The sequence below is a fragment of the Podarcis filfolensis genome, assembly GCF_964270895.1.
Source record: "Podarcis filfolensis genome assembly, chromosome: 1".
Lineage (NCBI taxonomy): Eukaryota > Metazoa > Chordata > Lepidosauria > Squamata > Lacertidae > Podarcis > Podarcis filfolensis.
In genome coordinates, this window is record NC_139604.1 from 28,573,396 (window position 1) to 28,682,986 (window position 109,591).

The 109,591-nt window shown below is 43.2% G+C and overlaps 1 protein-coding gene across 2 annotated transcripts; it reads left to right on the plus strand.

Moving 5' to 3' along the window:
• Positions 1 to 2,613: 2,613 nt before the first annotated feature.
• On the plus strand, positions 2,614 to 78,316 carry LOC310744881 (sodium channel protein type 2 subunit alpha-like). 2 transcript variants are annotated; one of them, XM_083576792.1, is made up of 28 exons: positions 2,614 to 2,912; positions 14,343 to 14,609; positions 16,184 to 16,501; positions 18,270 to 18,387; positions 19,787 to 19,877; positions 23,369 to 23,497; positions 24,068 to 24,159; positions 25,522 to 25,785; positions 26,766 to 26,829; positions 28,937 to 29,078; positions 29,309 to 29,515; positions 31,791 to 32,063; positions 34,354 to 34,704; positions 35,239 to 35,371; positions 36,187 to 36,425; positions 41,149 to 41,322; positions 41,824 to 42,180; positions 42,632 to 43,117; positions 54,433 to 54,553; positions 55,501 to 55,655; positions 55,962 to 56,135; positions 66,808 to 66,930; positions 70,115 to 70,396; positions 70,642 to 70,695; positions 71,062 to 71,199; positions 72,474 to 72,578; positions 73,662 to 73,932; positions 75,317 to 78,316. In XM_083576792.1, exons 3-28 carry the CDS (start codon positions 16,235 to 16,237, stop codon positions 76,510 to 76,512), a joined length of 6,006 nt encoding a protein of 2,001 aa, XP_083432918.1. In that variant the 5' UTR covers positions 2,614 to 2,912; positions 14,343 to 14,609; positions 16,184 to 16,234; the 3' UTR covers positions 76,513 to 78,316. The 2 variants fall into 2 exon arrangements, with proteins under 2 accessions (XP_083432918.1, XP_083432919.1); XM_083576793.1 differs by lacking the exon at positions 24,068 to 24,159 and adding an exon at positions 24,259 to 24,350.
• The last annotated feature ends 31,275 nt before the right edge of the window (positions 78,317 to 109,591 follow it).

Consider the following 109,591-nt stretch of genomic DNA (forward strand, 5'->3'; position numbering starts at 1 on the left):
GCTTTCGAACTGCTAGGTTGGCAGGCGCTGGGACCGAGCAACGGGAGCGCACCCCGCCGCAGGGATTCAAACCGCCGACCTGATGATCGGCAAGTCCTAGGCACTGAGGCTTTAACCCACAGCGCCACCCGCGTCCCTTCATACGGCATTCTACTTCCCTTCATAAGGCATTCTACTTCTGCCCAGATCAGATGGTCAGTTAGCATGCTCTCTGTGTGATAGGTAAGTAACCAACATTTGCCAATATGTTAGTTAGCATCTACTTTTGCTTTAGGGTCTGTTTCTCAAAGTAATTCAAGATGCTGAATTTTGACCGAACATTAGGAATGGTGTGTAAGCTATTTGAGCGTGGAGCAGGCTGCCTGGGAAAGGGATGAATTCTCTTTTGCCAATGGTTTTTAAGCGGAGCCAGATGCCGGAGGGACGTCTACCAGGGGCGCTGTAGCATTGGATTTTTAGGGAGTTGGACTTTATTACCTTTGAGGTCACTTCAACTTTTTGACTCTAAAGACTAGATGTCCATCCTTGGTGCCACATTGTTCTTCAGTACTTGAAGGATCTTAATGGTTCTAGGATACCTTGGGATGCATTCGTGAAATGCATGAGTCTTGGGAGAAGGGAAAGTCACCAGAAGGGCACCATTTATGCACAGCCTTTCATTTGTTTCGATTGCTATACCTAGAGGAAAGATGGAGAAGTGAGAAGAAGATCCTATTCTCCACTGGTACACTGTGTCTCACCCATCACCTTCCTTCCCTTCATCTTAATTAAAACTTGTTGAGGCTCAAAGCTAACTGGAGATCACAGCCTCTGACTTGGCTCCTTTCCTTCTCTTTAAATTATTTTTTTTTTTGATCTATACAAACAGTAACCAGCCATAGATTTTTTTTAAAAAAAAATAAAACAATGAGCACAGTGCCTTCACAATCACAATCATCTTACATTATACAACAGTATTGACAACGGAGCCAATTACCCCTCCCTGGGAAGCCTCTCAATGGGTTCCTCTGGTTGTGAATACCCAGTGGTGAGAGAAATGAACTCCATATGATCACATCTATTTCTCCCAGAGCTAAGCGCTGGCGCTGAAATAAGTTCATTTAGCTGTGCCTTTGAAAGGCAGGCTCAGAATTAGTTCTGGTTCTAGCTAGGGCCATTGGAGAAATGTGAGGGGAAAGGGAAGACCCAAAAGCGGAGGGAGGAAACCTGGAAAGGCAATACTGATTAGAGAAGAGAGGGAAGGAGAGTGGGTGGCTTGGATCTAAGAAGGATATGTAAAATCTCTGTCACGCAAAAGTGCTGAGCAATTGAAAATGGCAAAGTGAGGAAGAGGTGGTCAGAACATTGAAATCTGCCTTAGATTAAAGGTAAAGGGACCCCTGACCATTAGGTCCAGTCGTGACCAACTCTGGGGTTGCGGCGCTCATCTCGCTTTATTGACCGAGGGAGCTGGCGTACAGCTTCCGGGTCATGTGGCCAGCATGACGAAGCCACTTCTGGCGAACCAGAGCAGCGCACAGGAACACCATTTACCTTACCGCCAGAGTGGTACCTATTTATCTACTTGCACTTTGGCGTGCTTTCGAACTGCTAGGTTGGCAGGAGCAGGGACCGAGCACCGGGAGCTCACCCCGTCGCGGGGATTCGAACTGCCGACCTTCTGATCGGCAAGTCCTAGGTTCTGTGGTTTAACCCACAGCGCCACCCGCGTCCCCCTGCCTTACATTAAGTCAAGGTATTTGGTCCATCTGGCCCGGTATTATTGGCAAGGACCAGCAGCTGCTCTCCAAACAGCATCTTTTCCAGCTACATGAAGTTGACCAGGGACCAAATCTGTGGCTTTCTGCATCAAGGCATGCACTGTACTGCTATGGCACTTCCACAAATATGACAAGAGGGAGACTTGAGTGAGGGAAGCGAGATGTCAGGATGAAGAACTTAAGGACGCACTAAGAGAAGAATTCCCCAGGACAGGAAAGGAATGCTAACAAACTGTGCAATACAGGGAAAGGTAAATAATGGAAGGAGTGGGGAGGGATGAGAGAGAGAGAGAGAGAGAGAGAGAGAGAGAGAGAAGGGGATAATACCAACAGAGCAAGTGGGAAAGGAGCACGTTATCAGAATAAGCAAATAACGAACAAGTCGCTTCTTTGTGGCATAATTATTATTTTTTAAAAAGAAAATGATTAGGCAGTAGAGTAGTCCATAATACGTGGGTGATGGAAAGGCAACCTCAAACGGGAGGACCACACCTGGTGAGGAAGCTCAGAAATATTTGGCCTACTTTCTTGCATGTTCCTGTAGCAAAGGCCATGTCATGTGTGCATGGCAAAAAGAAAAAGAAAAAAGGATTGTGCTAAGAGCTTTGGCAGCCAGAGTATTTCAAATGAAAGATATTCTGCAGTATCTGTTGCCGTCTTGTCTTTTCAGTCAATCTGGCTCTGTGTGCGTGTGTGCATTGCCGGGAGGAACACAGATACAAAGCTGTTGATTCAAGGCTAGCTTTTAAAAACCGGTACTTCTCATTTATTCATTCTCTGTGCCAGTAGGTGGAGCTGCCACGTTAGGTGCTGCCTCCCCCCCCCCCCTTCTCTTTTCTGTCTCTCCTCCTCTCCCCCCGCTTTCCTCCTCCCCACCTCCTAATGAGCTGTTTTCTGATATATGTTGGGTACCATAGAGTGAGGCTGAGAACAGGAAGCGGAGGCAGAAGCAAAGAGGATTCTGGAAAGGTCTCTGTGTTTTCCTTTTTTTTTTCTCCACTGAGCATGCAGAAATCACAGTGAACACATCTATGCATCCATACGTCCAAAGCGTTATGGTCAGAGACCTGGATCATTACAATAAAGAAGCCTTTTGCACGGTCCTGCTGGCTGGATGCTGTGCTGTGATTTGTGTCACTCCCTTTTCATCAGGTAAGCTGGCAAGCCGTTTGCTCAGGCTAGGCGCTGGGCTCCTAGCAACCTGACATCTTCACAGAAAACACTGGATCCGATTTTAGCCTCCGGTTGTTTTACAGATAAATCAAAAGGGAAACCGGGGAGAATTTAAAGCCATTTTGAATTGCCCAGTTGTGATGCTGAGCTGTTGTGTAGTTGTGATCGTGTGTGTGTGTGTGTGTGTGTGTGTGTGTGTCCCCTTTCCCCCTTCTACCTTCTTAAGGCTGCAATCTGATACATGCTTACTTGAGAGTAAGCCCAATTGACTTCCCAAGGGCTTACGCCTGAGTAGACATGCATACAACTGTGCTGTGAAACCTTACAGTGGCCTGTACTGTAAATATTACATTCCCCCCCCATCCCTGTGGATGGGATCAACTGGTAAAATGTGGATTTAATTCAATAAATGAACCCAGGGAGTGCATTAGATCTATGGTGGAGGTCATGTTGCTCCTAAGGGGGAAGAAAATGAACTACTGGGGGTTAGTATTTTATTTCATTTCATTCTGATCAGTTTTAGTATGGCTATGGAGCTCATACATCCATGTGTCACAGGGAGGAAATGTATATATAGTATTTATCTCTTGTATACTATTTTCAGACATGTAGCTTTCAGAATATGAATCCCATGTCCTAATATGTCTGGATGTTGCAATAATATGCATCGTATCTATATATTTAACAGTGTTAGATATGTTTTTTGAGGGGAGGAATAGGGTATTCAGATGAAGAGAGAAGGCCCCGTTTCAGGCCATAATATGAACTCTTCCCCCACCCCAGTTGCCTGGCAAGTTCCATTAAAAAGCAAGCCATCACAAATATTTTAACAGTTATGCCCTCTAAGTTGATATCCATTGATGCACTTCCTTTGACAATATTAATAATTATTTGTTGTAACTAAGTAACACAGCTTTGAATCCAAAAGCATAGGCTGGGCCATGTAGCTGACAAAATCAGATCAATTTTACCTGTGGGTGTTGAATTTGTGGGCTTGTAAATTAAATAAAATTGTGTCTTATTTTTTTGTTTGTTTGTTTTGTTCTCCTGGAAGGCTGTGATATAGAAATGATTGTTTTCTTCACATTAGCTTTGGAATAAAAGGTGTATTACAGGGTGTTGCCAGAATAGGGGGCTGTCCTGGCCCAGCAACAGGAGTTTCCCAAATGATGGCCTAGACTGAGATTACTTGAAGAGTAGCCTTTATGGATAATTATTAAATAACATAAGGCTGTGAGGATTAATTAACTTTGTTTTTGTACAACATCTGACAGCTTCGAGTAGGGATCACCTACAGATATTTCCTGACTGCACTAAATAATGGGAGGTGACAGACAGTTTTATACTTCATGTTGTTGCCAATATGGATTTAAATATTTCTGGTTTTGCTTGTACTGACACCTTAGCACAGTTTGCTTGTCATGGATCTTCATATCTTGTGAAGCATGGAAAAAAGAAGCCCAAGGAATGTCAGTTTTCTCTTGAGCTATTTGCCTTTTTAGCCTGCCTGTATTATGAAGCGGATTGCGCTTTGTGGTCCTTTATCCTTTTGTACCAAAGTTTACTGTTTCATTTTGTCCAGCTGCTTAATTCCAAACATCTCTGTAGTTGACTTTTTGAGGTGCCCCTACTCTGGAGCACAGGCTTGGAAACTGTGGCCTACATGTCTGTATTGACGTCTGTGTCTACGGGCAGCCTTTAGTCTACAAAATGTCTTGGTTTCTTTTTTAGCCAAGGGCAAGAGTAAGAAAATGTGTCATAAGCAGCATGGATCAGTGATGGGAGCCCATCGCTAATTAGTTATGTCTGCTCTCTGTCAGATTCTTATCCTGAGTGTGAATTATTACTGCTAGGATACTTAAGATATCCAGATGATCAGCTCAGGGCATGGGCCTACCATATTTTCAGGATGGCTCTTTACGTCTTCATTCAAAGGTAGTGGCGTGACGTTTGGCATATATATTAATTGATGGTGAGGAGGGCAAGCCTTGCTGTGGACTGGAGACTATAAGAAGGGTGACCAATCAGCCTGGAAAGACAGTACAGCGGTACCTCGGGTTACATACGCTTCAGGTTACATACACTTCAGGTTACAGACTCTGCTAACCCAGAAATAGTGCTTCAGGTTAAGAACTTTGCTTCAGGATGAGAACAGAAATCGTGCTCCGGTGGTGCGGCAGCAGCAGGAGGCCCCATTAGCTAAAGTGGTGCTTCAGGTTGAGAACAGTTTCAGGTTAAGTACGTACCTCCAGAACGAATTAAGTACTTAACCCGAGGTACCACAGTATTCACACATAAAATTGCATGGTCCTAAGGCCCAGAGAGTGAGTAAAGACAACCATACACCGAGTTGTAATAGCATGCACGCAACAACTATGTGATGAACCAGTAGTTTATCATATCCTGCAACGTGGCAAGGACAATTTTGCCACACATCCCCATCCAATCAGAAACCTGGGAATGCAGGAGAGTGCTGGCGTTCCCATCACAGCTTGTTGTAGGCTAGCATCATAACATGAGGCTCAGGCATATGTTTCAAGAGGCACTGGGTCAGCCTACCAGTTTTCACATAAATTGAGGCAATACTTATTTATTTATTTAGCTTAGCCTATGTTTCCAATGTGGTTTGTGGACGGATTTAAATAGACGTCATTGTACAAAAGTAAAACACCAATCAGCAAAACTTCATAGGAGTGGTAGCAAAACAAGAAACAATTTCCAGTGAGAAGATTACAAGGGTGAAGATCACCCTTGTATTTACCCAGCTTTTTAATTGCACTTTAAGCTAACCTTGGGTGTCTACGGCGTAGCATAGTTTAATCTTTTAAACCATTTATGCTAGTAAAGAGGGGGAAATTGGCAATTTTTTAAAACGCTTGTCATTTATTTTAAATACTACATACTGTATCATTTTTAAAAAATAGTTTCTTGTTTATAAGCTACTCAGAGAATATTTATTGTTCATTGCTATCTAAATTTTGTGCTTTTTATATTGTATCTTTATGTTGTGAACAGCCCAGAGATCTGCAGATGAACGGCGGTATACAATTTTTATTATTATTCATAATGATACTTATACAAATCAGCACATGGACAAAGTCTCAGGATATGATATATCGTTGCTATAAAAGGGCGAAAGGCCCTCATCCAGTGCTTTGACTGATAAATTATCCTGCCTCAGTCTCGTGCCTGTGTGGTGAAATAGTAATCTAAAGCTTTATCCTTTAATTCACATCCCATTCTGATCAATGAGGCCTGTTCTCATTTACAGTGGTACCTCAGGTTACAAACACCTCAGGTTACAAACACTTCGGGGTACAGACTCCGCTAACACGGAAGAAGTATCTCGGGTTAAGAACTTTACCTCAGGATGAGAACAGAAATTGCGCGGCAGCGGGAGGCCCCATTAGCTAAAGTGGTACCTCAGGTTAAGAACGGACCTCCAGAATGAATTAAGTTTGTAACCAGAGGTATCACTGTATCTCCGTAGAGCTGGTGCCATCCCTACCCTTGAGGCCACTGGAGCCTGCTCTTTTCCGCTCTGCTTTCCCACCCACCCATCCTTTAGTAGTTGTGGCTATCTTTGCAACAACAACAAAAAGTCAGTTTATAATTTCTTCTGGCAGCAGCTGCTCTCAAAGTAGATTGTAGGGGGGAGAGGCAGGTCACAATGACATCTTATTTTCCCTTTCTCAGTGAGGGAGTGAGGCTGGCTGCAAAGGATTGAAATCTTGTGCTTGGTTGTATATGAATAAACCCTAGTGGAAATAAGTCTGACTTGAGTTCCAAGTATAGGATTGCCACTCTCATATGGTGCCCATCTCTGGACCTCTGCTCCTAGGTTGACTCATGGACCATTTGCTCAAAGCATCCTGATAAATTTGATCCCTAGTCATAGTTAAACTTTGCCTGATCTCTGTATTCTCAGCAGAAGACATTTCATTTCTCTAAATCTGCATCCCTTGCCAACCATGTTATTCTTGAGGACTATGTCTGGAAATGAAGTAGTACAAGATGGGAACTGAGAAACGAGAGCTTTCTTTTGTTCCTCCTTAAATCTCAGAGCCTGAGAGAAGGGGGCACTTACAGGAATATGAGCAACTCACACTTCTATTGCCTACGTCTACTGCAATGTTTGAATATCACTGTCATATGTTGTAACATCCAAACTGGCTCATAGCATGCCAATAGAACGGAGTGTGTTATGAGTCTAAAGCAGTTTTTTAAAAAAACCAATAATCAAGTTGGCTATTCATAATTACTCGTACCAAATGGTGGCTCCATATTTAAGCAAGTATTTTCCACGGGCCTGTTCAACACGTCTTCCTGATTTTTTTCTCTCTCCCCACCTTCTAATTCTCAAGATGACTGTCTTAAATGTAAATAAAGTGATTTCATCTTCTGCACCGCAGAATTTGATCACATGCACTAATTATTGCTGCTTCTTTTCAGTTAAGACAGGAAAAGGGAATTGCACATTGCTTAACATCTGAGGTGATTGTGGGAGTTAGAATTGATGTAATTATTTTCATTCTTATAATTGGTGATGTTGCCAGTTAAGTGTATGTGTGTGTGTGTGTGTGTGTGTGTGTGTGTGTGTGCCTCAAAATAAAAAAATGACCCAGTTGATGAAACATTGGCTTCCAGATATCAGATGTGATACCTGATAGCAGAAATTCTGTCACTACCCACCCCTAAGCTTTGAGTAACAAATTTGCATCGAAACCCATTGTAGAATCAAAAGCTGACCAATTCTTTATGGGTTTCCGTAGTTTGTCTATTTCTTCGAGGTAACCTATTTTAATGGAATATGTAGCATTAAAACTGCATAAAACCTTAGTCGTTTTCACACAAGCATATTTAATATAATGCCACATGGCATCATGGGATTGGTACTCAGGCATCCTGATGCTAAAAATGTTTACTCAAAAGTATGTCTCATTGAGTTCAATGAAACTTATATTGAAAGAAGTATGTTACATTTACACACATAAATTCACACAAATAATGAGTCATTTTTGTGCATACTTGTTTGACCTTGGCACACAAACACACAAATTATCATGGGATTTGTTGAGATTACAGGAGACAATTCAGTGTGAAAGAGTAAAACTGAGAATATAGATTGTTTGGCACAAAAGATTAAAACATGATAAGCAACAGAGATCACAAAATACTTAGTGGTTGTTGAAGTGAGGTAACAAAAAACCCCACCCTGATTCATGCAGGCAGGGTGTGTGTTGAATTCACAAAAACCTTAGTGAATCTGAGGATTATTTAGATCATTGCTATTTTTATAGAAAAAGAGGTGCCAGAACTCACCATGAACACCTCCCTTGTTCTCTTATAACAGCAATGGAATCCAGCTGAGAGGTGCCAGAACTGAGTTCTGGTGAGTTCCGGCTGAAAAGAAGCCCTGATTTAGACCAATGACAACCAACAGGTATAATCTGAATTCCAATTTTAGCAAACTCAGAGGTAAATTCTAGTTAATTTTATGGGTTTTTTAGAAAGGAGTTAAAGAAGATCACACTATGCCTGCTGTTGAAATGTTCCTATGAAGAACTTTGTAGAGAATTTTGGACTGAAACAGCACTGACACAATAATTGCCATTGTTCATTTATATACTGTATACTGTTGTGTTTAGGTAGGACTGCCATACGTCCGGGTTTTCCCTGACACATCCAGGAATCTGGCTGTCAAAATAGCATCTGGTGGTTTTTTTTGCTGAATCTGCAAAATGACCATGAAAACCCGGACATATGGCAAGCAGGGTGAATTTTCTTTAAAAATGCTTAAATAATCCAAAAAAAGCTCAAAAACATAAGGGGGGGGAGCTCAACAACTTTGTCCAAATTTTCACTTTTGGGAATATGGCAACCCTAGTTTAGGAGTGTTTTCAAAAGGGCAATCCATAAACCACTAGCCTTACTTCCCAACCTTGCCGCAGAGTTTGGCCAGGCCTGGGCAGGCCGGGTCTTCCTGTTATATACTTGCTGGGATTGACAAGGCATCTGACCCTCATCTGAATCTCATAGCTCTCCTGACAAGTGCTTTGGTCTGCAGCCACAGTGTGGAAATAAAGGATGAGATTTTCCACCAGATACCAGGCACTCTACTATTCAAATTAGGCCCCAGTGGTTTTGTTACAATCTCCTTCTCAATTAAGTAATCAATTTTAATCTAGAATTTAAATTCTCAAAACTTTCTTATTTGTTAATTTGATCAAGTAAACTACTGCTCTCACTTCTTTACAAACAGTATTTCTACCTGCAACACACTTGAGCAAACCTGCTCCTCTTCCTTTCACAGATATTTTGTTGCCATTTGCCAACTGTAGCTGCCTCTGATGAGCTATCATTTAACTCTAGGAGGAAATAATTAGCACCACACTTCATGTGCATGGAAGTTGCCAAACCAAGTAACCAACTAGAAGGATTACTGTTAATAGTACCAGTTTTCCTATAACTTGATATTGCTAGGTAGTTTTGATGAACTGCAAAAGCATTTTTAGTTTGCTTTCTGTTGCCACCCTAGAACTTTTCTTTGTTAGTGCCACTTTGTTTTGTACGATTCCTTGCAAATGAAGGAAAACAACTTTTCTGCTTGTGTAAGTTGATAATATAATTTTGGTTACTGAGGACAAACAAGATTGTACAAAAACAAGATTGGGGGCAGGCCTGGCCAGGACATAGGCATCCTGACTGTGACAAAGTGACCTGTGTGCTTGCTTGCTTGTTTGCTTGCTTGCTTGATTAACAGCTGTTGGGAACATCAAAGTCCCTGCTCTCCCTTCTTATGGTCTTTGTACTGGACCTGGAGACTCCAATAGAGAGCATTCCATGTCAAGAAGGAGGGCAAGTGGGCACCCTATCAAATGACAGGGCAGGAGCTACATGGAGCAGGGCCTTTTCACTGGTGGTGCCCATTGTATGCCTTGTTCTTCCCAGACTTGCTCTCTTTTGGCCTGTATTTTGGAACTTTATAATTTAGGAAGACTTTGGAAGAACTGGTTGACAAATCTTATCAGCCGCTGACGTATGAGCAGATTTTAATTGCTGCTATTCTGGGCTTCTGGTGCACTAGGGTTTACACCAGCATAATAGAGTTGGCCAGGACACCAGAAGGGATACAATTTATGAGCTTTCTCCATTATCTGCACAGCAGGGGGTGTTCAGTCAACAGTGCAAAGGCTGAGCTGAAGCGTTTCCAGATGGTTACCTGCTTTCAGCAATAGGGGTCACTGTTTGGTAGTACCCAATTGGTTAGCTGTCAGATTCTAGAGCTCCCTCTTGGTGGCTCTTAGGTAATTCACAAAATACAGAGTCCATTCATAAAACACAGTGTGCATTCATAAAGCAGTAACATAAATCTCCATTGCTACATATTGGGTGTATATTTCAGCAGTTGAACATACAGGCCATGCTGTAGTGTAGTGCTTATGTGACTGTGAATAAAAGGTGGCTGGGCTCATTATCTCAGGGTTTGGGGGGGGAGGTGACAAAACTGATTTCCAATAAGTGCCTCCCCTTTATTTCCATAACAAGTCCTTGAGTCTGTACTCTGAATAGTGAAACCAGTGACCTAGAAGGTGCAGGGCTTATGAGTCCAACCCTTGCACAGTCTCATCAGGGCTGACTTTAAGGCAATTGGAGCAATTTGGAAAATTGGACCCCATGAGCTGCTCTTAAGGGCAATCTAGATGGATTTTATTTATATCTGTAAGATTTTGCAGACTTTGGCTGTGAACTGTGGCCCTACAAAATTCAAGTTGCGCCCCACTGCTTTAAATTGGGCCCCACTGGCTAGCCCTGAGTCTCATACTTGCTGGGCCTGAGTTGCCCTGCCCTTGCATGGGTTTGCAATTTGGGGAGAGGGGAAACTGCCCACTGGGGAGTGGGCTGGTTGGCGAGGCCCCCTAGATTTTGAGGCCCTAGGCTTCAGCCTACTTAGCCTATACATAAATCCGGCACTGTCTACATGGATTAGTCTGTTTTACAGTCCAGTAGCTCTTCAAGGCCAAAAGGCATGGCAAGAGAGCAGCAAATGTGGTCACCATAGTGCGCCACGTGATAGCGCTGACCACAAGGCTATACCCTCACAGAAGTGGAGACTCGCCTGGTCATCTGAAGGCAATTTTTGCTTAACAATAGATAACCAGATAAGAGACAGCTTTCCATCCTGAATTAGAACATTAACATACCACAACCCCTTTTAGAGTTTGAGGAAGAGACTTCTGCTTCTTTTGTGTGTTAACTGGCATTTGCAATAACTTGGATTATGTTTACATTCTGTTCAAATGCTAAAAGTGTTTTGGAAATGCTAAATATTATTATTTGTTGGCAGGCTTCTGAATTCCTAGTTTACAATATTTAGACCTGTGGGAGTTATGTCTCCCATATTTTCAGTTTCGTCTCCAGTACTCATTCTGCTTTGAAAGCTGAGCGCAAACCTGTTTCATGGCTAAAGAGTTGGTAAGATGGCAGTCCTCCTTAAACCTGCATAGTAGTGAAGGTTTGCTACACAAGATAGCAAATGTTGCAGAGAAAGCCAATTTTCCAGTCAGGATCTGTTGGGAACATTGGCTTGAAAATTTGACCCATGCCATACTTCTAAGTGAGATTCCTAATACGTATGCCCCAAATCATTTATTTAGAGAATGTGTATGCTACTCTTCCCTATCATGATTTACTAGAAGTATTGGTCACTAATACATTTAGGGTGAATTTCCATCAGAGCCGTTGAGCAGAGTGTTTGACTGGGATCATGTACTTTTATTCCCATAGTCATAATTTTCAGTGGCAAAGGACTTCAGAGAAAAAACCTGGCAGGAATCTTCAGAGAATTGATAATATTTTGTTCCACTTGGATTCCAGAGAAGGGTTAGGAACTTCTTGTTACAAGACAGCATTTGGAGTGTCTGAGATGAGGGGAAATGGTTTAGCTCCGGTGACATGCAGAGAATACCAGAAAATCTCTGAAGAGAGTTCCATGCCCTGTTGTTGCAGTCTGCCAATTTAGCAAGCTGGTGCTGTGGTGTGGTTGTGCCAATACATGAGATTTGTTGAGATGGCTCCCAGTACATTTCCGAGCACAGGTCAAAGTGTTGGTGCTTACCTTTAAAGCCCTAAACGGCCTCGGTCCAGTATACCAGAAGGAGCACCTCCATCCCCATCGTTCTACCCGGACATTGAGGTCCAGCGCCGAGGGCCTTCTGGCGGTTCCCTCACTGCGAGAAGCCAAGTTACAGGGAACCAGGCAGAGGGCCTTCTCGGTAGTGGCACCTGCCCTGTGGAACGCTCTCCCACCAGATGTCAAAGAAATAAACAACTACCACACTTTTAGAAGACATCTGAAGGCAGCCCTGTTTAGGGAAGCTTTTAATGTTTGATGCATTACTGTATTTTTATATTTTGTTGGAAGCCACCCAGAGTGGCTGGGGAAGCCCAACCAGATGGGCGGGGTATAAATAAATTATTATTATTATTATTATTATTATTATTATTATTATTATTATTATTATTGGAATCTCAGGTGGCTATTGGCAGAGGAGGCAAGGGGAAACCAACTAGGGCTGGGCAAAACCATGGGTGAAGCACATCTTGGCATAGGGTTATGTGTGAACATCTCGCTGGCAAAGTAAAGCTCATTGGAAGAAATGGACATTGTCAGTACCAATTCGCTGGTGACAGTATATTAAATAAAAGCACTACATCGAAAGGCACTGCAACTTGGCAAGGAAGACATAACAGAAGCAGACAGCTAAAGATTAGAGCTGGACAAAATAAATCCAAAGCAGGAACTTATTTCTGTCGTTCTTAGATGTGAGGGTGAGAAGCCATTGCATAGGCTATTAAAAAGCACAATAGATTCTCTACCGATGCATTTTGTTGTGTTCTGTATGAAGTGAGGGGAAAAGGCATGCCTGCGCTGGCTAGGGCTGTTTGGAATGGTAGTCAAATAACAGCTAGAGGGCATCTGTTTTAGGAAGCCTGCTGCAACCACTGCACGGCATCATTTAGGTGTTATTGAACTCTCTTGGCAAACCAGTGCCTATGCGCATTAAGTTTTTTCGTGTGCCCCCGAATTCTAATTAAAACAACCAGGAAGAATGAAACATATTTCCACAATTTAAGTCAAGAAGGTTTGGTACTGAAAATAAACACTGTTATATTAAATAAAACTGGCATGCTTTCCATTTGCTGGTGTGCAGTGGGTGAGAATGGTTTACTGACCATTGTCCCCAATTACTGAAAAGAATACCTCCTGTATGAGATGTTTACTGTGCATGTTAAGGGTAAGGAAAGTTTTGTGGATAATGTGTATAATAACTGGTCAGTGTGCACATTCACCACGTCCCTTGGAGACTGTGCACATAATCTAACCATGAAAAGATAATTGTGCACTTTTCCTGGTCAGTATATGCAATCTTCAACAGGCCCTGTCTTGACTACGTTTTGTACGTGCTCTGGTCATTATGCATTGACTCTAACAGGCAGCACCTCTCACCAGACTTCTCCATACTTTCCTCACATACTTTTTGCTTGTCCTTCAATGCCTGTTGCTTGCCCAGATGAAGGATTCAGAGAAGTGTGTGTGTGCTTTAGTAATAATAATAATAATAATAATAATAATAATAATAATAATAATAATTTATTATTTGTACCCCGCCCATCTGGCTGGGTTTCCCCAGCCACTCTGGGCGGCTTCCAACAAAGATGAAAAATACACTAAATAGTGTAGGAAGCTCTGACTTTAGCATGGTTCAAATGTAGCCTACTCTACATGGATGAGTCACACCCTTTGCTCTGGCCACTTTTGCCTCTTACTCCACCCGCCAGTGTCATGCGGCCCCCAGAAAGTTTGCCATGATGAAATGTGGCCCTCTGACTGGAAAAGCTTCCCCGACCCTGCAATAAAGGCTTTTATAAACCAGTTTATAAAGAATGCAGGGATGTGGGTGGCGCTGTGGTCTAAACCACTGAGCCTAGGGCTTTCCGATCAGAAGGTCGGCAGTTCGAATCCCCGTGATGGGGTGAGCTCCCGTTGTTTGGTCCCAGCTCCTGCCAACCTAGCAGTTCGAAAGCATGTCAAAGTGCAAGTAGATAAATAGGTACCACTCTGGTGGGAAGGTAAACGGCGTTTCCGTGTGCTGCTCTGGTTTGCCAGAAGCGGCATAGTCATGCTGGCCACATGACCCGAAAGCTGTCTGCGGACAAACGCTGGCTCCTTCGGCCTATAAAGCGAGATGAGCACGCAACCCCAGAGTTCGTTCGCAACTGGACCTAATGGTCAGGGGTCGCTTCACCTTTACCTTATTAACACAGACGTTAATGAGAACTTCCAGCAATCTGTGTTAAGGGCACCTGGCACCATATGTGAAGTTAACTTCCTTTTTTTTATCCTAGTTTCCCCAAGGTCATTCAGGTGGTGATGTGACTGGAAGCTAGAAACGTTTTCTAGCTTGCATATCCCAAAGTGGCAAGGATCTGCTGACAGGAGAAGCATTCGATTTCTACCACTTTTAAGGATGGGCTGTCTTGACTTCATTTTGTCTCTTGAGGAAAAGAAGATTTCGTAGCCCACAGTCGTTCACTGCATAGCCCACCCAAAGGGATACGCATACAGTTCTGGTGGCTCCATTTCAAGAACTGACACTGCCCAGAGATAAAAAGGTAGGACACATTTTCACACTCGGGTATTCAATTACATTTCATAGGGAGCTTACTCCCACTCACATCTATTCACTGTATGGATTCCTTGCCCCTCCATGCACAGTTAAAAGTCCTGTATCTTCAGCTTATTTAACCTCAGGCCTGGCCTAAACTCTTCACATACCTCTCCTACTTCCTTTTGGATATCTTTTCGCTCTTACAGTCTCTGGCCCTTTCTCTTTTCTACCCTTGGTACAGATTCTGCCTTTCCTTCCTCCTGTGTGTCCTGTGAAAGTACTTGCACCAAGGTGGTTTGAGAAAGGAAGACCCTGTATCTCCTTCTGCATTAAGGGCCGGGCATCTAGTGATATAGTCAGGGCTCCCCATGCCTGAACTTTGACTACATGGTTAGAGAGGTTTGCCTCAGGAAGGAAGGCATAACAGGGCCAAAACTAACAAAATGAATTTCAACAGAGACAAATGTAAGTTTCCGCACGTAGGCAGGAAGAACCAGCTGCAGAAATGGGGGACACCTGGCGTGCTAGTGAGAAGGATCTTGGGGGCTTAGTAGACCACAAGCTTAACATGAGTCGACAGTGCAATGCAGCAATAAAAAAAGTGAATGCTATTCAAGGCCACATCAACAGAAATATGGTTTCCTGATCAATAGAAGTAATAGTATTGTTGTGCTTTGGTCAGAGTACTGTGTCCAGTCCTGGGCACCACAATTTAAGAAGGATATTGACAAGCTGGAACGTGTGCAGATGAGGGCAACCAAGATGATCAAGGGTCTGGAAACCAAGCCTTATGAGGAATGGTTGAGGGAGTTGGGTATGTTTAGCCTGAAAAAGAGGAGCCTGAGAGGAGATGGGATAGCCATCTTCAAATATCTAAAGGGCTATCAGATGGAGGATGGAACAAGCTTGTTTTCTCTTGCTCTGAAGGCTAGGACTCAGACCAATGGCTTCAAGTTACAAGAAAGAATAATCCAACTAAACAGGACGAACTTGCAGACAGTAAGAGCTATTTGACAGTGGAACAGACTTCCATGAGATGGTGGTGGGCTCTCCTTCCTTGGAGGTTTTTAAGCAGAGGTTGGATGGCCATTTGTCAGGGGTTCTTTAGATGAGATTCCTGCATTGCAGGGGGTTGGACTAGATGACCCCTGAGGTCCTTTTTCCCAGTGCTGGGCAAGTGCTGTTAATCAGGCACACCCTCAGAGACTTATGAATCTGCTTGGTTTCCAGGGCTCTCTGTGGAGCTTATTCACATGGATGTCTGAAGCTGCTCTGCACATGACCTGCTGAACCTCTGAAATGGGGAATTGACCTTGGCCATTAGTGCATCATAGGCATCCATTTCCCCTGCTTCAAATGCATAATTTTCCTTTGTAGGAATAGAAGTCTGGGAATAGCCAATCATCTTAAACATAACAAAGCACAACCTACATATCAAAGACTGCCTAAGTTTTGCATATATTTCAAACAGGTTCTATTTTAGGCTTGTAAAAATTGGCAGTGGGTTCATTAATGCTGAATGTTTCCCTAACACTCTCTCTCTCTCTCTCTCTCTTTGCATTCTTCTTTCTTTTTCAGGTCATTCTTATGCAATAGGCTAAAAGTAATTTAAATGTGCAGGATGAAAAAATGGCACAGGCACTGCTGGTACCACCAGGACCTGACAGCTTCCGCTATTTTACTAGAGAATCTCTTGCAGCTATTGAAAAACGCTGTGCAGAGGAAAAAGCTAAAAAGCCCAAACAGGATCATTCAGATGCTGATGACGAAAATGGACCAAAACCAAATAGTGACTTGGAAGCAGGGAAAACACTTCCATTTATATATGGAGACATTCCTCCAGGAATGGTGTCCGAACCTTTGGAGGACCTTGACCCTTATTATAGCAATAAAAAAGTGAGTTATTTTGTTAAGACTGGCTGGATTTTGGCCACTGCATTAATGCCTTTTCACTTTTTACTTATTTCACCAGAAATCCCTCTCTTTCTACTTGATTTCAGCTGGAAAACATTTGGGCTTGCACAAAATGTTGCTCTCTTTGCATAATCATTTTTTTTTTTAATGACAACATGCATGTTCTTTCTGTTGCCTGTTCATACAGAGGCCCGAGCTCCTCTGCCCACCACCAAGAGTTCCCTAGCCCTCTTCCCACCTTTGAGTTCTTCCTGGGGTCCTTGGGTCACCCTTCCATCTTACCTCAGTACCTGTTCCCAGGGACGTTCCAGAGCTGTGGGAGAGGAAAGCCTAAGGAGAAGCCCTTTCCAAAACTCCCTTCCTGCCTGGTGGCAAGGGTTGGTGAGGGCTCCTTTTAAAGGAGAACCCTCACCAAGCCCCACCAGCTGTGTGTGTGTGTGTGTGTGGCTTCAGAAACTGCTTCTTTTCAAGGGGAAGCACTTTCTGAAGCTCCCATCCCACCCAGCAACAAAGCTGGGCAGTGGAATGTCTCCCGTCTTGCCAACTCAGTGAGAAAGAACACATTCTGCAGAGCTTTGCTTCTGTGCCCTCTCCGCCCCTAGGGGCAGGGTATATGAGTGGCAAAGCTGGTGGCGGAATGCTGTGCGACTCCACTGCTGCCTCCTTTTCTCTTACCTGGATTGCTTCTGCGGTGGTGGTGTGGCGGGGTGTTTGCGAGAGTGCTGCCTCTTCCATTTCCACCACCTGAGGCACCTGCTTCATCCCATGCCATGAGTGGGCCGGCTCTGCCTGTTCTTAGAAGTAATGTGCTTTCCTGACTCGCCACTGAATTTTCTCCCATAAAGAGTTCTCTGATGCTTCCTGCTGCATCTCCAATGCCAAGGCAGTATGTGTTGTAAGTAAATCTCCCTTTCAAATATTTGTTGTTCCTCTGGTGGCAGGTTCCTCTCCAGTTCCTCTCCCTCTTTATAGTATGCCAAGGAGGAAATGTGCCTCTCTTACAGCTGTGGAGACACGGTTCAGCTGCTTCAAGCCTTTGAAGCCCCAACGGCAGCCAGGCCCTGACAGGTGTACTTCCGGGTTGGTACCCAAGATTCCATGGCACGGGGTGTCAACTCAATCTGGTGTCTGCAGGTACTGGGACCTGCCGTGGAATCTTTCTCAGCTGAGATTGCAGAGACTGTGCCGGAGCGCAAGGCCCCAGTGATTTATCCTCCTCCTGCAAAGGTTTTGAATAGATGCTGTTGAATTATTGTGGCCTGTGCCACTTGTAGAGATCAATTATGAGTCAGTTCACCAAGTCAGTAGTGGTGTGTCACCAGCTGAATTTTTGTGTTTGTTGATTGCCTCGCCACACTCCAGAATATGAGTTCTCGTGTCTTTGCTCAGTCCACTTTAGGGAAATGGTTGGGAGGAAGATGATCAGTTCACGGGAAAGTAGTTTTGTGTGCATATGTATCATTGGTCTTTGATGCTGCCTTTAGGATGAGGTGTTCTGATTACTTGGGTCACCTTGACAAAAATAATAATCATAGTGACTCTAAGCGGTCTTGCTGTTGATAATAATAATTCTATTAACTTGAGGGGCTATTGGCTTGAATTCAGTTGTAAAAGCACAGTGGGATGAGTCAGCAAGAAGCTCCATCTTCCATTGAGATAAGCGAAGCAACAAAGTGTAGGAAGTAAATAATCTGTGAACAATACATGATTGTTGGTTTTTTTAATCCTACGTTCTTTTTTTGTTTTCCAGACCTTCATAGTATTGAACAGAGGGAAGGCAATTTTCCGATTCAGCGCCACATCTGCCTTGTACATTTTAACCCCTTTCAATCCTCTCAGAAAAATTGCTATTAAAATTTTGGTACATTCATATCCTTTTCAAGTCGTTTACCTTTAAGTGTTTGGAATTAAATTTGAAGTATTTTCCAATGTTATTTTGAAAGCAACAACAATGGCTGTCCTGTTTACGGATACGTTGTAAACCAGTGTCCCTTGTCAGTAGTTGAAAGCACATGCATGTTGAGAACAAGGGTGGGGGACCTGTTACGCTCCTGAGGTTGTTGGTCTGAAACTCCGATTAGTCCCACATGCCATTGCCAAAGGGGAGGGGTTGTGGGATTTGGAGTCCATCAATATCTGGAGGGGCACAGGTTTGCCAGACTAGGTTTAAAAGCATGAAGGATCAAGTTCAAAGCTTTATTGACCAGAAAATACCATTTGTAGTTGATGGACTTCAGCATGTATCTAGAACTATAGCAGTACCTTTCAAGAATGACCATTTGACAATATTGAGAGATTCAGCAAGAACCAAGATCTTTGCTCTCAGTTTATTCAGGGAGTTCTTCTTAATTAATGTTGATGTTCCAAACCAGGGATGGGGAACATGCAGCTCGCCAGATTTACATGTGCAGGTTACCAAAATGGCACAAGCATTGCTTGTGCCACCAGGACTTTACATGTGGAGGGCCAGATGGTAGCAACCCCTGTTTTAAAAGAAGCATCTCAGAGGTAACTGGATGGCACTGATCGCCTTCATGCACTTTGTGGTGGAGGGGCACATGAGAAGTGACTTGGGGATTTGAGGAGGAGAAAGCAATTGGAGCGAACGGAGCAGAGAAAATTCATTATCCTTGCCCGTGTTAATGTCAACATTTTCCTTTGACTATCTTGTGAGTAATCTTTTATCTGTGATAAATCTTTTATCTGGAAAGCTAAACCACTAAGTGAAGCATTAACAGGGAAGGAAGAGTTATTTCAGAGTTTTTGGCTGTCTTCAGAAACTTGTAGAAAGTCCACAAAAATGTCCAGATTCGGGAAATAGAAAGAGACAATGAATAGCTTACTGGTTTTTAATAACTTATGCCACAGTTGTATGTATGGCTGGTTCATATAGTTACAGATAGATACTGTGCTGTCTTGGGTCACACACATGCCTATACCCTGCTAGCAAATGGAGAGCATAACCTCTTGATAGTGACACATCCACAGTGACCTGGCAGCAACTTCTGAAGATTAATCTGGTAAAGTAGGCTCTTCCCTAGAAAAGCTCATGCTACCATGAATCTAATTTTTTAAAAGAGTGACACAAGTCTCTGTCTTTTCTTTTTCTTTGTTTTGCTGCTGCATGCAAAATGTTGGAACTCTTGAAAAGTTGTGTGTGTCCACTGCTTTTATTAAAAAGAGGTTATTTAAAGTGGGTGCTGTCATTAACTTGTTTTTATAACCTGATCTCTGATTTAACGGTCATCATTCCTTGACCACATCTTACATTATTCAGCATGCTAATTATGTGCACTATTTTGACCAACTGTGTATTTATGACTATGAGCAACCCTCCAGAATGGACCAAGAATGTAGAGTAAGTAAATACCTTTTTCTTTTCTTTTTTGGGAAAATGTGTTATCTGTTTTGATTCTTTGCTATTTCAGATGTTAATTTTGTCCAGCTGTCTCCAATAAGATTCCTATGATGATTTCTGCATTTTCTTATCCCTTTTCTTCTGAGCTTTAAAGAGGATCCTAAATGAAAACATATTTTGTGATTTTTGTTTGTTTGTAATTAATTTCCTGTTTTTCTTCCATGGAACTCAAGACAGCATATATAGGGTGTTCCCAGCAGTCTTCTGTCTAGGCAATGAACAGACAAGGCGCCGTTCACACAATTAGCAATCATGTGAATGGCTTCTTAAACATAAACTGCAGGAGTGTCCGGGGCCCATTGGAATGTGTGCAGAGAGTGCAGGGGACTGTAATCCTCCCCCATCCCATTCTGTGCTTCTAACTAGTCCTCCTGCTCCTGCTGTTTGAAGTGGACAGGGAAAGCTCCCTTTGGAATGAATGAGAACTCCCCTGCCGAAACACAAATAGCAAGTATAGGGGCCCTGATCTGGGTGGGGACTACAGGATGGAGCACACAGTTAACCCCCAACTCCATGCCAAGGTCTTACTAGGTAAAGGTAAAGGGACCCCTGACCATTAGGTCCAGTCGTGGCCGACTCTGGGGTTACGGCACTCATCTCGCTTTATAGGCCGAGGAAGCCGGCGTTTGTCCACAGACAGCTTCCAGGTCATGTGGCCAGCATGACTAAGCCGCTTCTGGCAAACCAGAGCAGCACATGGAAACGCCGTTTACCTTCCCACCAGTGCAATACCTATTTATCTACTTGCACTTTGACTTGCTTTTGAACTGCTAGGTTGGCAGGTGCAGGGACCGAGCAACGGGAACCCACCCCGTTGCGTGGATTCGAACCTCCGACCTTCTGATCAGCAAGTGCTAGGCTCTGTGGTTTAACCCACAGTGCCACCCACGTCCCAAGGTCTTACTATGCCTTACTAAAAAGCTGCTCATGTAATTGCTAATGGTGTGGACGGCGTTGCATCTAACTTGGTCCTCGTGCACCCTCACGCCTTCACATGCTATGTTATGTGCCTTTGCACCATGTCCTGGGATTGTCTTATAGGGGTTCAGCACTTTTTCTTGCACTTTAAATGGAGCATGTTTAAACTGTCACCACACTTATCCTAAGGGCTACTCTTGGCCACATTGTGTGCATGCTGTATGCATGCTGGCCATCCCTGTTGTCCCTGCCATATTCACATGGAGATGGGACACATACATCATGTTGTATGCTTGTTAAAACCTATGTGCACAGGCCAGAACCCTACAGTTAATTTTCTTTTTTTTTGTGGGGGGGGGGAGGGAATGACAGCAAGATTGTAGTCTGCATGTACAGTCATACCTTGGTTATCAAATGCCCTGGAAATTGGATGTTTTGGCTCCCAAATGATTGAAACCCGGAAGTGACTGTTCCGGTTTTTGAACGTTCTTTTGGAAGCCGAACATCTGACGGGGCTTCCACGGCTTCTGATTGGCTACAGGAGCTTTCTGCAGCCAATCAGAAGTCGAATGCTTTGGAAGTAGACCGGACTTCTGGAACGGATTCCATTCGACTTCTAAGGTACAACTGTATAGGGTTTTACCTCTGTATGACATAATAGAGTTCCATCCCCCTATGACAATGCAGGGACGGTGAAAGTAGAAGCACACTCAGCTTGCCCTTCCATGTGGCAGGACAGAGAGGTCTTTAAGTTATCATCTGAATTGGAATGAATCTGAATTGTCTCAGTGATGACAAAGTCTTCCTGTTAGCAGAGCTATAATCCATTAGCTTATCTGCAACTTTCTAGCCAATGATATTTTTAAAAACACAGTACTAAGTGTTAGATGCAGCAGGAAGGTACCTGATGGCAGCCATCTTACAGAACCTAAGCAACTCTGGGTCTCGTAAGTCGATGCTTTGTGTAGCAGATTGACTGGAATACCATGAAAACCACTTAGTATTGTATATGTAAGGAAGGCAGAACATACGTGCCATCAGTTATTTCTTAGCAAGCCCTGAAAGTGTGAGAGAAGGAACTCTGGTCCTGTACAGAAGATGCAATTTACTAGGTTCCCAGAGAAGCCTTATTTTCCACATCAGTTGAATAAGATGGAGGTTTGATAAGTAAACAGTGGAAATAGGTAAGGAGGAGCCAGGTCATGGAGATGCAAGTCTGACTCATATAAGTCTTATTGTTCCAACGGGGCTTAAGGAAACTCAGTACAGAATATGGAAGCTGCTTGAAGAGCAAAGACTACATGGCAGAAAACATGACAGCACATGGGGATGTAGGAAGGTGCTTATACTCAGTCGGACCAATTGATCCGCATAATTCAGTATTTGTTCACAGTGACAGACAGCAGCTCTCCAGGGTTTCGGGCAGGAGTCCATTCCAGCCGTACCTTGATTGAACTTGGGACTCTTGGCATGCAAAGCATGTACTTTACCACCAAGCCACAACCTTTCCCCAAGAAGGAGTGGGATTAAATAAGAAACTTGACGAGAACGGAAAAAGAAAGAACAAGCTGCAGAGTGGAGGGCTACTCTTTACATGCCAGCAAGCCAGGCTTCCCCGTGGGATGCTCCATTCAGTTTCACTTCCCCTTAATTTCTCATCTCCCACCCTCAAAAAAAGCACCCAGTAAGCATTCCATGTCGCTGGACTTCAGTGCTAATCATTCTTGATGATTGGCCATGCTGGATGAGGCTGATCGGAGCTGGAGTTGGATAACACCTGAGCAACTGGTTGGAGGTGTCTGGGGTAGATGGTGTTTCTTTGGCTTCATCAGCATCCAAACTCTGGAGAGCGAGGCCACTGTTAGTATATAGGGATGGACATCCAGGAATACTGATTTTGCAATGCGTGAAAAATACTTTGTTTTGATTAACTCATAGTTGTTTCAGTGTATCGTTATTCCTACACAGAGATAAATTTATTGGAGGAATCTAGGAGTGGAAGGGAAAACGTGAAGAACTCATATATCTATTTCTGAACAATAATCTTGGCCATTTGATTGCCCTTTTTACCCATTGCTGTCTTTTTTATTTGTATATATTTTATTTGTATATATTGCTTGTTTTATGTTATGGCCATTGGCTAATGCAAATAAAGTTTATCTATCTATGTATGTATGTATGTATGTATCTATCTATTTCTCCACCAGCATACATGTTAGAATGGGTGATTTGACATTATCCTTATTTGGTGAGAACAATTAAGCAGTTGTGTGGTAGAATACATTCTGTAGCACAATTTTGGCTGTTGCCCTGATGGTTTCAGTGGTTGAAAGGGCTTCTGTATTTCTTAAATATGATGCAAATGTAGCACCATAGCTGCTGAACCAGATCAGTTAGGGTTGCCCTTTTCTTTTTGATTCAGGAACATCCAAGGTGTCTAAAACTATTGCTTTTATCCTCATTACAGAATATAAAAGGAAGTCAACAATAATTCTTTATTTGTATTCCTTTAGGTACACATTCACTGGAATTTATACCTTTGAATCACTTATAAAAATTCTCGCAAGGGGCTTTTGTCTAGAAGGTTTCACTTTTCTTCGAGACCCATGGAATTGGCTCGACTTCAGCGTAATTTTGATGGCGTAAGTGCTTTAACCATTTGTTAAAAGCTTATAAGGGCATGGAATTAGTGTCAGTCTGTACTAGTGTTGGGGAAATTGTTAGCCTCCTGATGCTGGACTCCAACTCCAATGTAGCCAATGCGCAATGGTTAATGGGAGTTGTAGTCCAACAACATCCAAAGGGCAGCCGATTTCCCCATCCCAATGTATACCATACCAAGAGGCATGTATTGAAGTAAGCACAAATTCTGCTAACAGTAAAGTTTCCAATTCACAATATACTAAACAGCAAAAGTGATGTTTATTTACTTGTTTATTTACATTTTAGGAATGCTAATTTCATGTCCTGCATTCCAGGAACCATCATTTGACAACGTGCTAATATATTAAATTAGTTTAGTTCAACTTTTCAGGTCCAGAATGGGTGTTTTACTTTGGCGAAACTTAACTGCAGGTGTCAGTTTGTAAATGTGAACCTTATGCTTAGTATAATATTGCAAAAGCTGAAATCACCAAGTTGGTCTTGATGAAAGACCCCAAGTCATTAGCTTGAGCTCTGCAATTCTGAGTAACTGTGATTTAATTCTACAGGTATGTAACAGAATTTGTAAACCTAGGCAATGTTTCAGCTCTTCGAACTTTCAGAGTATTGAGAGCTTTGAAAACTATTTCTGTAATCCCAGGTAAGAAGTGAGTGGATTGATGAAGTGTCAGGCCCCTTGTATCTCCAACTGTTTTTTGTGTGCTGTCATTGTGTTTGTGTGTGAACTCCCCTATTGCAGATATTTGACAGAGTTTGTGGACCTGGGCAATGTCTCAGCGTTGAGAACATTCAGAGTTCTCCGGGCATTGAAAACAATATCAGTCATTCCAGGTGAGACCTAGGTTAAACACGGAGGCTGATTTTTCAGTTCCACTATTTCTAGCACTAGTCTCATTAATCACTGCCCATATTGCTAAAAGTCAGGAATCGGAAGATCCCTTGTCTTTTCAAATCTATCATTTATTTTAATTTGCAAAATCAGCCTTCGAGTTTAGCGAACAATTGCATGAGATGTCTACAGAATGCACAGCCTATCCGTTACATTTTGTTTTGGGGTTTGCTTTTTACTGTTGTTGCTGCATAAAGGTGACAATTTTTTCCCCTTCCACACTAAACAGCTTTAACACTCTGGCATTTATATTGCCGTATATCTTAGCACATATTGTCTGAAGACTGCAATCTTAAACCAGGGGCGAAAATAGGCTTTATTTCACCTGGGTCAAAGACTCAGCTTGGCACACACACACACATGTGCATTTGTGTACACACACACAGAGGCTGGGAGCATCAATGGCACCTCTTTAGGGGCTTCACCCTGGGCAAAAAACCTGACTAGACTCCGCCCCTTAGCTACGGCTCTGTTTAAACAGACTTATTAGAGAATCTGCCCCACCAAATCAGTGGAACTTATTTTCAAGTAAACATGCATAAGATCGTGCTGCATGGCCAAAATTTGAATTAAGCTCTGAAAGCTTTTATTATTTTATTTTATTTTAAAACTTACCTGTTTCAATAAACATTGCTTGGGAACATATTAATGAATGTCAATGTGAACATAGCCTGGGATCTTATTCCCTACCTATTTTTCTTCTTTCTTTTTTCCCTTGGGGGAGTGGGTGGGGCGAAGAATGGATTGTGATTGGTGAAAATGCTTTGTAAGAGAAGAAAAAATAGGGTTTTACTTTGTTGTTGCTGCTGCTGCTGTTTTTTCATTTTTTTGTTTTGTTTTTTTACTAAATGCTATTATTATATGTTGGCGTTCCATGAATGAGAAAGCTTCTTGTTTTGCAAAGGGGAAAAAAAGGTGTACATTTAATGCAATGTACACAGTGCATTCATGGACAGTTTTTGCTCTTCATGCATTTCCACAGGTTCTGGGGTACTGTTCATTAAGCTTTACCGTGTCGCAAACAATATGTTGTTCGCTGTTTCTGCATGGCATCTTAAATAGGATGGAAGAATGCTTGATACGTATTAATACGTTTTTCGATCCCATTTGCAGGCCTGAAGACCATTGTGGGGGCCCTAATTCAGTCAGTGAAGAAGCTCTCGGATGTGATGATCCTGACCGTGTTTTGTCTGAGTGTATTTGCTTTAATAGGGCTTCAGCTTTTTATGGGGAACTTGAGGCATAAATGCCTGATTTGGCCACCTGAAAACTTTACTTTTGAAAGCGACTTCAGTAATAGCACAGTGGGAGAAAATGGTACCTTTGTTAACACTACAGAGAGCACCTTTGACTGGGAGGAGTACATTGAGGAAGAAAGTAAGCATGATTGATACAAATATATACACCTACATAGGACGTGTGTTATGCAAGTTATATATAAAAAAAGCTGAAACATTAAAATTAGGGATGCAACATTTGGTCCAAGCAGTTGGCTGTTTCACCTGGCTAAAAGCCTTTTGATCTGCTGACAAAATGGTCTCCTCCAATTAATCAGGCAGCAAATTTCTTTTAAAAAAATCAATCAATCAGCAAGTCATGTTTTAATACGCACTTACAAAAGGCACAAGCAACAAATGCCACCACTGGAGGCATTTCTCCTTCTCTCTTGCACAGGAGGGAATGCATCTTTTAAGACGTGCCATCACCTAAAATTAAAAAAAGAGTATTATTCTTCAGAACTTTTCTTGTTATTCATGCACAAATTTATGCAGTTCAAATCAGTGAACTCTGGAGTGAGCAATCAACTAAGATTTCTTTAATTTGTGTAGCAATCCTTATCCTTACTCTTAATCAATAGGGAGCCTTTAGCCCTCAAGTGCCAAGACAACAGTGATTTGGAGAGAGATTCCTAGCTATTTTAAAAAACAACAACAAACCGAAACAAATATTTGCATAATGTTGTGTAATTTTTTTAAAAAGAAGTGTCTTCTTTCCTTTGGTGGGATCCAGACAACCTATGGGTAGGAATGGGAGAGGTATTTTTTCTCTTGATAACCCTTTCCCTTGCAGCCTACTCTGCCTCTCCCCAAAAGGCTGCTGTAGGGGACCAGCCCATGGGACCCATCAGAAAAGCAGGGGAGGTGGCACTGAGAGCTGCCGGGAGGAAGGGGAGTTGCTAAAAATGGCCTCTCCCACTCCCCTTCCTCCAGAGGGAATCCTACTGGATCTTGAGCTGCTCTGCAAATGGAAAGACAAGATGGGGACCAAATCACTTTGTTATAGTTCTATATGAATCTGTGTTTCATAACAGCAACGACTGAAAAATACAGTTCTTTATCCTTTCCCCCCCAAATCAGGTCATTTTTATGTTTTGGAAGGACAAAGAGATGCCCTGCTTTGTGGCAACAGCTCTGATGCTGGGTAAGAATTTTTAATAATTTGTTGAATTCTCTACAATAAAACTAAGGAGCACCAAGCCTCTTGACAGAGAGGTACCTGAACACTCCGGCATCTGTTAATAGCTTTGGTATGAGTGAGCAATGCCAACTACACACACACATACCCTTTCGCAAGCAGTCATAGGAGTCCAGAATGTGCCCATACCAGGCTAGAATATAACCTAATGTAAATAAGGCATCTAGTTTAGGATATAGGATCAAGATAGGTTATTGGAAATGCATTTACTGGCTTAATCTCTGTAAAAAAATATTTAAGTGAGATAATAAAGCAGTTTGGCAATTAGGTGCACGGGTTTCTCCTAGGGGAGAGAGAAGAGTATGCATATGCCAGCAATTATCTCATTTGAAACGATCTGGGCTTAATTGCTAGAGCAGCTTTCTGATTCCAGAGGTCACCTTCTGCAAAACTGCATTGGCTGGGGTTGTGTGTGTGTGTGTGTGTGTCACTATTTATGATCCTATCTTTAGCTAATGGGTTAGAGCTGACAACCCTACGCATGACATAGGGATTTCCCAGCCTAAGCCTAAACCTTCTCTCTTTTGCAATGTGGCACGTTTATCTGCCTTTTTAATGTCATAAGGTGGTTGGTTTTGTACCTAACTTCCTTGATTAATTCACTTGGGGGTAGGGAAGCTCTTTCAGTCACCTTCCTTTATGGACAACCTTTAGGGAGCCGGTGGTGGGTGAGGCCAGAGGCAAAAGAGGGCACAACACTGATCGTGAATATTGCCTTTGTTCGGGAGGCTACTTTCTTCGCTCTACCCTCGATTCAGGCAAACAAGAAGCATGATTGGGTTTCAAGGCCTGGCAAAAGCATTCAGGGAGTTCTAGGGAGGCTGTGTGGCCTTAAGAAACCCCAGATGAGAGTCTTGACAGAGAGGCCTTGTTTGTTCCGCGTCCCTGAAGCCACTAAAGAAGATCAGTGCGGCTGTTGCAGACTCTTGCCATTTGAAAAGGCTCTCCCAAAATTTTGTCTGTGTCTAATGGTCGTTGGATGCTATTTGTTCATACCTCATTTGAGAGGTATAGTCATAGTGAAGATGCATATGTAACCAATGAATAAGTAACGTGGAATTAAGAATATGGATCGAAATTAAGGATATAGAGAAATGAAAGGCTTAAAAGCGACTCTGGAGCAAAGCATGCCTCTACCAAACTTCAATCCTATTAAACTAGCCTTTTTAGCTTTGTGCTGAGTCATTGCTGTAGCAAAATGTTTGCTTGAGAGCCAATTAGAAATAATAAAATGAGGTGATAAAATATTTGAGTTGCATTTAAATTATTCCATGAGCATTTGGCCTTGGAATTAATCATAAATGTTTCATTATTAGTCCAGAAGCTTGTCTGTGTTTGTCTGTTGCATAAAAAATTGACCAAGTGCCCTGTGGCAACTTAAAAGTCTTAACAGATTGAATGGCATGATGATTCTGAGACATACACTCCTTCGTCTCATGTGTGAGCCAAATTTAATGTTAATGTTAATGTTAGATTTATCTTTAAAAATACAACTGTATATATTTTTTTCTGAGTGAAATCTTGTAGACTCCCAATGGAATCTTGTAGACTCTACAATATAACTTTGGAAATGAAAGATTAGACGCTTTGGTCAGTGGTTCAGCTACTTCTGGGGCAATTCACAGCAAACTAAGGCTTGCAACCAAAATTGCCTTATAAAACATACTTCCAAGGCATATGTAGATCCAAAGCCTCATTTCAGAAATAAGCAGACTTACAGTGCAGCCCTGTACATGTCTTCTCAGAAGTAAGTCCCAGTGAGTTTGGTGTGGCTTACTCTGAGGTAAGTAGGAATAGGATTGCAGTCCTAGGCACGCATTGCTCCTAAATGAAATCTATGGACTTAAGTTAGCAAAGACTAGGTTTGTTTCGTTCATTTTAATGGGACCTCTAAGCGCACCTAACTTGGTCTGGATGCAACCTCTTAATTCTGAAAAACAACTAGGAAAACAAACCATTCAATTTAGGGGGGGAAATGTGGCCTTGAAAATACCACACAATGGAAGCAAAAGAAATATTGTGTTGTGTTTCACTATGATTTCCTTTTTCATAGTCAATGTCCGGAAGGATATGTGTGTGTAAAAGCTGGTCGAAACCCCAACTATGGCTACACAAGTTTTGATACCTTCAGCTGGGCCTTCTTGTCGCTCTTTCGGCTGATGACTCAGGACTACTGGGAAAACCTTTACCAACTGGTGAGAACCATCACGAGGCAAGCTTAGTATGTATGATAATAAAAGCGGAGGCTTTCTTTCTTGCTGACTGTGTGTGACTTTTCAAAAAACCTGACGCAAAACCTGAAGCAATTAGTTATAATTTATGCATATTTGGGGCATCATTACAATTTGTGGTTGATGAATAGGCAAGGCAGTATCATCGGCAGAAAACCTAACTGGTGAGACCTTGTTGTTTCTCCCCACACTAGACCTTAAGAGCTGCTGGCAAAACCTACATGATCTTTTTTGTCCTGGTGATTTTCCTGGGCTCTTTCTACCTGATCAACCTGATCCTGGCTGTTGTTGCCATGGCCTATGAAGAGCAGAACCAAGCCACCATGGAAGAAGCAGAGCAGAAGGAGGCCGAGTTCCAGCAGATGCTGGAGCAGCTGAAAAAGCAACAGGAAGAAGCCCAGGTAGCTTTCTTCTGGAAAATGCACTGCTTGTAATGCACTTGCTATAATGCGCTGACATAAACATGTATCTTACTGGATTTTTATTTTCCTGAGCAGCACCCGCCAGCCCTCACTGACATCCAGAGCTCTCTGGACCTTCTGACGTTCTCCTCCTTGTTGCCACTTACTAGCCTGCATGCTTGGTCTCCCTCTCTCTCTCTCTCTCTCGGCCAAGTGGGAGTGATAGGACTGAGGAGCCAGAGAAGCTAGTTGACTTTCCAGCCCTTTCCCTCCGGGTAGCCCACAGAGAAGAAGTGGGTGACTGCAGGAGGCAGGCAGAATGTTCGGGGTTGGGCAATAGGGGCAACGTTCCTCCAAATCTGCAGCTGGCATTGGATTTAAGCTTCCCTACGGGGTGAGCTCCCGTTGTTCGGTCCCTGCTCCTTCCAACCTAGCAGTTCAAAAGCACGTCACAGTGCAAGTAGATAAATAGGTACCGCTCCAGCGGGAAGGTAAACGGCGTTTCCGTGCGCTGCTCTGGTTTGCCAGAAGCAGCTTAGTCATGCTGGCCACATGACCCAGACACCGGCTCCCTTGGCCAATAAAGCGAGATGAGCGCCGCAACCCCAGAGTCGGCCACGACTGGACCTAATGGTCAGGGGTCCCTTTACCTTTAAATATCACAAAACAGCAAGTCTGCTACCGTTAAACACTTGGTGCTAATTATATAAATAAATGTTTAGCGGGTGTTTATGTACTTATATTTAGCCTCAACTTGTGTTGCATTCATCAAAGGAATTGGGACTTTGTTTCAATGTGTACCTTTCCTCCATAAATGTGCTTTGCTCTCCTCATGCCACCTTAAAATACTTGGTGTCACCTGAGGCACTGCCAAGTTGACTTTTTATGAGAATTCCGGGATTCCATCATTCCAGGGGATGATTGCCCTAGAGTAAGGAAGCCTGCATAGTGTGGCTGGAGCGTATCCACCCCATGCCTTCCCTCCATTTTCACCTGAGGTGTATTCTTATTGCATATCCATGAGGTTGCTAACACAAGGAAGGAGAGGCGGACAGTACTCACTAGGCTGCACACATGCTAGCCCTAACCTACCCCTAACCTCTGTGTGGTTGACTGAAGCCGTGAATGGGGCTTTATGTGGACACAGCTTTATGTGTGATAGGGAACCCTGGTGTGGTCTCAGTTCCCAATCAGGCATTCAGGGACTTTTCTCATGTTCCTCCAGCTTTGTGAAGGGTAGTATGAGACTGCTGTACGTGCAGCAGCTGAAGACAGGGCCTGCAGGCATGATCCAGTCTTAGCAGTGTACAGGAGGGTCTTGGGAGATCAGACTGGCCTTGACCAGAGCCAGGGCCTTTTTGGCCGTGGCCTCGGCCTGGTGAAACGCTCTCTCACAATAGACTAGGGCCCTGCAAGATTTGACATCTTTCCGCAGGGCCTGCAAGATGGAGCTGTTCCGCCAGGCCTTTGGTCAGGGTTCAGCCTGACTCGTTTTCTCTTTGTATAAGAACAAGCATGAAGGAGGTTCCCAGCCCACTCATAGGTCCTTATAATATCAGTGGAAACAGTTGGTCTTGGCGAGTATTAACTGCTTCCAATTTTAACCTGAAGATTGCCAAATGTCCACTTTTAATTTTAATGTTAATTTTAATGTTAACTGTGGGATGTATCTTAATTGATTGATCGCTTGTGTTATGCATATCGTCTTATTTATATGATGTTAGCCACTCTGAGCCCAGCTTTGGCTGCGGAGGGCAGGCTGAACGATGGGGGTGAAGACACTCCTTATCAATGAATGTGACTCATCAATGGGATAGGAGGACTAGAAGTGAAAAACTCAGCAGAAGCAAATAACTAATGATCCACTGGCCTTCACTACCAACTCTTAAATAGTAGGGTGGAATTGACTGGTGTGTTCCAGAAACATGGGCTGGTAGAAGTAGCTGTGAAGGAGAAAAGATTGGGAGCTAATGGCTCTCTGTTGGACTATAATAGGAATAGGCATGTTCTAAGCAGAGGCAACATACCATTGGTGGCTAACTTATTAAAAACTACAGGGACAACTATGCTGTACTGTATTGTCAGAGAACTTCATTACCTTAAAAGAAGAAAGCAAGCATTATTTTATTCCAAATAGAGAGGCACTAATTATTGACATTTGTACGTAATTGCTTTGTGACTGTGTACCCTTGGAAGCAATAATGAATCTCTCTAAGGTTATGATTTAATGTGGTAATCCAACTAATGCTAATTACCTGACACTGTAACACAACAGACAACAGCAGCTGTGGCAGCAGCATCGATGGCATCAAGAGATTTCAGCGGCGTGGGAGGATTGGGGGAGCTCTTGGAAAGTTCTTCAGAGGCATCTAAATTAAGCACCAAGAGTGCTAAAGAAAGGAGGAACAGGCGAAGGAAAAAAAGGCAGAAGGAACTTTTGGAAGAAGAAGATAGGGCCGAAGCTGAACAGTTTCCTAAATCTGAATCGGAAGACAGTATCCGAAGGGGAGCTCAACTATCCTATGAAAAAAGGACTTCAACTCACCAGGTAAAGTATGCAAGCTATGTAATTCTGAGGCAAATTTTTTCATGTATATCCCAGGTCATAAGGAATAGGACAGAGCCCTTTCCATGGTGCCCCCACAACTGCACAACTCTCTTCCACAAGAGGCCTGCTATGCTCCATAATTAGGGTCTTATAGAAAATCCATTAAGACTATTAATTTCTTTTTCTTTTTTTTTTTGGTCCAAGTCAAGGCATTCAAATAGAGACTGGCTTTGTTTTGCAGTGTTTCCCACTGAATTCTATGGAACAAGCTAAAAAGCATGCAGTCTGGGTCATAGCTGAAAGAAGGCAAAGCCTGCAGATACTGGGGGTCACCAATGGCAGAGGGGGATATTTCATCCTCACCTCAACAGTGTCCCTGAGTGCATCCTTTTACTTTCTCCCATATAAGTGAATATTTACATTTGATGACAAATAAGAGGTGGAGGCAAAGGCTGCCCCACCACCACAGTGACCCCATTGTGGGAGTTGTACCTCTCCTTCCAGTACCGAATGTAGTGTTGGGGGAACAGAGTGGGGGCTACATGATCCCAAGACATAGGTGTAGGTGTTATACATTTATTTCTAAAACTTGCCACTACCAAAGTCCTGAAGCAATTTACAGTCAAAGGAAAAGACCAAATAGCAAAAATAAAATAAAACATATTAGAAACATATGCAGAACAAACTATCATAAAAGGGTTTATCTCCACCTTAACCACCACGTGAAATTTACATGTGAAATGTTGTAATGTATATAAGGGTGGTTTAAAATAAAAGTTGCTAAGCCAGGAACTTCAAACCTCTTATTTCAGAGTATCTTTAGAACCAATAGGAAAATCAATCAGACTAGTCCAGGGATTACTGGAAGTTTAAAGTAACTAGATCCGAAAGCATATTCAGAAGCAGGAGTAATAAATCTTAACAGAAGGATTGTCTCCCCACCTCCCAGTACTAGTGATGACTTTATTTATTCATGAGTACTGCTAATGAAATATGCAGAGAGGGAGTAAAAGATTCCATTAAGGAGTTTCTTGTTGTGCAATTAAATAAAAGCGTGGCCAGCAAAAATTGATTCCCCCCCCCCTTCTCTCAGTGGCAAAGTCACCATCTTCAGGTCTCTTGTGGCTGCTGGATGTTGCTTGAAAGCATTAATTGATGAGACAGTATGATTAATAAATGGTGGATTAATAGATCTCAAGTTAAATGGATTTAGCCATTGGGCTTTCCCCAAAGCAGTAAGCAACAGCCGCCTACTTAATATGCTTTCTTTTGCCTTCGGAAGCATCTACTGATGTTTGAAAGATCCCCCTTGAGGATAATGCAGGGTGGGTCATGGCTATGTATAATTAAATGGTTGAGGGCATTTTGCCTAACAATGTTGCCTTGCATAATGGGTTGGAGAAGAACAAGTAAGCCTGGGCTGTGTAAATGGGTGTCAAAACTTAAATAGGAACATAGAAGTCCCCTTATACTGAGTAATGGGTCCATCTATGGTTCATCTAGGAACACTAATATATACTCAAAGTGTATACTCAGTTCTGAACAAACTAAGCCTCGTCATAGCTGCCAGAGGGCTGTGAAAATTTGTGTGCCAGAGGGCTGTGAAAAATTGTGTGCCAGGCTTTTTGGACTCGTCTACCCATGAAGTTTCTGAAACCAAAGGGGGTACATTGGTTGCCAGGTGTGATTTCCCCCCCCCCAGCTCTCCTACCCCACTATTAAGGTTCCAGGGATTGAAACTTCTGCAGGCAAAGCACTCCTACCTGAGCTAGCATCCTTCCCAAGACCAGGGGAGATCTGGGTCTATGGAAGAATAAGCCAAGTTGAGTATCCTGAAACAGCGGGACGCGGGTGGCGATGTGGGTTAAACCACAGAGCCTAGGACTTGCTGATCAGAAGGTCGGCGGTTTGAATCCCTGCCACAGAGTGAGCTCCCGTTTCTTAGTCCCTGCTCCTGCCAACCTAGCAGTTCGAAAGCATCTCTAAGTGCAAGTAGATAAATAGGTACTGCTCTGGCAGGAAGGTAAACGGTGTTTCCGTGCGCTGCTCTGGTTCGCCAGAAGCAGCTTAGTCATGCTGGCCACATGACCCAGAAGCTGTACGCCGGCTCCCTCGGCCAATAAAGCGAGATGAGCGCCGCAACCCCAGAGTCAGCCATGACTGGACCTAATGATCAGGGGTCCCTTTACCTTTAAGTCAAAAGCAATTAAAACAACAACAACCCACGAGTGGTTCCAAATACTAACTGTGTTGTTGTTTCCCCTCTTCCCCTCCCCCACCCCCCTCACAGTCTTTGTTGAGCCTTCGCGGCTCCTTGTTTTCCCCGAGGCGCAACAGCAGAACCAGCATTTTCAGCTTCAGAGGCCGAGCAAAGGACATAGGATCGGAAAACGACTTCGCTGACGACGAGCACAGCACCCTCGAGGACAACGAGAGCAGAAGGGACTCTCTCTTCATCCCAAACAGACACAACAGCGAACGCCGCAACAGCAACACCAGCCAGGCGAGCCTGTCGTCAAGGATGGTGCCGGCGATTCCGGCGAACGGGAAGATGCACAGCACCGTGGATTGCAATGGCGTCGTTTCCTTGGCGGGAGGACCTCCTGGGCTCATATCACCTCCTGGGCAGCTTCTGCTGGAGGTGAGAAGCTTCCTATTCCACTCTGTCGCATCTGGCATGTTTCTTACATCTTAGACCCCCGGTGGGAGACCTCAAGCTCAGGGGCCGAATGAACAACTCTGTCTGGCCCTCAGAACTCTCTCCAGGCCACACCCACCACTGGTTCATCTTTTCCCCCTGAGTTTCTTTCCTGGCTTGAATGTGCCCATGAACTCTTAATCATGCTTGTTGTTTGTCTGGATGGAGATAGAAGGGTGTATTTAGAAAGTAGCCTACTGGGGCAAAGGCAAAAAATACATTCATCGCATGTGCCGTCAGGTGGTAGCCCAGAATGGAATGTGAACCAGGTTTCCCCATCCCTGCCTTACATTATGATGCCTCCGTTTGTGTATACGGCCTCTGATTTTCCCAGATGGCTACCACATGCAAAGTTGTGCGTATTGAACACCACCAAAAAACCTCAGATCTTGGTGTGATCGTATATGTTGGGGGTCACATTTATATAGCTTATGCCTTGAGTTCCTGGAATTATATTGACCACAATTGTATTTTCAGGGTACCACCACCGAAACAGAAATAAGAAAAAGAAGATTGAGCTCTTACCAGATTTCGATGGAGTTGATGGAAGAATCTGCAGCAAGGCAAAGAGCCATGAGTATAGCCAGTATACTCACAAACACCATGGAAGGTACCGGGTTGGGGGGGGGGCAGGAATATGTTTGGCCATGTATTGTGCTGATATCACTCTTAAAAGAGGGCCACTTCTATTTCAGTGGAAAGTAAGCATTGTTAAGTGCTGAACCCTGAGGCATTCATTGAGCATTTCCATTGTTTAGAGTGATTCATGTTGATTCAGCCCTTGTAAAATTCCCTAATTTTATTTCCACCTCCCTGTCAGGCAGATGTTAAAATGGTTTTTCAGGTGATTTTTGCAACGTCTCTAATGATGGCATGCCTGGCCTTCCTGGGTAACAGGTATTTCTGATGCACCAAAGAAGAAAGGAATCTTCCTGTTCTTAGTGGCACGAGAAGCAATTAGTTTGTACCAAAACTTGTGCCTCATCTACCTCATCTAAGTGCTAACCCTTCAAAATGGAAGTGGTTGGCGAACCAAGGGAAGACAATTGTAGCCTTGTGTACACGCCAGTCAGATTTTTATTGTTTGTGGCCAACGCCCATTACAATATAAATCACAAAACAACCACAATGGACAATCCAATACAAGGGTAAGTAAAAGCATCAAGTTTTGGAATTACACATAATCGAAACTTAAAATGATAAATCATTTATAGTTTTTAAAAATCCCTTGGCAGTTTTTTTTTTAAAGTATCCTGTAACATTCTCATTTTTAGGTAACAAACTTGCTAACATCAGCCAGCAACCATCTAATTTTGTAATAATTGGATAATCCTATGTAGTGTATAGTTCTGGCTGTTCGTTGCAGAAAGCCGATTTATTTTTTATTTTTTTAACCAATCTCTTGCCTATAAAATATTCTTCCAGAACTTGAAGAATCCAGACAGAAGTGTCCGCCATGCTGGTATAGATTTGCAAACACGTTCTTGATCTGGGATTGCTGGCCTCCTTGGCTAAAAGTGAAGCACATCATGAATTTGATAGTGATGGATCCATTTGTGGATCTTGCTATCACCGTCTGCATTGTTTTGAATACGCTGTTTATGGCTATGGAGCACTATCCGATGACTCCCTATTTCAACCATGTCCTTTATGTTGGAAACTTGGTATGTGAACAATTATTTATTCACGTGATCTTATAATAGGAATCCTTAAGGCAATGTACAATGCGGTATACAAGAATTTTGAAATGTAACTCAATTAAAAAGAGAAGCTGAGTAAAAAGCAGTGGAATGTACCAGAATTGAGATGCACAGAATCCAGATATGCAGCACCATCTTGAAAAAATTTCCTGAGTAACAGGGGAGATTTTCAGTGGCATCTAAAATTATCTGAAGAAAGTGTGCATGCACACGAAAGCTCATACCGATAACAAACTTAGTTGGTCTCTAAGGTGCTACTGGACGGAATTTTTAAAATTTTGTTTTATCTAAAATTAAATCAGTGATGAGCATCACTGGGTTTCCCTGATGAAAGTTATTTAGCAAACATGCTGTAAAAGTCCTGCTCCAAGATTACCAGGTTTAATCGCCTGGAGGAAAGGGCTGGATTTTCAGGCTCTCTTTATGAACCCCTCAGGTGTCCCCGAAAGTGGGTGAGAGAGCCCCCATTCAACAAATTCTAACTGCCATCCCAGAGCCCGAACAGGACATCCTCTATGGACTCCAAAGAGGGTCTCCTCATGAGCCAGAGGTGCAGCGGGGCTTTGCTGAGGTCCTTCAGCCTCCTAGCTAACAGCTGGCATGTGGGAAAACCACGCCTCAACTGAGCAAGCCCCCATGCTCTTTGGGCTCGTTAAGCTGCTCAACTGAAGCATGGAAGCCCCTCCCTGCCTCAGCTGAGCAAGGCCCCACCCTGCTGAGGGAGGAGCTCGTTAAGCAGCTCAACTGAAGTGCGGAAGCCCCTCCCTGCCTCAGCTGAGCCAGGCCCCACGTTGCTGAGGGAGGAGCTCGTTAAGCAGCTCAACTGAAGCGTGGAAGCCCCTCCCTGCCTCAGCTGAGCCAGGCCCCACGTTGCTGAGGGAGGAGCTCGTTAAGCAGCTCAACTGAAGCACGGAAGCCCCTCCCTGCCTCAGCTGAGCCAGGCCCCACCCTGCTGAGGGAGGAGCTCGTTAAGCAGCTCAACTGAAGCACGAAAGCCCCTCCCTGCCTCAGCTGAGCCAGGCCCCACCCTGCTGAGGGAGGAGCTCGTTAAGCAGCTCAACTGAAGCACGAAAGCCCCTCCCTGCCTCAGCTGAGCCAGGCCCCACCCTGCTGAGGGAGGAGCTCGTTAAGCAACTCAACTGAACCGCGGAAGCCCCTCCCTGCCTCAGCTGAGCCAGGCCCCACCCTGCTGAGGGAGGAGCTCGTTAAGCAGCTCAACTGAAGCGCGGAAGCCCCTCCCTGCCTCAGCTGAGCCAGGCCCCACGTTGCTGAGGGAGGAGCTCGTTAAGCAGCTCAACTGAAGCGCGGAAGCCCCTCCCTGCCTCAGCTGAGCCAGGCCCCACCCTGCTGAGGGAGGAGCTCGTTAAGCAGCTCAACTGAAGCACGAAAGCCCCTCCCTGCCTCAGCTGAGCCAGGCCCCACCCTGCTGAGGGAGGAGCTCGTTAAGCAACTCAACTGAACCGCGGAAGCCCCTCCCTGCCTCAGCTGAGCCAGGCCCCACCCTCCTGAGGGAGGAGCTCGTTAAGCAGCTCAACTGAAGCGCGGAAGCCCCTCCCTGCCTCAGCTGAGCCAGGCCCCACGTTGCTGAGGGAGGAGCTCGTTAAGCAGCTCAACTGAAGCGCGGAAGCCCCTCCCTGCCTCAGCTGAGCCAGGCCCCACCCTGCTGAGGGAGGAGCTCGTTAAGCAGCTCAACTGAAGCACGAAAGCCCCTCCCTGCCTCAGCTGAGCCAGGCCCCACCCTGCTGAGGGAGGAGCTCGTTAAGCAGCTCAACTGAAGCACGAAAGCCCCTCCCTGCCTCAGCTGAGCCAGGCCCCACCCTGCTGAGGGAGGAGCTCGTTAAGCAGCTCAACTGAAGCACGAAAGCCCCTCCCTGCCTCAGCTGAGCCAGGCCCCACCCTGCTGAGGGAGGAGCTCGTTAAGCAGCTCAACTGAAGCGCAGAAGCCCCTCCCTGCCTCAGCTGAGCCAGGCCCCACCCTGCTGAGGGAGGAGCTCGTTAAGCAGCTCAACTGAAGCGCGGAAGCCCCTCCCTGCCTCAGCTGAGCCAGGCCCCACCCTCCTGAGGGAGGAGCTCCCCCTTGCCTCAGCTGAGCAGCCTCAACAAGCTTCTGATTGCCAAGGGGATGCACCCCCCAGCTCAAAAAGATCGCCTTTAGGCTGGGTCTTCTGAGGGAGGTGTGTTCCGGCACCTTTTTCCCTAGAAAAAAAGCACCGAGGGGCACTATTGCCGTGGTTTTGCCCCACTAGACACACCACTCCTGCCCCACAGGATAAAGGAAATGCTTGTGGACAGTGCTATTTTTCTGAAAAAAGAGGTGCCAGAATTCACCATGAATTCACCCTTGCTCTCCTATAGTGGTGCCCACCTGAGAGGTGCCAGAACTGAGTTCTAGTGAGTTCTAGTGAGTTCCGGCTGCAAAAAAATAAATTAAAAAAATGGCCTGCTTGTGGGTAACTAGAAATATCTACTTCAAACTTGTCACCGTCTTTCGCTTGAAAATAAAGCTATGCACAATAAAGGAAAGTAGTTGCTAATGCCCTAAAAATCACTGCTGTTAACCAAACAGGTGTATTTTGTGTGCTTTTTAAAGTTTGATTGCACTGTGTTTGTTAAAATGAATAATCACCATCCTAATTCCACAGGTGTGGGTCTCCTTAGCAAAGCCATTGGGAAGACTAGCGGGAAATGACTATGCAAAGCTCTTAAACAGATGACTCTCTTTGCATCCCGCCCCTATTACCTTCGCTTCTTTAGGCTCTCATTAATGAAAATGCGATTACGAATTTTATTTGACAATATTAGAGAATCTTAGCCCATGTAATCTAAGCTGCTTTGCAGAGATCATTTGTGGAGCAACACTTAGGCTTAGCCTATATAATTTTTTCACAAGCTGATTTAGTCGTGCCGCCATTGTTCCAGCGCAGAATTGTCTGCAACGCTGGAAAGTTTGTAGATCACATTGCCATCTCATTACCTTTGTTCAGTAAAACAAATTTCTTAGGAACCTAATATTTCAAAAAGTGCTTTAAAATAAGAAAAAAGACCATCATAATAATGTTACCACTTTAGTAGTGTGGTGGTGGAATATTTAACAGTACCATTCTGATAATCCAAATTAATTCTAATATATTAGTGCCTGACCTAAAAGTCCCCATTTATGTCCTCACACGTCCCCAGACAGAAATTATACCTTTATGGACCTTTCATTTTCCTAGAACACGAAGCTATATCAGCTTTTAATGTGAAAGATGAACACAAATAGAAGAAATATTCGTACCTGTGTAATTTAACACTGTTCAAGTTCCAGCGAATGACCTACTGATTTAGAGGTGCTGATTCAGAATGCATAAGAACAGCACATTTGGCTGGTGCCCTTAGTGCCAGATATAATTAGATTATGCCATCTATGCACACTGTATTATGTTCCCCCCTTTTCTGTTATTATCATTATTACAATTGATTTATAAGCTGCACCATTGTCTCAAGGTGGTTTACACATGAAGTGTTCTAGGGGCCATCAAAAGTATTCTTAAATCCCCATTGCGGGTATCTTAGGGTGCAGGTGCAAGTGAGCGGTGCAGAAAATCGAAACAGACTACAGTACTCAGACCATTTACTTCAGCATGTGAGGTGTGACTTGCAATCCACCTATTTTCCAGTTAATTTAGGGCTGGTTCCCAAAGGCCAGTGAGCCTCGTGTGAGTGTTATCAGGAGTGTGCAGGATTGCTAGGTTCATATTCCAGAGGCACTTGCACAGAAACACTGATCACATCCACGCATGCCTTCCTCCAAGAACCCTGGGAATTTTCACATACCTACAATTCTTAGCACTCTTAGCAAGCTGGAGTTTGTGGTAACAATGAAATATTTGTGTTCCAGATCACTTGTTTTAAAACATATGTGGGAAACAGGTACGCGCTGTAGGGTACTCCCATCTGAAGCAGTCTTCATACAGTATTAACTTTAATTAGGGACGAGTGCTGGTTCACAATGTCCTCCCTGCTGGTACTCATTTAAAAACCTCAAGTCTTTTACTCTCTTAATCTCTTAACCTCATTTTGTTGGTTTCCATCCAAAGGAAGTTAATTTACTATTATTTGGTGGCCTGCTTTGTAGCTTGGCAATTGATTATGAGCCTTTTCCTTCTTCTCCTTTTCAGCCAAAGGAAATTACGATGAAAGTCCTTGATTACTTCTACGTAATTTAAAAATTAATCGTTTTAAAATTAAGTGTTTCGTTTTTAACAGAAAAACGTTAACTGAAGGGGCTTCAGAAGTGACAGGAGAATGTCTCCGCAGAAATGAAAAGTTCAAGCAAAAGTATTTTTTAAAATGACCCAAATGTTAGGGATATTGAAGATAAGAGCATTTTTCTGCTATGTTACCTCAAAATATCTGCCACCCTATTTTTTACTATGACAGCATTCCAGAATATGAAATGCAGTAGGATGTGAATAATATATAGAGAGAGATTGCTATCCTAATGCTGATCTAGCATTCATTCCACAGGATTACACAATGAAAGACCACCCTAAACTCACCATTTTAAAGCGGTGAGCCTCTTTGGAATCAATTATACTTCATTTCAAATAATTTTTTTAGTTTGTAAACTTAGTATTCAATTGGGCTAGTTTAATTTAAAAGAACTCAAATGAAGTGTAAACTAATTCATTATACTTGCACTTAGGTCTTCACTGGGATCTTCACTGCAGAAATGGTCCTCAAGATAATAGCCATGGATCCTTATTACTATTTCCAAGAAGGCTGGAATATTTTTGATGGCATCATTGTCAGCTTGAGTTTGATGGAGCTGGGTCTTGCAAACGTGGAAGGGTTGTCAGTCCTAAGATCCTTCAGACTGGTAAATGTGCAAATAGTACCACACAAGTTTTCACATAATTCCCAGTGTTTATAGGCAGAATGCAATATTGGCTTCGGCGTATTTGAAAGAAACTGAGATCAAAATTTTTTACTGCTTTGAATTTAATAAGTATCGCTTGTGAAATTTGTTAACTGATTAGTAACTCCACCATGTTCCTTGAATTCATGCTTTAATCTAGTTTATAAAACGAATGTCATTCCAAAAGGATTTGACACATATACCAAATGTGAACTGATGGCTACTGTAGAAATGCTAATTGCAATGGAAAAAATATGTGAATGCAGTTATAAATGCTCAGTATGTGGCCTGTTTCTCATTCATTTCCTAAATTCCACTAAATGTATATAAGCAGTTGTTCCTCCTTCTTTCTCTAAATTTTGACCAAATGTATTATGTTTTCATTTCTGAAGCTAAAATACAAAACACATGGAGAAGTATTTTGAGTAGTAATGATAATGTCTTATTGTTATTGTTTTCCAGCTCCGGGTTTTCAAATTGGCAAAATCCTGGCCGACGCTAAATATGCTGATCAAAATTATTGGCAATTCTGTGGGAGCTTTGGGAAATCTGACTTTGGTTCTGGCCATCATTGTCTTCATTTTTGCCGTGGTGGGCATGCAGCTGTTCGGCAAAAGCTACAAGGAATGTGTGTGCAAGATTGCAGAAGACTGTGAGCTTCCACGCTGGCACATGAACGACTTTTTCCACTCTTTCTTGATCGTGTTCCGAGTCCTTTGCGGAGAATGGATAGAAACCATGTGGGACTGTATGGAAGTTGCAGGTCAAACCATGTGCCTCATTGTCTTCATGCTGGTCATGGTGATTGGAAACCTCGTGGTATGTAAATCAGGCTTTTTGAAAAGTATTAGGATGTCCAATAAACGCTGTTTTGTAGAAAAATCACTAGGGCAGAGTTTAACTCTGGGTCCTTATTAAGCTTTGCATAGTATTAATGTGAATGGTTTTACAAGGCTAGTTTTCTTGGAAGAACAATTTGGCCACAGAAGAAAAATATGTTATTCTAGTTTGCCATGAGAAAAACAGAGGAGAAACTATGTGTCGGAACAGAAGTGCTTCTTTGTCTACGCACATTATGTTTTAGAAAAAATGCAGCTGTACTTAGATCTTCCCTATATAGGCTGAGAAATTTGTGTTTTAAAACAAAGCGGTCTATTGATTGGCCCACTGTGTGTGTCTCCTTCCTCCTCCTCCTCCTCTTCCTTTGTTGATCTTCTTTTTCTGTACAATAGAAACCTGTATTGGTTTTGTTCTTTCCCCCACCTTTTAGGTACTGAACCTCTTTCTGGCCTTGCTTCTGAGCTCCTTTAGTTCAGATAACCTCGCTGCTACTGATGACGATAACGAAATAAACAATCTTCAGATTGCCGTGGCAAGAATTCAGAAGGGAGTAGATTATGTAAAGAAAAAATTACGAGAGGTTGTCGAAAAAGGCGTTGTCAGGAGGCAGAAAGCTGTGGAGGATATCAAAGCCCTCGAAGAACTAAGCAACAAGAAAGACAACTACATTTCCAACCATATGATGGTTGAAATAACTAGAGATGTTAATTACCTGAGAGATGGGAATGGAACCACAAGTGGTGTGGGCACAGGCAGCAGTGTGGAAAAATACATTATTGATGAAAATGATTATATGTCATTCATAAATAATCCAGGCCTTACTGTGACTGTACCAATGGCAGTTGGAGAGTCGGATTTTGAAAATATAAATACAGAGGAATTTAGCAGCGAATCTGAAATTGAAGAAGGCAAAGAGGTAGGATTTTATACACACACACATATATATACACAAGCACATGTGAAATGAAGCTGAAAACTAATGAAAAATACAATTTTGAATGTATTTTATTGACATTGTCGTATTTATGTCTCTGCACATGTAGCAGTGCTGCAAGATTAGGCAGTTCTTACTTCATAGCAACCTTCTTACCGCTTATTAGTTCCTTTCTTATTGTAAGCGTGTGTTTGGTTTACAATGGTGACATTTCTCCCATGGTGTGAAATTTTGAATGTGTGGGGGTCATGGTGCACGAGGAGGGGACTGTTAATTTCCCTTCTCAGCTATGAGCCCACCCTGAAAATTCCCTCACAGATCATTTAAAAATACTCCTACTAGGGCCAATAGGAGGTGATTCCCCCCAAGCCTTATAGGGGAAAGGGCAAGGAGAGAGGGATGGGGGCTGAATGGGGAGACCCTACAGGTTGAATCAGACCTATGGACTAACTTACTCCTGATGGGCTTACTCCTGGTGTCAACAGTGCTGAGCTAGATGGAGCTATAGCCAGTATAAGACAACTTCCTATGTCCCCATGTTCTCTTGCACATGAGAGTCTTGCAACTCACCTTTCATGCTCTGCTATGCAGTAGCAACAGAACATCAGGTTGAATGGTAAAAGAGCTCGCCTCATCAGAGAAGGTGAAAGCTCAGGGAAGGTGTCTGTAAGGGTGTAGAGGAGTTGGAGTCAATGATGCCCCCTTGCCACACACCTCAAGTTCCTTAGAGCATTCCCCTGGAAGCTGGTATTTAAAAAGCTGAACAAAAGTGGGGTGGGGGGGAGAGAGACTGTTAACTTAGATGTAAAAAAACAGCTCTGCCCTGCTTTCCTCACATCCGTGCTAATGGGAAACGACTGTTCAGACTATCACTGAAGCCTAAAAGAAAATGTAAAGTGGTTTTGAGGAAAACCGCACTAGGCAGAGGCCTACGGGAATGGGCTGGCCAGGATCCAAACCCTTCATGTGCAAACAGAAAGTGTGTCTGATCCACACATAGGAATACGTGTGTGAGAGAGATAGTTTGAGTAGCAGCCCTTCGCACCTCATGGAGTGCTGTTCTGGGGGACCTTAAGCTTGGAGGAGTTTCAAGGTGCTTCCCATGAGGGAACAGAGAACTACATCTAAGCACTTGGGACTGCAGCTGTGCTGAATAATCCTTGAAGCATTTTACTTGATAGATTGCTACCGAAACATCAAGTATTCAAGTTCTTGAGTATTATTTAGTCACCTATATGAATACTCCAGAAAAGATATATAATCAAACAAAACTTTTTATGGAAGGGAATAAAATGACATAAATTCAGGAAAAATGAAGTCTGGATATCTATTTAGGTTCTGAGGTGATCTTGCCTTGGAAATGTATGGTTTTCACATTGGGAAAAGCTTTAAAGTATGGCATTTCCTATTTTAGACAGAAGTATCTCTTTTTGTCCCAATCTCTTGCTTCCATAGACTTGATTCTTCTTATATGCTGGATTTGTATTTTTTACTACTGACTGATTAAATACTTGGTGGTTTGGCGACGTGCACAATTATTGACAGGTATTTATTAGAGCTGGCTGTATTCAGTGGGTCATCTTGACATCAAAAATTTTATTTGATTCCAGCATGAGTCAGAATGGCCAAAGAAATGATCTGCTAACATTAATATAAACTGCTATCTAATGTGACAATAATCTCAGTGAGTGGCATTGATGAATAGAAAACATAAATGAAGCCTAGCCAAATGAAGAATACATCCTACTTTATAGAGGGCAGCCCTCTATTTGAAACGCCGTCAGAGGACACTCCTCTGTTTCAAGGCAACCTCTGTTCAAATGCCTGTCTGGTCCAAGTCTCCTTTTAAAATATTAAGGCATTGGTTTGCATCAAATTTGCAAATAACGTAAGTAAAAATCCAACAAAATCTCACCAAAATGGGGAATTCCTATGGCCAGTTGTGCAAATAGCTACTAAATGTTGCTAAACTTTTCACCAGTAATTCTATATGGTGTGTTCTGGAAGCACTGGACATTTTTAAAAAATAAGATTATCTTTTAAAGTTTCAAAGCCAAAATGCTTTTTGTGCATTTGTATGCTGTAAAATTTACTCTTACAGCTCTCTCTCTCTCTTTTTCCTGTTCTCAATAATTTCTTGTAGTGGTTTCTTAACCAGTTATGTAACATTTATAAGAAGTGCATCGCCAATTCCTTCCTCTAGACTATTCTCTCCATCATTCCTTTTCTTGTCATTAGGTCTTTGGTGTTCTGGTCTTGAAGTACTATAGTTAAATGAATTCACTGATTGGTTGAGAGCTGGGTTCATTTTCTTACCCAGTGACACTTCACCTGTTATTAGTAGTTTTGATTTTGATTTTTTTTAAAGGATATTTGTTTCCTAATACCTGGCTGAGAATATATTCTGTGCAGCTTATTTTATTTATTTTCAAACTGATGTTTAATTTGCAATTTTATTTATCTTAAATTGGAGCGTAACTGTGTCCAAAACTAATGGAAGTGTTTCTCCTCAATAGAAGCAACTGTTGCTTTCTTCTTCTTTTCAGTTGTGTGGCTCAAAACTTTGAGGGTTGTGCAGGAGCATAACTTGCAAGATTCATACAATAGAAAGAGACACATTTAGTTTCACACATTCATTCCTCAGCCCCTCCCCTGGAATTTTCATAATTAAGGTCAAGGGGAAGCCTGTTGAATTGAGAAGCTCCAGGACATCTTTGCAGAAAAGATCTGAAACAACAGCCCTTCCCTCAAAAAAGGAACAGTAGAGGTCTCAGTTGCTGAGGAAAACAAACTTCTTGCCATTTCTATCTTTTTTTCTGTCTTTGGTTCATCAGATCCTTCTGCAACCTATTGATTACAGTGTAAAATGCAGAATGGTTAAGAAACCAGAAAGGGGAAGAGAATAAGCCTTTTCTCTTTATGCTAAATAATACATTAATTTAGGCTGTAGTCCAAGAGACCACTGATGATGGACAGACCATTTTTTAACAAGTGACAATATATTTCTGGATTAAAATAGGAATCCTAACAAAGGGGAGATCACATTGCAGAAGAAGGAGCTTTGCCAGATCAAAATGTTCCAGAACAGGGGCATCGTGGTTCTTTCTTTAACAAAGTAATAGAAATCTAGGATGTCTTCCACTCCCCCAAAAAAACAAGTTGTCTGTCACATTAGAATGAAGAACTTCACTTAAACAGTTGTGTTCCTGTGTGTGCTTATTTGCAGTAAATTCCAATTTAACTCAGAGAGACTTGCTTCTGAATGCTCATGTGTATATCTGGCTCCAGTCAACTTTGGGGAGGAGCTCTCCAACTCAGTCTCCTAACACCAGCATTTTTCCTTGCCATAGCTGGCTCGCCTGGGGAGTAAGAGTGAATTTAAGTGGGGGGAAAGAAGGCCCAGTGTCCACAGTTGGCTCAGTGGTCCCGTTCTCCTGGCTGATCCCTACAATGCCAGCTGCTGATTGTGGATCCAGACTCATGCTTCAGAAGGAAGTGGGATACATAATCCCAGGATCCTCTCCTGATCTCTTAACCATAGTTTAACAACTGTAGGCGTTACATCACCAGCTCATGAAACAAAACAAAGTAGCTGTGACTGCTAATCCTTCTTCATAGTGATCCCTGTTACTCTGATTATGCACACATAGACCATGTGGGGAATCTGTGGCCTTCCACTTGTTGTTAGACTACAACTCCCACCATTCTTGACCATTGGCCATGCTGGGTGGTGATGATGGGAGTTAGATCCTGACAATATCTAGAAGGCTGCAGATTCACTGGCCCTGATGTAGAAGGTTCTTAAGGATGTAAACTGAATTCTGCAACCAGCCAGTTATCTGTATATACCTTTTCTTGCAAGTTTGATAATGATATCTTTAGCTCTCTTTCTCTCTCCCCCCCCCTTCCTGAAAATGTACTAAAGCCATGTGTGAATGCTAGCCTCCAAAGAGCAAAAGACTGGAGGTAATATGTCATGAACTTCATTGCCTGCCATTCTTACTTCTCACAGGGGTAAAACCAAGCAGGAGCAATCAAGAATGCAGCTCTGGTCCTTTTTAACCAGGTAGATTCAACGTACCGCCACTCTTGCACAGGTTACCTAAGCAAGTTATACATACATAATCACACTTTTCTGGTGAATATTGACTGGCCTGCATGCTACCGAGCTATGTTTCCTTCCCTGCCCATTGCAAGACGGTCTAGACATGCACAGCTGCTCTCTGCTGAGTCCTGTGACTCACACATCACAGCATGGTCAGGCAAGATTGGCAACCCCAACATACATTTTGATTCTGTTAATGACTTTTCTAGATGTATTTGATTATCAAGTCCTTTCAATAGCTACTGCATGACCTATAGGTTTTGTAAGATGGATCATGAACTGACAAGAATGTTGAACTCTCCAAAGGCCAAGGGGGAAAAAGGGAGCATGCATAGTTTTTAAAAACAATAAAAACAACCCTTTTTGATTCAGCCCTTATAAATGTGGCACATATTTAATACTGTCTTCTTCAGAAGGGGACGGCGACGGGTTAAATGAATATAATTTCTGATTTTAATTGCTTCTTGGGTTTCTCTGTTCTATCTATCTATATATATACATACACATCTTTCTTGAACTGTTCTTCCAAGCTGTTGTCATGCAAGGTTCTCTAGACCTAATACAATTCCTCTAGAATTTGTTTGAGGATTTTCACATATATATATATTATGATTCGGTACAGACTATAGGCAAAAAAGTAGTCATGGGCAGAGCAATTGTATGGGGAAGAGAGAATCTATGGTTGGAAGAACAGTCAAAGCACTCTCAATCTAGCACCAAGCAAGGCAGTAGGTGGAGAGGTTGGAGAGGAAATAAATATGACAGCTCCCAGGCTGACATATTTCCCTCCCATGTCAGAGGTGGGATTGGGATCTGCCCTGATCCACCCATTTTCCCTCCCTATCTGTACTGGAGCATTAATAGCAGAAGGGGGATGGTTGTGGAGGTTTCCATGGACACCACAAGGAAGGTTCCAGGTTCCAGGGCAAACCTGCTTCCTCTCTGCCATTGGAGAGGGACGTCTTCTGTATCCTATGGTTGCTGGGATACCCCCTGGGGATTACAGGGTTGTATCCTCATTGTTGTTTCTTTTTTAAAAAAAATATAAAAAATATCTTTATCAAACAATGCATTTAAAACAAAGAAACAAACAGAAAGGGGTACATGTTTTCTGATCAATTATTTGATTTTGATATTGGATATTAATAGTGGTAAAACAGAATAAATGCCAAATTCAAACTAATAATTCATATTCGTTCTTCAGAAAATGCTCTATAGTTAATCCTGTGCTTTTAAAATTCCCAGAACATTTGCTTTCATTTTTTTAAAGCAAACATTTGTTGATATTTTAGCCAAAAAAAGGTGATACTTCTGCAATCTGAGTGATGCTTGCTGTTCCAATTCAGAAGGTTTCAGTGGCAGCTGCCAGGCAAGCAGCAAGTGAAGAGATGGTCCTTGCCTTTAACAATAAGTTGCTGAAAGCTGTGGTAATAATGAAATCACAAGATGTTATAATATTGCAGCGTTTGTACTAGCTACTGAGCTTTCACACTTATTCACAAACGAGTTAGAACTCTAAAAACAACTTGGTTTGTTCAGGTTTTAATCTTCTCTGATCCTCAAAAGTAGGTAATAGCCAATTTAAAAAAATAATTAAAGTCAAAATAAAGTGACTAATTCTACTATTGACATATTGCTGTTCACTAACAGACAGGTCAAATAACAGCAAAAAAAGTATTTGATGAGACTCCTGGGCTAGGCGGCGGTACCACACAGAATGCCTTTCTGTGTTGTTTGCTGTCCGAAACAGACTACAACTGCTACAGGGATCTGCATCCGCATATCAACTTTCCCCATTACCTGGCCATATCTTTTACTGTGGGAGTGAATTCCCTCCTGCCCAGCAGGAGAAATTCCCTCCAGCCCAGAGGTAGAGAAATGCATTGCATAATGGTCCAGTTCATGCAGTGCGTTCTCCTAGACCAGGGATGTCCAACTTCCAAGAGACTGCAATCTACTCCCACTATAATAACACTGGCAGTGATCTACCCTTTGGATTAACCAAAGTTGTTGAGCTTTCTTGGGGGAGACCCATTTTTTTGCAAATGGATTTACTCTCCGTTTTTGGTTATATCTTTTGGCAATGCAATAACTGGCCACTCTGATCAGTGCGCTATTGGTAAACTTAAGAAAGACATTAAGAAATCATTTTAAGCAAATTGTTGAAGACTGCTTTATTGGAGTATAAAACACAAATATTGTCAGGCTGCAGTTCAGGAAGAGGCTTTGGTTGAAGGGGTGAGAAACTTTTTTTGGGGGTCTTACTCTCTATGCAACTGAAACCTTTTTTAAAAAAAAAATCAGAAATGTGACTGAATTGTAAAAGAAAATGAGAATTATTTATCTGAGAGTTTGTCAAGTCTCAGGGCAATTTAGAATGTTCAAACCATATCTCAAGCTGACTTATCCTTGATAATTTATAATGGCTGAATCCCTTTGTTTATTTTACTGTCACCTGAATCATGAAATGGTTTGTAAAGCTTTTAACATGTGTATAATGGCCTGCTCCTGCTCCCACTGAAACAGTGTCCAGCGAAAAGCAAATGAGAGCAAGACCGGGCTTTAAGTGAATGCTTTAACAATGGAAATGAGCCCCACTAACATGCTGTTGGGCAAAGCTTGTGTTGATTATTCTTTTGTGGGCAAAAAACCCAAGAGCTGTGCTCAAATCCAAAAGAGGCTGCTAAAGTGGTTGTCCTATTGCTACCTACTCCTATTTAGATGATAACTGCTGCGTACTGTCCAATGTTTTATGATTCCAATTATTTTTTTCCCCATATCATCATTTTTTTAAAAAAGAAGAAGGTGGGTTTCTGCTTTTCTTGGTGCAGTTTCACTAGTATTGCACAGGCTTCTGCTCTAGTCAAGCATGTTGTTTTGCTGATTCAGGCCTTGGGAATGCTGCATCATCAACAAATGCTTTCTAATGTGTTCCTTGCGGGTAATATGATGTTCCCTCCCTAGTAGCGCACAGCGGTGACCTTTGAGAGGTCTCTAATGGAAAACGGCCTGGTAACATCTTGTCAAACGGTTCGTTTTTTTTAAAAAAATGCAAAAGTAATTGTGTAAGTCAGGGATTGGGAAGCTGTGCCACAGCAAATGCTGCCGGACCAAAATTCCCAACGCACCTGACGATCGGACATGCTGGCTGGAGCTTCTGGCAGTTGGGAGTCCAACAACTTCTAGAAAGCCACAGGATTCCCATTCCGGGTATAAGTTATATGAGGATGTTTTTCCTAGTTTGCTTGTTTGAATAAGAATGCTCATCAGAGGAGAGATACCTGTTGTTCTTTTAAATTTAAATTACGGTATCAGGATTTTAATTCTTTTAAATGTAGCATGAATTGTATAATTTGCTAGAATTATTAGAGTTGTTTAAACTTGGGTCTGATTCTGTTGTTTAAGGATGCGCTGTAGCCAGTTTTAAAAAAAATGCTCAGCTTGACCTGGTTCATAGATAACAAGGAATCATTATTCCCCACTTTACGGATGAGTCGTGGCATGCCTCAGGCTTGTGAACTTCCCATTTGACAATTCTCACCTTTCTTATCAGGAATTTTCAGTGTTGAACTAACCACAGTTCCCTGTGACATCCAAGTTCAGGGAACCAGAGTTTGTTCCATCTGTGTTTTCAGAACAACACTGAAACTGAAATCAAGGTTTGTTCTCACCATAGTTTTAATGTATGCCATGGAGAGCTGTGGTTTGTTTAAAACTAGAAGTGAAGGCATCTGATCTTTCGGAGCAAAGGAGCAGGAGAAGGGAGTGGGGAGTGCATGAGCCCAAGATTCACCATAGCTCATTCATGAAGCAGTAAACCATGGTATCCTGTTACATCTAAACCAGGCTATTCAGTTTGGGTGGTTGCAGATTTTGCATTAAGTTAATGGTTTCAATTTAAATTGTGTAATATCAGATGAATAATACATGGATTGGTTTAATATAGCTGTTCAAGTTGGGAGGCATTTTGCTTTCAATATACCCAACTAAATGAAACACAAATCCTCCTCGCTGTGTGCTGAAGAAATCTTCACTGTGTTCAGTTGCAAATTTTTCTTTGAGCTAGCCTTTAAAATTGCAGTGGCAGGAGGGAATGAGCCTTTAAAAATGTGCATCAGTTAAGAAATGTGACTTAATACAAAAGGAGCTCTTAAAACTTCCTTTCTTGCTTAAAGTAGGATCAGTATGCTTACAGTCAAGGTATGTTTTGTTTTATCTGTTAGGAAATAATATCTGCTGTTCCTGCTATGTTTGGCTATTAAGTCCTATCCAACTGGGGAAGGAGAGGTAGGAAGCACATGCAGCTGGGGGATGATCATATTGAATTTAAAAAGGGAATAAAGTAAAGTACATTCACATATTTTACAAACGACACGTTGTAAAGATGGTGTTGCTGTAATGCCAACTGAGAAATCAGTTTATGGGATATACAAATATATATTGTTAAGCATATATGCCATTGCAAATTTAAAACAATGGCGTTTGAGTTTGATTGCAGACATAAACACGATTCTGCAATGGACAGTTGTGAAAACCCAAATGCCAGTTTCTTCATCCCCCAGTTAAAGTAAGTAGCTGGAAACGTGCTAATACAGAAGTAACCAAACATTGAAGTTTACTTTCTGACAAACATATTGTTACTATCATTAGTTCAGACTTATACTGAATGAGTTGGCCATATGCAGTTCTGCTCACCCCTCCCCATTTGTGTAATGTCTGAATAGGACTGCAGCCTAAACATTCAAACCCAGAGACTGAATGGGTTATTTACTTGTATAAAGGCATGGTTGATTTTACTACTTACCGGTAATCTATCATCTTGGTTCTCATATTTATTCTCATATTTTAAACTTAATTTGTTTCAGCAAGCTAACTACTGGAGAATTCTTCCTGGTTTTTTAATTTGCCTAACAGCAAAATGCATCCAGATTAGTTCAAAAATGTCATGCTCAAATTCTCAAGTGATGTAATTCTGTAAAAGCTCAGTTTTAGTCAGCTTCTTCACAGCACAAAATCAGTAAAATTACATATTCTTCACCACCACTTAAGGAATTGCACCATCAGGGCCAAGTTAGACATGATGCCATTCATGTAATTAGCAATTACAAAGAGGGCATGAATAATTACTTTATGTAGCCACATAGGTTTCCAGCTCAAAGAATTCCTTTTTGTATTTTAATATGATACAGAAATATATATGCATAATCCTCCCTTTGACATGTCAGTACAAATTGCCAAACAAATTGCTTTAACAAACTTAGATCAACCTTTGTTTAATTTGCTAAGAATATAGGTCAGGATTTCTAGCGTTAGTGCAAACTGTGTAACATTGAACAGTTTGATATTATTGGTAATTGTTTTTGCTTTTTACATAATATTTCATAATGTTTTAAAGGGTGTCAGTATAAAAATTATTTAAAGTTGAAGAGTGAATTTCTAATGAAACTATTTCAGAACATGCTAATGTTAACATTGAAAAAGCTATTCCAAATATAACACATGAGGATGCATAAATATAGGACAAATTCACAAGTTATCCATCAGATGCTGATCTAGTGAAAGATGTTCCTTTGCCAGGATAGCGTAACCATACAGTTGCCAATTTTGAACTGAATGCCTCTGAGCATGCACAGAGAGTCCCCTCTCCCAAAAGGGGGAAACAACAGAATGGGAATTTATAAACAACTGCCTGGAACAACTTTCCTGTTGGATACAATATAAATAAGCAAGCAAGGGACCAACTGATCAAACCCCCACTGGCAGATCTGCTGGGAAAATCTGAAGCCTCCCATATTAAATAGCAGGTCTAATGATATTACACTGGCCGTGGCAGAGTTTCTTTCAGAAGTAAAAAGAAACAAAGATAATCAAGCTATAGACAAAACAAAATGACTGCTTTGGTTTCTCTCTCTTTCGTGGTTGGCTGTCTTGGCTGTATTTTGTTCTGAAATTGTTCTATGGGTCTTTGGACCGCGATAAAGATTCATTGTAATATAAATAATGTGCTAAACTCGCTGCCACTGCACTGCAAAACTTGCCAAGTGCCCGTCTACTTACAGAGTTTATATGGGCAAAGTCTCCTGAGCATGTGCAGTATAATTTTCTGTCTGAAGTTGTAAAATGTAATTTGGTATTTTATACATTTTGGTTCAGTCTGGCTGCCTAGAACAGTGGTGCCTCCAATGGGTGCTTCATTCAGTGAGAGACAGCATGTCACAAAAAGCCAGGCAGACACTCAATAGTGGGGGAAAGCTTTCCTCATGCTTGACGGCTGGGTGGCTGCCTTACCTGTTTAGTGGTGGCCAGGAACCTTGTGTTCATCCTTAAACGACGCTGTTTCTGGGCAGGTGGCAGTGTAGGTCACCCGGATCTACATTAAAATGCAAATTCCCCACGCACATAGATGCATATAATATCCATATGTTGTGGTAACTCACACCAGCACACTGACATAACTCAGCTAGATTTTTGTGTGGCTTGAATTCTGACAAGCAGCCATGAAAATCCAATTCTGGCTGGGTTTCCAAAATTATTATGCCAGAGTAGCAGCCTATTTTAATAATAGCTGGATGATGATAATAATAATAATAATAATAATAATAATAATAATAATAATAATATATGGAGTCCTACAGTAAATAGCAGGGTTATTTTAACATTAATTTGCTAGTTTACTCTTCTTCTGAAGTTAGTAAAGAAACTTTGGACAACAGGCTATTTTCTATCATTTCTCTCTTTAGTGGTCCAGTTTTTCTTGAGTGAGTGGGTGAGGAATTAACAACAAACACACCTAAATTTAATATAATACAATGAAGGAGTTTGCAAATAGTTATCCAGCCCCACTTATTTTGGAATTCCTATACACCGTTGCTTTTCTACAACATAAGGAAATAGGCTTATTATGAGAAAGGGGAAACACAGTTTGACTAGCATGCTTTTATTTGCATTAAAAACAAAACAAGCAAACTTAGGCTGCAATCCTATACCCAAGTTACCAAGAAAGGAGTAAACCCATTGAACTCAATGGGGCTTCCTTCCGAGTTGACATAGATAAGAATTTGTGGTTCCATCTGCTATGCACTGCCAATATAAATTTGAAAGAGCGCTGTCATACTTCACTATCTCCTTTTGAGTACGGCATAAAGTTGCAGGGGGCAAAAAACCTTTTTTTTCTGTGGGATTTTATTTTCAGAAGTTAAATGCAACCAGCTCTTCAGAAGGCAGCACAGTTGATATTGCCCCGCCTGGAGAGGGTGAACAGGCAGAGATTGAACCTGAAGAGGCTCTTGAACCTGAAGCCTGTTTTACAGAAGGTAACAGGGAAACAAAATAAACAAGTTGTGTTTGACAAATTAACTGTGGACTGCAGTTTTGCTGTGGCACAGCTTGCCACCATTGCCAAGATTCTTTCTCTGCTTCCAGCAGCTGGCAGGATACAAGGTGGGATTTTGAATTTAGCCCACCTGTGAAATTGACCAATCACGGGTTGGCTCAGGAGGCTGCTGACATAGTGGGGGCAGAGATGGCCATAGACTCTGCGGGGTCTTCATTCAGGTCCGCTTCCCAGGCATAAATTTAGGGCCACCTCCTTGCCTTTCACTGCAGTTGGATTTCAGATCTCCTTCCCCGCCCCTCCCTTTATTCAGAGTATTTTCATCATACAGCCTTTGGTTGGTTCCTTGCTATAGAAGTTTTTGGTCGGCATATTTAGGGCCAGGAAGGAATTTTGCCTCCAGACAAATTTGCTGGTCTTGGGGTGGGGGTGGGGGGTTGCTTGCCTCATAGCAACTGTCACAACTTGGGTGGATAAGGCATTGGTCTAAAATCCCTAGTCTTGAACGGTGGGGAGGGGTTGTACAAATTTGCACCCCCCAAAAAAAAAACCCTGGGTATCCCTATAAAGGGATCCTAGGGAGAGTGTTACTGTCAGTACACATCAGTACTTCTGGATGTGGTTAATGGATTTTGGATGTGCTAGGGCTGCCATACATCTGGATTTTCCTGGACATTACCAGGATTTCAAAGGGTCTTAGACAAGTCAATTGAACAATTGAAAAATGACAACCCTAGGATGTGCCTTTTAACATTAAGCCATAACATCAACTATCCTCTTTCCTCACAAGGAAGGATAAAATGGGGAAACTCTATATATACAGTCCTCGACTCTGTGGAGGAAAGACTGGTTTCTTTAAAATTCTGAAATAAAGATAACCATAAACATTTATTCCAAAATTTAACAGTTTAATATCCTTGTAAACAGGCTGCATCAAGAAGTTCCCATGTTGTCAAGTGAGTATAGAAGATGGCCGAGGAAAAATCTGGTGGAATTTTAGGAAAACCTGCTACAGCATAGTTGAACACAACTGGTTTGAGACGTTCATTGTTTTTATGATTCTCCTCAGCAGTGGTGCTCTGGTGAGCAAAAATAAAAAATAAACACCTGCTATTTTCTCAGATTTTTCAATGGGCATTATAGAATGTATGGTGGCTAGTACAGTTACTTTCAGGTTTGAAAATGTTTCGTAAATAATCATGATTCACAGATATTGTAGGATAGGTGCTTAAAAAAAGAACAAGAATTCCTGCTCTCTTGTTAATTGTTTGGTAATCTGTTAGCAGTAGAACATGAAGCAGAAATGAAATTTTACACCTGTATTTTAAAAAATAAGGTTTATCTCTGTGAACGATAAAGCAATGATTCCACCCTCCTCCCTGCCCCAGGCCTTTGAAGACATATATATTGAACAGCGCAAGACTATCAAGACCATGCTGGAGTATGCTGACAAGGTCTTCACATACATCTTCATTCTGGAAATGCTTCTGAAGTGGGTAGCCTATGGCTTTCAAATGTATTTCACCAATGCCTGGTGCTGGCTGGATTTCCTCATTGTTGATGTAAGTACTTGAAACCCCTGGTTTGCTTTGTTCCTGTGCAGTCTCCTCATTATTTAGATCCCAAGCCTGAAAACATTACCATAACATCAAGAATAGTAATACCGCAAAGTTGACCTGAGAGTTGGGTCCTTTGCATCTGTCTTCATGAATCTGTGTTCCAGTCATGATTATTCAGTATAATGTGAGAAGAGGCCTATATCTATCCATGTTAGCAAACCAAATACAGGTGAACCATCAGTGTTGCCCTTGCCTGGTTTTTCCAGTTCAAGTGCCACATATTCACCAATTCATTTAAACTTTAATTGCATCACCATAAAAGCAATAACAAACCACCAGTTTAAGAAGTTGGAAAACTGCTCTGGGCATGTGAAGTGGAAGATTTTTACCTCACAGACTGTTCAAAAAAGAAATTGTGCTGACATGAAGAAAAATCACCCACCATGGAACGCGAATGTCTTGTAACACAGTAACAGTCGTAAAAAAATATTATTTGTACAAAAGTTAAAAAGGAAATAGACCATGCCTGCAGGCTCAAGATCTAATATAGACTCAAGATATAATATATGAAATATGTATGTGGTAAAGAACAGTAAAAGGTAAAGGTAAAGGGACCCCTGACCATTAGGTTCAGTCGTGACAGACTCTGGGGTTGCGGTGCTCATCTCGCTTTATTGGCCGAGGGAGCCGGTGTACATGTGGCCAGCATGACTAAGCCACTTCTGGCGAACCAGAATTGGGAGCCATTCAAAGCAAATATCCATAAAATGACTATAATGGGAAAACCCCAGCTAGAATCTTTAGAGAGGCACTGTACCAGAACAGAAATATGTTACCTGCACAGGTGGGCAGTCTGGAGTGCGGGCTAGGCTTAACAACTGATCAAGACTATGGAGAGACCAAGGAACAGATGCTCAGTAGCCCACCCTCTTTCTGAGCACTGCCAAAAGGACGAACCACTGCTCCTGAATAGCCGCTTCAGTGAGATATGCTCAGTTGCATCTGCATATCACTCATCCTGCCACTTAACAGAAAAGTTTGTCAAAGTAAGTCATAGTGACCAAGAGGATGCAGTCTTCTTAACAGCTTTTTAGGACAAAGTTATTCTAAAGTCTTATATATTACCTGAGGCGGCTTTATTTTATTTGAGGCGGGCCAGAATAGATGTTTATACAGTGGTACCTCGGTTTAAGAACTGTCCTGTTTACAAACGATTCGGTTTACAAACTCCACAAAACCGGAAGTAGTGTCCCGGTTTGCAAACTTTACCTCGGTCTAAGAACAGAATCCGAACAGTGGAAGGCGGCAGGAGGCCTCATTAGGGAAAGTGTGCCTCGATGTAAGAACGGTTTCGGTTTAAGAACGGACTTCCAGAACGGATTAAGTTTGTAAACCGAGGTACCACTGTATACATACAGAGCAGCTGGTTAGAATGGCTGACTGAATGAATAATTGAACTTCTCCCAGTTAAGCTTGAACTGTCAAACTATGCATTGATAATAACTGATTGTCACATGGTGAGAGGCCAGCCTGAAACTTGTGTTATTGTCCCAGTTTTTGCTTATCTGATAGAATAATTTGATACCTGCAATGAAATCGTAAGGATTGAGAAGTGGGGAGTTAACTTTCATCCTGATTTATCCTGAGCAGAGTGGAAACTAATGCTCACTTCCTTTCCCCCCTGTGTGCAAAGGGAAAGAATAGTAGCTTAGCTCCCATGTTATCTTGCTGTACTTTTAACTTCCTGACACTTGCTATGTCAGTGTGCCTAATGAAAGTAGGCTAAAATAACACATATTAATCTCACCTTTCAGTGCCTTATATCTCCCGAACCACATTCCTTCCTTCTTTTCTTATTCTGATTTATCTCATTGCTTGAGAGAGGGGCGGAAGGAAGCAAGAAAGTGTAAAACAAAAGAATAAGTAATTTACAATAGCCAAGAACACATCCACAGTTTGAAGGGGTGTATGATTAAATCGGCAGATTCCTCTCAGCATGATTTAGAAAGGTTTGGAGTAATTCGTTCCCTTGTACTTTGCTTTCTCTCCATTGAACATGCCACCATGTTCTTGTCTGATCTTCAGACGTTTCTCAACAGGGTTAGGCCTTGTTACTACTCATATGGGCAAATGTGTCTTGCTTTTACAACACCACTTTCCCCAGTCAACTCCTTTTGCAGCGGGAGCTCAAGGACATAGTTTCACAGATGAAGTGGGATGGGTAAAGAGGATCATGGCAGGGGCCCCCCAAATTAGCACACACGGGGGCCTCCGTCCAACTCAGGCTCTGTCCCTCTCAGACTCCTCTGGCAACTTTTTCAGGAGGAAAAGAATTCCCCAAATGGAAACTATACAACAGGGTTTCACTTCCTTTTGCAAGCTACAGTGGTACCTCGGGTTACATACGCTTCAGGTTACAGACTCCGCTGTAGCCTTTGCCTTGCTACCTTGGGATCCAAGGGCCACGCCAACCCCGGGTCGCGGAGAGTAACAAAGGTTCCAAGGAAACGTAAGTTCGAAGAAAAGAGGTTTATTTGCTGCACACAGGCAACCAGCAGAATAACTTCTGAAAACTGGCTGCGTCACATAACTTCAGGCAACAACATTTATACTTTCCCCCCACCCTGGTTCCCCATACATTGTTGCATATGGCTCGTGTATGGCTCGTGTGCCTGTTCCTGATTGGTTTAAGGGGGCATGGGTGCCTTGTGTTCAGAGGTGGTGTGATGTGGGGTGACAGTTAGGCCATGGCCTCATTTCCTTATTAGGGCAAGAGAAGCGTTAGGGAGAGCAATAACTTTTCCCTCCAAAATGTTGCAACTCACTTAGCACTGCCAAAACAATATAAGCAAACATTCTATAAGTAATATAAGTGGACACTATAAGTAAAGGCTCCATAAGCAATCAGCTCCCTACAATCCCTCCTCTTCTTCTGGATCGCCATTTGGCGCATCCATAGGCACACTGTGATACCCTCGCATGAAAGCAATCACCTTTGGACCTAGGAGCTGAGATGTAACACGGTGTACCATTTGTTGCAAACACTGTAGCAAGCAGGGGGTACAGAAGCAGAGAAGCAATAAGATTAAAACAGGTCCAGCAATTAAAACCATAACATGACGAAGCCAGCTGCCATCAGGCAGCCTATTGACCAGAAACTCCAGGAGGGTGTACGTGGCTCAAATGACCTGGCGGGAGAGATTCTCTAGGTTGGAGGAGTGGGGAGGGAAAATAGCAAGCTGCACACCCACAAGAAAAGACTGCCACCCGTATCTTACTTGAAAAGGGAGACAAAATTTCCACAGGGGAATCTCTGCTCCAAACTACAGCTATACAGCACCTTGCTCTTGCATGGGGCAGGATGTTCTCTGGGGGTTTTGTGTCCAACACAGGTGCGTTGGGGACGCTGCCCGCGGGCGCCCCTCCCATCCACTTCTTCAGCCGTGCGTGGAGATACCAGCGTCCGGAGTGGTATCAGCAGGGCGGTCGTCTGGTGCCTTCCTGGAGATGGTCAGCTTCAGAGGATCGTCAGGATCCGATGTAGCTGTCCAGTTAGGCAGAACCTTCTTAACACGGGTGTGGTGGACCCACGGGGTGATGCCGGCGACTTTAACAGCGGTGGGGGTGGATATCAGTACGGTATGCGGGCCTTTCCAGCACGGTTGCAGGGGTGCCTGGGCCCAGTCCTTGATCCACACCTCGTCGCCTGGCTCAAACTGATGCAGGGGCTCGGTTAAAACGCATGGCGTGCGAGCCTGGGTCCACCTATTAAGAGAAGAGAAAACTCGGGAGAGTGATTGCACATAGTTTTCTAACTGGACATCTCTGCTCACGCTTGGCGATATCATCCTAACGTAAGGAACTGGCCTTCCAAACATTACCTCAAAAGGTGACAAATGGGTGCGCTTCTGAGGTAGGCTCCTGACCCTTAACAAGGCTAGGGGCAACATGGACACCCAATTAGAGCCAGTTTCCTGAGTGAGTTTGGACAACTGGTTTTTCAATGTCCTGTTCATTCTTTCTACTTTCCCAGAACTCTGAGGCCTATAGGCGGTGTGTAGTTTCCAGTTGATTTGTAGGGCTTTAGCCAGTTCCTGCAACACTGAGTGAACAAATGCTGGTCCATTATCAGATCCAATGGACCTGGGTAGGCCATAACGGGGTATAATTTCTTTCAAGAGGCATCGAGTCACTTCGCTGGACTGCTCGGATTTGGTGGGCCATGCCTCAACCCATCCAGTATAGGTGCACACTGCCACTAACATATAGCGGTAAAGTCCACATCGGGGTAGTTCTGTAAAGTCTACCACAAGATCTTCCATAGGGGCACTTCCAGTGTGTTGAGTTCCTGGGGGAACCAAAGGTCCTGTCCTTGGATTATTCTTCTGGCACAAAATGCACCCTCTGGATACTTGGGCAGCTAATTGATAGAGATTAGATATATAGAAACACTTCCCCAATTGTTGAGTGGTGGCATCCGGCCCTGTGTGGGTGGACTCATGATATCGCTGGACGATCTGACGAGACAGGGAAGTTGGTACCCATATTCGTTCATCAGGGGTGAGGTACCAGCCTTCTGTGGAGGCTTGCAATCCTTCCTCTTTAGCTGAAGCTTCCTCCGCATTGGAATAACGGGGCTTCGCTGCGGTGTCCAGAATTGCTTCAGGAACCAAGGCTCCAATAAACGGTCCTGGAGGTGATTCCCGGGCTGCCTCTTTCGCTACCTTGTCTGCCAACCGGTTGCCTCTGGCTTCTTCACCTGGTCCAGTCTTATGCCCATAACAATGTACTACTGCCACTGCTTCCGGTTCCCAGACGGCATCCAAAAGGTCCAAGAGCTCTTGGGGCTGTGCTACCGGACTTCCCTTAGAGGTGAGCAAACCTCGCTCTTTCCACAGCGCTCCGTGGGCATGCAAAGTCAGAAAAGCGTATTTGGAGTCTGTATATATGTTGATCTTCTTTCCCTTTGCTAGACACAAGGCCCTAGTGAGTGCTGTTATTTCTGCAAGTTGCGCTGAGGTGCCAGGAGGAAGGGGCTTCGCCTCAATAACCTGGTCTTCTAAGGCTACTATGGCATATCCTGCTTTTCGCTGGCCATTTTCCACAAAGCTACTTCCATCTACAAACCAGGTGGACCAGTGAGGGTTGGCCTTATCCTTCAAATCAGGTCTGCTAGAGTACACTTCATCCATGACTTCCACACAATTGTGGGTTGGCTCCTCACCTTCTCCAACCGGTAGTAAGGTTGCTGGGTTAAGAGCTGCAGTAACTTGGAACTTTAAGCGTGGATTCAATAGCAGCACCTGACACTTTCTCATCTTCGCTTGGGACAGAAAATAAGTGCCTTTCATATCAAGCAGAGCTGGGACTGCATGGGGTGTCACACAAATGGTGTCTTGTCCAAATGTAAACTTGTCTGCCTTCTCCAGCAGAGTAGCCACGGCCACTACTGCCCTCATGCAAGGGGGCAATCCCTGCTCCGTTGGGGTCAGTCGTTCTGATAAATATGCAACGGGCTGCTGCCAGCTTCCCAGCCTTTGGCACAACACTCCCTTGGCTATCCCCTGATCCTCGTCTGTATACAAGGTAAAAGGCTTCTCGGGGTTGGGGATGCCAAGTGCTGGGGCCTGTTGTAATGCAGCTTTGAGGTCCTGGAAGGCCTGCTGTTGTTCAGGTCCCCAAACAAATGGGTCTTTCTCCATTCCTCTTGTGGATTCATGCAAGGGCCGAGCAATGCTACTATAGTTTGGTATCCATATTCTGCAAAACCCTGCAGATCCCAAAAATCCGCGGAGTTCCCGGCGGGTTTTAGGCTCTGGTATTTGGAGTATAGCTTGCTTCCTTTCATCCCTTAACTTGCGTTGCTGGTGGGATATATCAAACCCCAAATACTTGACGGTAGGCTGACAAATTTGAGCCTTTTTCTTTGAGACACGGTACCCGGCCTCTGCCAAGTGATTTAACAGCTCCTTTGTGGCTTTTAGACACGTGTTCTCGTCAGAACATGCCAATAAAAGGTCATCTACGTACTGCAACAAAACTCTGGTGGGGTTGGTGGGGAAGTTTGCTAGGTCTGATGCCAAGGCTACCCCAAAAAGGGTGGGTGAGTTTTTGAAACCTTGGGGAAGCCTGGTCCAAGTATACTGTACTTTGGTGCCAGTTCCCGGGTCAGTCCACTGAAAGGCAAACATGGGCTGGCTTTCTTCCGCTAGGCGGCAGCAAAAGAACGCATCCTTCAAGTCCAGTACAGTAAAATACTGTGCAGTGGGTGGTATAAGGCTGAGCAAAGTATATGGGTTTGGCACATTCGGGTGGAGGGTCTCCACAGCCTGGTTCACAAGCCTCAGATCCTGAACTGGTCTGTATTCCCCTCCTTCCTTCTTTACTGGTAATAAGGGTGTGTTCCACTGGGATTGGCAAGGTTTCAAAATTCCATACTGCAGTAGCCGGTCCAAATGAGTCCATACCCCTTCTGCAGCTGCTCGTGGGATGGGGTATTGGTTTACTGCCACAGGGTTTGCGAAGGGCTTGGGCTTCACAATAATGGGGGGAATATTTTTAGCCATGCCCGGTGGATTGTCTTCAGCCCATACGCAGGGGTTTGCTTCCTGCAAAATTATCTCTGGGATCTGGCCCTCCTCTTCTTTTACCATCATCAACCTCCAGTGTTCCCTCAAAGGGACTTCTAGAGAAAGTTCTCCCACAGGACCAGTGTTCATAACAACCTTTCCATTGGGGGAAAAGGCAATCTGGGCTTGTAGTTTAGTTAACATGTCCCGACCCAACAGTGGAATGGGGCACTCAGGGATGTAGAGAAACTTATGCTGGACTGTGTGTCCTCCCAGTTTGCATATGACAGGTTGCAGGAATGGTGCCTTTTGTGTTTCGCCCGTGGCCCCTACAATGGTGATTGCTTGTTGGGTTGGTTTGGATATAGCTGTGGGCAACACCGAGTGGGCAGCTCCCGTGTCAATCAGGAAAGAAAAAGTCTGGTTCCCTGTTTTCATTTTGACCGTGGGCTCACGGGAACCTAAGTCAGTTGGGCCCGGTCTGTCCTAATACTGGTTCTCTTGGAGACTCATGGCTCCTGCAGGTCCTCCTGGGGTAGGTGGCTGCCAAGGACGTCCCTGCTCACGACCTCTTCCCTTCCCGGGTACCCAAGACTCAGCTGCGGGGTTCATTGGGTTTCCTCTTCCTTGGCCCCTTCCTTTAGAATTTGCCTGGGGGCATTCTCGCTTCCAATGCCCATCCTGCTTGCAAATGGCGCACTGGTTTCGACCTAGTCGGGCTCGCCCTCCTCCTCGGGTGCTTCCTCCTGTTGGGGTTCCTGCCTGGAGCGCCATCAATTTCCTTGCTTGGTATTTTTCCTTCTTCTTCTGAGCTTCCTCCTCTCTCTGGTTATAAGTGGTCTGCGCTATTTCCAGCATCCATTCTAGGGTGTGACCTATGAACCCCTCGTTTTTCTGGATTTTTCGGCGAATATCAGGTGCCGCCTGAGCCACAAAGGCTGCTTTTACGATAGGGGCATTTGCATCATCATCTGGGTCTAAGGGAGTGTACTGCCTGTATGCCTCCTTCAATCGCTCCAAAAATGCCCCAGGAGGTTCCTCAGGCTTCTGGACCACCTCCCTAACCTTCATCAAGTTGGTGGGTTTTCGGGAGGCTCTCCTCATCCCAGTCAGAACATGTTGACGATAGGTATTCAGGGCATTCTGACCTCCCACCTCCTGGTAGTTCCAATTTGGGGTGGTGGATGGATATGTCTGGTCTATGTTGTCATCCTCTGCCCCATTAGCTCTTAAATGTTTCCTCGCCTCCGCATGGACCCTCCTAGTTTCTTCTGTAGTTAGCAGTGAGTCCAGGAGGTACTGGACGTCATCATAAGTGGGATTATATGTCTTAAAAATCCCCTCAAATAACTTTATAATCTTTGCTGGATTCTCCTCAAAAGAGGGATTTTGGTTGCGCCAGTTGCACACATCAGAACTAGTAAAAGGGACATGTTGGATGGTATATGTCCGCGGTGCTAGCTCCCCGTTTGGTCCCGGGGGTCCCGGTGGGTCATAAACTCGGCGTAGAGGGGCGAGCTTTTCTACTTTTTCCTTTAATTCCTTCCTTGCCTCATGCGCCTTTGCCCTTTCCCATGCATTTAACAAGGCTCTTTGCTCCTTCTTCATCTGTCCTGAAGTACACGTTGCCGCCGTCAGTAAGTGTGGCGACACATCCACCTCATTCTGCCATGGTTCAACATCTCTCCTCACCTTCTCATCATCCTGCTTTGACCATCTATTCCCTTTCCTAATACGTTCCTCAAGCCTTTCTCTAAATTGTTCATCACTCTCTTCCTCGTCCTCATCCTTCGGACTTTCCTGCTCCTCTGGGCTTCCCCCTCCTGGTGCCCCTCCCGCTGCTTGTGGTGTAGGTCCCTGCGGGGCCAGGGCTGGTTGCGCTGGGGGTGCTATCGGCGGGGCATACGGGGGAGGAGGCCTCAGTATCCCTCCTTCCTCTTCTTCAGGATCCTGGAGGACAGGGGGCTTCGGTTTTTCTTTTACTGCACATACTCGGGCACTTCGCCCAATAGATGTTCGGCAATTTCTCAGCCAGGGTGGGTTGTTCTCTGTATTTCTCTTCCAGGTAGAAATGTAAGGGATTTGGTCTGGATGGATCTTAATTATGTTCCGCCACAGGGGGTCTATTAGTTGCAGGTCGAATGTCCCCTCTGATGGCCATCCTGTTCCCTGGGTGGGCCAGTCTACCTCACATAGGGTCCTGAGCCGCTCCTTTTTCAGCTTAAAGCCCCAATCATCATCCTTCGTGGCTGCTTTCCAATTGTCCAGGAAACACTGCAAGGGGGTACCTTTGCTGCCTGCAGACCCCATTTCTAACAGGATACTCCGCTCCTATACAGGGTTTTTTCCTCAAACACACGGGATTCGCTACAGACCGTGGCTTGGACGAGCTCGCGCTGCCAAGAACCGCACGGACCTACACACGCTTGACCAAGGGGACGCTAAGCCCCGGCCACTCACACATTCATCCGTTCACTGGAGTATCCTGCACTCTCCACACTTCACAATACAAAATCCCCTTCTCCCTTTTTTCCCTTACCCTACTGGCGGCACCTTACTGCCACGGCCAGTTGAGGTTGATCAGACCTCTTGCCCTATTTTAATTCCCTCAGGGCTCACCTGTTCCGCTGCGGACCACTCCCTCGCCGGCTGTCCTCTTTTCTTCCCCAACCGGGTGTCTCCACGCAGGTACGGTGTAGCGATCTCCCCCCACGAACTGGCAGGGTGCGCGCTGGAGGTTGCAGACGCCGGTCCTGGCTGTTCACCACGGTCGGGCCTGGCCCTCCGGACCCCTGTGGGGTGGGGGCCTTATCCCGGACGAGCCCCCAAGCTGTAGCCTTTGCCTTGCTACCTTGGGATCCAAGGGCCACGCCAACCCCGGGTCGCGGAGAGTAACAAAGGTTCCAAGGAAACGTAAGTTCGAAGAAAAGAGGTTTATTTGCTGCACACAGGCAACCAGCAGAATAACTTCTGAAAACTGGCTGCGTCACATAACTTCAGGCAACAACATTTATACTTTCCCCCCACCCTGGTTCCCCATACATTGTTGCATATGGCTCGTGTATGGCTCGTGTGCCTGTTCCTGATTGGTTTAAGGGGGCATGGGTGCCTTGTGTTCAGAGGTGGTGTGATGTGGGGTGACAGTTAGGCCATGGCCTCATTTCCTTATTAGGGCAAGAGAAGCGTTAGGGAGAGCAATAACTTTTCCCTCCAAAATGTTGCAACTCACTTAGCACTGCCAAAACAATATAAGCAAACATTCTATAAGTAATATAAGTGGACACTATAAGTAAAGGCTCCATAAGCAATCAGCTCCCTACACCGCTAACCCAGAAATAGTACCTCGGGTTAAGAACTTTGCTTCAGGATGAGAACAGAAATCGTGCTCCGGCGGCATGGCGGCGGCAGGAGGCCCCATTGGCTAAAGTGGTGCTTCGGGTTAAGAACAGTTTCAGGTTAAGAACGGACCTCTGGAACGAATTAAGTATTTAACCCGAGGTACCACTGTATTTGCACGCTCCTCCTCACTCATGAGATACACTGGAACTGACAGGGAGCAGCAGCAACTAGCGACCCTGAAGGCAGCAGTCAGGACACCTAGGCCTGGCCCTGACCTTCGTATTATGGCTGGGTTCACCACCACACCGTGTGTCTGTTTTGCAATAGGGGAAGGGGAAGACTGTAGTTAGTGGCAGAGCACATGTTTGGCATGCAGAAGGTCCCAGATTCAATTCCTAGCATCTCCGGGTAGGGCTCCTGTCTGAAATCCTAGAGGGCTGCTGCCAGTCATGTGGATAGTACTGAGCCTCAGTTTGAAGACAAGTTCTGGGCCTCAGGTCAAGTGAATCCTGGTTTTGTGGTTTTAGAAGACACCTGAAGGCAGCCCAGTTTAGGGAAGCTTTTAATATTTGATGAATTATTGTATTTTAATATTTTGCTGGAAGCCGTCCAGAGTGGCTGGGGAAACCCAGTCAGATGGGCAGTGTAATAATAATAATAATAATAATAATAATAATAATAATAATAATAATAATTACCTTGTTCTCTATGTCTGTATTAAAAGGAAACGCACTAACGTGTTTTACCTTTTTTTCCCCCACCTGCAGGTTTCATTGGTTAGTTTAGTAGCCAATGCTCTGGGCTATTCTGAACTGGGTGCCATTAAATCACTTCGAACACTAAGAGCTTTGAGGCCTTTAAGAGCCCTGTCACGATTTGAAGGAATGAGGGTGAGATAGCCATGAAATGACCCTGAAATAATATGTGCATGAAACATGACTATCCACACAGAATAAAGAATGACAAATCCATGTTGAAATGTTGCACTATATATATTTTTTTTTCTTTACTGCATGCCACAGTCACCAGCGTTTCTAAAAGCTTATCAGTTCTACAGTCTTTGAGGAGTTTTCCTTCTCAGCCAAGCATTTACATCTCGGTCCCTTGCATGTATGTTGCTTAAAAGTTATTTCAGGATTGCATTGGTTGTGTTAGGACACTCCAGAATGATCAGATTTGTGTGTGAGTGTACAGGGCTATGTGTACTTGGCAACTCCCGGATTAAAACATTGAGGTCAGGCAGTCCAAAGTTTGCAACAAGGAAAGCTGGATTTTGGAACATCATTGAGTTACACAGACTGAGAAATTGTGCATTTATATTTCTCTGTTACATAGTTTGTTTGGCAATTTTTACCATGCTGCATCGTCTTATGAGTCATGGGAGGGCCAAAGGATTGAAGTGAAGCAGCTGCACTCCTGCCCCCCCCAAAAAAAGCTTGTTTAGCCACATGCCTGGCTTCTGAGCTTTCAACAAATCTTGCCCACATATTTTCAAGGATACTTTTGCAGGCAGAAGAGTTATAAATGCTCCACCAGGCATAATATCCTGCACTCCCACATACATACAGCCCTGTATGCATTCCCGACAAGGCTACACAGCATTAAAAAAAAGTTGCATGTTTTCAATCTGAGCATCATTTGAAAATGGTAGAGAACACGTTGAAGATGGCTTAACTGCTGTCACTTCAGCAGTAGAATGCAGGTGAGTGTGTTCATGGTTTAATAGTTCAACCTAGTGAACTTGTGGTCAGGAATTTATACTCAAATCAAAAACCTTTTAACAACACAATATTCCAGTGTATAAAGGTCACCATACTAAGGACCTAAACCTGAAGACTGAGGGAGCGCAAATCACATAAATGATAAGGGCACAAATTTAGTTTTCAGGGTCTCAAAATTCTGGATTGTTCTGTCATGAAATCCAACAACAGGAATGAATTCTGCTTATTGGGATTTGACACATAGATAATTAGATGGTGCACTGGCCTCCAGCCTTCAGACTCTCACAAAATTTCCACACAAATTTGTAGACCAAACGGGGAGAAGAAAATCTTTTAAGAGCTGCATAATCCCTAGAATCCAATATTTCTTTCCAAAGACAAAATTGGACAGAATTGCCACTACAGCAGGTGACATATAATACCTGTTCCACATTTGTTAGATTGTTTAGTGTGTCAGTGCCTGCACTTAGGAACACCCTATAATAATACCCTTTTTTGGGTACCTGCTAAAAACATTCTTGTTTAGACAAGCCAACCCAGATACTTAGAAAGTTGAGGCAATTTTAATTGATTTTAGTATTTTAACTTTTGTATGGTTTTAAAGTGTGGTTGTGAATTTTTCTTGATTTTACTGCTTTCTCTTTTTTGTCAACTGCTTTGAGATTTGTTTGTTTCTACGATCAAGCAGTGTATAAATTTTATGAAATAAATAAATAATAAAAATTTACCCTGGTAGACTGAAAAGGCATACTAAACAAGGCAATGAAAGAGAGCTCGATTGTGAGGCTAAAGAGCATGAAGTCCTCATTAGCAGTATATTAGAAAGTATTTGCATCACCTGGGAAAAAGTGTGTGTGATGTCTTTTACTTTAAAGTCATAAGGATGGCTATCTATAGGGCAAGAATGTGGGAACTCCAGTCCTCTATGGCTGAGAGGAGTTGGAGTCCAATGACCTCTAGAGAGCTACAGATTCCCCAGCCATCTTTTAGGATGTTTATATGATGCTTCTGGTTTGGTCCATCAACTCATTTGACCTCTCTGATGGTCACATTGATATCTGCCTTCCAGTAAATAATTTAGGTTTTATGATTTGGGGTTGGGGTGGGATAGGGAGAAGGTTTGTTCAGTGCCTGTAGGTTTCAAGATGATGGAAGGGTGCAGAAGGGTTGCAAAGTCCTCAGCAAGTGAAGAGGCCAAACAAAATTGTGGATCTGCAAGGTGGACATGTCCCCAAGACAATCCATGCATGTATAGCATGTATCAAGGCTTCACCTATCTTGCAATAAACCCTTACATTTCCTCCGTTTTTTAATGCAAAACATCTAGATATCTAGTTTAATTCCAAAACACGTTCGTGCTCACGGAAGGGCTTTTGATTCAGCATCCACTAATGGAAAAGGAAGAGAAGGTGGTTTTTGCAAATTCCCTCTGCACTTTCTGGGGGGGGGCGGTCCCCCAAACTCTGGAGCTAATTCGGAGGAGGGCCACTGGGGACTACAGTGGTGAGGGGGAATATGCAAACAAAAATTGCCCCCTCTTCTCTTCTGTTAGCAGACACCTCTGCTGAATCAAAATACCTCCTATGAACACAAGGGCATGAATTGGATTCCGCACTTAATATTAACATCCAATGAAATGTGCATTTGTCAACAAAAGCTCAGGCTGCTTCAGAAGTCATATCTTCATTTTAGAGCAAAGTCAAATCAATGCACATAGTTTTCCTAAAGAGAAGTGTAGCTATTTCATAAATTAGTCTTGAATTTATTTGGCTATATTTAACAGGAATATGCATTTCTCCTTCCACAAAGCTCTGCAAATTTAAAAGGCTTGTTAAAGAATTAGGGCTGAAGACTGAATGCTTAGTGGAGAAAGTCTTGTTGCTTTACAAGACATCTTAAAACCCAGGCAGTTGCTTCATAGCATTTGTTTGCTTCAGCATCTCAGCCATTCCCTGTTTGAAGGCCTAGTTTGTTGCACAGTTATCGGTCTTTGATTTATATTCTTGGTATTTAACTTTTTTCTCTCTCTTTTTTCCTGCCTAGTGCACACAAATGTTACGATTCCATCTTGCCACTATCAGGTTTTATTTTACTTTTTGCACTTACTTGCTTTCCCTGTAGAGTTTAGTTCCTGCTTCTTTGTCTTGTTTCTTTTGCACTGTACCATTAACAACGGGATTTTCTATTAACATGCATCAACCCCCTCCCACATATATGTGTATATGTATTTAAAACAGCCTAAGTGTCGAAATTGTAAAGACATGAATAGAAATTTGGAAGCTATATTCTTCAACTGTAAAAGATAAATCGGAATTTTCTTTTTCTTTTCTTTTCTGTTCAATTTTCATGATAGGTGGTTGTCAACGCTCTGGTTGGCGCGATCCCTTCCATCATGAATGTGCTCTTGGTTTGCCTCATATTTTGGCTGATCTTCAGCATCATGGGCGTAAACCTGTTTGCTGGCAAGTTCTACCACTGTGTTAACACCACGACAGGTGAAATGTTTAATATTAGCGAGGTTGACAATAAAACTCAGTGTGAGGAGCTCATCAACGACAATCAGCCTGCCCGGTGGAAAAATGTGAAAGTAAATTTTGACAATGTTGGAGCTGGTTACCTCGCTCTGCTTCAAGTTGTAAGTAGTTTAGTTTTCCTATTCTGTACTCCCTGCATAAAATACCAGTGCATAGGATCAGGCTCAGAGGTTCTGCCATCCCTGGGTGGGCTCAAACCAATAACCTGGTTAACAGCCAGACGCGCTGACCCATTGCTCCACAGGTGGTGTTGATACAACTCCTCCGCCAAATTTTGACATCAACATTCCCTGCATACATGTCTGTATGTTTACAACTGTGCTTAATGTTTGCATTTTATCTGCAGGCTACTTTTAAAGGATGGATGGATATTATGTATGCAGCTGTTGATTCAAGAGATGTAAGTATCAGTATACATTCCATCATACGTGTAAGCACTAATTCTGTTGGTAACTCGTGGGAGACTGCTTGACAATCCCTGCAGTCAAACTATTGTTGGTTTTACTGTGACGTACAGATGACCAGCCCATAGGTCTGCTGACCTAAGGAACTAAAAAAACCACTCAAATTTTGGGCTCATTGTTTATAACACAGTAGTTGCATACAGATAGATACACATGCTAGGCTGTTTCTTCTTCTTCTTCTTCTTCTTCTTCTTCTTCTTCTTCTTCTTTTCATTGAATTGGTGTGCTTTGAAGAAAATGGGTGGTTGTTTTCTGCTTCGTGTGTCTATGTTGAGATCCTGCAATTTCTTGTTGCATTGTAGGTAGAAGATCAGCCGTATTATGAGGATAACCTCTACATGTATCTTTATTTTGTTATCTTCATCATCTTTGGATCATTTTTTACTTTAAACCTTTTCATTGGTGTCATCATAGATAACTTCAATCAACAAAAAAAGAAGATAAGTATTTAAGGGGTTTTTTCTATTCTCTGGAAATAAAGCTACAGTGGTATCTCGGTTTTTGAACGTAATACCATGGAAGACCATTCGAGTTCCAAAATGTTCAAAAACTGAGGACTCAATAGCCAACAGCTAGGCCTCCGGATCTTGCACTCAGCAGAAGCCGCATGGCATGTTTGACTTCCAAGGTGTGTTCGAAAACTGAAGCATTTACTTCCAGGTTTTCAGCGTTCGAAAACCAAAACGTTCAACTTCCGAGATGTTCGAAAACCGAGATACCACCGTGCTATAAATATTTGGTGTGGGTTTTTTAATCGCCAAACCTAAGTCCTGCCTGGTATGAAGTAATCATCTTAGAACATTAAAAGAATAGACAGTTTTTCATTTATTTAAAATGCTCACTTTAGTAGCTGACATTTATTTCTGCTCCACCACTATGAACTTGAAATAAAAAAATAAAATAAAAAAGTATGATATCACTTCAAGACCCTGAGAGTGTTAACTTGTAATGTGTAACTTGGGGGGTTGGGGGGAATATATATTCCACTTTTCTGTCTTTATAAAGGCCCCTAGACAGCAATCAAGTCTAAATGAAACATTGAAAACGCTAAAAACATTACAGCACAGCAGCAAAGCCAGAAAAGAGGCAAAATGAATGTACAATTAATCATCTTGCAAGTCCTACCCACCCCTTGATTATGCTAAAAAGCATCATTTACAGTGTGACGAAAAGACGGTCACAATGGAACCAAATAGGCTTCTTGCACAAATCTGGTCCAGGACCCAAACTGACTACCTGCCCATGATACCTCAGATAACAAGGTGTTAGGGAGAATGACCCCGGCTGTTCATTTAAGTGGATGCGTACTTGTGGGTCGTGTTGACGTTCATGATTTCCATTTAGGACCATAAAGTAAGGTTACCAGATTTTTTTCAATGAATCCGGGGACACTTTTCAACTTCCTACTAAATAGATGGATTTTGTCAGGGGAGTGATTTGTAAATCCGGGGACTGTCCCCGGGAAACGAGGATGTCTGGTAACCTTATCATAAAGGCCGAAACTGGGCCCATGAAATAGCTTGGTAGGCTATCAATATGGTGTAATATGAGAGTAATATGCGTTGGCCTATGAAGGCTCTCATTGGCCTCTAGTATAAGCTGGAACTTACATGGTGTTTTAACCAGTGTTTTAAAATGCGCTCAATTAAGCAGAGCATAAGTTAATCTGCAGACGTGTTTTGTAACATGATTTGTTTTCGTTTCATTTCTTTACTTTGGAGGCCAGGACATCTTTATGACGGAAGAACAGAAGAAATATTATAATGCCATGAAGAAATTAGGGTCTAAAAAGCCACAAAAACCTATACCTAGACCAGGGGTAAGGATTTCTTTCTACTTCATATATTTGAAGATTCAGCATTGTCTATCGAAAGTCTATATAAGCCATTTAATATACTATTTTTAAAAAAATCTAAGCAGTACGCAAAAATAACATGAAAAAATAAAACTATAAACTTCTTTACCCTGGGCTTTGATACCTGAGAAGTTTGTTTACAGCTTATTTTTGTGACTGGTTTGTTTTAGACTGTTTTACTATTTTGACTCATAGACTCATAGAATTATAGAGTTAGAAGGGACGCCCAAGGATCATCTAGTCCAACCCTCTGCAATGCAGGACTATGCAGCTGTCCCATAGGGGGATCAGACTTGCAACCTTGGTGTTATCAGCCCCATGCTGTCACCAACTGAGCTACATGGCAATGGTATTAATATTGTAAATTGTTGTAACCTGCCCTAGGACCTTATGATGAAAGACTGGAAGAAATGATAGTAATAACAACAATAGGCACAGGTAAAAAGAGGGATTCAGAAATAACCAGGTCCTATCTTATGGGTCAGGGAAAGTCTGAGCCAAAAAAATATGTCTTCACAAACTCTCTGAAGTAACCAATAGGTGATGCTTCTTGTATGGCAGATGAAAGAACTTCCACAATGTAGAGGCAGTGGCAACAATTTGCTACCTGCTCTCTGCTTTCATTCTCAATTATACCCTAATCATGTTTTCCCCACCTCTTACATTTTCAAGTAATATAGGGTGAAATTATTGTTGTTTATGCTGGCCAGTTTAAATATACGAAACTTTAGGTAGCAGTGGCCTTAATATTTTGGTTCACCACGTGCCTGACTCTTAGGGCAGCTCAGATGAAATTGAGGTTGTTGATTGCTTTTCTGGTTGCCTCCCAATAATGTTCAAAGAAGCAAGAGCTCTAGCAATTACTTCTCAAAAAGCTAAGGTGCTAGGAAGCAGATTTAATAGCCTGATCCTTCAAAAGAAGAGGGCAAGATATAGATAGATGATAGATAGATGATAGATAGATGATAGATAGATGATAGATATACACATGTTTGTAAAGAGAGTTATTTTCACATTGTTCACATTTTCTGTTTTTATTTTTAACAGAACAAATTCCAAGGCATGGTCTTTGATTTTGTAACAAAACAAGCCTTTGACATCAGCATCATGATTCTTATCTGCCTTAACATGGTCACCATGATGGTGGAAACAGATGACCAAAGTAAAGAAATGGAAACCATTTTGTCTAGGATTAATCTAGTGTTCATTGTGCTTTTCACTGGCGAATGTGTACTCAAACTGATTTCACTCCGCCATTATTACTTCACCATCGGATGGAACATCTTTGATTTCGTAGTTGTCATTCTCTCCATTGTAGGTAAGAACCATTTCTTTCCATCAAGGCGTAGCCTGACGAGCCTTTTCACATATTGTGGGGGGTTTTTTCCCCCCTTCTCAAACTGGAGAAGTGCTTATATCACACCCATATAATGGTGTATGATGAATGGACACTTGTCTGTTGCACGATGTAAAAGCAGTGGGAAGGCATGGTTGGCTGTGACTTCCTGTTGTGCTTACAAACAGAAAATAAATAAATCTATACATATATGCTGGCTACATATGACCGTATGATGAACGCTTCCCTCTACACATGTATAATATTTCATGAAGGTATCTGTGAAGGTAAGTGTGATATTTGTAGACAAAAGTTATCATGTACGTAGATCCTTCAGAAAAACACAAATTTGCTTCATTGTATGTCCTAACCACATTCTGACTAGCACTCTAAAGTCAACCAAACCATTTTGGAATGTTTTTTAAAATCATTTTTCATGAATTTCTGTTATGTTTCTTACTAGTTTTGTGATGCTATCAAATTAACAGTTGTAAAATGTGCTTAAGATAACTGAAGATTAACAATTGACAAAATAGAATATTTGTTTTTCTTCATTATTAAGCTTCATGTATATTAAATTACATCCATATAGTTGTCCCACAAGTTTCACATTGTAATTAAAAACAACACATGTTTTCAAGATGTTTTACAAGATAACCTACTTCCCTGTGATTATGCTTTGTGTACCTCTGTCTTATGTATCTGCATTAAGAAAAACATTAATATTTACAGTATGGGCACAACTGGGACATATTAAATTACATTCACATGCTGACATCCATGCTGTGTTCTTTTTCCTTGTGACTAATATGGTCATATTCAAGGCATTCTAGAAAAGAACTCACTTTGCTTTAGATTTCTTTCACCCACGGAGCTGGTTCACTTAGCATACTAAACCATAGTTGGTTTTGAATCCTGTTTAATTGTGAAAATGTCTTCCACTCCTTACATAACTTCCCCCTCCATGGGTGCCACACACAGCAGAAACAAACCATAGTATAGCTTGTCATGTCATGCTAACCCCCAAAGTGGTTTAATTTTTTTAATAAAATCATGAGTGGTTAGTTAAAAATGTCAAGAACAAACCTTGGCTTATTTCTGTCTTACCACAATCATGGTCTGCATGACACAACAAGCCATACTGTGGTTTGTTTGTGTTGTGCAGAGCACCCACATGGGGGTGTGTCTGAAAATGTGTAGGGAGTGAGAAGGATATAAACTATAGTTTAAAACAAACTATGGTTCAGCACAACCTGCAAATCAGCTTGTAGCATGAATCTTGAGTATAATGTCCAATTCATGTTCCTACACAATATGAAACATCTGGTTATAAAACTGGTGTTGCCTTAAATATTTTTCTTTTCAGGTATGTTCCTAGCAGAAATCATTGAAAAATACTTTGTGTCGCCCACCTTGTTCCGAGTGATCCGACTTGCCAGGATAGGTCGCATCCTGCGTCTCATCAAGGGTGCTAAAGGGATCCGCACTCTACTTTTTGCCTTGATGATGTCTCTCCCTGCCTTGTTCAACATCGGTCTTCTCCTTTTCCTGGTCATGTTCATCTATGCTATATTTGGAATGTCCAACTTTGCCTATGTGAAGAGAGAAGTGGGCATTGATGACATGTTCAACTTCGAAACTTTTGGCAACAGCATGCTCTGTCTCTTTCAAATCACCACCTCTGCTGGCTGGGATGGCTTGCTAGCTCCCATTCTCAACAGCGGGCCACCAGACTGTGACCCTGAGATAGACCACCCAGGAAGTTCGGTCAAAGGAGACTGCGGCAATCCCTCTGTTGGGATCTTCTTCTTTGTTAGTTACATTATCATATCATTTTTAGTTGTAGTGAACATGTATATTGCTGTGATTTTGGAGAACTTCAGCGTTGCTACAGAAGAGAGTGCTGAGCCTTTGAGCGAGGACGACTTTGAGATGTTCTATGAGGTTTGGGAAAAGTTTGATCCGGATGCAACCCAGTTTATAGAGTACTGCAAACTCTTTGATTTTGCAGCTTCTCTGGAGCCGCCTCTTCTCATTGCAAAACCAAACCACGTCCAGCTTATTGCGATGGATCTACCCATGGTAAGCGGTGACCGAATTCACTGCCTTGACATCTTGTTTGCCTTTACAAAGCGTGTTTTGGGAGAAAGCGAAGAAATGGATTTGCTCAGAGTGCAAATGGAAGACCGGTTCATGGCAGCCAACCCTTCGAAAGTGTCCTATGAGCCAATTACAACCACCCTGAAACGAAAGCAAGAGGAAGTGTCTGCTACCATCATCCAGCGGGCTTTCAGGAGTTTCCTCTTAAAACAAAAAGTGAAAAAAGTGACCTCTATGTATAATAAAGACAAGTGCAAAGATGGCATTGCCCTTCCCATCAAAGACACGATTCCTGATAAATTTAACAGGAACTTGACTCCTCCAGAGAAAACAGAGGAAAGCTCCTCTACCACCTCCCCACCTTCCTACGATAGCGTTACCAAGCCAGGCAAACAGAAATATGAAAAGGGCAAAACGGACAGAGACTATAAAAGTAAAGATGCCAGGGCTAGCAAAAAGTGAAGCAAACTTTTTACGTTCCTGTTTGTGTGCAAATTTGTTTACAGCCTTTGAAAGGGTACGTATCCTGTCAGTGAGACTCCCTTGGGAGATTTATGCCAAACCTGTCAGTTTATACTTTATAAATATATTACATAGATATATCTATATATGTATATAAACAGATAAAATCTCTCTAAAGGTCAGTGCCTATAACAAGACAGTGACCCCTCGTCACCAAACTAACTCTGTAAAACAGGGTAGGAGCCTGCTTTACTCACAGCCGGCAGGGTGGAAGAGAGACAGACAGGAACAGAGACAATACGGCTGTTCCAAGAGGTGCACAACGCTATAGCCTATGTGTTTAATATACTGCAAGACACTTGGTCGGTAAGTGTTTTCACTGTGTCTATTTCAACTGCCACATTTGCCATATTTTTACACACACACACACACACACACACACACACACAGAGTGTAGGTGGGTTTATCATTAAAAACAAAAAACGTTCACAGGGTGTTTACTATTATATGTGACTATTTTTGTAAAATGGGTTTTCTGTTGCAGCGGGAGGGAAGGGGTGGGGTTACCAGGACCACGTGTTTTACTCTCTGGTTCTCTGTCACATGCAGACAGAGAAGCAAACTGCATGAAGGCATGCTGCGCTTAACAGATCCTGCATGGAACCGACGTGACGTCATCAGGCAGAGTTTTAAACCACTTCCGTATTTCAAGGTTGGCTCCGATGTTTTTTTAAAAAGCGATTTTACACCTTCTGTTGACTGATCAGGCAAATCCACTTGTGCCTGCAGTTGATTAAAAAAAATCCCAAATGGATTATTTTTATGCTGATCACTCGATCCAAGCATACACACACGCATACACACTATCTCAGTCCTAGGTATTTCTCTAAACCCAGCCCTTTGATCTCTCCAGGTGAGATCGTCTCTGCATGGAATAATCACTTTCGTCACAGGTTAATTCCCAGTACCGAGCATCTGTGCAGCAGGAATAGGGAACAGACAAAAGTGTCCCATGCCAGAGGTGCCTGTTGACTGGTCAAATGGTTTCGGGAGTAAAGTAGTGCAAAAATAGGCCCGGAAATGGGCAAAAAAGGATAGGGTCTTAAAAGTATTACTTTGTCTTTAAAGTACTGTATAGTCCTCTGCTCTCAGTATAGTTCATGCCTAAATCTTAGAAACAAAGACAAAAAACAAACACCAGTTTAACTCTGTGATGTAAATACTCATTTTATAGTTGTACATATTTGAGCATACAAGGAAATGGTTTGGCCACAGTGTATTTCTGCAAACATGTGCCACAGCAGGTCTAGCTTTCAAGCTCTTGGCAGATGATATCTTATATTCTATACCATTACAGATAACTGGGAGGGCACTGGTGCATGTGAATATTGCCTTTGCTACAGCTGCACCTTGCTCCTTCCATGATCCACTTTCATTTTCTAGAGGAAGTAGTGAAGTGAATGAAATCGCCTCATTTCTTCCTATCACTGAGCAATAGTTGGCAGTTATCAATGAGCTTTCCCCCCATTTTTTCCTCTCAGCCTTCTAAAGTTTCAACAGGCTACAATACAGTGTAGACCAAGACAGTATTGAGAATACTGTAAGCTGTTTATCCTGTTGACAATGCGGTTAGCATATATAAATAATGTATAAAAAAATGGCAGCATAATGTACATAAGATTCAGTTCAGATTCATGTAATTTTCTTTTCCACAGTCATTTTGTTTACTTTACATTCATTGTATCTTTCAGTTGAGACCTCCACAATACGAAAATAAAAATAAAATAAAATGATGGAGACTTTGTTGCTTGCTCTGCTTTGTAACTCATTCCAATTAAGCATGTTGTTGCTGTTTCGGCTACATAATCATCAACGGTCGAGGAATGATGGGCAGAGCTCACTTCATTCTGCTTTGTGCTGCGTCAGATGATTGTTGGAGATAAAAGTGACTGAACCTGGTCCTCTTTGTATGCAAAGCATGTACCTCTGAACTAGGGGCCTTCCCCTGTTATAACAGCTAGGTAGATGTGCCCTAATACAGAATCCCTGCTTTGTGCAGATATAAAAAGGTAAATATAAAGAACCCATGGATGGTTAAGTCCAATCAAAGGCAACTATGGGGTTGCTGCGCTCATCTCACTTTCAGGCCAAGGGAGCCGGCATTTGCCCACAGACAGCTTTCCAGGTCATGTGGCCAGCATGACTAAGCCGCTTCTGGAGCAACGGAACACTGTGATGGAAACCAGAGTGCACGGAAACGCCGTTTACCTTCCCACCAGAATGGTACCTATTTATCTACTTGCGCTGGTGTGCTTTCAAACTGCTAGGTTGGTAGGAGCAGGGACCGAGAAACGGGAGCTCACCTCGCCGTGGGGATTCAAAGCACCAACCTTCTGATCAGCAAGCCCAAGGGGTCCAGAGGGCAAGGCACTGAGGTTTGAACCTTGCACCACTGCAAGGCTCCTGCTTTCGGTCCTAGCACCCTGCACTGTTAAGTGGCATCAGCTGCTTGCTGGAGCAGGCAATAAGCCGGTACATTTTAATTTTTTTAATAGAGCTTCAACCAGTGCTCCTCGTTATCTCCTTTTACTCTGGATCCAATTGAAAATCATTATTTTTGACGTTTGCCGGTTAACGTCATTTTTGAGTGGGGGATGGAGCGAGCACATTCTGACGCGTCAGATCTATTCCTGAAAAAATCGCCTCGCAACCAAAATCTATATTGCAGCTCAGATGCGGTGTTAGTGCTCTTGATCACATGAAATTAAATAGTTCCTTCTTCCTGATAAGGAAAAATACCCTGGAATCTCAATCCTGGGCAGAATAAAAAGGTAATATTATACTGCAGTAACCTAAGCAGAGCAAACTGAAGGCTATTAGCATCTCTCCAGAGAGAAAGCAATCACATGCATCTTGGCTTCAGGACTTAGGGTTGATGCATATTCGAGAAGACATATCATGAACAATTTATAGCAGGCAGGCGGGCATGCCACACACTCAACACTTAAGTAATTTCTTAGTCTAAAAAATGTCATTTTAAGTTTTTTATGCACCCGCGCAGGGGTTAGGAACTAAAAAAAAAGGAGTCAGCCAAAGTTGCTATTTCTAATTTGAACAACATTTGATTCAAAGAAGCCCTACGAGGCTGGTGGAAGGTATCTTTCCTGTCCCTTCTCCCCTTAAAAACCACTTTAGAAATCTGTCTTGAAGGGTAGGATGGGCTGTGGTGAAAGGGGAAGGGGAATTTGCCAAAAACGGTAGAGGAACTAAGGATTGAGTGATCCTGCTTCCATTCTCTCCGTCTTCTGCTGCTTGATCAGGAGACAATTGAAGGAGGGGAATTCTGATAGGGTTGGTCTCTCAGCAGAGCCAACTTAATGGCCCAGCTTCTCAGCTCCCATTTTGCTTTAGATGCATAGAGGACATATCCCACTCTCCTCTTACCTACTTTGGTCCTTAAAGAAACTGAGCAAATATTCTACAACTGGGCTTGCAAATTTTGTTGTCATTCATGCAAGCTGAATATTTATATTCTGATTCTATTAACCTTTATATTTTACAGCTTTTGCACACGCTAGGAAAAATAAATGACTGTGAGATATATAGATATCTCTCTCATACACAGAGAGACATTAATATATAGTGTTAAATACTGGGCATAATATACATTCTGGAAGGTAATGTAAAAGAAGCAAACCCATTTGCTAGACCTGGTATTGTACCCCTTGCAAGGACAGAACTGAAATACAAACTGAACCGGAATGAATCATTGTGGTACAGCATTAACAGCAAGGGTGTGACTCAAGATGTTGTTGGACAACAACTCCCATCAGCCCCAGCCAGTGTGGTCAGTCGTCAGGGATGATGGGAGTTGTAGTCCAGCAACATCTAGAGGGACCGAGATTCCCCATTCCTGGATTAGAGTGTTGAGCTTACTTTGAAGTCCTGGTGTGGCCACAAAGGCCAGTCATTTTCTCTCAATTTCATGTACTACACTGGAATGTTGCACAGATAAATGGAAGAACCCCCATCAACATGAACTGACCTCATTGGAGAAAGGATGGGATTAAAATGTGAAATAAGTAAAGAATAAAAACAGATTTCTCCAAAAGGCCCTTGCTCTCTCATTTTCCTTGGCACCTTTTCTGTTAAATTGTCACTTTCATGGACTACTAACCCTGTTTGTATCAAGTGATATTATACACCACCCTTCTGAGTTTTTCCATTCTGTTGCTAGCACAGACAATACAATGCTTAGGAAAAACCCATGGGACTACATGGGTCATGTGGATTTTGCCCAGAAGAACATCAGAGGGAATAGCATTGGTCTTAGCCCTCCTCAGATATTGGACCTCAAGACAAGCTGATAATTAAAGCGTCATCAATCCCTCATGTAGGACCCACACTATGAAGCACAAACTCCATCTCTGCATCTTGCTTCTATCATTCCCACATTTCCTTTTGCTCTAGCATTGGCATAAACCACTAACCTACAGAGAGCCGGTCAGAATTAGATGCTGTGTGTAGGTATGGTTTTTATTTCATGCTTTCAAGCTGCCTTGCAGGTTTCCACAATGGGGAAAGCAGGATACAGTGGTACCTCGAGTTACAAGCGCCTCAGGTTACAAACGCTTCAGGTTACAAACTCTGCAAACCTGGAAGAGTTACCTCAAGTTGAGAACTTTGCCCCAGGATGAGAACGGAAATCGTGTGCTAGCGGTGCAGCGGCAGCAAGAGGCCCCATTAGCCAAAGCACATCTCTAGTTAAAAGGTACCACTGTATACCTTTAAAAGTAAAACATGCCTCAGAGATCACAGTGGTGCGTCCCCATGACATCAGTGTTCTGAGTCCCAGCTGCTTTTCATTTCTAACAGTGGTTGGCACAGTTGGGGAGTGTCGTGGATTGCAGAGAACAGGATTCGGTTCATAGCTGGTTTAGCTATGCATGGTATTCACAGACACATATTTCTTTAATGTATATCCAGTGCGTTGTTGTGTTGTCCAACTACAAGTAACTTAGGGAGGTATTGATTTTGGGTTTTCTGCACAGATGGCAAGTAAATGCATTTTGGGAAACCTGGAATGGCAAACATAGCTTGCAGGGCAGAGAATTTCCATCAGGAGCACAGCAGGGGCTAAACTCAGCCATGGTCCACATCTGAATCATACCTCTCTCACTGCTTATATTTAAAACAAGATGTGGGGGGGAAGTCTTGGCTTGACTTGGATCCTCACAAAAGCAGTTGCATCTAGCTCTGCTGTCATAGATGTAGTGAATCAATGTAGTGAATAATATGTGTACAGAAAACTAGGATCCTGCCTGGACTCAAAAGGCAGATAGATACACAGGATATGATGCCAAGGGCTGCATGTGAAGCTTTTATTCCATAAAGAAATTCTAAAGATGGCACTGAGAACCTAACACAGCCACCCAAAGCTTTCTGCTTGATGACTTTTTTTCTGGGGTGCATCTCTGTACATAGTGGCTGTCAGCTCTCAGGAATCAGAACATGTCTCTGTCTGCTTGGGTAGAATCAGAAAGGAACTCCATGGAAACAAGCAGCAACAGAATAAAGGTTTCATTCTTGAACCTGATTGACAAATGATGGGTCACCTCGAGACTGTCAGAAATTTGCAGGAGGGATTCAAGATCATACTGGAATTGGCATCCAGTGCAGTTAAAGCATATTAAGGGGTCTGCCTCAACAAATCCACTTTTTTTAAAAAAAACGAAACCTTTTGCAGCTAGGAAAATGCACTAAAAACTGTAGTAAGTGGTTGATGAACAGCAGGAGAGGTTGGACTACTGGCTGCAAATGTGGAACTGCCCCACCAAACCTCTGTCCGCCACCAGCCTGCTTGCTTTACATAGTGCCTGTCAGTTTCCTCCTCCTTAGTCTCCCACCATCCCCAGCCAGTCTGGCCAATAACTGAGGCTGATGGGAGTTGGAGTCCAACAGCACCTGGAGGGCAAAGTTTCCCCATTGCTGGTGCAGACCACCCTGAGCTAGACAGACTAATGGCCGGAGTCAGTATAAGGCAGCTTCCTATGTTCCTATGGATTGCCACTGATAATGGCAAGACTGACCCTCCGAAGGAAATGTTGAGGAATTCATCTTGACCCCAAGTTTCCTTTCCAACTACAGTGATACCTCGGGTTAAGAACTTAATTCGTTCTGGAGGTCTGTTCTTAACCTGAAACTGGTCTTAACCTGAGGTACCACTTTAGTTCATGGGGCCTCCCGCTGCCGCCGCGCGATTTCTGTTCTCATCCTGAAGCAAAGTTCTAAACCCTATACTATTTCTGGGTTAGCGGAGTCTGTAACCTGAAGCGTCTGTAACCCGAGGTACCACTGTACTCTGTCTACAATTAGCATTGAGAATTCCAAGAGACCATTTGTTCTGGTTGGAGCCATTATAACTGCTGGTATATATACTATCAGAAGCAATACCTGAATCCAGACTAATGAACTGCAGCTTGTCTTCTTTCTTCTATTCTTGTGCGAAGAAGGTGCTTCAATAAAAGAGGGGGAAGGAGGAATTGAAACCTTACCCCCAGGCTGCAATCTCTCCGGTTTCTGTACACAACCGCTCGCTCGCTCGCTCTCCCCTCTCCCCCAATCCCAGCCTCAGGATCTCTGTATGATCCTAGGAGAGCCCTCCCTGTGGGATGCATGTCGTCATGGTGACGAGGCATCACCACCTGCATGTCCCTGCAATGGAGGCGGCAAACTGGAATAGAATGCCTTTGTTTTGCTGTTCCTCGGAGCATGCTTTTTGATCCTGATACATTTTGCATCCAACATGTGACCTGAAGGGGGAAGAAATATTAAACGGAGAGAATTGGAAAAGGATAAGCAATGGGGGTGGGGAGGAGGAAGAAGAAGAAGAAGAAGAAGAAGAAGAAGAAGAAGAAGAAGAAGAAGAAGAAGAAGAAGAACGGGGAGGAATTTCAGAGGCAAATCTGAAAAAGCCAATAAATGGAACAGCAGAGTACATTTGCATGAATTCCTTTTGTGGCATGTTCATTTTAAAAGCAGGCGGGGATACAGACAAGTGGATGCCACAGACAGGCTTCTTTCACTGTGACAAGAACTGGTGGAGATTTAAAGGAAACATGCTCCTCTCCAGGGTATAATGGAAGGTATGAGAAATAGCCATGAAAACTGCTGCACTCTTCTTGAAAATTCAGCAGAAAAGAGAGAACAGAAAACCCTAGGGGTATTTCAGCATTGCACAACCCCTTCGATGATGCTTCTCTTTAGCTTCCATTACATAGGTATCTGTTATTTGTATGTCAGTTCCTTCCAGCTTGGCTTCCTCCAGATGACCTGTTTGTAGAATGCTGGTTGGCCTGCACAAAGCTTATGTGATGATTAGGCTTCTTCCTATCTTTACTGAGCATTTGTTGTCATTTGTTTGCAGGATGGGTTATATGGCAGCGAGTATTTATCCTGATTTGCTTGTGTTTACACATCTTCCTGCTAATCATTCGCCGTCCCCCCCTTTCTATGAATTTCCCCATCCTGTTCCAAACAGCAAAAAGACTGCTGGTTGCATTATGTTATTTTATTGAGTGGATTTGTTGCACTAGGGTATCAGAGCGCTTTAATCCATTTTAAATCTGCAAGGCTAAACTTTCAGCATGCCCTTGAATCCCTCCCACAAATACCTCCAGCCTGGAAGCATGCTGAATCTGTGAAAAGTTTGTCCTCAGCAATAACACATGGTGCCTTGTGGGTGTGGTTTGGTTTCTATGACCCTTGTAGGTCATCTGCACAGTGAAGGGAGAACATAGCAGCCCTGAAATTGTTTCATCCTCTTATAAAGCCATCCAAGGTGGTGGCCATCCCTGCCTCTTGTAGGAATTAATTCCACAGTTTAACTCTGTATTGGGGGGGGAGGGAGTTCTTCCTTTTTTTTCTGCCCTTATTCTTCCAACATTCTCTTCCCTGCTTTTCCCAGTTCAGAGGCTGCTCAAGCTTCCCTTCCGCTGCTATTAACAGCAACAAAAATGTGAGCTGCTGATTAATTGCATCCCCACAATTAACCTCACAGTTAGTTGGGCCCTCAGTAGCTGAGCTAAATAACTAAATGTGGGACCGCCTGTATCTCCAAGTGGGCACCCCAGCTTCCGGCAGTCCCACAACTGCATTCGTAAGTCACTGGTGATTACTGTATGTACAACTAAATCCTGCCACCTTGTGGGTATCTGCTGATATAAAAGAATCTAAGCAAAGCAGCACGCTGCTATAATACAAGGCTTCACCCACCTTTCCTGCACAGTCTTTTGTTGTTCTATGGACTACACTGCTTCTGCAACATCAGCTTTATACAACTCCTAGTAAACCCATCCAAAGTGGACATGTGTGGTGCTGGATGGATTGACATGTTCTTTCTGTTGACAAGAGAGGGAGGGATTTCATCAGCACCATCTACTCCCATTCCTGATGTACACTGTCCAAAGCGATCCTGTCAATATTTGGAGGGCGTTAACTGATGAAAACTTACTAAGCCATGAGGCAGAAATATTGCTCCAGATACTTAGTGTGGCAGAAGACTCTGCATGAACAGCTAACCACAGGGTCTTTGTAGGATCAGCTCCAAAGATTCCCACCCAACCATATTTCTAAATGGGCCCAGCTGAGAAGACGAGACAAAGATATCAAGGAGACAGAGTGGGTTACTTTAGAATTAGAGGCTGAACGGGACCCTGGTGTTCTAGGTGTGACCTTATTTCTATAATCATTATCGCAATGGTGCCTTCAAGGACTAGCTCAGTCAGTAGAGCATGAGACTCTTAATCTCAGGGCTCTGGGTTCAAGCAAAAGAATCCTGCATTGCAGGCAGTTGAGCTAAATGAAATCATGGTCCCTTTCAACTCTACATCTCTATGGTTCTATGAACACTAAATGCTGGTGTTGGGGTGGAGATTGAAATTGGGGAGGAGGGTGGATGTAAAATACTAATTCGCCTGCCTTAAAGTTTCAAACCCTTTACTTGTATATATGCTAACCCATCTTCTGAATTTAGGCATGGGTTTAGGCATAGGTTAGAATGGCATTAGGGACGCGGGTGGCGCTGTGGGTTATACCACAGAGCCTAGGACTTGCCGATCAGAAGGTCAGCCATTCGAATCCCCGTGACGGGGTGAGCTCCCACTGCTCGGTCCCAGCTCCTGCCAACCTAGCAGTTCGAAAGCACGTCAAAGTGCAAGTAGATAAATAGGTACCACTCCAGCGGGAAGGTAAACGGTGTTTCCGTGCGCTGCTCTGGTTCGCCAGAAGCGGCTTAGTCATGCTGGCCACATGATCCGGAAGCTGTATGCCGGCTCCCTCGGCCAATAAAGCGAGATGAGCACCGCAACCCCAGAGTCGGTCACAACTGGACCTAATGGTCAGGGGTCCCTTTACCTTTACCTAGAATGGCATTGCCCCCTGAAATCCCTACCGTCTACCGTCACTTCCTTGCCACTCCCTCTTATTTTGGGCTTATCTTGACTACCAAGATGGAGCTGGCAAAGCTTATGGAACAATTCATATTTGGCTCAGCACAAGCACACGTACAAATTCTGGACAGGCAAGAGTGGCCAAAATACAACTAATCTCTCCTGCAGAGCATCAAGTATTGCGTCCCTGATATGGCTGCTGTGCCAGTGGGCTATCTTGCAGCCCTCTTTACTTTCCCAGGCATATGCTATCTTCTGCACCATCATACTCATGTAAAATATATTTTATTGATTGGAAAGGGTGAGGAAGACATTCAAGCACATGCCCAAACTCCAACTTTGCACATTTAAAATGGATTAAATTGCTCTGTCACCCTAGCTCAACAGATTCACTTAAAAAAGAAAATATTTCCGTGGTTTGGAAAGCAATGGAGAAGAAATGTGAACAGCCTACAAGCCAATCGTGATGGATGCTCATTGTCATATAGGTAGAAAGGTAATGGATCCCTGGGTGGTTAAGTCCAGTCTAAGGTGACTATGAGGTTGTGGCGCTCATCTCACTTTTCAGGCTGAGGGAGCCGGTGTTTTGGGTCACCTTTTTTGGGTCCCGTGGCCAGCATGACTAAACCACTTCTGGCACATGGAGGACTGTGGCAAGTGCCAGAGCACACAAAAACACCTTTTACCTTCCTGCCACAGCGGTGTCTGTTTATCTACTTGTGCTGGTGTGCTTTCGAACTGCTAGGTTAGCAGTTCATGGTCATATAACCATTCCACAAACAAATAAGAACAAATGCTCGATAAAGACCAGATATGGTCAACCCACCGCATAAGGTATGTGCGAGTGAATCAGGATGAATGTTGAATAAGCAGCTTGTCTGAAAGAACCCTAAGTGAGTGCTAACATGAGAGCCACCAAATCATGCTCTTAGGAAGAACTTAGGAGAACTTCATGGGATGGAATCAATTATATTGGAATATAAATATTGGAAAGAGCAATGTCCTGGCTCTTTGCCTGGCTGAGTTTCTCACAAGCACCTTTCTAATCAGACTGTGTAACTTTCCTGCCTATTTTTAGCTGGAATTTTTTGGTAGCTCTTTCTGCTGTTTCCATGCCACTAGGAGGAAAAGATTCAGCAGAAAGAATCTGGAACTGTCTGGAGTGACTCACAAAAAGATAGAGCCACAATTTCCCCAAGATACAGTTGCTATGGCAAACAGGTAGATGCATCTAGGATTTGTCTGTGCCAAAGCAGTCCTAAACAATCTACTTTGGATTTCATTTTGCAAGTTTTATTCAGCCGTTGCTCATTAGTCACAGCTATTTCAGTGAAGAATTGACGGAGTTTCTCATTCAGCCTGATACTAGTCACTTCAGTTGCAGCTGTGTAAGTGGAGAGACCTGCAACCAAAGTGGTAAAAGGGGTTACCTATTCATTGCTAACCTTCTCTCCCCTTCTCTTCTGGTCCCATGTTGGCAATAAATTATATAGACCTCATCAGATTGGGACAAGCCACATCGATGGGCAGCTCAATTACATAAGGACACTTTCACCAAACTTGTGCTCTGCGGATGCCTAGAACTACAACTCCCATCAACCCTAGTCAGTGCTAGCTGGTGCTGATTTGAGTTGTAGTCCAAAATATCTGGAAGACACCAGCATGGTGAAGGCTGACATAAAGGCCACCAGAGGCACAGCCCAACAGGTGAACTGTTCTAAAAATGACACGAAGTTGAAATCAAAGTATTCCCCAAGTGTGCTTTTCCCCATGAAATAAATCCTTTCAAGAGATTTTGCAAGAAAAGCATAAAATAAAACCATTTTGTTAGTTTCCACGAGAAGCACAGAGTTAAGAACATGGTTTCTTTGCTTTAAAATCCCATCTGTGCATGCATAATTTTCCTAACGTTTGCAGCAACAAATGTCACATTTTGCTTATTTGTTTAATAGACTTCTGAACTGCCTTTCAGGCTGCCTCTCAAAGTGATTTACAATTGGATAAACAGCATAAAGGCAATACATTTAAAACGCTTAAAATATCTCATAAATATGAAACCAGCACAAGACGGTAAATAGCCCATTTAACAACTGATTAGTTGGTTTTGCTGCATTTTACCTCTCTCTAGATACTGGAAAAGGGACATGGGTGTATTGGGACTGTGGTGTAAACCACTGAGCCTTGGGCTTGCTGATCGGAAGGTTGGCGGTTTGAATCCCCACGACAGGGTGAGCTCCTGTTGCTCGGTCCCTGCTCCTGCCCACCTAGCAGTTCGAAAGCACATCAAAGTGCAAGTAGATAAACAGGTACCACTCCGGTGGGAAGGTAAACGGCGTTTCTGTGTGCTGCTCTGGTTTCACCAGAAGCGGCTTAGTCATGCTGGCCACATGACCCGGAAAAACTGTCTGCGGACAAACGCCGGCTCCCTCGGCCAGTAAAGCGAGATGAGTGCCACAACCCCAGAGTCGTTCTTGACTGGACTTAACTGTCAGGGGTCCTTTACCCTTTTTTTTAAGATACTGGAATGGTTAGCAAACTAACTAGTTGGGTTAATGGTCATGATGCTAGGGGGTGGGGGAAGCACAGCCCAATTAATAGACTTACATTCTACAGATAGCAATGGATAGCACCTTAAATTATACTGCCTGAAAGGTCTGACTTTTTAATCCTGAGACTCTCACACTCAGATATCACAAAGCAGTTACAACCACTCGCTAGCTAGTTAACATAAATCCAAGAACATATGCAGCAAAAGAAATGTGGACAGTTTGCTTACACAACCCATAAAAAACCCGACGACAGGTGACCTGCTGGTGTGCAGCAAAGGTCTGCAAAGTCCCCCCCCCCCACTTGTTAAACATTAGAAAAATCTTCCTAATTCGTTTATTGCAAACCATCAGTTGTACAGTATGAAACACACACTGTGTATAAACAAGATGACCTAGTTTTCAACATCTGCAAGTCTTTGCTCAAAGCTTGTTTGTTACTTGAAAAGGCAATTAAAATTTAAACAAGTGCTAGAGAATAATCCATTTGATATGCTTTGGATTTGGGGGGGGGGAGAGATGGTTAGGCGTTTAGTTATCTTAAACTCAGAGCCTAAAGTCCTCTGTTATCAGAATGCGCCGAACAGTGTGCATGGACCACACAAGTCCATATCAGGCCAGAGACTGAGAGGGGGTCATGAGGCAAATATATAATAGAGGCAGGTTTAAAACATGTGCTAGCCTCGAATTATAATAGCTATAAGCCACTAAAGGCTAAAGGACACACCCTGGTTAAGAAGTAAAATGGGATTTGCATTGAGGAATGTGGTGGCATGAGCACTGCTGTACTGCATTTCTCCAAAATCCTGGATGGTTATCTGATGCATAGAATCATTCTGTAAAAATGCATTACGGAATTAAATTAACTACAGTTATTATACAAGATTGCATAGAACTGATCGGCTGTGGTGTAAATTTTATATTTTTATTTCGTTTACTAATCACTTCCTATGAAAATACGCACACACCATCATCCACAATGCAAACTTATATATCTTTATTTTTTTTAAAAAAATCAGATCTAAAACAGGTACATAGGATAAAAATCTCCACATCATAAGGCTTATGGAAAGAGGAAGTTTTTTGAAATGCACCCGGGGGGAAACAACAGATGTGGAAGACTTGGCTGAGAGCCAGTGTGGTGTAGCTGTTAGAGTGTTGTACTGGGAGACCAGCGTTCAAATCCCCACTCAGCCATAAAGCTCAATGGATGCTCTTGGGTCATTTACTACCTCCAAGCCTAATGCAGGATTGTTGTGAGATCCTTGGAAGCTTCACCCTGAGCTCCTTGGAAGAAAAGTGAGATACGAACGTAATAGTAATAACAAAAGACGTAGCAATGCATGCAAACAAGGGGGCAGAATTCACCGCTTCCCAGGCGACCTACCACACACTCATACGACTGACTATATGCGGTTTGTGCAAAGTTTGTCTTCGGTGACAAAAGGGCCAGGAAGAGCCCTGCTCCCCAAGCAACATGTAGGTCTGTTCACGAAATATGCCTGTGCCACAGGAAGAAAGGGAGGAAGGGATGCAAGCATCCACACAGCAAGGATGGCGGCTTCCAGCAATGGGCCTCGGTCCAATCATCTCCCCGCTCTGCGCTGAGACCCTTACGCCTTCCTCAGAGCTTTCCATCTCCGTGCTTCACAGCTTCTCACTTTAAAAAAAAAAAAATGGAAACCCGCAAGCATGCAATAAACGGTTGATTTCTTTAAGGCAGGCAAGCAGCCAATGATAAAATCCCACAGCTCTTAACACAAAATCTTAGGCTAACTGGTCTCTGCATCTCCTGAAGGAGCATTTCATAAACTTGGCAGCTGTGTAGGGCTTGGCAAAGGAGGCCTGGCACGCCTGTTCGACAACTCTGACATTTCAAGAGGATGGCATTAGTTAAAATAAACGGCTACGCTGCACGGAAGCCTGGCAGAGTAATTAAAAGGTTACTTTCACCTGTCGCCTAGCCATGCGCACATACACGTGGCTAGCTGCTCTATCCATCATGCCGTTTTAAAATACTGCTGCCGTATCTGTTCTTTAATAGAGTATTACAAAAGTGCATGGAACTCCTGTGCTTCCGATAAAACTGTGCCTTTGAAGGATAAGGGCAATACTTGGCATGAGGGGCAAATGCCATTGTTCCTGTCCAGTCCTTTCTCCAAATGGTCAGACTTTAGAGGGTGCCTGATGATAGACAACTTGCAGCCAGCCAGCAGGCACCTATCCATCAGCAGATGGCTTCCCTGAGGTTGCTCCCCCTTGGGAAGATGAATCAAGCAAGCTGGTCCTCTCCAGGCTGTCTTCCTCTGGGTGGGAACTGGTGACTTGCCCCTTCAGGCAAACAAGTGCCCGACATGTCCTTTTGACTTCGACTCTTTCCACAACCGGATTTTGCTGACGGCTTGCTAGAACAGACGTCCCGTTGTGACAGCTTCACACGTCTCTGTTCAGAGCTGTAGCTTTCCACTGGTGAAAGCCAGCCTTTTCTCTCCCAAAGGTGTTCTTTATAGCAGGGCTGGCTCTACCGTTCGGCAGGATGAGGCAACTGCCTCAGGCAGCAGATGCCATGCCAGGGAATGGGGAGTGGCAGTGAGGAGCTGGAAGGCAGAGATGTCTATGATCCGTATGCCCACCTTGCCCATCCTGCAAGCTGTCCTGCTGTCCTCAGGTGGAGCGAAGATCACTGTCCAATTTCCAGCACTGAAGTTAAGTCACACACACACACACACACACACACACACTCCATACATTTAAAGCACTCTTATTCCACTTTAACATGGAGAATCCTAGGAACTGTAACTCTCTGAGGTCAGCACTCTTAACAAGCCAGAGTTCCTAAGATTCTTTTTTTGGGGGGTGATGCATGACTGTTGAGGCTCATCCCCACTTTCACTTGACCTGTATTTTGACTGTATTGCATACCAATTAATTCCCACAAGTCCAAGACCTTCTCATCTTGTTCCACAGATCCGCCTTGTGGAAATCCCATCTTACCTGCTGAATCAGATCTTAACAGATGTGTGGGAAATGGCTGAATGCAGTGTTGCTGCCAATTACCAAGGAGGAGAGGGGGGCACAGGGAGCTCAGGGTGGTGTGGGTGTGGAGGTGGAGTGTTATGTACTAAAGTTCTCATCCTGGGCCAGCAAGGGGATACTGTAGATAGTTTTCACTCAGGTCCACATATGCAAATAAGGAATTGAAAGTGACGTTCAGTGATTGGATAGTTACAGAAAGTTGTTACTGTTGCGCTGTAGTGGAGCTCTATATAAGCAGGCTGGCTGAACCCTTCAGTTCAGTTCTGTTCTGGGCCTGTGAATAAACAAGAGCTGTTTGAAGAATCTCTGTGTCATCTGATATGTTCACCCACAACTTGACATGGAGTATGGTTTTAATGTTCCTTCCACTGTGCCCCAGTGCCTCACACCTTCCCCTCTCCCTCTTGGTAATTGGCAGCGATGCTCTGCGTTGGGAAGCCAGGTGAGCCATGCCGCACTCTGTCTGCATCACCCCTTTGATTGCTACCTTTGAGGATCAGTGGTGGACTTTGGGCTCTCCAATTTCAGTGCTGCCCTGTGTGACGCTAACATTTGGCACCCCGACCTCTTGCACTCTGCTCTACAGCATTGTTGTGAAGCCCCTTGCAGCATGGCAGTGTAGCAGTCACACTACTCTAAAACCATCTCTGTGAGGATATGTCTCAGATGGTTAGACAACGGGACTGGTGGAGTGCTCTCGACTGTATGAGCTTTTTGGGTGCAGCCAATGAAGCTAATGGCTTGTGTGGTGCAACCAGCTGTCAGGGGCTATGCAGAGGAGGGGGAATGGTGGAGACCACCTCCCCATCCTGACCCAGGGAGGAGGAAGAGGAAGACAGTATAGATTTACAACAGGGGTTTGCAGGAGGTCACGGCTCAGAGGCAGATGAGGGGGAAAGTTGGGAAATAATGGAAGAGGAGAAGCAGGCAGAGCCGGAACAGCAGCTGGCTGACACGTTGTCACTAGAAAGCATTCCAGACCCTCCATCTCCCAGAACCTGGCAAGCCTTAAAAGTAGGAGAGCAAAGAGCTCAAAGACAGAAGGCATGTAGCAGCATCCATAGAGGAGATGATGCTGATGACGAATGAGGGAATGGGAGAGACAGGGCGGGTGGAGATTCACTCAGGACAACAACATTATCCAAGAGGCTGGGTTCTACAGCCTCTCTCTGTAAAGTTTGAAATAAAAAAGGACTGTAAGAGACTTTTCCTTGTTTTTATACTTTCCTGGGCAACCAGCCAGGGGCCACTGACAGCATCCTGATGCCAGCATTCCTTTGGGCAACAGGCAAGGACTGAGACATAGAGAAGGCTAATAGGCAGGATACATCACTTCTAAAATCCAACAGTCCTCTCAAGATCTCTGTGCTGGTGGTGACTTGCACACCTAGAAAGGGCAGAAGCTGCATATCTAGGGGAATGCTCAAAAGCAGCACAGACAGATCAGTGTCTAGATTCACTCACATTTTATTTATTTTTCTGGAAACTGGGCTTGAGCCTCAAGAGACATATGGCAATTGGACTGCTTTGCTTATATTAATATATGCTTAATGAAGTTGCAGTTTGTTGACAACCCACCCACTTTGTGAGTTTGCCTCTTCTCCATCTGCTCAGACTATAGTTTCCTCTAATATTATGGTAGCAGGAGAAAATTTAAAGGGTTATAGCAATAGAATTAATAAAGGGATTTTTTTTAAGCAAAGCTGATAGCTAGCATAATGATCTGGAAGTCAATAATAATTATAAGGTGTGCAGTGATCACACACATTCCCTAACACGTGGTCTTGATTAGTAACAAGAGCCCATACATGTCTGCATCCATCCATATAATTGATCCACGTTCGAGGAACAAGCTGTGCACATTTTGCAAAATGTGCTGTTGTTGTTAGATTTTCCACCCACCATTCACCACGAGATGCCAGGGCAGGTTACAACAATGTAGAATACAACATGAATGAGGTTCCCCACCCCAAGCAAGCAATGTTGTTTGCTTTGGGGCAGTTTCCATAATATGTGAGCACACTCAAAATAATGTATTCACATACTTGTACTGTATGCAATTGTGGCCTTGAATACCCCTAGGGTGGTGTTGGGGAGATCTGAAGGATGACCTCCACTCACATGAACCTGCCTGTTCAGATCTTCATCAGAGGCCCTCCCCCAGGTACCTTCAGAAGTGAGGCAGAGGGACATTAGAGATGGTATCTTCTCAGTGGTGGCACCTCAATGGTGGCTTCCCTGGGAGTAAGCCCCAGCTGATATTCGTTGGTTTGCTTCCAAGTAGAGATGGTTAGGATTGTGCCATATTAATGCTGCTTTCACTCTGATTGGGTCATTCCATATTTTTATTCTTGTTTAATGTTATCAACGGTATTTGGGGTTTTCAGTTATCTGCCTTGGATATATTTATATTGAAGGGTATTAATCTATGAAATGAACAGGTGACATTTAAAATGTAATTGAACATGGTTTTAATCTGGTCAGAGCAATGGAATATTGCCTGTCTGGCAGTGTTAGGGTGATTCCAGATGGTCTATTTATTGGGCATTTGTTTTCAGGGAGGTTAGATGTCAAAGCAAGTGTGGTCCCACACTTCCCCATCACAAAAGTCTGATGTTTTGGGGAAGCAGGTTTGTTGCTCGATATGTCCTAGTCAACTTCTGCAACTTGAATCTGCCAGTATGTGATTGAAAATAGTGACAGTCTGGAAGTGCCCTTAGTGCAGATTCTAGTTCAGGCCACTTACAATTCACCACTTAAACAGATGTGGTTGGACTCTGTCCCATGGGATGATGGGAGTTGTAGTCCACCTACATTTGGAGAGCAACATGTTATACCCACTTACTGTGGACTAAGCCCCACTGAACTCAAAGGGCCTTACTTCTGAGTAGTCACATGCAGAATTGCACTGTTCAATGAATGCAGAATTTAGCATTAGATTTCTCTGTCTTGCTAACATCCTGACACATTTATGATGAGACTTAATTGCCATTTTCACTGCGGAATGATTTTTTATTTTTAATTCAGAGACTGAAAGCTCAGTGCTAAATCAGCTTGAGGCTGCAGCTTGTCACACAACACAAGTGTTCCACTTGAAAGCAGTTTTTCTACAGCTTAAATTTTTTTAAAAAAGGTTGCGTTTGAAATATCTTTTTTTTAAAAAAACCTCTATTTTTCGTGAGGACTTTTGCCACCATTATCAACAACAACAAGGAGAAATACTGAATCTGGCAGACATCAGATGCATTTTGATATTCTATTTCTAAAAAAAGGGAGTTCTGCAAGTGAATTCAATGCATGGTCCAAACAGATACAATATTTCCTCAGAATGAACGAGTGTATGTCTGGTAGGATAGTTGGAAGTGATTGTGAAATGTGCTCACTGATGCAGATGCTGAAACCATTATCCAGAGCCAGTGGCTGCACCACTGGCAGCCGATTACAAGGGCAGAAAATTTCTAGCCACTGTTGCAGAAAACTGATGTATTATACATACTTACCACTAGGCAGAAAAGGCCCAATTTAATAAGTACGCTGTAATGAAAAGGAGAACGTACAGATTTATCCTGTTTAAGCTTTCAGTTGCTTTGACTGGAGATGAGGCTTTCTCTTGCATGCCGTTGTGGTAAAACATCATTCCTTGATGTTTATGGCACACTCCTATTAAATGTTTTTTAAATAGGTTATCACCTTTGTGGTAGGAGCAGCTCATCTATCTCTTTCTTTATTTTCAACAGAACTGGGTCTCCCATTCACAAGCAGGACTTTCCAAACAAGTCTGAGCTTTTCTTTCCTTCTTTGAAATTTCACAAAGATGTTTGAAGGATCGGAACGTTCTATCTATGAGGCAGAAATCGCCTAAGAGTCTTCCCCGTTGGCTAAATACCGCTTTATATTACCGCAGACATCAAAAGTGGCTGATTCAGGGTAGTTAGCCCGAAATCACAAACCCTTGTTAACACCAGTAGGAAATTCCACGGCATTAAGCATGTTCCTCTTGCACTATCTGGGAACACGGTCAAATAACTGTGCAGCGATATCTGAAATCAGCATACCTGTGATAATTATGATAGGCATTACAAAAAAAACAACAACACCTTGTTGCTTAACCTATAGCTAGCAGCCTTGCCACTGAGGCAGGAAAGTCATCTTCACAGCCTGTGAAGCCTGGATTATGTAGCAAAGATGGAAGTCTCCCCCGGCCCCTGAGGGCTGCACCTGACCAGTTAAAGAACCAGTGCCTTCCCAACCTGTTGGCTTCTTCTAGATAGCAGGGTTTCATACAATACTTGGGAATCTTTCCAAGACATTCCTAATTCTCTAACAAGCCTGTGTTGAATGATGGGAGTACTGTGGCAGTGCTTCTCTCCTTGGAGTTCATGATACAAGACTTGGGCTGTGGCTTCCCATAGGAAAGACTCCTTTTTCTCAGAGCTCCTGTTCCAGGAGGACCAGGGAGTGGACCCATCTCCTTCTACTCAGAGCTACCATTCCAGGAGGACTCTGCATCTGAAGCTCTCTGGTTCAGGGCCATGACTGTATGAGTGAGAGAGACGAGGAGAAGGGTGTGTGTCTCTGTGTGTCTGAAACTGAGATGGGGGGGGTTCTTTGTAGGTGAGAGAGATGGGGGAAGCCTAGCCAGCATGTCAACCCTTAACGCACTGCCCAGCATTCCCACCACACAGAGCCCTCGAGGGCAAAAAGATGGTCTTTAGAGAATTGTGACCCAGTCCCCAAGGACCACCTCTCCCCATGGATTCTGCATCCATCATCTGAGGCCCTTCTTCATATGCTGCCTCCATGTGAGGTCTGGAGGGGGGACAACACAAGTACGGGGCCTTCTCAGTAGTGGCTCCCCGTTGGTGGAATGCTCTCCCCAGGTCAGTTCGCCTGGTGCCGTCATTATATATTTTTAGGTGCCAGGAACATTCATCTTCAGCCAGGCCTTTGGCTGATTAATATTCTACAGCCTTTTAAATGTGTCTTAATTATTTCCTTGTGTCTTTATCTTGTCTCTTGTATTTTGTTCTGTGAACTGCCCTGGAATCTTATGATGAAGGGTGGTATGTAGACTTTAATAATCATCATCATCATCCAAGCTTAGCCATCAAGTCACTGGGGGCATATCTACACCATACGTTTTAAGCACATTTAATAGACAATTAAAACACAGGGGTTTTTGCACAGAATCCTGGGAGTTATAGTTTGCTGAGGGTGCTGGAGATCATAGTTTTAAAGTTCCCAGGATTCTACAGGGAAAACCATGTGCTTTCAATGTGTGCTAAATGTGTGGTGTGGAAGTGACCCTGAGCGGGGTCTTGGAGAGTTAGCATCTCCTATTCCAGTCCCTTCAGCAACATAACCGTAATGCAGGAATGACACCTTCATAGAGCTCTTAAAGAGAATAATTGTGCCAAGGGAATTCTGAAGCTCTGCGTGAAATGAAATGGCAGTATTGTTATAGATCCTGCTATGGCCTTGTCAGTGCATAAAGAACTCAGATCAATGGATAGTTTGGTGCACAGGAGAACACAACTAACTGATGAAAAGATTTCAGGGCTGGTGTGCTTAGGAGGGCTTTGCCTTCTCATAAACAATTCCGAGAAACAAATCTTTCGAAACAGACTTCAGAAGAAAAGATTAAAGGAGATGTGTCAGGCTTCATGCGCATTTGAAACTCTCTTCAATAGGCGCAGCAAATGTCTTGCCATTATAAAAGTAGGGCTGGTTGGTATTTTGCACTGTTCTCACCCCAAATATGCTGATTTCTTGGAGATCCTTTGGGGGCAGGGAAACATACTTTCCCAAAAAACACAGAGTTCTTTGAAAATAATGTACCTGTTATTGGACTGTACTACCTTCCTGGACGAAGGACACGGGCAGCGCTGTGGTCTAAACCACTGAGCCTAGGCCTTGCCGATCAGAAGGTTGGTGGTTCGAATCCCCGCGACGGGGTGAGCTCCCGTTGCTCGGTCCCTGCTCCTGCCAACCTAGCAGTTCAAAAGCACGTCAAAGTGCAAGTAGATAAATAGGTACCGCTCTGGCGGGAAGGTAAACGGCCTTTCCGTGCGCTGCTTTGGTTTGCCTGAAGCGGCTTAGTCATGCTGGCCACATGACCCAGAAAAACTGTCTGCGGACAAATGCCGGCTCCCTCAGCCAGTAAAGCGAGATGAGATGAGATGAGATGAGATGACATGACCCCAGAGTCGTTCATGACTGGACTTAACTGTCAGGGGTCCTTTACCTTTACCTTTTTACCTTCCTGGACTATTTAGAAATGTTTGTAGTTATTTTATTAATAGGGATCTTTAAAATATCTTCATGCCTTGCCTTCATTTGTTTGAGGTTTTGAGCCTTGGTGAAACTCACAGAGTCCTGTGAGCCAAAATTTATTTCCAAAGCTCAATTTAAAGTTCAAAGTCTTAGAAAGGAAAAGCTACCCTTGACTTCTGGGCACTAAAGGTTTTTGGGAACTGTAATGCTGTGAAGGGTGAACTACAGTGCCCAGAATTCTTTGAGGGGAAAGAATGAGATTTGCATGCACTTGAAAGGTATCATGTGGACATGACACACACTGCCACATAAGACCATAAGAGGCAGGGCTTGTGAAAAGGCAATCAGGGAATGAAAGTTTATTTTGAGTTTTTCCATTTCCATCCTAATGAGGTTAGTTCAGATTCAACGTATTCCAAATGTTGGGCAGTTTAGTGAGTCCAGGAAGCAAAGGCTTCCTAATTTATGCCAGTTGTTGGGGGAACAGACATGATGCTCTCCAGATATGGATTACAATTCCTGTCAGTTCCTGTCAGGACGGCCAATTGTCAGGGGTGATGTTATCTGGAGTCTACTGGCCCAACACATTTTGCTGCCAAGATGGCAGCCCCAAGATGGCCACTGTCACCCTCAAGCATCTGCCGTCTGAGGCCGTTTCTCACTCTGCCTAGTAGCAGAGCTGGGCCCTGAAATCCAGAATATTTGGAGGGTACCACAATGGCTTCCATTTGGTACAGGGAGTGAACTGTTTCAAATTGTAGCACCCTGCTTGTGGTTAACGCTTAGCTGGAATGAAACATTCAACGCAGCAATAGAGAAATTAAAATAATAATTTATTTGTCAGACAAATAAATGAGAGACACAGTGGTATATGGTTACCAAAGCTCTGCCCACTCCAGCCCTGATGGCCAGCACTTATATTTCCTCAGCCCAGCCCCCTTGCTCCTCCTTTGGCTGCCTCTGTCCAATCAGCCTGGTTGAAATTCCTATTGGCTGTTTACTAGAACCAATCATAAAAGATACACCCATTTCCTATTACCTTTTATGGGAGACAAAGAGCTATATTTCCTTCTATCTATAAATGGCAAACAAGTAGCCATATATCTTACATTTGCCTCAACAAGGCACCTTAATTACCAGATCACCTCTTGCCCTTCTTGCCCTATTGCCCTCCAAAACAGATGGTTAATGGTTTTAAATTTTTATCTTAAACAGAGATCAGAGATCTTGGGTTCACATTCTCACACACCATCAATGAAATAAGAATCTAACATAAGAATCTAACATTTCTTACTTTCTAAATCCTTTGCATAATTACATTTAAGCCAATATATTTCATACATAACATATATAGATTTTTAGAAGCAAAGGCCTTTTCAGAGTAAAACGTCTTCAGTTTACACCCCCCTTTCCTGGCCAGCTGCTTTTCCCATTAGCTCTTGCCCTTTAACCTGTGGCTCAAGTCTCTAATGGGAGACACATGGTATTATATTTTGTTAAACAATGAATCCTACTATTTACCAACTCTTAATTAGTGCTTTTGCAGCTTGATTGTATTCTGTAGGGTCAGTAACCTAGTAACCTTTGCTCCCAGCCTGTAATTCCTTTTTTGCAATTTTGAGAATTTTGGCTCCTGCTATAAATAAATCAGGGGGGCCTTTGTCCAGGAGGATAAACATCTGCCAAAGCCAGCTGGTCTTCTGCCTGGCATAAAAACATCTTTAAGCTCATTTTTAAAATACAGGCCTTGATCAGATGCCTCAAAATCAGGATAGTTTTCTTTGATGAAAGGTCACTGGGAAACAACCATTTGGTATAGACATGACTAGAAAGGAGGTTGTGTTGATGGGAAAATACTGCATTTTGCTTTCTAAATAAGAGAAAAATAAGTATATCAAGCAGGGCTGACAAGGTTAGCAATCTTCACGCTTCCCTGCCTCTCAAAATGGAATTTGGTGCATTTAAAATGCCAACAAATCACATCCATCACTCTAGTTATTAGTAACCCTAGGTTATATATGCTCAGATTCATCCCAGAAGTGTGTGCTTCATGCATAACAATTTGCCATGATTTTACCACTAAGATCTAGCCAGGTTCTTAATAGTATAGACTCCTACATGGCAGTGTAAGTGACATCAGGCACAGAAACCACATTTGTTCTCTTCTTAATTATGTCAGCACCTGGCCTTATGAAGAACATCTGGAAAAACCTGCGGTTATTAAGAGCATCTGGAAAAATCTGTGTGTTGAGAGTCTGTGGCAGAGCATAGAATATTACTTCAGCTGCAAAATCTGGGAAATGGTGCAGAACCCTAGAAATCCACATATAATTTCCCTTTTTCTATTTAAAAATTAGCTTCTGGTCCTCCTAGTTTGTTGCATAAGATATGGACCTGGGTGGGCAATTTGTGTTAGCCATGCATACCCAGACTTATTTTTAACAGACCGTGAATTATATCATAGAATCATAGTTGGAAGGGACCTCGGGGGTCATCTAGTCCAACCCCCTGCGATGCAGGAATCAGAGTCAATTTTGGACTCTGACTGGGTGCGTTCACCGAACCTCAGGAGGTCCTCTCCCCAATCTTAGTTATCTAGGATTCAGTAGTGAAATATACTCAGAGTCGCAAAGTGATTTCATGCTCTTTATTCAGCTCATAGTGGTGAGGAGGAATGAATGAAAGTCCCCTCAAAGTATCTGCTTTATATACATTATTTACACAATGGGCTGCACATGACTGGCTAATTCTGGAATTCTACTGTAAGCCAATCAGGTTGTGGATTCACTTATATCTGGAGCATGATTGGGTGGTTCCTGCCAACCAATCATACTGCTGCATTGTTCTAGGACCAATCAGACTGCTGCATTCTGAATCCTATTGTTCTAGGACCAATCAGACTGCTGCAATTTGGATCCTATTGTTCTAGGACCAATCAGACTGCTGCAGTTTGGATCCTATTCAACTCAGTACATAACAAGTAGCATCTCTAGATTCAAGTGTTGTTATCCCAGACCATCACTACTTAGTGGGAGGGATTCAAGTGCATAATTGATCTCTCTCTCAATCTCATTCTCTCTCTCTCTTTTTAGGGTAGCTTTAAAAAAAAGACAACCACAAATGCTTAAAGGGCAAGTTGCAAAACAGAATCCAATTCAATGTTTCCTAATATATCATAGAAATATTGTCCCCCAAAAAAGTCCTTCTTTTTTTACAAATCAGGATGAATGAGGAATAAACTGTTCGTCTGGATGAGCCCATAGGTAGTTTTCTGCATACGTCAGTTTGGTTTTATTATGAGGAAGTTACAGGACCGTAACACGGGTCCATGCTCCACACCCTTAAACTTTAATGCTACTTCAGGATTCAGCTTCTTCTCTCTACAATATTCTTTTTGCATCTTCTTCCTCCTCACCTCCCACGTAGCTGTACTTCCGCCTGCTTGAGTTCTCAAGCTTCTGTGTCTTTTTAAAGTTCTATGCTTTGCTGTCAACATTAAAACTATTCTGCTTTCTGTCTCCCAACATGGTATGTTATCCTCCGCTCAAAATCATTAATAATTAGTCACACGGTTATATTATTCATTTTCCTGCACTCTGCAAGCAACACACCAGTGCCTATAGCAATGGCATCCACTATGTGGAACAGTATTTTTCTCTCTCTCTTTCCCAGCTCCCTTATCTTGTGCATAGATTTTTCTTATTACCCACAGAGGAATTTGTGTCTACAACCAGACTTAGCCTAGTCCTCGGCACTACAAACAAAATTAGTTAATGTCTGGAACAATTCATTATGATTCCATTGATGCTGGGACGTGGTTTATAAATAGTGTTACCAATTTGGTTCACAGAATTCTTGCAGATGAGAATAACTTCTGGGTTAGCAAATGCCCACGGCAATGAAGGTTCTGCCTATTAAACTGTATGCCTTGCTCTGAGCTCTCCGGTAGTATTTGACAGTGATGGCTGGTACCCTGCAAAGCCATCTCTGCTCAGCGCCTGCCCCAAGTGATAAAGGAGTGACCACAGCTGGGGCATGTGGCAGACCCTCCAAGTGTCCCTATTTAACCATGGGCAATCCCGGATTTACAGAAGCCGTCCCGGTTTTTGATCTGATCCTGGAATATCCCGCTTTTCCTTAGGACACCCCTATGTTCATCAGAGAAATGTTGGAGGGTATGGAGTCATGTGGGTTTTTGTTTTTTTTACTACATACAGGAATAAAAAATGTGTTTGAATGTAACTATCAAAAAATTATTCCCATGCAATCACTATTGCTGGGGAAGGTGATTCTTAATTTTTTCGCGGTAACAATTCAATTTGTCCCTATCCTGGGCATTCCTCCAAGTCCAAAGATAGCACTGAAAATTATAGGCTCTTCCTACATAGCATGTCTTTTTTAGCAACTACATCCAGGCCCCGCATTAACAAGTTCTAAGTTTGCTCAGATTGTTTCCCACGCAAAGCTTTCTCCAAATGGTTCTGGAGGACTGAAATGAAATTGAAACTGCTATTAAAAATCAATTACATAATGCTTCGTTGAAGCTCAGTTTTGTTTTCCAAATAAGAAAGGATTGCTTTGTATGAGTACACAGTGATTCCAAAAGGTGAACACCAGGGCATCTGACAGGTTTATCCCCCAAACTGATTTGTTGGGTTGGCCATTTGATATGTAAAAAACAAAGGCTTAACTCTTCCAACTTTGACTGGAACTTAGGGTAGAAGTCAAATGAAAGGGGAATTTCATGGGAGCAAAGCTCCGGAAAAGCAGACACAATATCATCTGCCAGACTCCTTCCTCTGGCAAGCAAATGACGTGATAACAAAGTTTTCACATTTGTGACAGATTAGCAATTTAAGTGGAGGTTGGGTACAGCTTTCCTTTGCTTTGCCGTGGTCCCTGCTTCACACTAGCAGTTTAAACTTCTTTACAAGTCGGTTTCCCTTTCTCATTAAAAGTACAAGGTTCCATTTTAGCTAGCTGCAGATCATTTGTTAAAGCTCAATGGGTGGTATTCAAGTAAGATTTGCTCAAGAGTAGACCCATTAAAATTCATTGACCTCACTTAGTCATGTTTATCAGTTTCACAGGATCTACTCTGAGTAAAACTTAGCTGAATACTACCCAGCGTGTTTTGCAAGGGAGATGTACCAGGGAACAATTCATGGGAGCACCACCATGAGCCTAATAAAGTGTATATTATCCTATGTGCTGCAACCATCTCCCTCACTCCTTCCCTCTCTGTGAAATAACAGATCAATACACTGACCTGGTAATTAAAGCAAGGTGAATATTAGTTCTATGTACAACAAATGTAGGGGGGACGGACGGTATGTGCATCCATTCTGTAGCGCAGGAGACCAAGAAACCTTTATTCCTGCCCTTGTTACTAGTTGAGGACATGGTGCTGTAAGAAAAGCAAGCCAGTATCTGCACATTTCTGAATTCATGGTATATTTGACAATATTTTACAACTGTCAAATACTTGACAATCCTTTGCTCAGCATCACAGCATCACCTATATGCAAGGCAGGTAAGTAGCGGTATTGTCCATTTTACAGATGAAACAGACTGTACAGAAGCCTAGACCTCTTGTTAACTCACCCAGTTGACTCGCTCAACAGGCTGACCTGTTAGAAAGCACGGTTCCATTCTTTCTTTGGCACTTAAGCTGCCATCCACGATACCCTCTCCTGGGAGTAAGGACTTCCTTCTCAGTTAAGATGGCAGGAGTAAAACGGTTGGCAGCTTGCAGCGTTCTCCATTTCTTAAAACCAAAGCTACAGGAGATGCTTGCTAATTGTTGAAGGTTCAGCTGTGAGCCTGTGACTGATGTATTATCCATGTGAGCAAAGCTGCAATTAGTGGAGATTTAGAGGTTGATGGCTCCTTGAGGGGCCTCCCCCACTTCAACCTAGTTATCGCCTGTCACAGGGTTTAGAAGGCTAGAAATTCATATGATCTGAAGGAGTCAGGGCTGGCCAGAAAGTAGATCAGGATCTGTTGATAGATCTCACAGTGAGCTGCAAGGGTTTCTGGCTCCTAAATTAGGCTATTGAAATGAAGAAAACTCACTAGGAGTGGGCTCTTTTCTGTGAAAGGAATTTGAACTCAGTTCCATTCCAATGCTGAAAACTAGTTTCTTGGCTCAGAATTGTTCACAGAAAACCTTTGATTCTAACAACATTCCTTTTCCACCTGGCTCAGGTTGGTTGACCTGGGTTCAAGCAACAACACCCCCCCCCATAAAATAGGTCTGATAAGTCAGTCTGCCCATTCCTGATCTAGAAGAAACTGGATGGCTATGAGAAATAAGTTGTTTAGACTGGTGTGTTTTTTTTGGGGGGGTGTTATTTTATGACACTGGATCCCACTCATTTTAGACTTCTGAGGGCTTTCTGCGCAGACACCTCTACCTGCTTCCTTCTCTGCTGAGATGCAGCTCCCTGCAGATTCAGGATTTTAAAAAAATCACTGTATATATCCTCTCTCTTGACTATACACTTTTCCTTCCTGGAGCAGATGTGCCATTTCAATTCGTGATGTGTGCTTTTGACATAGAAACTATGCCTAATTCAAAACGAGGACCCATGGCTGACAACAGGATGCCCCAGGGAGTTCAGGACAATGTGTGCCCACACACCACTCCTGTAATATCCCCCCGCCTTTTCGGGAGGTATATTTGGCCTGTCCTCAGCACACCCCAACCAGCGGAATTATACAGAGTTGACCAGGATGTGGAACTGTGGGTCAAAATCAGTATAGGATGCTTCCCTGCATCTTAGAACATGGTGGAATGAGCTGGGCTATAATCAAACACGCCAACAGATAAAGACATGTTCTAAACGTGGCTGCCTAAACATTGCAGGGCACTGCTTTTTAATTTCCTGTGCGTGGCGGGGGCTGGGGAGGGAAAGAGTTGAGGGCATGGCAACTCAGGACAAAGCTGGACAATATGTTAACTCACAAGAGCAGGATGTTTTGAGCACACACACAAAATTTGCCAGCATGGGTGTGGGTGTGTGAGATTTGGATTAGGATCCCAGCATGGGCTGTAGGCAGGGCTACATTCCTCTCCCCCACACACAATTGCCCCAATTCATATCACATACACCACCTGCACAGCCAGTGTGGTGTAGTAGTTAAGAGTGGTAGTCTCATAATCTGGTGAACCGGGTTTGCTTCCCCGCTCCTCCACATGCAGCTGCTGGGTGACCTTGGGCTAGTCACACTTCTTTGAAGTCTCTCAGCCCCACTCACCTCACAGGGTGTTTGTTGTGGGGGAGGAAGGGAAAGGAGAATGTTAGCCACTTTGAGACACCTTTGAGTAGTGATAAAGTGGGATATCAAATCCAAACTCTTCTTCTTTTCTTCTTCCATGCCGGCAATTTGCCTAAGGAAAAATTCACTTCAATGGGATACCCTACCCCACCTTATCCAGATTCCCCATGCAGGTTCCGATCCAGTTTATGGCCTTAGCATCATAGCCTGTTCATCAGTAACACCAGCACTAATGCACATCTATGTAGGGAAATGAAAGCAACCACAATAACAAGCTAAAGGGTGGAGTCTCAACCCAATAATAATTTGATACAATATTTAACTCTATAATTCTATTTAATAATATTTAACTCTATAATTACCAATTACTGCAGTCACATTAGGTATAGTACAGTGGAACCTCGGTTTTCGAACTTAATCCATTCCGGAAGACTGTTCGGCTTCCGAAAAGTTCAAAAACCGAGGATCAATGGGCTGGCTGCAAAGTCAATGGGGGGGGGGATGAAAAACACAGCTCAGAAGCCATTGGGCTTCCGAAAATTGTTCAAAAACTGGAGCAGTTACTTCCAGGTTTTCAGTGTTCAGGAGCCGAAACGTTCCAAAATGGAGGCGTTCGGGAACTGAGGTTTGACTGTACTGCCAATAGTCACCATGATAATACAATGGTGCGCTTCAAATAGCCGCAGACTAGCTCACTTCCTTTGGAGTCCAAATAATTAATAGCTTCCTGCCAATATCCTATCCTCTGGCCTCCTAGATAACTGAAACCACACAAAAGTACAATTAAATCATGTGTACACTTGGGGGAAATTGACAACACAACTAGTAATTCCTGCCGCTTGGTTTTATTTGCCTCCATTTGAATATAAGCTGCCTACTTTTCAGCCTGAGCGCAACGCGAGCCCAACAGCTGTTCAATAACCATTAATAGAGTATACTCTGTGCTGTCTGCCGACATAAAATGATTAAACTAATCAAAGCTATTCCCCAGACAGTGCTGGAAGTCCTTTCATCGTTCTGATAGAATAGCAAAAAAGTTAGAAATGAAGCTTTTGAACAGCAAGTCATCTAAAGCTGTCAAACAGGATTGGGAAATCTCATAATTAGAGAAAGTGCCTTCTGCAATTATGAAGAGTGCCTTTTGCAGACAAGTGCTACAATTTCAGTAAATAAATAACCAATAACCAATAAATGTTTTGTCTTCTTTTTAAGTTACACATCTCAGAATTGGGAGAGTAATAGAGCCTTAAAATAATTGATACGGTGAATTGTGCAGAGCGGGGACAACTAACAGCTGCTGATATTGGGAGCTTAGGATGATGGGTTTATTGTTGGGAATGAGATCCTGAATAAGAAAGCAAATGTTGCCCTCTAGTGACTCAGGGAGTGGGAAAGGAAGGCAAATGTCTGGGAAAGGAGAGCTATAACTATTGTTAATTCCGCAGTTAACAAAGTTCAGCTGGGTTAAGGTAATGGATTGCAAACAAAGCGCAGTTGGATGTTGGCTGGATTTGCGTTATTGGAACCATGTTTGTTTTATTGTACTAGAACAGATTCCTTTAAACACAACTAGGAGTGAATGCGTCAGTTTCGGTTTCTAATTTTCCAGTCATTTCATTATTATTTCTTTGTCAATTAGCTTTTTTAGAAAATAACTCATGAAAATTTGTCAATGTTTTAGTGCAGATTTCTTCTATAGTATACACATTTTTGCATGCAATTTCCCCTAAAATAGATACATTATTGTACAGGTTATTTGGTTGGAGAAGTGCACTACAAAATTCAGAAAAGTGCAAATCTTGAAGGATAACTGTGTTTTGCTTGACATGTTGGTTCAAGAGCAGCAAATTACCTTGTTTCTCCTTAAAAAGCAAACAAAATCCCATTTATATTCCCATCCCTAAACAAAACTGCTTAAATGCTGCACTGTGTGTAAGATCCCCAGTCAGTTCTGGCAGTTTCCGCCACACCTTCGCCATCTCCCCTCACCCTTTTTAAAACCAGCTTGTAGTATTCTAGAGCAGCTTCTGTGGCTGTGCTTAAAAAATGCCTTTAAGCCTATGGAATGGGCCATCATTCTGCTTAGAGTTCCTCATTTCTTCCTACCTTTAAATTAAGAGCTGGAGCAGGAGATGGTGCACCTGTCATTTTCCCCAGCCTTATCACCTACTTCTGCTTGCTGCATAACAGTCTGAAGTCCCATGTTGCAATAGAGCAGAAAGAGAGAAGGGAAGGAGCAAACAGGAGAACCCTCTGCTCTAGATTCACCAGCATTTAAAGGTGTCTCCAGGTTGCAACCTATTTTCCACTCTCCACGTGCCAACCAGGTCTTCCACAATGTTGTATATGAGATACTGCAACCTATTTGGTTTTAAACCCTCACAAAATAAGGTCCTGCTATGCTTAGGCAATTGGAGGACATGGCTTCAACTCCTTGTTGTGGTCCTTGCTTGCAGAAGGCAGGTGGACAGGTAGGCCTTTTCTGTATCCCACCGAAGGTGGAGCAGAGAAATAGCTGGTGGTGGCAAGAGATACAGGGCCTTCTTGGTGGCTGCACCAACACTATGGTACAGTATGCTCCAGGTAGCTCACATTGCCCCTTCTCTGGCTACCATTCAACGTTTCTTTCTTTTGTACTCCAGCGGGTTTGTGCCTGCTAATTACCTGATGCTTTATTTAAAGATTGTGTCCATCTGTGGTCTCTGCTTCTGTTGTATTTTTATTGTGTTTTCGTTGAATGCATAATGATATTGTGATTTTGGATTGGAATCATAAGACCATAGAATTGCCGAGTTGGAAGGGAGCCCCAGAGTCATTTGGTCCAACCCCCTGCAATGGAGGAATATCAACATGCGGTCAGCCATCCAACTTGAAACCATGCCGGATCCTGCTTAGCTTTGAAAACCTGCTAGCAGTTTTATTGCTCCATCAGGTTGCAATTGTTGCAAGCTGCTCTGTCAGTAGTGGCGTTTTTGTGTGGTGGGTTGGACTGTGGCGCTGCCCTCCCGACACCAGTGTGACTGCTCCATACCTGGATGGTGCTGGAGTGGGTCAGGCAGCAGCATGGCTGGAGCCAGGCAAATGCCCTGGTGGGAGCACAGAAGTGGCCCTGTTGCTCCACCTGTGCTGTCATGACCTTGCAGCCACCACCCTGCCTTCTCCCAGCCCTGTTGAGGTAAGCAATAGCATTACCAGTGTCACTCCTCCACTGCTCGGCACCACTGCATGTGTTGCTCCTGTGCCTGAAGTAATTCATTAGGTACTTGCAGCATGGGACCAAAAAATTATCTTAATTGTCGGGAGCGAGCCAGAAATAAATCACATTGTGTCAGGGAAGTCAACTCTTTATTGGAAGATACAAGGTCTGCTCAGGGGTGCCAGCCACAGCAACTCTTCATGGTATGGCTTACTCTTAGGAGACAGTTGTGGAGATTGAAGGGTCTTCCCACAGCTACCTAAGACTCCTCCTCTCCCAAGTCCTTCCTAAGCAATCTTAGACTATACTGACGCACCTGCCTCTGCTCCTCTCATTTCATACCTCTCTGGTTCCTGGGAGACTGGGTGAGGAGGGGAGCTTGTTGCAGCAGGAGGGGGAGACACCCTGGATTATTCGCCAGCCTGACTAATCTCTGCCTCTTGGCCTCCCTCCTGCTTCTGGACTTCTGTCTGCCATAGACTCTCCCTGCTCACTAAACCCAGTTACCTCTAACTGACACCTCCTCCTCCCAGTCTGCTCCATCTTCTCCCTCTGACCACTCGTCGTTGTCCTACCACCAGTCTCCGGGTTGTGAGCTTTCTTCCCTTGGAGGTTCCCCAGCTGGTGCCTCGCACCACTCCTCGGCATCCAGCCAGTCCATGACATTAATTGAGAGCAAGGAGGAGGAGCAGAGCTAAGAGGCTCCAGGGGTTAGCAATGGTCTCCCTGCATGGACATGGGACCATGCAGGTGGTGACCCATGGCCCTGGCCCTGAACATAAGATGTTATTCAGCTAAGTTTTACCTAGAGTAGACCCAATAACATTAATGAACATTGCTTAGCTCCATTAATTTCAGTGGTTCTACACTGAATAAAACTGAGTTAACTACTGCCCATAATTGTAGGGGTATATAATTGGAAATAATTTTTGCCTCAGCCTGCTCCCAGGGCGTTTAGGTTTAGGGTTTGACATCTGAAAGGCTATCCTAGAACAAGCCACAAATTAGAACAAGCCCTCTGGAGGAGGGAAACTGAGAAGGGGGGGTGCCAATGAATAATAGAGTTGTTTGTATAACATCGCTCTGAAGATCTGAAAGTCTGACTTGATGCGAGTGGGATGAAAGGGATGTAAGGGAGAAGAGAAGACACCAGCATGCAAGTAAGTCATGAGAAAAGGAGCCATGTGATTCTGCAAAGAGGGGGGGAAAGACAAAAAGACCTCCTTTCCTCTCTGACCTGCTTTAAAAAAAATAAATGAATGAACGGGCACAGTATAATTAGCATTTTCACATAGCGC

Coding starts and splice junctions, on each gene's coding strand:
- LOC310744881 (XM_083576792.1), top strand. CDS start 16,235: ATGGCACAGGCACTGCTGGTACCACCAGGACCTGACAGCTTCCGCTAT. Junction 19,878..23,368: donor GAATGGACCAAGAATGTAGA/GTAAGTAAATAC, acceptor GTATTCCTTTAG/GTACACATTCACTGGAATTT. Junction 25,786..26,765: donor GGAGTACATTGAGGAAGAAA/GTAAGCATGATT, acceptor CCCCCAAATCAG/GTCATTTTTATGTTTTGGAA.